The 117,854-nt window shown below is 40.7% G+C and overlaps 2 protein-coding genes, 1 non-coding gene and 1 pseudogene across 13 annotated transcripts; 2 read left to right on the top strand and 2 right to left on the bottom strand.

The window, feature by feature from the left end:
• Nucleotides 1-14,317: 14,317 nt before the first annotated feature.
• Nucleotides 14,318-56,594, top strand: HPS3 (HPS3 biogenesis of lysosomal organelles complex 2 subunit 1). 6 transcript variants are annotated; one of them, XR_014077957.1, is made up of 17 exons: nucleotides 14,318-14,673; nucleotides 24,088-24,579; nucleotides 25,354-25,525; nucleotides 25,627-25,712; nucleotides 29,125-29,317; nucleotides 32,286-32,367; nucleotides 34,735-34,889; nucleotides 36,632-36,740; nucleotides 40,580-40,761; nucleotides 41,819-41,999; nucleotides 43,230-43,463; nucleotides 44,737-44,922; nucleotides 45,261-45,449; nucleotides 46,813-46,920; nucleotides 51,143-51,318; nucleotides 51,940-52,030; nucleotides 55,772-56,594. XR_014077957.1 is itself a non-coding variant. In XM_081573919.1 (17 exons), the coding sequence occupies exons 1-17, from the start codon at nucleotides 14,457-14,459 to the stop codon at nucleotides 55,897-55,899; spliced, it is 3,009 nt and encodes a 1,002-aa protein (XP_081430045.1). In that variant the 5' UTR covers nucleotides 14,318-14,456; the 3' UTR covers nucleotides 55,900-56,594. The 6 variants fall into 6 exon arrangements, 3 of the variants coding, with proteins under 3 accessions (XP_081430045.1, XP_081430044.1, XP_081430046.1); XR_014077958.1 differs by having other exon boundaries at nucleotides 51,936-52,030; XR_014077956.1 differs by having other exon boundaries at nucleotides 51,112-51,318; nucleotides 51,936-52,030.
• LOC145538254 (small ribosomal subunit protein eS6 pseudogene) lies at nucleotides 37,391-38,599 on the bottom strand (annotated as a pseudogene).
• On the bottom strand, nucleotides 50,126-106,178 carry LOC145539788 (ceruloplasmin). Of its 6 annotated transcripts, none has more exons than XR_014077955.1 (19): nucleotides 105,677-106,178; nucleotides 94,856-95,103; nucleotides 92,573-92,785; nucleotides 92,034-92,207; nucleotides 90,237-90,491; nucleotides 88,798-88,969; nucleotides 85,068-85,207; nucleotides 83,354-83,491; nucleotides 80,172-80,386; nucleotides 77,300-77,450; nucleotides 74,518-74,730; nucleotides 73,028-73,235; nucleotides 71,282-71,421; nucleotides 69,970-70,098; nucleotides 66,752-66,858; nucleotides 65,017-65,233; nucleotides 64,233-64,372; nucleotides 63,002-63,159; nucleotides 50,126-50,230 (listed from the first exon to the last, which is right to left on the bottom strand). XR_014077955.1 is itself a non-coding variant. In XM_081573914.1 (19 exons), the coding sequence occupies exons 1-19, from the start codon at nucleotides 105,934-105,936 to the stop codon at nucleotides 58,396-58,398; spliced, it is 3,300 nt and encodes a 1,099-aa protein (XP_081430040.1). In that variant the 5' UTR covers nucleotides 105,937-106,178; the 3' UTR covers nucleotides 58,004-58,395. The 6 variants fall into 6 exon arrangements, 4 of the variants coding, with proteins under 4 accessions (XP_081430040.1, XP_081430041.1, XP_081430039.1 ...); XM_081573914.1 differs by lacking the exon at nucleotides 50,126-50,230 and adding an exon at nucleotides 58,004-58,412 and having other exon boundaries at nucleotides 63,002-63,164; XR_014077954.1 differs by lacking the exon at nucleotides 50,126-50,230 and adding an exon at nucleotides 58,267-60,770.
• On the top strand, nucleotides 79,503-79,625 carry LOC145540050 (small nucleolar RNA SNORA19). The gene has a single exon (XR_014078176.1). It is a non-coding gene; the product is annotated as a small nucleolar RNA SNORA19 (small nucleolar RNA).
• Nucleotides 106,179-117,854: the final 11,676 nt, after the last annotated feature.

The following is a 117,854-nucleotide window of genomic DNA, read 5'->3' as shown; positions in this document are numbered from 1 at the left end:
CATTTCACATGATGTACTCTGCATATAAGTTAAGTAAGCAGGGTGGCAATATACAGCCTTGATTCACTCCTTTACTGATTTAGCACCAGTCTGTTGTTCCACATCCAGTTCTAATTGTTGCTTCTTGACCTGCATACAGATTTCTCAGGAGGCAGGTCAGGTGGTCTGGTATTCCCTTTAAGAACTCTCTTGAAGAATTTTCCACGGCCTGTTGTGATCCACACAGTCAAAGGCTTTGGCGTAGTCAATGAAGCAGAAGTAGATGTTTTTCTGGAACTCTCTTACTTTTTTCTATGATCCAACGGATGTTGGCAATTTGATCTCTGGTTCCTCTGCCTTTTCTAAATCAGGCTTGAACATCTGCAAGTTCATGGTTCACGAACTGTTGAAGCCTGGCTTGGAGAATTCTGAGCATTACTTTACTAGCATGTGAAATGAGTGCAATTGTGTGGTAGTTTGGACATTCTCTGGCATTTCCTTTCTTTGGGATTGGAATGAAAACCGACATTTTCCAGTCCTCTGGCCACTGCTGAGTTTTCCAAATTTGCTGGCATATCGAGTGCAGCACTTTCACAGCATCATCTTTTAGGATTTGAAATAGCTCAACTGGAATTCCATCACCTTCACTAGCTTTGTTCGTAGTGATGCTTCCTCAGGCCCACTTGACTTCACATTCTAGGATATCTGGCTCTAGGTGAGTGATCACACCATCGTGGTTATCCGGGTCATGAAGGTCTTTTTTGTATAGGTCTTCTGTGTATTCTTGCCACCTCTTTTTAATATCCTCTGCTTCTCTTAGGTCCATCCCATCTGTCCTTTATTGTGCTCGTCTTTGCATGAAATGTCCCCTCGGTGTCTCTAGTTTTCTTGAAATTTTCATTTCCCCCCTCAGGCCTCTATTTTATTGCATGAGCTAAGATAGCAATGAATAATGTTTGTATTCAATTATTCATTCAGTTATTTGAAAAACAGTTACTGGTCACCTCCTGTGTGACAGAGTCTTCTACTAGATATAAGGTGTCAAGTAGCTGGCAACCTAGTTTATGTGTGGAGGCCACAGTGCTGTCAGACTGAATCAATTCTCATTTGTTTGTCAGAGGAAAACAGATTGGGCTGCCCTATTGATCCGTCACTGGGAAGAAGGACACTTTAGAAAAATAAATGTTTTAGGGGCTATAAGGGCCTCTCAAGCCTTAGCTAAATGGCACCCTCCACCCTCCACTGCGCACTGCAGCCTCAACGCATCCTTTCTCTAACACACCCGATACAACCTGAACCCCTGGATAGGTCTGAGACACTAGCCGTAAGGAAGGTCTTTTCTATTGGGGAAGATTCCTCTACGAGAGGAAATCCCTCAGGAACTTAAAAACCTCATACAGTTCCCAGAGAAAAACTATCCTTCTACCACCCTCTCCTCCAAGCCAAGATTTACCATGTTATAGGCTCCTTTTAGTTACCTCACATCTGGGAGCCAGCCCAGAGAGAGCTGGAGATGTAGGGCCTCTAAAATGGAAGCTCCCTCCTCTCTGTTCAACCTGAGGTCTCCTCTGTACTCTTCTCTATTTTTGATTGGAATAAAATCATTAGCCTAGTTTCACTTCTCTGTCCCCAAGGGTAAACTAGGTCTCTTCTATTTTCCTCCTGCCAAGGACGTGTGCTACTGGCCCTGTGGAGCCCTTCCTCAGCCTGGCCAACAAGAATCTGCCTGACTGGGTTCTTACTTCCACTGGCTCAGCCTAGCGTTGGCTGTGGCCCCATCCTGCCTCTGGGAGAGCCTGAGACGAGAAGAAAACTTTTTGGTTTCCCTGTCATTTCCAAGTTTGTCCCTCCACATCTACATCAGTTCTGTCCTTAGATGAAAACTGGGTTTGTTAATTTCATCACCACATTCTCCATCTGGTTAAATCACCGCAAGTGAATCCTGACCTCCCGACCTCACCCCCTCAAAAGTTGAAAGATGTGTTATCTCGACCCTTCTATCTGCTGCTGCTACTAAGTCGCTTCAGTCGTGTCCGACTCTGTGCGACCCCATAGACGGCAGCCACCAGGCTCCGCCATCCCTGGGATTCTCCAGGCAAAAATACTGGAGTGGGGTGCCATTGCCTTCTCCGACCCTTCTATCTACTTCTCCTTAAACTGACATGCTGAGTTCCTCTAACTAGCATCTCTGAGCTCCAGGTGCCATCAACCGTGAACAAACACGTTAGTGACTTTAGTATTTACAAGTCATGCTTAAAGTGTCACATCCTCATTACAAAGTCACTCTTTAAGCTATTGCCTTTTGGTAGCTAAACCAAGAGAGGTTTAAAACTAAACTCAAGAACACACAGAGAAAAGGAACAGACCCTGCTAAGTATAAGGGGAAGGGTGACGAGCTTAAATCCTAAAGCAAGGAACTGCTGCTGCTGCTGTTAAGTTGCTTCAGTCGTGTCCAACTCTGTGTGACCCCATAGACGGCAGCCCACCGGGCTCCCCCGTCCCTGGGATTCTCCAGGCAAGAATCCTGGAGTGGGTTGCCATTTCCTTCACCAGTGCACGGAAGGGAAAAGTGGAAGTGAAGTCACTCAGTAGTGTCCGACTCTTGGCGACACCATGGACTGTAGCCTACCAGGCTCCTCTGTCCATGGGATTCTCCAGGCAAGAGTACTGGAGTGGGGTGCCATTGCCTTCTCCGAGAGCAGGGAACTAGGTTTGATTCTTTGTGCCCTTCCTAGTCTAACACAACATGTGCATCTGTGTGAATGTTTGTTTGTTTATCAGGACATTGCAAATTATGAGTCCACATGCACATGTTCTATAAATGGCTAGGAACAGGTGGCTCGGTGATAAAGAATTCGCCTGCCTATGCCGGAGATCTGGGTTTGATCCTTGGGCTGGCAGGATCCCCCAGCGAAGGAAATGGCAACCCACTCCAGTATTCTTCCTGGGAAATCCCATGAACAGAGGAGCCTGGCAGGCTATACTCCATGCAGTTGCAAAAGAGTAGCACACGATTTAGCAACTAAACAACAACATTCTTCAGTATATTTTTACAATGAGATAATTTATAAATAAGGACATCATTGTATAAAAATGTTCAGGTATATGAAATGTTCAGGTATACGTGTGTGAATTTCCCTATCGTGAAATGGGCAGCTTCAGACCTTTGGAGGCACAAAGTAATTGATCATCCTTCACACATTAATACCCATTCTTTTTCTAGCCCATCTCCTATACATATCTTATTGCCATAATTTCATCTTCTATCTATTTCCATTGCTCCTACTCTAGCCCAGATCACTATCATTTCTTCCTACGAATCCCTCACTCCCAATTTCACCCCTCCAATCTGCTTCACGGTGGTGCCCAATTTTTCTAATATTTAATTCCGAACAGGTAAGGCCTCTGCCTCCATGCCGCGCTGCAGACAATGTTCAAGCTGCTCAATGCCACTTTACTCAGTCCTTCTCCCCTATGCCTCTCCCCTTAATTTCATCTCTCTCCCTACAAGACGGTGAAACTCTGTTGACTACCTTCGCTCTGGTCTCTGGACCTGTGGGTGATTCCTCCACCATGGACCCTGGCCCAGGCCATACGCTTTGCCAGCTTTTTGCCTACAGTTACTTCAGGTTTCCGCAAGAACCTCAACTGCTTCAGGAAACCTTCCCAACTCGTGCACTACCATCCAAAGCAGCAATTAAAACACGTGCCCTTACTTTCACTGTTTTGCCAGTTTGCTTGTTAGCTCTTTCCAAATTTTGAGCTTTGGGGGAAATAAGCTTATACTGTAGGAAGGGCAGATAAGGCCTCCATTAAGAGACAGAGAAAGGAGTAAGAACGCCACGTGCCTGCCATCCTTGGGCTGCACACATCCAAGTCTCAGGGAGCGACCTCACGTGCCTGCCTCTTGCGAGATCAAGCACCAGGCTTCAAAGCGCAGTGCGCACGCACCGAGTTGGATCTCTCTCTAGAGCTAAAAAACTACTATAGCCAGATGATTTTGCGAATGTATCTTCCTCATCCAGGACTATATTTCACAGAAGGCTCTGGCTTCACTCAGAGTTTGAAAGTTTTTCACGGCGGATGAAAATGGTAGGATCAACACGCATCTTTCCCTCTACCTTGGAAACCGAGGCAGTCCCCACCTTCTTGGGATGACGTTTATGAAGCCTCCTTTAGCCTTGTTACAGTTTGTTAGATCATGCTGGCATCATTAGAAGTTCCGAGAAATGGAAATTGGAGAGGGAGTAGAAGAGGGGAGGTTTGCCACAGCAGCTCCTGAAACTGCTTACGACCTAGTAGAGGCAGGTGCTACAAGAGTAGGGGGTCCTTCTCCAACTCACGCTGGCCTGAAAGGTCTCTTGGTTCCCAAGGGTCCTAGTTCCCTAGGCATTACACGTTGGTGGCCACTGGGCATCCGTTGCGGAAGGAGAGGTCAGGGTAGTGGCACCATCACTGGCTGTTCTCAGTCTCCAAAGAAACTACCTGAATGGAACTCCAGACTCTCATTCTCCCTTGCTCTTGATCTTCAGTCACAAATTCCATCCTATTTTGTTTTTAATTAAGAATTTATTTCTTTTTGGCTGTGTTGGTTCTTTGTTGCAAAAGCAGCCTTCTTAGTCGTGGCATGCTGGGTTAGTTGCCCTGGCATGTGGGATCTTAGTTCCCTGATCAGGGATGGAACCCACATCTGCTGGATTGGAAGACAGAGTCTTAACCACTGGACCAACAGGGAAGTCTGTCCACCGTATTTTTGCTTCAGGGATTCAACTCCACCAGTCTGGGTGTAAGGATCCACCCTACCCCCACCCTCCAGTCCCTAAATCTTCAGCCTCTACTGATATCCTAGCTTCTCTTTCAGACAGTTCGACTTCATACTTTGCCCTTGTACTCCAGCACCACTCCTCATTACTTTATATTGAGAATGCCACATCTCTCATGTCCCATTGGTGTTGGGGCTACAGATTTGCCAAGGGCTTTCAGAAGCCTGCCTGAAGAGGACAGTTCATGGGCCTAAATTTCCCCACTTGATATGAAGCGTACTGGAATCAAGACAGAGAGAAAGGGGTATGTTGAGATGGATGGTCTAGGTAATATTTCTCATTGAGCCTTATTCTCTTTATTTGCAAAATGGTTATCCTTAACCAGAAGGCCCAGTCCATCAGACTTCCCTTACCAGCCCTGCATCCTTTGCCTCCTACTCCACAGGAGAAATCAAAACCGTAGGGCGTAGAAGAGAGAGCGCGTCACTCCAGGCACTTCTGGCTCATATCAGTTATGTGACTGTGCTTGGCATTTGCAAGAATCAAGGTCATGCTTACAGGCTAGAAATAGGATTTGGAAGCTACTGATGCACTCTGGTGGTGCTCATACTGGGAAGTCGTAAAGATGAGATCATTCTGAGGGAGAATGCCCTTGAGAGGATGGGGAAGTTGAAGGACCAGTCAAGTTTCAGTTCCACAGCTATCAATGATTCTTGTGTGCTCTTGGGTCAACATACTCTCTAGGCCTCGATTTTCCTTTCTAGATAATATGTGTATGTCATAGAGGGGCATGGAGTAGTGGAGAGTGGTCACTGACACCTTTTCTCTGTGTTAAGAGTATTCCTACTTTGTCCTTTGCCTACAAAGGTCTGTATAGTCAAAGCTATGGTTTTTCCAGTGGTCATGTAGGGATGTGATAGCTGGACAATAAAAAAGGCTGAGTGCCAAAGAACTGATGCCTTAGAACTGTAGTGCTGGAGAAAACTCTGGAGAGTCCCTTGGACAGCACAGCTATCAAACCAGTCAATCCTAAAGGAAATCAACCCTGAATATTCATTGGAAGGACTGGTACTGAAGTTGAGGCTCCAATATTTTGGCCACCTGATGTGAAGAGCTGACTCGCTAGAAAAGACCCTGATACTGGGAAAGATTGAAGGCAGGAGGAGAAGGGGATAACAGAGAATGAGGTGGGTGGATGGCATCACTGGCTCAATGGAAATGAATTTGAGTGGACTCCGGGAGATGGTGAGGGACAGGGTGGCCTGGCATGCTGCAGTCCGTGGGGTTGCAAAGAGTCAGAGAGGACTGAGTGACTGAACAAAGAACAAAAAAGTATTCCGGTAGGAACAAAATTAGATTGTTATTTTAGGTTCTCATCACACCACCAGAGGTCACTATTGACTATTTGTCTGAAGAGCAGTTAGTCACAATTTGAAAACAGCCCTGTTACTTTCAGTAGTTTACTACATATCACTTAGAAAAATCAAACAATGCCTTAGGTAAAGGTTTCGATTTATACAGTACCCTTAATCACAAAAGACAAAGAAGTCTGTTAAGATAGTGGTTCCCAAACGTTGTTGCACATTGGAATCTTTAAAAATACTGAGGCATGTGAAAAGATGCTCAACGTCACTAATTCAAGAAATTCAAATCAAAATTACAATGAGGTGCCACCTAATACAGGTCAGAATGGCCATCATCAAAAAGTCTACAAATCATAGATGCCAGAGAGGGTGTGGAGGAAAGAAAACCCTCCTATACTGTTGGTGAGAATTTAAACCTAGTGCAGCTGCTATGAAATATGGAAGTTCCTTAAAAGCCTAAAAATAGATCCACCATATGATCCAGCAATACCACTCCTGGGCATATATCCAGAAAATATGAAAACTGTAATTCCAAAGATACATGCATCCCAATGTTCGCAGCAGCACTATTTATAAAAGTCAGGACATGGAAGCAAGCTAAATGTCCATCAACAGATGGATGAATAAAGAAGATGCAATATGTGTGTGTGTGTTGCGTGGGTGTGTGTGTAGTGAAATATTACTCAGCCATAAAAAGGAACGAAACAATGCCATTTGCAGAAATGTGGATTGACCTGGAGATTATCATACTAAATAAATCAGACAGAGAAAGACAAATATCTTATGAGATCACTTATATGTGGAATCTAAAATATGATACAAATGAATTTACTTATAAAACAGAAATAGACATACTGACATAGAAAACAAACTTATGGTTACCAAAGGAGAAAAGGGAGAGGGACAAGTTTGGAATTGGGGATTAATAGATTTGTTGTTGTTGTGAAAGTTGCTCAGTCATGTCTGACTCTTTGTGACCCCACGGACTATAGCCTGCCAGGCTCCTGTGTCCATGGAATTCTCCAGGCAAGAATACTAGAGTGGGTTGCCATTCCTTTTTCCAGGGGATCTTCCCGACCCTGGAATCAAACACGGGTCTCCTGCATTGCAGGCTGATTCTTTACCATCTGAGCCACCAGGAAGTCCATTAACAGATACACATTGTTATATATAAAACAGTGAATTGGGCATGGTGTGATTTTGAGAGCAACTCTCCATTTCTGTAGAAGCCATCAAGCTGATCTAAACACTAAGAGTAGTAAGACTTACTTGAGTAACAGATTAATATCTTATGTAACCTTATTGTCCAGGTGCCAACCTCTGAATGCCCTAGCTTTGCCCATTCCGGTGTCTAAGTGCCATATCATCAGTGGAGGTAAAGAATGCCCAGTGAGTCCCTAGCAATCTTCCAAGATCTCTACAGCTGAAACTCACTCCTGCTTAAGGCTTCTAAAATTCCTAACAATAGCAAAGGTTCTATTAAGATAATACGTGTCCTAAGGTTTCAGCTGAGATTACTGCTCTTGCGTTCAGCAAACCCATAGAGAAGAAAAGTTAGACTATATGGTCTTCAGGCTTCCATCCACTGAGATGTTTGTTTTCCCCATTGATTTTCCACAGTCAGTCCTCTCCCTGTGGGTGCGAGGTTTTTCTGATGCTGTCTCCATCCTTATTTCCTTTCCCTCTAGTCCAGGACTGTGGGAAACCAGAGGGGCTGAGTATGGCCTCCATTACCTCCCCACTATCCTTGGTGGCCTGGAGTACACAGAGAGGCACGAGGCTGCTCAGACCCCATTGTCTGTCTATGCACCTCAGTACCACTTCTGCAGGGCCTTAGGCATCTCTGCCTGCCACTTCTTTATTTTGTTGTTGTTTTCTAGTCCTTAGCTCTTAGATTCTTTAAGTCTCAGATTTTTGTCATTTCATCCTCTCCTGGGCCCCTCTTGTGTGATGGTGCAGAACGTGGGTTTGGGTAGAGCCAATATCCCTTCAAAGGGAGACATACCTGCTTTTAACTCCTTTTTCCCTTCAAACCCTCTCTTTCACCTCAGTTTAGCACACTTTGAACAGTCAGAGTGGTTTGAGAGGCAACTGGTCCCACCTGATGGCATAATTTCGCAAATCCTTTTGTACTATAAATCCATCTAAAATTTTAAAACTTAAAAGATATGAATTAGATTCTCTGGTTCTTCTTTCATTCTTTCCCTGAGCACAGTGAGTATATAATTCCCTCGTTTCTGCTGCCTAAATTGGGGGAAAGAGTCTTGGTCACAGAATAATATCAGAAATAACAGTTAAGACACCAACATGCAACACGCAAAAGTAACGTGTGAGACATCTACCACATGCCGAGCACAGAACCAAATATCCACTGAATGCAGACCTCCAAATAGCAAGGAGAGATCAGAAAGCCTTCCTAAGTGATCAATGCAAAGAAATAGAGGAAAACAATAGAATGGGAAAGACTAGAGATTTCTTCAAGAAAATTAGAGATACCAAGAGAACATTTCATGCAAAGATGAGCACAATAAAGGACAGAAACAATATAGATCTAACAGAAGCAGAAGATATTAAGAAGAGGTGGCAAGAATACACAGAAGAACTATACAAAAAAGATCTTCATGACTCAGATAACCACAATGGTGTGATCACTCACCTAGAGCCAGACATTCTGGAGTGTGAAGTCAAGTGGGTCTTAGGAAGCATCACTGTGAACAAAGCTAGAGGAGGTGATGGAATTCCAGGTGAGCTATTTCAAATCCTAAAAGACGATGCTGTGAAAGAGCTGCACTCAATATGCCAGCAAATTTGGAAAACCCAGCAGTGGTCACAGGCCTGGAAAAGGTCAGTTTTCATTCCAATCCCAAAGAAAGGCAATGCCAAAGAATGTTCAAACTACCCCACAATTGCACTCATTTCACATGCTAGCAAAGTAATGCTCAAAATTCTCCAAGCTAGGCTGTAACAGTATATGAACCGAGAACTTCCAGTTGTTTAAGCTGGACTTAGAAAAGACAGAGGAACCAGAGATCAAATTGCCAACATCCGTTGGATCATAGAAAAAAGCAAGAGAATTCCAGAAAACATCTACTTCTGCTTCATTGACTATGCTAAAGCCTTTGTGTGGATCACAACAAACTGGAAAATTCTTCAAGAGATGGGAATACCAGACCACCTTACCTACCTCCTGAGAAATATGTATGCAGGTCAAGAAGCAACACTTAGAACGACATGGACAATGGGCTAGCTCCAAGTTGGGAAAGGAGTACGTCAAGACTATATATTGTTACCCTGCTTATTTAACTTATACGCAGGGTACATCATGCAAAATGCTGAGCTGGATGAAGCACAAGCTGGAATCAAGATTACCAGGAGAAATATCAATAATCTCAGATATGCAGATGACACCATCCTTATGGCAGAAAGCGAAGAGGAACTGAAGAGCCTCTTGATGAAAGTAAAAGAGGAGAGTGAAGAAGCTGGCTTAAAACTCAACATTCATCATGGCATCCGGTTCCATCACTTCATGGCAAATAGAGAGGGAGACAATGGAAACAGTGACAGACTTTATTTTCTTGGGCTCCAAAATCACTGCAGATGGTGACTGCAGCCATGAAATTAAAAGATGCTTTTGCTCCTCAAAAGAAAAGCTATGACCAACCTAGACAGCATATTAAAAAGCAGAGACATTACTTTGCTGACAAAGGCCCATCTAGTCAAAGTTATGGTTTTTCCAGTAGTCTTGTATGGATGTGAGAGTTGGACTATAATGAAAGCTGAGCACCAAAGAATTGATGCTTTCGAACTGTGGTGTTGCAGAATACTCTTGAGAGTCCCTTGGACAGCAAGGAGATCAAACCAGTCAATCCTAAGGGAAATCAACCCTGAATATTCATTAGAAGGATTGATGCTGACACTTAACTAAGGCCACCTGATCCAATGAAGTAACTCATTGGAAATGCCCCTGATGCTGGGAAAGACTGAAGGCAGGAGGAGAAGGGGATGACAGAGGATGAGATGGTTGGATGGCATCACTGACTCAATGGACATGAGTTTGAGCAAGCTTTGGGAGTTGGTGATGGACAGTGAAGCCTGGAGCGTTGCAGTCCATGGGGTCACAAAAAGTCAGACACAACTGAGCGACTGAAATGAACTGATTTATCTGATGATGGATAATTGTTTTTTTTTCATGTTTGACTATTGCATATAATGTTAATATGTGTATGAAAATGTGAGTACAAGTGATTTTAAGGATATATGCCTTCAGTTCTTTTGGGTAAACACCTAGGAGTAAAATGGTTGGATCATATGGTAGGTACATGTCTAGCTTTCTAAGAGACTGTCAAACTGTTTCAAAAGCTATTGTACCATTTGACACCCACACCAATTTCTCTATATCCTCATCAATGCTTATTATGATGGATCTTTTTAATTTTAGTCTATAATAAATGTATCATGGTCTCTGATGGTGTTTTTTTGGTGTATTTCTCTAAAGACTAATGATGCTGAGCAACATACAGAAATCCTATAAGCTGTTAGTTGCTCAGTCCTGTCTGACTCTTTACAACCCCATGGACTATAGCCTGCCAGGCTCCTCTATTCATGGAATTCTCCAGACAAGGTTTCTGGAGAGTGGGTCGCAGATTCTGATTAGTGCTCTTATAAAAGAGATCCTACAGCACTCCCTAGCCCTTTCCAGCTAGAGAGTACAGGGCAAGGAGTCAGCAGTCTGTAAACCGAAGAGGACTCTCACCCATTTATGCTGGTACCTTGATCTTGGACTTCCCCAGCCTCCAGAACTGTGAGAAATTTCTGTTGTTATAAGCTGCCCAATCTGTGGTATTTTGTTATCACAGCCCGATGGATTAAGACAGTGGCCATCTGTACGTTGAGAGAGACCTTCAGAAAAACCAGTACTGCGGAAACCTTGATCTTGGACTTCAGGCCTCCAGAATTGTGAAAAAAAATTTTTTGTTGTTGTTTAAGCCATTCATTCTGTGGTTATTCTGTTATGACTGCCCTAGCAGACTAACCTAGCCTCGAACGAGGACATGATGGCATGCCCACTGTTGTCTCTGCATTTGTTACAAGAGGTCAAATAGGCAGCTCTTGTTTAGAGCTATGGACAAATGTGGAAACCAGGCACACTGCCACCTTCCCTTTGTTAGCATGTCTGATCTCTAAGAATCTTAGATGAGCCAGACACAGGTGTAAGGGAGAAGTGGCTGTCTCTGGAAGGGACTGGAGTTCCAGGCTTTGTGCAAATTTCACTTCTTTACCCAAAATAAACATTTTTTAAATATTTATTTTTAACTGAAGGATAATTGCTTTACAATATCGTATTGGTTTCTATCATACATCAGCATGAATCAACCATAAGTATACGTATGTCCCCTCCCCTAAGTAAACATTTTAATGTAGGTGAAATTACAACAAAATTGTAATTTTAGTCTCAAAATTTTAATTTAGCACTAAAATTGTCATTTTCAGCCTTACAGGAGAAAGTCAAAAAAGGATCATAAGACAAATATTTGTGAAGGAGTATGCATGAGTGTTGTATCTAAAAGAATGAGTTGTGGGCTGTGTTAAGCTGATTATTTTCTATGAGAGCCTTTCATGAGTTTTCAGCCCTAGCTGGCTGACCAGAGCAAACCTCTCTGTTCACTTCCTGGTCTCACTGAGTTTGGTGAACTGTTATCTCACCGAGTCCCTAGTGGTTGGGTGAAGCAGAGTTTATTACTGAGGACAACTTTATTCATCAACAGGGTTTAGGAAATGGAGGTATAATTTAATTCATTTTAGTCCAATTGCACCTAATTTGTAAATTCTTAGAAGAAAAAAGGTCATGAGGGTGACAAAAGGAAATTTTGCTTTTTCTTTTCAGTCCTGTCCCTGTGTGCCAAAAGTAAGACAGCATCCCTCAATCCATACTTAGATTTTTTTTTTTCCTGGATGAATTGGAAAGAGTAGCTCCAATACCTGCTTCATCTAAATCGCGTTGTTGTTTTCTTAATGAGAATTTGCAACCATGAGCTCCACACTGAGATGTCAGGAATAGATACAGAATACAGATTAGATAGAATCCACAGAAGAACTATACAAAAAAGATCTTCACAACCCAGATAATTACGATGGTATCATCACTCACCTAGAGCCAGACATCTTGGAGTGCAAAGTCGAGTGGGCCTTAGGAAGCATCACCACAAACAAAGCTAGTGGAGGTGATGGAATTCCAGTTGAGCTATTTCAAATCCTAAAAGATGATGCTGTGAAAGTGCTGCACTCAATATGCCAACAAATTTGGAAAACTCAGCAGTGGCTACAGGCCTGGAAAAGGTCAGTTTTCATTCCAATCCCAAAGAAAGGCAATGCCAAAGAATGTTCAAACTACCACACAATTCCACTCATCTCACATGCTAGTAAAGTAATGCTCAAAATTCTCCAAGCCAGGTTTCAACAGTTCGTGAACCATGAACTTGCAGATGTTCAAGCCTGTTTTAGAAAAGGCAGAGGAACCAGAGATCAAATTGTCAACATCTGTTGGATCATCGAAAAAGCAAGAGTTCCACAAAAACATCTACTTCTGCTTTATTGACTATACCAAAGCCTTTGATTGCGTGGATCACAACAAACTGTGGAAAATTCTTTAAGAGATGGGAATACTAGACCATCAGACCTGTCTCTTGAGAAATCTGTATGCAGGTCAGGAAGCAACAGTTAGAACTGGACATGGAACAACAGACTGGTTCCAAATAGGGAAAGGAGTACATCAAGGCTGCATATTGTTACCCTGCTTATTTAACTTCTATGCAGAGTACATCATGAGAAATGCTGGGCTGGATGAGCACAAGCTGGAATCAAGATTGCCGGGATAAATATCAATAACCTCAGATATGCAGATGACACCACCCTTCTGGCAGAAAACAAAGAACTAAAGAACCTCTTGATGAAAGTGAAAGAGGAGAGTGAAAAAGCTGGCTTAAAACTCAACATCTAGAAAACTAAGATTTGGCATCTGGTCCCATCACTTCATGGCAAATAGATGGGGAAGCAATGGAAACAGTGACAGACTTTATTTTTGGGGGCTCCAAAATTATTGCAGATGGTGACTGCAGCCATGAAATCAAAAGACACTTGCTCCTTGGAAGAAAAATTATGACCAATCTAGATAGCATATTAAAAAGCAGAGACATTACTTTGCTGACAAAGGTTCATCTAGTCAAAGCTATGGTTTTTCCAGTAGCCATGTTTGGATAAGAGAGTTGGGCTATAAAGAAAGCTGAGCACCGAAGAATTGATGCTTTTGAACTGTGGTGTTAGAGAAGACTCCTTGGACTGCAAAGAGATCCAACCAGTCCATCCTAAAGGAAATCAGTCTTGAATATTCATAGGAAGGACTGATGCTGAAGCTGAAGCTCCAATACTTTGGCCACCTGATGCGAAGAACTGACTCATTGGAAAACACCCTGATACTGGGAAAGATTGGAGGCGGGAGGAGAAGGGGACGACAGAGGATGAGATGGTCGTATGGCATCACCAACTCAATGGACATGAGTCTGAGTCAACTCCGGGAGTTGGAGATGGACAGGGAGGCCTGGCGTCGTGCAGTCCGTGGGGTCGCAAAGAGTCAGACACGACTGAGCGACTGAACCGAACTGAACTGAGTCTTGGGCGCACTGGAGTGAGAACCAGTGGGTTCCATCCTTAGTCCTTCTATCCTTTGGGCTCAAACTAATCTTTTTCAAATATTTGGAGTTCATTAGATGATATCCACGCTTCTTCAGCAAATATTTTTTTATTTTGCCAAGCACGTTCTAGGAGCTCCTCTTTCCAACTAAAACATTCTGAAACGTCCAGTGCTTCTGAGCAACTCTTCCCTTTAGCCCGAAGTTGAGCTGTGAGCACTCCACTCCAGTTTTTGCAGTCTTGTTCTCCAGAAGCTCAGAGGCTGCAGAAAGTAGCAAAGGGTACAACAGATGATCAAGTATTTAAACGGCCTCAAGGGCCTAAACATCTCGCCTGGCCCAAAGCCGTATCATGAAAACATGAAGGGAAAAACATACTGGTTCCAGTGCCCGCTAACTCTTGGGCGCGGAGGCGCGGCCCGAGGTCCAGCGAGGCGCGGCCGCTGGCGGGCGCGTCCTCACCTCCGGCTCCACCCTCACGGTGTAGCTGCCTCTTTAAGAATCGGCGCCGCAGGCTGGTCCGCCTGGTGCTCACATGACTCGGCTCCGTGCAATCGCTCGCGGAAGTGGTCCAGCCTCCGCGGCCCTCGCGGGGTCTCCCGGTGCCCAGAGGGGCTGGCAGGCCGGAGCGGGCACCGCCGGGCGGCCCGCAGCCGGTCGCCAGGATGGTGCAGTTATATAACCTGCACCCGTTTGGCTCGCAGCAGGTGGTGCCCTGCAAGCTGGAGCCCGAGCGCTTCTGCGGCGGGGGACGCGATACCCTATTCGTGGCGGCTGGCTGCAAGGTGGAGGCGTTCACCGTGGTCGGCCAGGAGCTGTGCCAGCCGAGGTGCGTCTTCTCCACGCTGGGCAGGGTGCTGCGCCTGGCCTACAGCGAGGCCGGTAAGTAGTGGCGGGGGAAGGGGCGCCTCGGCTCCGCGTTGGGGCCTCCTTAGAGGACCGAGTGACGCCAGCAGCTCTGGGGAGGGAAGGACTTCCTGCTTGTAGGATGGTCTCGCCCGGTCCGGCGGCTAAAGGAAGATGAGAGCTGTGCAGTTGTCCTGGCAACCACAGGTGAGAGCAGGCCTCTGGTGGGCTCTGGGAATGCTGGTTGTTTTTGCTCTTCTGGAGTCCTCGCTGGAAACGCCCTTGGTTGGGTGACTGGATTCCCCTCAACTCAGACACTTGAAACCAAAACAAACCAAGTAAGACTCTTTTATTATAGAAAACAAGTACATACAAAAGTAGGGAGAATGATATCCTGAACCCCCGGTTAATCCCATCTTCAACAATTATGCCAACTCATGGCCAGTGCTTTATCTATTTCCTGTCGATTTTTGAAAGCTCACATGACCTGCTAATTTTTAAATCTGTGTAAGTAGAACTCGGGTCTTAGGCCCCTTTCCCCCCAGAAAAGTAGCATCCACTACTCCTTTTCCACTAAAAATGTGAAGCGGTACCAAGGGGATACTGAGTGGGCATATCCCTGTTTAGAAGTATCCAATATTAAAAATAGGTACTTTGGGACTTTCCTGGTGGTCCAGTGGTTAAGACTCTTCACTTCCACTGCAGGGGGCATGGATTGATCCCTGGTGGGGAACTAAGATCCTGCATGCCAAGTGCAAGCCCGCCTCCCCCACCCCCGGCAAAAGATGCAAATAGGCAGAAATAGGTACTTAAGTTTACAGGAGAATTCACCGTAGGATTCTTAACTGTCTAATAATACACTTAAAATTTGAATTCTGCTTTTCAGTAGGGGTGTAAATTGCAGTATTTAAGATGGAAAAGCCTGTGACTGAGGTATTTACTAATAAAGTGAAAAGCATGAACCTGGAGGATTGTAGAGCTCTGTATAAACTTTACTCTGTTCACAACTGACTATGTGTGAGTTTATAGAAACTTTTGGGTCTCCATTTGTGTTAAAAAAAAGAAAGCGAAAAACCAGATCAGTGATTTCCAGACCTTGGAATTTTGTGGATCAGCAAAAAAACTGCGGGGCTACCATACACAGTATCTGACTGTTCGTTTTATCGAGTAAAGATACATGTTAAAAAAAATGAAAAGCCCTATTATTTACTGTCATTATTTATATAAAAACACCTAGCTCCAAATGTTGGATGCCTTTGCTTTATGAGCAACTTCTTATATTGTTACTACTTTTTCTTTTTGAATAGTTTAGACATCAATAGGGGCCTTCAGGTCTACAGACCAGTTTGAAAAACACTTACTAGATCTGTAAATTCTCTGTCAGCAGAAGGCTCTGATTTTGGTATTTTTAATGGTGTTGCTCTCCTAATCATTTCACAATATTAGTAGTTTTCCCCACCTCCTTTTTAGACCTATGAATTCTTACCTTCAAGAGCTCTGTTAAGTGGCAGGCTCACCAGTTTCAACATGAGTATGTGTGTGTGTGCTGGTGGGGGGCAGATAACCACTATTTACATGATTGGCCCCATTCTTCCAAATGGACATTTAGTGTAGAATTGTAAGTGACCGGCACTGTGTGAACCTCTAGCTTTCTTGCCTGTCACTAGTGGTGATTCTGGGGAATCCTTTGATGCCTTTACTGGTGTTTAAGAATCACCTAGGGTAGCTTAAAAAGATTCCTGGACCTCAGAGAAACGGTACCAGTTTCCTGGGGTGTGGCCCAGCATTGGGTGAGTCTCCTGTGTAGTCAGGATTGAGAATCACTGACCTAGAGCCATATTGACTCCTGTAGGCAGTGAGTAGCATGGTGGTACTGATGCCTTGAAGTTAACAAAGATGTTTTTGTAAGTCCATTGACTGTCTTAAAAAAAGTTCACGAGTCATGTGGTATGGTGTTAGCATAAGTCAGATAGCTCAAGGGTAACTTTCAGCTTGAACTTAATGCTTGGGTGCAGCTTCTGCCAAAACGTAGGTAGAGGACTGCTAGATATGCTGATATCCAGATAACTCCTCTTACGCATCTCAGCTTTTTCCTTTTGGCCTCTTTCCTCTCACTAACACTGGCTTGGACTTGGGGATTCCTGCTCTAAGCCCAGTGTCTCTCCTAGTCTCACCCCATCAAAAACAAAGTGAATCTTAGATCAGCAATTTCTATTCACTATATATGCTTTGCAGATTCTTACACAAGAAGAAGACATTTTCAATTTCTTTTTGTCTCTAATTAGCAAGATGCTAGGCTCCTTTCATAAAGATTGGAGGTGGTAGAATGTAGGTTGAAATTTTGAAGTATGGGCCCCTAATATCATCATCAGTAATTCAAATTATTTTAAGTTTTGTGTGTGAAGGGAGAAAGAAGAGATTTGGGACCTCACTGCTCTCAAAGGAGAAAGATTTCTGTGGCCAGAGTTGAGTGCTGTGTAGGGACTTCTGGTGCTGGACACTTGTTTATGGGATGTCTGGAGGTGTGGGGCAGAGAGGACAAGACCACATAGCACAAGTGCATGAAAGAGCCCTAGAATGTCTATTATCTCCCCCTACTGTGGATGGAGATGGTTAGATAGCATCACTGATTCCATGAATGTGAGTTTGAGCCAACTCCGGAAGATAGTGAAGGACAGGGAAGCTTGGCATGCTACAGTCCATGGGATCACAAAGGGTTGGACCAGATAGGACTTAGCGACTGAACAACAAAGACCTACCCTCCCTCAACTTTTTAAGTCGTAAAACATATTTTGATTCATCGTATATTATTACTGCCTTCTGATAATTGTGTTGTCATAGGAGCGCAGCCTTTTAATTTAGGGATTAGTGTTAACCAGGCTTATGATCTTGCCGCATAAAAGGAAAAGTTTACTTATTATTTTTTTAAATCAGTGACTCTCAGCTTGAGAATAAATAGAAAAATGATTTTTAAATTTGCTTAATAAAGACAAAAGCTGTCATAAAATAAGTAAAATAAAACCCTGAGCACACAATGCTTTGAAAAGTTTAATTCCTTTCTCTTATGAAGGGCTAGAATCCTCTAGACTTATATCTCCTTTCTAACATTTTGAGAGATGCATGGAATGACCATTGACCTTGGAGCTAACCAGAACCAGATTTAAGCCCAAGTGCCATCATTTGTTGGCTGTGTTGCCTAAGCAAGATACTTAGCTTATTTGAAGGCTTCCCCTGTGGCTCAGCTGGTAAATAATCTGCCTGCAATGTGGGAGACCTGGGTTTGATCCCTGGGTTGGGAAGATCTCCTGGAGAAAGGGAAGGCTACCGACTCCAGTATTCTGGCCTGGAGAATTCCATGGACTATATAGTCCATGGGATTGCAAAGAGTCAGACATGACTGAGTGACTTGACTTCACTTAGCATATTTGAGTCTCAGATTCCTAATCTATAAAATGGAGAAGGGGATCTTGCCTTGAAGGATTGTGAGGATTAACTGAGAGAACTCTAAAGGTCTGTTTATAAGGCTTATCAGGAAGACACACTTAGCAAGTTCTAGTTCATTGTTTATAAAACAAGTTATTAACTTGAAAACATAAGACAGCATAGGTTCTATCTGTAGTTTGCAAATTACATATAAACAGTTGAGATATAGACTTTACCAATAATAAGCATATATTTGTAGATGTATGAAAAAAAGCTTATATTTTTCTAAGATAAAATGTATAAAACCTTTTATTATAACTAAACAAATATTCTTAGTTTTAAAGTTCATTAAGTAACTAGTAACTTGAATATGACACCAAAGCACTGACAACAAAGAAAAAATGGAAAAGTTGGCTGTCATCAAAATTAAAAAATTTTGTGTATCAAAGGACACTATCAACTGATTTGAAAAAGTAGTCTACAGAAAAGGGAGAAAATATTTGCAAAGCATATACCCAATAAGGAATTAGTATTCAGAAGAACTCTTATAACTCAGCAAACAACAAAACAACCCAATTTGAAAATTGGCAGAGTTTGAATAGATACTTATCTAAGTTGCCGACAAGCACAGGACAAGATGCTCAACATCACTAATCATAATGGAAACGCAAATCAAAACCACAAAGAGGTACTATTTCATACTCATTAGGATGGTCGTTATCAAAACAAATAGAAATAATAAGTATTGATGAGGATGTGGAGAAATTGTAACCTTTGTACATTGCTGGTGGGAGAGTAAAATGATAGAGCTGCTGTAGAAAACAGTATGATGGTTCCTGAAAAAATTCATAGAATTTCCACATGTGAAAGTTGCTCAGTTGTGTCTGACTTTTGGCAACTCCATGGACTGTAGCCTGGCAGGCTCCTCGGTCCATGGAATTCTCCAGGCCAGGATACTGGAGTGGGTAGCCATTCCCTTCTCCAGGAGTTTCACTTCTGGAGAAAGTGAAAGATTAACTGAAAACAGGGGCTTGTGCACACATTTGTACACCAGTATACACAGGAATTTTCACTAGAGCCAAGAGTTGGAAGCAGCCCAAGTATTCATCGACAGATAAGCAAAATGCAGTGTATCCATACAGCCTTAAAAAGGGATGAAATTCTAATATGTGTACAACACAAATGAACCTTGAAGACATTACACTAAGTGAAATAAACCTGACACAAAAGGACAAATATTGTATGATTCCACTTATGAGGTACCTTAGAATAGTCAGATTCATAGAGACAGAAGTGGAATGGTGGTTGCTAGAGTCTGTGTTCACGAGGCACGACTTCTGATGTACCACAGTGTTCAGTCCTGGTTTTCAGTTTTACTCTACACACATTTAGTTTTGCTTTCAATTTTATGTACCTCAGTTTTGAGTTAGATCTGAAGATGTGTACAAATAGTTGATATTTATGTATTTGCACATAATCCATGCTCTTCAGCATTGATGCTTTATTGTATTATGTAAATAGTAAAAGACATATATGTACAGAGGGTGGGAATGGGGAGTTATTGTTAGTGGATTCAGAGTTTGGGGGAAGATGAAAAAGTTTTCAAGATGGTGGTAATGGCTGCATAACAATGTGAATGTATCTGATGCCATGGATTGTACACTGAAAAATAGTGAAAGTGGTAAATTTTATGTTATGTGTATTTTACCACAATAAAAAATTTTTTCTTTAATGTATTTACTGAGAGAGTTTAAGGAAGATGGAGGCCACATGGTATCTTCTGCTCTCAACTCCATCAGACCTTCTCTGGAACAGAGTGAGCCAATGTATGGAACCCACAGGGTATAGTTAGGTATTCCACCTAGATTTCTTGAAGAAGAAAATAGCAACCCACTCCAGTATTCTTGGCTGGGGAAATCCCATGGACAGAGGAGCACACCGTCCATGGGATCTCAAAAGGGTCGGACACAACTTAGTGACTAAACAACAACCAAGATCTCTGGGGAGAAAACAGATGCAGGATGTCTGTGGCATCAAAGGAACCAGCACGGGAGAAGGTTTGCCTGTCTTGAAGCCTGGCTCAGTCCAGAGGAGAGGGGGCCTGGCCAGCCCACTGAGTGTCTTCAGAAAAGGGCTGCCCCGGCTTGCTTGCTGCACCTGTATGTGGGAAGAAGTTGTGCTGACCACAGCATTTCAATGTCAATTCATTGGAGACTGGCTTGTTTACCTAATAATGTCTAACATTTAGTGAATTCTCTATTTGAAAGAACCCTGACTTCTCCCCTCCAACCCAGAAAGTTCTAAAGATTAAAATTTTAATTTACCACCCCTCCCCAAAATAGAATATATAAGAGTGTGTTTGTGTAATTTGACAGATGCAAGAGATTGGTTAAACAAGTCAGGAAACACAGAAGCCACGGAAAAGATACATATCTGGTTCTATATGGTAAAAGATGTCATACAAAGTCAAACCATAGCAAAGTCAAAAATCAAACTACCGACTACCAAAAGTGATTTGCTTTTCATGGCTGGCAAAGGATTAATATGTCTTTTACCCACAGAGCTGCTATTCCTTGATAAGAAAAACAAACCAATATAATAATAAAAAAAAAAAGTGGCTAACTTGTAGAAGAGAAACTGCACATGGCTGCATAAACATATAACAGCTTTATAAGTGGTCTGGAAAATATAAATGATATTTATGTCCATGACAGTCCCTGTTTCCTCCATCATATTGAGTCAGTGCTGGTGAGGATGTGGGGGAACAGGCCTGTTTAAACAGTGCTTGTGGCAATTTGAATCTGTAATATGTAATTGTGATTGTAATCTGGCAATATCTATTAAATTTAAAAATGTACTGGCCCTTTGACTGATAGTCTTACTGTTGAAAATCTACACCATTGAAATGAACACCCCAGTATTCTTCGGTTTCACTTGTAGCTCAGCTGGTAAAAAATCCACCTGCAATGCAGGAGACCCGGGTTCTATCCCTGGGTTGGGAAGATCCCCTGGAGAAGGGAAAGGCTACCTACTCCAGTATTCTGGCCTAGAGAATTCCATGGACTTTATACTATAGTCCATGAGGTTGCAAAGAGTCGAACATGACTGAGTGACTTTCACTTTCAAGTAAATATGTAGGTATAGGCCTATTTATTACAGCATAAACTATAACTTCCAGATGTTCAAGCTGGTTTTAGAAAAGGCAGAGGAACCAGAGATCAAATTGCCAACATCCGCTGGATCATCGAAAAAGCAAAAGAGTTCCAGAAAAATATCTATTTCTGCTTTATTGACCATGCCAAAGCCTTTGATTGTGTGGATGACAATAAACTGTGGAAAATTCTGAAAGAGATGGGAATACCAGACCATCTGACTTGTCTCTTGAGAAACCTGTATGCAGGTCAGGAAGCAACAGTTAGAACTGGACATGGAACAACAGACTGGTTCCAAATAGGAAAAGGAGTATGTCAAGGCTGTATATTGTCACCCTGCTTATTTAACTTCTATGCAGAGTACATCATGAGAAACGCTGGGCTGGAAGAAGCACAAGCTGGAATCAAGATTGCCGGGAGAAATATCAATAACCTCAGATATGCAGATGACACCACCCTTATGGCAGAAAGTGAAGAAGAACTAAAAAGCCTCTTGATGAAAGTGAGGAGAGTGAAAAAGTTGGCTTAAAGCTCAACATTCAGAAAACTAAGATCATGGCATCTGGTCCCATCACTTCATGGGAAATAGATGGGGAAACAGTGGAAACAGTGTCAGACTTTATTTTTTGAGGCTCCAAAATCACTGCAGATGGTGATTGCAGCCATGAAATTAAAAGATGCGTACTCCTTGGAAGGAAAATTATGGCCAACCTAGATAGCATATTAAAAAGCAGAGACATTACTTTGCCAACAAAGGTCCATCTAGTCAAGGCTATGGTTTTTCCAATAGTCATGCATGGATGTGAGAGTTGGACGGTGAAGCAAGCTGATCGCCGGAGAATTGATGTTTTTGAACTGTGGTGTTGGAGAAGGCTCTTGAGAGTCCTGTGGACTGCAAGGAGATCCAACCAGTCCATCCGAAAGGAGATCAGTCCTGGGTGTTCATTGGAAGGACTGATGTTGAAGCTGAAACTCCAATACTTTGGCCACCTCATGCGAAGAGTTGGCTCATTGGAGAAGACTCTGATGCTGGGAAGGATTGGGGGCAGGAGGAGAAGGGGACGACAGAGGATGAGATGGCTGGATGGCATCACCGACTTGATGGACATGAGTTTGGGTAAACTCCGGGATTTGGTGATGGATAGGGAGGCCTGGCGTGCTGCGATTCATGGGGTCGCAGAGAGTCGGACACGACTGAGCAACTGAACTGAACTGAACTGAAACTATAGTGGCAAAAACAAAAAAGCTGGAAATTTGGGGTTGGCCAAAAACGTCATTCGGGTTTTTCTCTAAGACAGTACAGAAAAACCCGAACAAAGTTTTTGGTCAACCCAGTACTTAAATGTAGTATATCAGTAGGGGGACTGCTGAATAAATTATGACACAGGTATATACAAGATATTTTGCAGATATTGAAAAGGACTTTAGATATCCATGTATCTACCCTGGAGGGAAAAATATAGTGGAAATCTTGGTAATAAATTGGTAATTTTTAAAAATTGTTTTACTATTTTTTATTCTTATTTTTTTAATCTTTACAATGTCGTATTGCTTTCTGCTGTGTAACAATGCAAATCAGCTATAATTATACATATATCTCCTCCCTCTTGTGGTAATTTTTTTAAATTGCAAATTGTTAAGTATATTTAATGTGATTCCATTTTGTTAAAAGCAAGAATGACAAACTACCACTCTGTGATCTATGTTTCTATGAAAGAAAGGTTTAGAAGGACACATAGCAAGCTGTGTGTATTAACACTGGCTCCTCATGGATTGGACTGCAGGGGAGAGATCATTCTGCTTTTCATTTTGTATCTCTTCATCACTTTGACTTCTCACAACAAACAACAATTCCAAAATTACTTTGGAATTTAGAAAATCCAAGAAAATCAACAATTAAGGGAAAACTGACTTGAATTGAAATTTTGCTTGGTATGTGTGGCTTTATGCTATTTCTCAGAGATGACATGAAAATATGACTTGGGGGGAGTGGAGAGGTAGCAGTATATATTCCACTGATCTCTTCAGAGTTCCTTCTACCTAATTTTAGCATCACTCTTAATATCAAACACTTTATGTCAGGAGAACTTTGTTAGAGTTGTAGATTCAGAGCTACAATAACATGTAGAGCTATCATAGAAATAAATCATAGAATTTCTCTGTAAGCTACATGAATATTTAATAGGTCGTCTTAAGATATTAACTGCTTCACAGGTGGCTCAGTGGTAAAGAATCCCCCTGCAATGCAGGAGACATAGGTTTGATAGCTGGGTGGGGAAGGTCCCCTGGAGAAGAAAATGGCAACCCACTCTAGTATTCTTGTCTGGGAAATCCCATGGACAGAGGAGCCTAGTGGGGTACAGTCTGTGGGGTCGCAAAGGAGTTGGGCATGACTTAGCAAGTAAATAAGAAGACGTTAAAATGGGGTAAGATTGTGTTTCAGGACCTAAATGCCTATTGTCCGTTAAAAATACACCTAAGATCCTGTTACTTAAGAGTTCGGTTCTGTTGTTGTTCAGTCAGCACGTTGTGTCTGACTCGGCAACTCCATGGACCGCAGCACGCCAGGCTTCCCTGTCCTTCACCATCTCCCAGAGTTTGCTTAAACTCCTGTCCATTGAATCGATGATGCCATCCAACCATCTCATCCTGAGTCGCCCCCTTCTCCTCCTACCCTCAGTCTTTCCCAGCATCAGGGACTTTTCCAGTAGGTCAGCTTTACGCATCAAGTGGCCAAAGTGTTGGAGCTTTTAGTTCTAGTCAGTCTTTAATTCAACCATTCACATTAGGATTCTGTTTTAGTTCCTTTTCATGATGCAAGGTAAGTTGTGGTTTCTAATTAGAAATTCTAAGTGTAATCTTATTTCCTTCTCAGGAGATTATTTGGTAGCAATTGAAGAGAAAAACAAAGCTACGTTCCTGCGTGCTTATGTGAACTGGAGAAGTAAAAGGACTGAAAACTCCCGAGTGTGTATCCGGATGGTTGGACATGACGTGGAGGCACCCTTCAACGAAACCTTCAGAGACCAGATGTCTATTGTGGAAATGCCACTTTCTGAGGCCCCCCTGTGCATTTCCTGCTGCCCTGTGAAAGGAGACCTTCTTGTTGGCTGCACCAGTAATTTAGTCTTATTTAGTTTGAAGTATCAGATCATTAATGAAGAATTCTCAATTTTGGACTTTGAACGTTCTTTAGTTATCCACATAGATAACATCACCCCTACTGAAATTTCTTTTTGTGTTGGATATGTTGCCGTCATGTCAGAGTTAGAAGTCTTGATCTTAAAACTGGAGTCAGACCCCAAAAACAGAGAGAGTGTTAACCACCATCCACATAAGACCACCAATCCCATGAAACAGACAGAAGGTAAATAATGAATTTAGCTTACTTTCTTGTTGGGGGTATAGAGAAAAACTCTTATTTCTAGCAATCTCTGAAAGGCTCTAGTATGTGTATTGCCAAGCCACATTATTTATGATGTGGTTGCTTCCCTGATGGCTCAGACGGTAAAGAATCCACCTGCAATGCGGGTGACCTGGGTTCGATCCCTGGGTTGGGAAGATCCCTGGAGAAGGAAATGGCAACCCAATCCAGGATTTTGGCCTGGAGAATTCCATGGACAGAGGAGCGTGGCAGCTACAGTCCATGGGGTCGCAAAGAGTTGGACACGACTGAGCGACTTTCACACACATAGATGTTCCTAATACTTGGGACTTGGGTTTATGATCTGGCTGTCCATATCTTATCGTGTAGCATGTGATGTATTCTGTAGCATATAAATGTATTTCAACATATATTTGTCATTAAAAATAATGAAACATCTACTACTAGAGGAGCAGTTTCTAGTTCCAGTCCTCATACTTACTAGTCGAATGACCTTGGGTTAGGAATACCATCTCTGAGTTTTTGTTTCCTTATGTATAAAGTGGAGATGATGGTCATGTCCTGTTTCACTCTGTCAGTTGTGAGGAAGGAATGAGCAAGTGCTAAGACATTTCAAAACCATAGCGCCTTATAAATACATGGGATGTGTCTGTACAAATACTATATTTAATTGGTGGGGGGATGTGGTGAAATCTAATTGGCATTTGAAAATTACTTGGAGTTACTACATAATTTTCTTCAATTTTATTTTTTAAGGCATAAGTAATGAAACTTCACAGCTTGAGTCAGATGATTTTGTTATCTGCCAAAAGCCCATGGAACTTCTTGGTGAAAAAAGCAAACAGTCGGGAGTATCTGTTACATTGGAGTCAACGGGATTAGCTGATGAAAAAATAAAATATTTCCATGTTCGGCACCTGCTCTATAGGTACTAGATAGCTTTTTATTCACCAGCAGTTAATACATATTTACCTGCTTAATGCAATGGAAATTAGATCTCCTCTCCTTTCTCTCTCTTTAAATTTACAGACGTTTCACTCCTGATATTTCTTCCTGTCTCTTGTCTGATGACATCAGGTTGCATTCACTTCAGCTTCTACCCATTTACCAAACAGGTAAGTATGAGAGTGCTACAGTACAGTGAGCTGGAAAGGCACTGGGTGGAGTGGGGAGTCCGATGTGAGTAATAGGTTAGGTTTTCTGAGTTTCCCTGTGGCCTTAGACAGATTCCTTAGCAAATAACAGTGAGCCCACAAAACAGAAATCATGTCTGCTAGGAGAAGCCATAGAGAGGAAATGACTGACAAAACCCATTTCTCTTTTTGACATGGTCAGTAGGCCCCCAAAAGAAAATCAGGGCCCTGTTATAGCTGAGGTTCATCTGGGTTCCAGCTGGGTCATTTGGCAGAGCTGCTAATGATGGCCTTGTGAGCCAGATGGGAAAATGTGGGCTGGATGGAAATTCACTTAAGAGCAGTGGTTTTCAGCCTTGCTGCACATTGGCCTTACTTGGATGCTTTTTAAAATACTCATGCCCAGTCTCAACATACTGGAGAGTCTTTTTTTTTTTAGACCATGCTGTACAGCATATGGGAATCTTAGTTCCCCAATCAGGGATCAAACCCATGCCTCCTTCCTTGGGAGCGTAGAGTCTTAACCACTGGATGGCCAGGGAACTCCCCATGCTGGAGATTCTGACTTAATTGGTCAACTGATGCCTGAGCATAAGTATGTATATTTTTTTAACTTTTAAAAAGATAGTTTAATTTAAAATTAAATTTTAAATCCCACTGCATGGCATGTGGGATCTTAGTTCCCTGACTATGGATTGAACCTTTGCCCCCTGCAGTGGAAGCACAGAGTCTTAACCATTGGACCACCAGGAAAGTCCCAGGGCATCACTATTTTTTAAAACCTCCCCAGAAATATAATGGGCAACCCAGACTAAGAATCATTATTGAATTCTGTACTTAGTGCTGGCCTGCTTCACATCTTTAGGTGTTGGCTAGGGAAAGGTATAAATATTACTCTTATTTAACTTATTCATTTATTTTTTTTCTTTCTTGTAGTGAACATACATTGAGTACCTACTATGCTGGGTCTTGTGCTGAATACTAGGGCTCCTGTAATGAGCAAAAGTAGGCAAAGTGCTTGACCTCATGCAGCTTATTGTCTTGTGGGTGGAAGCAGGCATGAATGGAATGAGTATTAGAAGGAGTATACAATTACACACTGATGGGAGTGCTCTGTGAGAGAAGAATCCTGCCTTGAGCATGTATAACAAAGGATCCTGACCTCACTGGGGGTTGGGGAAGGCTTCCTGAGAAAGAGGATCTGTAGAATGAAGGGGGCTGATTGGTCGACAGGTTTGGTTCTGGCCAATGGAGAGTGTTTGCTTGAGGAGCTGAAAGAAGCCAGGGAGAGGGAGGTGTAACACAAGGCAGAAGACCAGAGGGCCCACAGCCACCTTAGAGGGTTAGCTCTTATCCAGGGGCTTCCTGCAGCACCTGGAACAAAAACCCGAATCCTTTCCATGGCCTGCGTTACCCTGACCCTGAGCTCTTTTTGTCCCACTCACCCTCTTACATTTCTCCATCCATGTGGCTTTTCTCTGCTGCTAGGTCACACCAAGCTCACTCTTGTCTAAGATCTATTGGTTATTCTCCAGTGCTCAGAACATACTGCTTCCCTCAGAGCTGGTGAGACCAGTGTCTTCAGCTCACAGCTCAAGGATAACCTCTCTGCAGAGGACTTTCCAGACTTCTCAGTTTAAACTGCTCCCTCCCTGCACGCTGCAGAGTTGATTCTCCACCCCAGTCCCCCTCACTAGAATGAATGCAGTTACTCTGTCTTGTGCACTGTGGTATCCCTGTACCCAGAACAGTGGCATGTTGTAGGTGCCTGATGGATGTTTACTTAGTGGACAGATGAGGGGTTGGGCAGTGCCCATGTGAGCTGGGCCCTGCTGGATGACTAAATTTTTAGAAGATGAAAAACAAAAATTTTTTTTTAGAAGATGGAGATTCTGGTAAGATACTACCTCAGGGAAACCAACATGTGCAACGTGAAAGATCATCATGCATGTTTGGAGATAGGCTAGCGGCTCTGTATGATTAGAGCACAGATGTGTGTAGGAAAGAAGAGGAAGTAGAAACTGGATCAGTTGTTTTAGGCCAATTGTGGAGAGTGTAGTAATTGAATTTTCTTCTTTTTTTTTTGTAGGTTCTCATTAGTTATCTCTTTGATACATTCTTCTGTTATTAATGTGTCCTTGAAGGGCATCAATCAGAACTATATTTTTTTAAAAAAACTTTGATTGTGAAAAGTTTCAGGCACACAGATATAGAAAAATAGTACAGTGACCCCCGAGGTCCCCATCACACAGCTTCAACAGTGTTGCGTCGTAATCACTCCCTGCCCTGTGCCAGATTGTTTTGATGCAAATCCCAGAGTTTATACCTTTTCATTTATAAATATTTCAGCATATGTTTCTAAAGGAAAGGGATTCTTTTATTTAAACAAAAACCCCAAATGTCATTTCACATTTTTAAGAAATGACTTGATATCATCCAATACCCATCAGTTACTCAAAGTTCCCTGATTGTCTAAATATTTTTTTCTGCAATTTATCAGGTTCCAAGTAAGGTTCTATACCTGCAATTGGCTCCTATGCCTTTTATGTCTCTCTGCTATATAGGTTCTGCCTTCCTGTCTCTTTTCTCTTTGCGGTTTAGTTAGCAGGAAACTGGACTAAGCTGGACTATTTAGTTAGCAGGAAACTGGACAGAATTTCCGACAATCTGAATTTTGCTGATTGACTCTCCACAGTGTCATTTAACATGTTCCTGTATCCCCTATATTTCCCTGTGATCTAAAGCTGTACTGTTCAGTGTGGTATCCATTTGTTAATGTTGCTATTGAGCACCTTGAAGTGTGACTAGTCTAAATTAAGATATGCTTTAAGTGTAAAATTCACACTAGGTCTTAAAGACTTAGTACAACAAAAAAGAATATAAACTGTCTCATTAATTTTTAATTGATTGTGTGTCAAAATGTTAATATTTTGGATATGTTGGGTTAATATATTTTAAAAATCTTGCCTGTTTTTATTTTTTAAAGAGCAATTACTAAAAAACTTTGCACCACATATATGGCTCACATTTTATTTCTATTGACAGTGCTGATCTAAGGCTTGATCAGATGATGGTGATGATCTTTTTTTTTTGGAAATGCAAATAGTTTTGAGTTCTCTTGGAAGTACGTTGTATCAAGTTGGTTCTTTTTTGTGATGTTAACAACTATTGATGATGATTACCTAGATCTGTTAATTTATTAGGGGTTTCAAAATGGTGATATTCTAATTATATCACTCTTTTTTCATTTTTTTACTGGCATTCTTATCTAGGCACCTAAGCAACTCTTTGGTTATCTGTTTATAGATGTTTTTGCATAAAAAAGTCAAAATATTGGTTCCTTTTTTTTTTACTGGTTTCATGGTTTGTTTGTTGTTTTTTTTTTTGCATGCAGGGTCTCTTACTTCTGATAGAAAAAATTCATCTCAGGAAAAAGTGTTGCTGAGTCTCTTTTGTTTTTTCTCATTACCTCATGTGGGCTACCTGTACATGATTGTCAAATCTGTTGAATTAATGTCGGTCTACCAGTATCCCGAGAAATCTCAGCAGGCGGTGCTTACCCCACAGTTTCTGCATGTCATCACAAGGTATGTTCCAGTCCCTTGCTGGCTTTTGAGTCACTTATTTCTCTGTAAATTCCTGAGGTGCTTCCTAAATCTTTAAATGAAAATTATATGAACCAGTGGATAGCACTATAAATTAATGATATACACCTGGGGTTTATTGTGTTTGTTTTTTTTTTAAATAATGGCTCATAACTACCTTTTGAACATCAGAGATTTAAATTCTGGTTTTGCTTTTGTTTTGTTTTCTTAAACTGGATGGGGATCTTTCTAAGAACGGGTAAGGTTCTCCATGAGGGAAGATGTTCATAGGGAATTCTAATGAAAAGTCTGAGGGCTCTTGACAACAGTCAGTTGTCTGTCATCTCTTCAGTTTTAGATTTCCTAAATTTTTTTTTTTCACTGCTGTCATATCTTTTCTTTGTGAGTTGAGTTCATTGATATGGTTTAGGACTGTAAAGGGTCCAGAAAGCCTGCCTGATTCTACCCTCTGAGTAGTGTAGATGGGGAGAGAGTCCAGAGGTTGGGGTTGGTCAGGGTCACGTGGCTGATCGGTGGTGGATGTCTTCTGAGTTGCCTTACCCTCCTAGTAAGCTGGCATGTAAACTGGGTTCCTGAATTTAATCTCATTTCCTTTTATCTCAGCAGCAAGTAATACTTGTGGTTTTATTTCCTGTTTTTTTGAGTTTAGGTTCTAGGCAAGGGACTGCATTGAGCCCTCTGGCCAACCAACCATGAATAAGGCCCAGCCTCTGCTTTATGCAAACAGCAACGTAAGAGAGGATGAGAGACACGTACAAGGGACACAAACACTAGGAGATTTGTGACAAATGTCTTAAGACTACATGAAAGTGTCGTAGGCTGTGGGAAGAGGGAAATTATTTCCAGCCAAGTCACATGGGCAAGGTTTCTGTGTTGAAAATGAGGCCCGAAAGCTAGTTAGATTTGACAGATAGAGACTGAAAGTGAAGGGCCTTCCAGATAGAGGGGAAGCTACAAGCAAAGCTATGTCCAGGTTTGTTGGAGTTTCTGATAAATAATTGCATAGGACAGTGGTTTTTTTTTTTGTTTTTCCCAGTTGAGTGGTAATATCAGAATCTCCAGCAGGTGCTGGGGTGTATTTCACACAGCACAGGACCCACCTGAAGATTCTGACACCCACTCTCAGTGGGGGTGCTCCCCTCTCTTCCTACTCTCTGGCATGGGGAACAGTGTAGAGGTCTCTGGTCTCTTCAGTTTCCAAAGGGTTGTGTAGTAATGTCCTTTAAATGTAAAGTTGCTGAAACAGAGAAAAGTGGGGAAAATAGTGCCTGAGAGGGAACTTGGGGCTTTGGAAAGTAAGGAATTTTTTTAGATTTTGATCAAAGAAAAGGATGTGAATAGAGCCTTACTTTGGGAACATGGATGGTGGCCACAGTGGAGGATGACTTGAACATAGCTAATGAGCTATTGGGATAGTTCAATGAGGATGGTGAGGGGTTGTATTTGGGCAGAGCAGTAGCAGTGAAAAGAGAAGGAAGCACGGAGAGGAGAGAATTACAGGACTTGATGTCTGGTGGAATACTGAGGAAGGAGGAGACATGAGAAAACTCATCAGTTTTGAGCCTGCTCTTTTTTTTTTTAGACTTTTTTGGGGGGGGCAGGGGGGATGTGTATCATTTTTAAAGTCTTTATTGAATTTGTTACAGTATTGCTTCTGTTTATGTTTTGGTTTTTTTGGCTACAAGGCTTGTGAGATCTTAGCTCCCTGACCAGGGATTGAACCTGCAACCCCTGCATTGAAAGGTGCCAGTCTTAATCACTGGCTGCCCAGGGACGTCCCGAGCCTGCTTTTCTGAAAGAATGGAGGCTGGTGTGGTGTGGGACAAAAGAAAAGTTTGGTTTAGATATTGGAGTTTGAGGTGCTTAGGGAATATCAGGAGGAAACCTATCAAGTTTTTTGGACACAGGCACTTACTGTGAAGTCTCCAGGTTGCTTTGCTGTGCAGAATGTAGCCTGGAGTTGTGAAAAGAGGTGTGTGAAGAATGAGGAGACCTGGGTCTGATTTGACTCCTTTCTACAAAGGGGACTTGGACCAACCGTGTACTTTGCAGGCTCTAGTCTTTAAAAACAAGCTGCTGGACTATATGATTATGAAGGTTCCTTCAGAGGGTTTGCCTAATCTAAGTGTGTTGCCCAGCACAACCCAGGCTCCATTTCATCCTGAGATAATAATAATCGGGAAACTTGGTTTCTAACCTTGGCTTTGATAGTCACCTGTCTGAACTTTGGGCAGGTCCCCGAACCATCATTTTGTAAATAAAATAAAGGTGTTGACCCAGATCCATGGTTCTTCTCCCTGGGAAAGGAAATGGCAACCCACTTCAGTACTTCTGCCTGGGAAATCCCGTGGACAGAGGAGCCTGGTGGGCTATAGTTCAGGGGGTCACAAAGAGTCGGACACGACTGAGTGACTGTGCACTGTGCACATGGTTTTTAACTAGGAGTGTGTGTCACACCAGGAGCTTTGTAGAAATATACATGTCTAGATTCAGCCCCCGTGGACTTCCTTGGTGGCTCAGATGGAAAGGAATCCACTTACAGAGCAGGAGACCTGGGTTGGGAAGATCCCCTGGAGGAGGGCATGGCAACCCACTCCAGTTTTCTTGCCTGGAGAATTCCATGGACAGAGGAGCCTGGTGGGCTACTGTCCGTGGGGTTGCAAAGAGTCTGTGCAACTGAGAGACTAAGTACGACACAGATTCAGCCCCCAGAGATTGTGATTCGGTAGGGGTGCAGTGGGGACCGGTTATGTGTTTAAAAAAAAGTATGCCATAGGATTTCTGAGGTCATCTCCTTGTTCAGAAGCAGCCTAACTTGTCAGCGTTTGATGAGTACTGGGGTGTTCCCCCATCCCCCTCATTGCTCTGTGCTCCTGTGACATCCTCCCAGCAGTGGGCATGTTGTTTCCTGGCCTCCGCTTTGCTCAGTGGCCTTTCTCCTCTTCCTCAGTAACAACCTGCAGTGTTATACCGTGCGGTGCAGTGCAGCGGCTGCGAGGGAGGAGGACCCATATGTGGACACCACCCTGAAGGTCAGAGCTGGCTAATGACAGTGCAACCTAAACATCAAACATGAGTGCTTGCAAATTGACGCTCTTTGCGTCTAAGCTGGGCGGATATTAAAGTCTTGTTTGTTCATTTAGAGCTTTGGGATGTAAAATGGTAAGCATTTTGCAATTTGTGGTTTAGATGGTAATTTTTAAGATTACTTTGAACATGTCATTCAGAATTTAGATATAATGCATGTTTTTAAAATTTGGTAAAGAATATGTATAGTGTAACTTCAGAGAGGGCACATCACAACTGTAGTATACTACAGATTTATTCATTTTGATCAGAAGTATTGGTGGCAGGTGTATAGAGCTATTAAAACAGTTCAGAAATCTGTATATCTAAGAGCACAGAAGTGAGTGAAGTGCATTCAGATGATTTATTTATACCATTATCGGATATACTGATAATTCTTTTGTCATTTTACAAAGCCTTCAACAAGTGTTCTGTATTTCCATAGTTTTGATCTAGTGTTAATTGATATTCTAGATCAGTATTTAGAAGTAATCTGCTTAGTCTCTGAAAAGCTTTTGACCACCAAATAAACAGACAATTTTATGATGAAATTCTCTATTTTATGACCTTGAATTTCTGTTCTTAGAAATACACGGATGATTTGCATCATGTTCATCATGTGCAATTTCACCTCGAAATGGGTATGTGTTATGCATATCCATGCTTCAGGGAACCCCTAAATCATGATGGCCTCTGTTAACACATTATTGTCCATCTGGCACCCGGAACACCTTTTTCTGGAAAAATGAGTGTCCAGTGATGATGGTGTATAGTGCTTAATGTGTCTGAGACACTTTTCCACTATCACTGTCACCCAGATTGTGGGTGACAAAGATTTTCTTTTTCTGGAAATCACATCCAAGTTCTCTTTTCTTCTGAGGGCTGCCTGTCACTTTCTGCTGCTGACAGGTTTACTGCCTACCTTTAGCCTCTTGGGAAACCAGAATCACAGCTTTCCCATGACCTTCTGTCTGTGTTTTAAGATACACGCATAGCCTTTTCAAGAGATTATTTTAAAAATAATGGTCATGTCCCTAGTACCCATGGCAAGGTAACAGACTCTTTGTCTCTTGCTTCCTCTCTCTCCACCCCATCTTGCCTTGTGTTTTGTTTTAAACCTCGGGAAGACTGAGGCTTGTGTAGGCAGTGATGGTGGAGTAAGCGGTACATAACAGACTGAGGCAGCATCAATCTGCATTTGAAAATAAATCTCAATTCCAGGCCTTCTCACAGTCTCATAAAACCAGTGGGAAGAAACACAGAAGAGAGAAAGGGAGAAAAGAAGGGAGATGGGCAGCTAGTAGAGGACGCTGTCCCTGAGGCGAGTCCTTGAAGGTGGCAGAGGGAAGGACAGTGATGGTCACACCTCCTGGCTCCCCCTTCCCTGCATTCCACCACCCTGAAATCCTAGATGCCCCTGAACGAGCACACCGTCATTTTGCTCCCTTGCTGACTCAGGCTTTGGAAGCTGTGGTGTCTGAGAAAGGTTTCACAACCTCAGAGAGAGGGCCATAATGCACGCTATCTTTAAATAAAGATACCTTTCCTCTGAGACTCTGGCTCAGCATCACCCAGGCCACCTTAACTATTCATAGGAGTGACAAAAATAGATGGAGGATTATCCCCATACACTTTGTACAAAAGGGACAAGGAAGATGACTTCGGAATCGAAACACCATTAGTGGAGGAGACAGGGAGACCTGGCAGCCTCATTTTGTGAGTCCCAGAAGGAGCTCCTTAGTTGCTTTCTTATCCATTCTACTTGGGTGAATGTTTCCTTACAAGGACAGGAGCCCGTCTGCTGGTCCAGGGTTTCCTCCAGTTTGCCTGGCAAACTCCAGCCTGTTAGCCATTCCAGGCAGTGTTCCTACCTACAGAGCTAACAGGAGCCATCTGAATGTGCCCGCATTTCTACACACTCATCCACTAAGAAACCTTTTTATATATTTTAAGAGCAGCAGAATGCCCTTTTATAGTGTCTGATTTTTGACTAAAAGCCCATTTGAAGGTACCACCTGAGCCAGCCCACTGTTAGCGGGGAATTTCCTGGGTGGCAGTAATCAGCTCGGGGCAGGGCTCCTGGAGGCTCTCTGCTTTCATCAAGTCAATGTCAACACATACTAAGGAGCTCTTTGGCGGACACATGAATGAGATATTCGGTTATATAGTTTAGATAAGATAACCTCTTGCTCTGATAGGAATAGGAATTTGGATTATTTGAGTAGCGGGGAGAGACGGGAAAGGAGAGATTGTATCCAATAGATTGATTTTTGAAGTTTTTGAAGTTCATGTACTTCATTCCTTGGCTAAATTTGTGAATTTTTCCTTATTAGGCTTGCCCACCTATCAGTTTGGATGTCTGTGCTTTAAGAATACAGCTTTTCATAGGCTTGAAAGCCATCTGTCACTTTAAAAACCACGTTGTACTTCTGACCAAGGCAGACCCTGAAACCGTTCCAGAAAGAAGAGAGTCACCCAAGAGGTTTCTGTAAGCATGCCCATCACCCCCAGACATCCTTGCCAAAGTTTCTGGAATGAATTGTGTTACTGGTATATTTTGTGTACATGTTCACTAATCTTTTTTTAAATCAAAACTTTGAGTAATCAGATGGGTTTTCTAGGTGTTCCATTTCCAGAGTAAGAAAGGAAAGTTTTAATATTCTCTATAATATGCTTTGTAATAGACTGTGAGCTTTTAGAAGAAAATAAATTATAAAACTGTTTCAGTAAAAATCTGCTGTATTGTATAATAAGAATTTAAAGGACATGTTTTTCTGTGTAATTAATGAGGGAGATCGAGCCTCTTAGGCTAATCCAAACTACAAGGCTCTTTATTATTTTTCTTCCTTGACCTTTCAGTGGCTATATTTTTATCCAAAGTTTTTTTTTCTGGTATTTCAACTTGAAAAGAAATTAACTAATGCATTTCTTACCTGAAAGAACATTCGTGATGTATAAATTATATGTTAATCTACCTTAAAATAAAAGTGCATTCTTCTGATCTCAGGTTAATTCTAACTTCAGTTTTCTGCTTTCACATTGTTTGGGATAAAATGGTTAATTCCAAAGTGGTTATGCTTCTAGTCGATGTTTCCTATACTGTGAACTTAGTGGTAGGGAATGCAATCTAATTTGAACATTCCTCTATGGAAAATTTAAATAGGAGAGAAATCTGTTGGGGGCAGGGGGCGAGGAACATAGAGTGTATTTCAAGTCAAACACTGTAGTTTTTGCATTTTTGAATTATTTGTGTCTGTGCTTTGTTCCACCAGCAGGAATAACCAGGTTGCCATGGGTAGCTGGTCACTTAAAGTGTGCACAAAGTGGTCTAAAATGGACTGATCCTAAAAGCTTTCTGGCAAGAAGAAAAATAACTTGTGATCTTATACATTTGATGTCTTAAAAGTATTATATTTTTTTAAATGGTTTAAAAATTTTATTTGAAAATTCATTTGGCCAAAACTCTTCTTTTTAAAAAATCCTGCATACTACAGAAAATGCTTCATATAGTGAAAACAGGAAATAAGATAGTGCTTTAAGTTGACTTACAGTTCTGTGTTTTACATTTTCCCAGCAGCCCTGGCCTCATGAAGGCCACATGCTGGAGAGAGCCAGGTCGCAGGGATTTTCACAGCCAAGTCTCTGTTCTTTTTGAGAGGTTTTGCCTGTTCTTTGAGCTTATTGCCCATTTAAGAATACTTGTGGAATGAATTGAAAGTGAGTGGTTGACCAGTCTACGAAAGTGTAGTATATTAACTGCTGTTAGGCCTACATAGTGTTGTACACTGCTGCTGCTGCTGCTACTAAGTCGCTTCAGTCGTGTCTGACTCTGTGCGACCCAATAGACGGCGGCCCAGCAGGCTCCCCCGTCCCTGGGATTCTCCAGGCAAGAACACTGGAGTGGGTTGCCATTTCCTTCTCCAGTGCATGAAAGGGAAAAGTGAAAGTGAAGTCGCTCAGTCGTGTCCGACTGTTAGCGACCCCATGGACTGCAGCCTACCAGGCTCCTCCATCCATGGGATTCTCCAGGCAAGAGTACCGGAGTGGGGTGCCATTGCCCTCTCCGATGTTTTACACTAATGTTCTCTAAAAATCTACTGTGTAGTTAAATCACCAAAGAAAATACTAAATGAAAATGGTATCATAGTTACAATATTTTAGGTATCTGGCATTTACCATTTAAAATTGCCGTTTATTAATAATATGTCTTGTCTTTTGTTTTGCTTTTAGTTCTAGAAAAGGTACCAGTGTTAATCCCAAAACACCTCCTGTAGCTGAAGCTGGGTGGAATTTGTATATTGTGAATACGATCTCACCAGTGCAACTGTACAAAGAAATGGTACTCCTTTCAGACTTCTTATTTGTAGAAATTTAGAATCTAATTGATTGCTAGAAATTGATTCTAAGTATCGTACATTCAGAATGCCACAACCAGCCAGCTTCAAGGCTCTTACAGAGGACTATATATCTTCACCTTCTTGTTTTCACAGCTCGTGACATTTGAGGATCCAAGAGAAATTCCCATCACTAAAATAAGACTCCCTTATTCATACCCACTCTCCTATGGCAATTGATTAGCCAGTCTAAACATAAATGGCCTTCGACCTTTACTTTGAACCCTGGCAAGAGAATCATGAAATGGAGCGGAAAGAAATCTCAGATCATATGTCTGTGTCTCACACTTCTTTGAAATATTAACAAATGGTCCTAGCGCACCACAGCACTTGTAGTATTGTCCCTTGGGTATCCTTATTCCTTTTTTAAGAGTGACAGCTGTCTACTTATCCCCGATGATTTTTATAAACTATTTTGAAATAATTTCAAACTACAGAAAAGTTGTAAGAATAAGAATAGTACAAATAAAATCAGTATATTCCCCACCTAGATTTACCCATAGTCAACATTATACCCCTTACGCTTCTGTCTCTCTCTCTTTTTTTGTTTTGTTTTTGATGTCTGATCTTATTTATTTGTGACTCTTAGAACATCTCATTTTTGACTGGATTCAGACTCAGAAGTAAAAGTTCCCAGAGAGGACAGCCTCCATCTCTTTCTCTCTCTCTTGTCAAATATTTTTATTTATTTATTTTTATTTTTGGGTGTGCTGGGTCTTCGATGCTGCACGGGCTTTTCTCTGGTTGCGGCGAGCAGGGGCGGCTCTCTAGTTGGGGTGCGAGGGCTTCTCATTGCGGTGGCCTCTCTTGTTGTGGGGCACGGGCTCTCGGGCGTGCGGGCCTCAGTACTTGTGGTATGTGGGCTCAGTAGTTAGCGGCATGTGAGCTCAGTGGTTGCGGAACATGGGCTCAAGAGCACAGGCTCAGAAGTTCTTGTGCACAGGCTTAGTTGTCCCACAGCATGTGGGATCTTCCCGGATCAGGAATCAAACCCATATCTCCCGTGTTGGCAACTGGATTCTTTTCCACTGAGCCACCTGGGAAGCCCAGCCTCTGTCTCTTGACAGTCTGTTGCTGGTGTTTTTCTTTGGCCTCCTTCACTCTCTTGGCCAAAAGCTTAGGATATTCTGCAGCTTCTTCCTTATATTTCTTAGTACACTGTTTCTCTAGAGCAGCACATGCACGTTTGTGCTGCAGAACACATGCAGTAACAGGATAATGAATCTTGAGTACTCTGGTCCTAGGTTCCTTACCTTCTTTGTGTAGGGGCTTTCTTACAACATACTGGTGGACTTCATTTTCTTAGGAAAGATTGAAAAGTTTTAGAGCTCTTCTGGCTCTTTTGGTCCCCAGGCGATGAGGCACAATAGTATCAGGGAGTCCAAGAATATCCTTTCCCCCTTTTTTTCCACAATGACCTAATTGAGAACACTCAGGTTCGTGTCTACCATGCAACCCCATCAGATTTGCGCTTTCTTTCTCCAGTCCTCCTTGGTCTGTAACAGAAATGCCCCTTACTCAGTAGCAGGCAGACTTGGCCATGGGTCAAGACACCTTGCTTCATGGAGAAACCCTGTTTATCGTTCCCAGCACTGACTGGGACCCCATAGCCCTTCCATTCTTCACCCAGGGCCTCATCAGCAACTTCTGTGGCCATAAGCTTCTCATAGAAGGTACAAAGCTTTTGTTTATCATCCACTTCAATGAGCTTCTGGAAACCAGTGACCGGAAAGAGATGTTCAACTTCGTTTTGAAGCCTCTCTCTCTGTTTTTGCACTCTTGTACTTTCTAAGTGCACAAACATGCCTGCATATGTTCTTCTGATCCATTGGAACGTATATTGCATACATCCTAGCCCAATGCCCCTAAATATTTCAATGCATGCTTCCTAAGAATTTATATACTTGTTTATACAATTACGGCACACTCATGTGTTTCAGTAAATTTAACAATGACACAATACTTTATCTAGTCTATGGTTCATATTCCATTTTTGTCAACTGATTCAGTAATGGCCTAGTAGCATTTCCCCATCCTCTGGCCCAGGATCCAGTTAGGAATCAAGTAATGTATTTAACTGTCATGTCTCTTTGCTGCTGCTGCTGCTAAGTCGCTTCAGTCGTGTCCGACTCTGTGCGACCCCATAAACGGCAGCCCACCAGGCTCCGCCGTCCCTGGGATTCTCCAGGCAAGAACACTGGAGTGGGTTGCCATTTCCTTCTCCAACGCATGAAAGGGAAAAGTGAACGTGAAGTCGCTCAGTCGTGTCCAACTCTTAGCGACCCCATGGACTGCAGCCCACCAGGCTCCTCCGTCCATGGAATTTTCCAGGCAAGAGCACTGGAGTGGGGTGCCATTGCCTTCTCTTTAGCCTCCTTTAAGTAAAAATATGTTCATAGCCTTTGTTTTATTAAAAAAAACTTTTCTTGTTTTCTTTTTGTTGTTGAAGTATAGTTAATGTCCAATATTATAAGTTACAGGTATAAACATAATGATTCACAATTTTAAAGGTTATAGCCTATTTATAATTATTATAAAATATTGGCCCTATTCCCTGTGTAGTCCAGTATATTCTTGTAGCTTATTTATTTTATATGTAGTAGTTTGTACCTCTTATTCTTACACCTTTATCTTTTCCTTCCCCCACTGGTAAACACCAGTTTGTTCTCTGTATCTATAAGACTGTTTCTTTTTTTTTTTTTTCACTATCTTGTTGCATTTTTAGATTTCACTCTTTGTTTTATAACAGATAGTTTTGAAAAATATTTCTCCTCCTCCACCTTTTAAACATTTATTTTTTCATTTCATTTCATTTTGTTTTGTTTCTTTTCTCATGATTAGATTGAGGTTATGTGTTCTTGGCTGGGTTCCCTCGTGACTCGGACAGTAAAGAATCTGCCTGCCATGCAGGAGACCCAGGTTTGATTCTTAGGTCAGAGGTGTCCCCTGGAGAAGGGAATGGTTACCTCCTCCAATATTCTTGCCTGGAGAATTCCATGGGTAGAGGAGCCGGGCGGGCTGCAGTCCATGGGTCACAAAGAGTCAGGCCAGAACTCTATGTAGATGACATTGTATCTTTCTCAGAGTTTCACATGGGGAGGTGCAGAATATGCATTTGTCCTTCACTGGTAATATTCATTTTGGTCATCAGGTGAAGGTTTTGCCTGATTTGTCCCTGGCATTTTAATGCTGATAATTTTATCAGCTTTGTCCTGTGTTTTCACTCTTGTTTAATTGAAAGTCTTAGACATCATCCAGATGATTTGCCTATTGTAGTCTAAAAATACTGATTGACTCAGATTAGCTAGTGAAAATTTTTATAAGCTCACTGTGAGTTATAGAAATTGATGTATAAGAACCTAAATTCACCAGTTGAAACTAAGATAAAGGAAGGATGCTCAATCTGAATTTGAGAAATATTTAAATCATAGAACTTTAAAAATAATTGTTTTTCAGATATGTTCATTAGCTGTATCGAGTTGTGATCAAATTATTGCTGAGTTAACAGTATCATTAGTATTATAGTACTAATTGTGCTTTCTCTGATGATTAGCATTGTTTAACAGGAGAGTATTTACAATCATGTATGTGATAAAATGGCTCATAGATTGCGGGGGGAAAGAAAGCCACTTTAGCTAAGCCTTATCAGAATGATAAATAACCACTTTTTATTTCTTAGGATTTAATGTGTTCAGATAGTAACTTTATAAACAACTTCTAGACCTGGGAAACTTGGGGGTGATGTTTTCAGCATCATGAACTGTTTGCCTTCTTTGTGTGTTAGGTAGACTACAGTAACACCTACAAGACTACAAAAACCCAGAGCTGCATCCACCTTCTCAGCGAGGCTCACCTGTTAGTGAGAGCGGCCCTGATGGATGCCAGCCAGCTGGAACCGGGAGAAAAGGCAGAGCTTTTAGAAGCATTTAAAGAAAGCTGTGGGCACCTTGGCGACTGCTATAGCAGGTTGGTGATGCTGCTTCGAAGCTCCTTAAAGGAGCCACCTGAGCTTCAGGTGTAGCTTACCAACTTTTCCACCTCCGGCAGTTACCTGACGGATGGGAGGACACCTGAGGGGCTGTGACTTATTTATTCATTTATTCCACAGCACTTGTTGAGCACATCCTGTGTGCCAGGTACTGTGCTAAGCTTAGAGGGATGAACATGACCTGTTCCTACTCAAGGACTTACAGTTTATTAGATGAACAGTGTTTGTGTCTTCCATCAGTTAATTTAGAAATTTGAAGTTTCTTTTCAAGCCTTTGGGTGGTGGTGGGGCATGACCATTGAAAATACCTGAGATAACCGTATTACTCATCTATTGCCTATTAGCTTTAAGGGAGAGATCCTAGTTGAACAGTCTGTGATTTTAATCTTAGTAATCAATGGTTTTATAATGTCAGAAAAGGACACTAGGAAGAATAATGATTCCTATGTTTGAGAATGATCTTTACAATTTTTTTTTAAATATAATTGTTTTAAAGGCTTACTTGACCCACGGGAGTCATTATAAATTAATGAAAGACTCTTCCTACTTATGGTCTTCCCCTGGTGGCTCAGATGGTAAGGAATCTGCCTGCAGTGTAGGAGACCCAGGTTCAATCCCTGGGTCAGGAAGATGCCCTGGAGAAGGGAATGGCTACCCGCTCCAGTATTCTTGCCTGGAGAATCCCATGGACAGAGGAGCCTGGCGGGCTACAGTCCATGAGGTTGCGCAGAGTCGGACATGACTGAGCAACTAACACCTTCCTGCTTATAAACACCATTATTGTAGAGCAGCATTATGAATATTAAAATTCACTTGTTTCTCTGATTTTATTATGAGCAAGCAAAAAGAAGCTACACTAATTAGAATGATTTTGCAGAACAAATCTTAGGAATTTGTTCCAGCTCCTACTGGCCACAGAAAAGTATTTGTGTCTTCTGGAAAGCATGATCTGGTTTATTATCAAATGTGTTAGACATCCAAACTTAAAATTGACAAATCTGAGGGGTTTTTTTTTTCCCACTTTCTTCCCTTTAGGCTTGAAACCCAGCATTCCCACCTCGCCTTGCCATACTATAAGATGTCTGGTTTGTCTATGGCTGAAGTTTTGGCCCGAGTGGACTGGGCAGTAGAGGATGGATCACAGAAATATGAGCGGGGATTAATCTTCTACCTTAATCATTCACTTTGTGAAAACCTGGATGAAGAATTAAGTGAAGTGAATATAGCTTCCTGCTTAGTTAGATCTAATATTTTTAACTTTTCACTTTAGCTGTTTATGCAATTCTGTTTAAAAAATTAACTATTTTCATTAGTAGTATAGTCTTTTTTTCTAAAAAAAGGTAACTAGGGTGCACTTTTCTTCATTAATAATACTCATCGAGTTACAGCTTGAAAAAGAACTTAGAATCCTCTTCTCATAAGTATGAGACGTTACACAGACGGGGAGATGTGTTCTGCTGTGGCTGAGTGAGCTGTCCAGTGCGACAGTGGCTTGTCTTTCTAGAATGGCAGAGAACCCGGGCCTTGCCTGCCTTCTTCTCATCCGCAGCCCTTTTCAAAACCGTAGTTGCCCCACTCTCCCCCAAGTGTCTAAAACTTTCTTATAAAATCCTGGCCCAGCGACCTTCAGACATTTTTAAGGATTGTTTTTAGCCCCTCGTGTATTTTTTTAGTTTTCGATTGTTCTGGGTCTTCGTTCCTGTTCAGGCTTTCTCTCATTACCTTGTGCATGGGCTACCCTTTGTTGTGGTACATGGCCTTCTCACTGTGGCCTTTCTCTTGCGGAGCATACGCTCTTGGGTGGCTGGGCTTCAGTAGTTGTGGTTTGAGGGCTCAGTAGTTGCAGCTCTTGGGCTCCAGAGCATGGGCTCTAGTAGTTGTGGTGCATGGGCTTTTAGTTGCTCCACAGCATGTAGTATCTTCCCAGACCAGGGGTTGAACCTGTGTCCCCTGAGTTGGCAGGTGGATTCTTATCTGCTGTACCACCAGGGAAGTCCTCCCCTTCGTGTATTTTTAAATAGTTGAATGCAAATATGCAGAGTTGGGTATTGTGATTCCAAGTATTTTAAGGTTTTAAGAGAAATGAAATTTTCTTCTATAAATATTAAGTATATTTTGTATGTTAAATGTAAGTATATTTTGTACTAAGTAGTAATATTTTATAATGGACTTTTGAGTGGAATTTAATCCAGTATTTGTTTTCTTCTTCTGAACACCTGTTAGTATTAGAAATACTGGCCACAACTTGGTACAAAGAGATCACTTAAAGTGATCACCTCAGATCTCCCATGCTATCATCATCAACTCTCTTTTTAAATCAAAACATAGTACAAAATTTTATATTGATTGGAATGTTGTATCTTGCTTTTTTATCCTTGTTTTTGTGCTGATTTTGTTGCTTTCTATTGGCTGACTGACCTTTTATTTCTCGTTTTGATCACCAAAGGAATTGTCAGCAAAAGTAGTTCAGATGTTTTATGTGGCTGAGCCGAAGCAACTGCCACATATTCTCTGTAGTCCTTCTATGAAGAATATTGATCCTTTAACTGCCATAAGATATTTAAGGAAGCTGGATACTTCTGGATTTTCATCAGTTTTAGTGACATTGGCCAAGGCAGCAATGGCTTTGAAAATGGGAGATCTTGACATGCACAGGAATGAAATGGAAAGCCGTTCAGAGGTATGGTGCCGTACGTAGTATTAATAGCCAGCTAACGTAGGACCCGGTGGTCCTGAGGTGTTGAGCTTTTTTCTGGCTTCTGTGTAGCTCATTTTTCCTTAGTGGTAAAGGAAAATAGACTTAATATTATATTAAAAGGAAGTGACTCAAAGTAGGAGTGCTTGGGCTTTGGATTTGGAAATGAAAAGGAATAATAAATGATAAATGGTAGCTAGGGGTATCCAAAGACTTTTAAACTTAGTGTCAGATATATTCAGAGCACAGTGCTTGGTACTGAGGAGCATATAGGCTCTGCCCTAAGCTGACAGTGTAACCTGGCTTGAGGAGGTGTGGGATGTGTCCCTAAAAACAGAACAGTGATGTATATTCAAGTACAGCAAGTGGGATGTTAACCTTGAGCCTTAGGCGTTTGGCAGTTGCAAAAATATCCTGCCCTTGGGAAGATCATAAATGACTGTGAAAGATTGGGCATTTGAATGATGTATCAAAGAGAAGGTGGCTTCCCCCTGGAAGAGTGGCCATGTAGGGACCTGAGCCAAAGAAGTTAATCAGTCGAGGAAGAAATGAAGAAGTGACATTAGTTGAGTACTTATCTTTCAGGTGTAACCAAGAAGAGCAGGAGTTCTTTATTGCTGTACAAATGGCACATTTGTTATGATGAGGAGAGCAAGTCAACACTGAGATGTCCTCTACTTTAAAGAGTAGAATTCTAGGAAGATGAATTTTCATAATTTTGAAGAATCCTAGATAGACCTAAAGGAGAAGGCAGTGGCACCCCACTCTGGTACTCTTGCCTGGAGAATCCCATGGACGGAGGAGCCTGGTAGGCTGCAGCCCATGGGGTCGCTAGGAGTCTGACACAACTGAGTGACTGCACTTTCACTTTTCACTTTCATGCATTGGAGAAGGAAATGGTAACCCACTCCAGTGTTCTTGCCTGGAGAATCCCAGGGACAGTGGAGCCTGGTGGGCTGCCGTCTACGGAGTCGCACAGAGTCGGACACGACTGAAGTGACTTAGCAGCAGCAGCAGATAGACCTAAATTTAAAGCTGTCTATAATGTATGACACTTTGATGCTTAACTATGTAATAATAACTTTTAGGAAGACAGTTATTAATGATGTCCTTATTATTGTCTTTGTAATTAAATTAAAAATTGAGATTACAATAAATTGTTAATGGCTTATCAGTGATTCTTGAATGCAGTAGCATGTATTTCCAAGATGAACGCAATGTATATTCTGTTTCTAAATTTTGTTTTTTTAATCTGAAGATGAAGTTGGTATGTGGCTTCATTCTGGAACCTCGGTTATTGATTCAGCAGAGGAAAGGGCAGATTGTTCCAACTGAGTTTGCAGTTCACTTGAAGGAGACTCAGCCTGGATTGCTTGTGGCTTCAGTCCTGGCCTTACAGAAGAACAACAAAATTGCAATTGAAGAAGCAGATTCCTTTTTTAAGGTTTGTCACTTTGAACATGTTATTTTGGATTGCCTGATGAAGTTGGTGGGAGTGAGGAGTAGAATAAGAGAAGCAAGTTTTCATTTGTTTATTGAAATATCAGACTTACACATAACCACTTAAAAAAGTACAGGTTAAAAAAATGTTTCTTGAAAAATTCTGTTCATGCAACCTGGAGTATGTTGAAATGTTTCAATTAGCTTTTTCCATGGCACTAATGCTAGTGGGATAAACCGTTGAATACATGGCCCACATGATGGAGTGCTTTTCAGACCAGCTGTAGCTTGATCAGTACTATATTTATCTGAGCCATAGGGGCTTGTTTCACTGTTCTCAAGGTGCTTTGTGGTAAAGATGGAGACACGATCCCTCAGCTCTTAGTGGACTTTTGGGAAGCTCAGCTGGTAGCCTGTCTCCCAGATGTGGTGCTTCAGGAACTGTTTTTCAAGCTCACATCACAGTACATCTGGAGATTATCGAAGAGGCAGCCTCCTGACACCACACCATTGAGAACATCAGAGGACCTGGTAAGATAATGAAATAGTACAGTGAACCAAACCTTATGTACTTTATACATTATGATAATGACACTTATTTTTAACAGTATAACATCAAGCGTTATATTACCAGATTTTTAAATTTAATTATTTAATTTTATTTTTGGTTACACTGGATCTTCATTGCTGTGTGCATACTTGCTCTAACTGCAGAAAGCAGGGACTACTTTCTCATTGCAGTATGGGGGATTCTCACTGCAGTGGCATCTCTTGTTGTGGAGCACATGCTCTAGAGCACAGGCTCAGCAGTTGTGGTTCATGGACTTAGTCGCTCCATGACATGTGGAATCCTCCTGGACCAGGGATCGAACCCATGTCTGCCGCATTGGCAGGCTGATCCTTATCCACTATACAACCAGGGAAGTCCTACCAGATTCTTTCTTTAAGCAGGAGTTAAAAACACACCTATAACTTGCCTGTGAGTGACATCCACATTTGAAATTTTATATTCTAAAGAGCACCTCCTACCACTCCTTTATTACTTCCTTGTAGTGGTACCTCAGTAGCCAAAGTGTGGGGAATAGGGCTTTCCCCCAAACTCATCTGCGCTCCCTTAGGTGATGGTCATGAAGAAGAACATGAGAGGAGAGACACCTGCAGACCTCCCTGCTGGGAGAGGACCTGCAGAAAGCCTGTGGGAGAGACACTTCCTCCCTAGACTTCCACTTCCTGTTGGCTGCACAGTCTAGAGCTCTCTTGCAGTCTGAGCTGCTCTGACACTCTGCTCTTGCACTTCCTGTTCTCCTCACCCCAGACAGCCCCTTTACCCCTTACAGATGCAAGGCTAACGTGGATTTTCTTGAATAAGGGAGTCTTCATGGGAATTCTCTTCAGAACTTATGGAAGAGGTTTTGCCTCCCAAGGAAAGTAGAAATAAAAATTATTTTCAATGTTACTGTTAACTTTTTCTCTTTTTTTGGCCACACTGCATGGCATGCAGAACTTGCCTGATCACGGATTGAACCCGTGCCCCCTGCAGTGGCAGCATGGAGTCTTAACCACTGGACCACCACGGCAGTCCCTTATTAACTTTTTTTTAATGTAATTAGCTTAAAAGAAGTATTACCCTTTTTGTTAGGAACTGCCTCTTTGCACCCTTTTGAAAGTTAAAATATTAGGAAATATTTAGTAAAGATTTGTTCAGTGAGAAGCAGCAAGGCTGAAACATTTTCCAGGGGAATACATTCTAAGACTTTCTTCCCATTCCCAAGAAAATGTGCAACTAATTTTGGGACAGAGCAGAAAGTTGGAGACTACTTGCTTTTTGTGGGATGGATGAAGAAAACCTTGTTTTATTGTACTTTGTTTACAATAAATTTCTTTTACATTTTAGATAAACACCTGTAGTCATTATGGCTTAATCAATCCCTGGGTTAATGTCTTAATCTCATCCGAATCCTTAGTCGACAAAAATTATATGGAAGACCTTTCAAAATTACAGGTAAATAAAGATGCCTCTTTTCTTATGAATTTGTATATTATAATATAGCATAGGACTTAAATTCGGTAAGCTCCCGGTTGTCCTGTTAACTGAGAGTGTATAATTTGGGCGACAGAATCTATAGTGAGGCATCCTCAGCAGCTCTGCAGGGAATTCCTGCTGCTTCTGCCTGAAACTGCTGACGGGAAGGCTGGTTTTGTTGCTGGTGGGTCGGTGAGTGAGCGTCACTGAGTCCTGTGACAGTCTTGCCTCATTTTCAGGACATGCTTGAAAATGCTTTGTGAAATGAAAGTACAGCAAATGCTTCATGATGTTTTCATTGTGATCAACTTTTTTTTTTTTAATTTAATTAATTATTTTTTTAAATTTTAGCATTCACTCATATGGTTTAGGCCTCTAGCCCAAGCCAAGCGCTCCTATCTGTCTTATAGGAAATAGGTTAAAGTGGCCAGCTTATCTGGTTCCTTAAAGGATTTTTTTTCCCCAAATATTTATTAATTTATATATTGGGCTACATGGGTCTTAGTTGCAGCACGTGGTATCTTCAGTCTTTCTTGTGGCATGTGGGATCTAGTTCCCTAACCAGGGGTTGAACTCGGGCCCCTGCACTGGGAGCTTGGAGCTTAGCCACTGGACCACCAGGGAAGTCCCAGATTTTTTTTTTTCAATTTATTTATTTATTTATTTTATTTTATTGTCACCTTGCTTATTTTTTTTTAATTAGTTTATTTTCTATTTTTTAACTTTACAATATTGTATTTGTTTTGCCATACATTGACATGAATCCACCATGGTTGTACATGTTTTCCCCTTCCAGACCCCCCCTTCCACCTCCCTCCCCATGCCATCCCTCTGGGTCACCCCGGTGCACCAGCCCCGAGCACCCTGTATCATGCATTGAACCTGGACTGGCGACTTGTTTCGCATATGATAATTTACATGCTTCAGTGCCATTCTCCCATATCATCCTGCCCTTGCCCTCTCCCATAGAGTCCAAAATACTGTTCTATACATCTGTGTCTCTTCTGATGTCTCGCATACAGGGTTATCTTTACCGATTGACTAAATACCATATATATGTGTTAGTATACTATATCGGTGTTTTTCTTTCTGGCTTACTTCACTCTGTATAACAGGCTCCAGTTTCATCCATCTCATCAGGACAGTCACTTCACAACCCTGTGGTGGCCCCTGCCACACATCAACACAGATCAGCCACGTGTGCTGATAGAAAATATGTGCCCCATATTTTTTTTTTAAAGTTAGATATATGATCAAGAGAAGGTAGCCCATCCTGCAAGAATTCTGACCTCAACAGTGTTTTGACTGAAAGTGAGAAATGACGTCCACATTTGACTTGGTGGATGGGGCTGGGCTGCATGTGAATGTGATCTTATTTGATGGAGTCAGTGGCCTGAGGACTGAATATATGCTCACATCTGTTGTGTGTGGTCTACCCAGTGTAACTGCTAACATGTGAAAGTTGAGATTTCAAATGAAGAAGTTTTGAGTTTCAAGTTTCTCTTTGAAAAACTCAGCAGAACTTGCATCCAGCTGTATTCCTGGGCCCTCACTGCCTGAGACTGTGGGTTGGAGCCCCCTCGTGGTTTCCCTCCGTATGCAGGGCTCATGCAGTCCTGTCGGCCAGGCTCATCTCCAGTCTCCCTGGTCCAGAGGCAGAGTGTCTGAGGTCCATTTTCCTTATACCCAGCTGCCTCTTAACATTTTTGTCATCTGGTTTGGCCTCGTTAGGCTTTTTGCAACCCCTGATTTATGCTGGGAACTTGGTGTAAATGTAGTTACTGCTTTTTAGAAACCAAAATGTAAAATTGGGAGTGGAGGTCAGGAAGGGAAACTCAAGAGACCATATTGCTTAGTCTTAGCCTCTAGACAGCCTATATGTCTCCAGATAGACAGTTACTTACATTTTTTAAAAAATTGCCAAAGAAGATTCTTGCAGGTTCTTATCTCTAGTACCCTTATGATACAGAGGCTGCTGAGGGCTAAATCTCAGATGTGTTCATTCCACAAATATTGCTCGATCATAAACTATAGACGTGATTGATGTACAGCATTGAATGAGTCAGGAAAGACCTTGCCCTCCTAGAATATATGTGTTAATTATATATTTAAAGTCATAATATGTGCTATTAAGTATCCCCTGTAAAGCTTCAAAGCATACTTAAAATCTCTGCTTGAAAAAGTATAATTCATTGACCTTTAGAATCCATTTTAAAGTATTTAAAAGGGAGTCTTTACTGATACAGGATAGAAGGTTCAGTTAGCCTAAATTTTTCTAAATCCTTTCCCTAACTCTAACTCTTTTCTAAATTATCTGGGGTCAATCAGTCAGTCTTGTCATTTAGAAAAAAAGAACTATCAAGAAACAAAAAGATCTCATCTCTTCTTACCTCGGAATGAGGAGGTTCAGAATCACCTGGAGAGAGTTTTCAAAATTGTATGACTTCCCTCTACCCACCAGCTCACCACCACCACACAGATTTAATATGTCTCTGTCTCTTGTCCTCAAAAAACATTGTAATAGTATATTTGTACAAAAATTAGTATAAAAACAATCTATAAATCATCTATGTGTCAGAAAAAAAAAAGCACTACTGTGTTTAGAACACAGTAGCTAGTAAATGCCTGCCTTTTACCAAAATTGTCCTGGTCTCCTCCCCCTACCTTTTTGCCATTCCCCCTGCTTAGAGCCACAGGTGTGATTGTGTAGAGAATTCTGTGAATTCCAGTCCCGAGGAGATCAGAAAAGGGAATAAACAGTGCCTGTGTTGAGAGTGGAGAATCCATTTCCAATATTGAGGGGGGGGGGAAGGAACACACTGGTGAGAAGCAGACAACATTGAGTATTTTAAAGAGGAGTAGTAATGCATGTCTGGTTGTCTGGTGGTTTTTTGTTTTTTGGCCACATCTTTCAGTTGCAGAATCTTAATTCCCCAAGCAGGAATCAAACCTGTGCCCCCTGCAGTCAACACACCTCTAGACCTCCAGGGAATTCCGTGTCTGGTGTTTCTTATTTTTAAACTTCTTGATGATATGGATTCAACTGTCTAAAAGTTCCTCGGTAACCCATTTTGTACCAAGCTTTGACTCATTTCACTTTAATCATCTTATTTCATATTTGCTACGTTATGGTCAGAAAATTATTCAGATGAAAGTGAATATTGCAGGAAAGAAACAGACCAACCTTATTCTCCTAGCCATTCTTCAGTAGATATTTGGAGTAAAATCATAATGCTGACTGTAAATGGATAGTTCATGTTCCACATTCTCCTGTGAGTCTGAGAAGATGCTGTAGTAAAAAGGATAAAAGAAGAAGAAAATCAGGATATGACCATTTCATTTTTATCCAGAATAAAGGGGAAGCAGATATTATTTTGGTGGTATAATCAAAAGTAGTATTAATATTAGTAGTTTAAATGCCTAAAAGTAAAATGTTGGTCACATTTTGAATACTGAAATAACAGCTGCTCTAAGTCATTTAGCTTGCAGCAAATGGTATTGATACAAATTATTAGTTCTTAGTTTGCTTAGTTTTCTTAAATGTTAAATTTTATTTTTGGTTTATATATAGTACATTCATATTATAGAAACCTTGGAAAGTGTGAAAAAGAAAGCAAAAGTGGACTTTGTCCTTCTATGCAGTGAACTGATTTCTATTTCAAATTTCAATGCTCTTCCAAAGGCCTGTACCTATGTAGATTTTACAAAATTGATCATGCTTTGAATATAATTTTGTATTGAGTTATTTTTTTTTTTTACTGATTTGATTATGAGCAGCATTTTGTCCTTAACTGACTTTGAAAACAATTTTGCTAGCTACAAAATTTTCCATCATTTGAATGTACCATAATTTATTTACTCATCACTTCTTGATGAATGTTTAGATTTCTTCTAGTTTTTCAATATCATGAATATTCTTGAGTTGAACATCATTGGACATAAATCTTGACCACCATGTAGATTATGTCCTTGGGATAAAGTTTTAAAGCTTTCCCATTCATTTAAGTACACAGTCCACTCAAAGCAAGGAAGCATGTGCTCTAAAATTGCATTTTTTTTTTCTTTTTTTGACAAGTGAGATTGAGTCTTTTTAAAAAATTGTGTTCTGGTATGTTGTGCTTTAGTTTTTTGGGTGCCTCATTCCATAACATTTCGCTTTTCTGTTCATAGTCTCTTATATGTGGTCCTTCATTTGACATAGCTTCCATCATTCCATTCTTGGAGCCACTCTCAGAAGATACTGTTGCTGGCCTCAGTGTCCATGTTCTGTGTCATACGCGTTTGAAAGAGTATGAACAGTGCATAGACAGGCTGTTAGAGAGATGCCCGGAGGCAGTCATCCCATATGCTAATCACGAACTGAAAGAAGAGAATCGGGTATGCTTTTCAGATTATGTTTTTTAGTCTTTATCTGTGATAATCAAATAATAATTTTGTTGCCTTATCTGCAAAATGGGGACAGATTATGCCAGTCCAAACTCACAGGACTATGTGGGTCAAAAGAGCATGTATGTTTAACGTGTTATATGTTTTGAGTACCATTAGGGGCTGTTAACATGTATTGTGCTGGTATGTTATCTTCACTAAAAATCTGTTTGGAGATGAAGTCCGCTATTATCTGAAGATTTTGAAAACATAATGAATGATGAGAAAATCCTTTGTGGGTTATCTGGTCTTTAGAAATTGGAAGAGTTTTTGGTTTTAGAACTTTTTCTTTTGTTCCTTCTTTCTTGCCACCTAGGAGATGAAAACAAGACATGTCTATGTTTCTTCTTGAAAATAGTGGTGTACATATATATGTACAGTGTACATATTGTTAAGATTTTCAAGGTTAAAATCTGACATAGTTTAAGCAGAAGACTATTCGAACAAAATCTTTGCCTTAACCAAGTTGATGTATTTTTGCCCTGTGCTTCTTCCACAATCTTTTTCTTCTTATTGGAAATCTGAGTGTAAAATGCATCAAACTTAAGAAGTACTTATTTTTTCCCAAGATAGACTTTGTGGTGGAAAAAACTGCTGCCTGAACTTTGTCAGAGAATAAAATGTGGTGGAGAGAAATATCAACTTTACTTATCATCACTAAAAGGTAAAATAATGTTTTTTTCTTGATTATAAATTTTAGAGTCTTCATTTCCATAATTTGCTGAAACCTTGCTTTCTCATGTAATTCATGTGATTCTCAAGTATGGTGAAGAGGATCTGAGCTTGAAGGTCTGAGAATCACCTGGAGAGCTTACCTTTAACATTCATACGCTCCCTCTCACCACATTTGATACTCATTTATCTCTTTTAGCTCTAGAGCTGATTCCTCTAAGTTAATTTTTTCAAACACTTAACAAATTATCATAGAGAAACTTACAGCCTCAATATTTTAAAAAATTGGAGTAGCCATTAAGACAAGTCCATTTTGTATTAATGATCTGGATGCTTAATTTACTTCATGTAGGAAATTAATTATTTATTATTGTTAGTCATAATTATAAGCAAGTACTGAGGAATGACAAGTTTCTCAAAGATTTAGAAGCTTAGTATCTCTAAATTACACAGTATTTTATAGCAAAGGTAGTTACTGTTTGAATTTTTATAATTTATAGTCATTTATAAATATTGATAGCTATCTTTTTTTTTTCTCTTCTCGTGTGTTAATATCACTTGTTAATGGTTGGTTTGATGACAAAGGTATGGTTCTATTGATACCAATGTGCCTAAAATATTAGAAGTTGACAGTGTGGAAACTGTGTTTTTCCAGCTGAGGTCACTGACTTTTAAAAGGGTTAGGCAAAGCTAGTGGCCATTGGATGGTGTTTTTCTGGAGTTCCTCCTTTAAGTAAAGACGTATGTTTGTGATTGGGAAGACAAGGAGGAACATTCATACTACTTGTCCTGCCTGTCTCTCTGTGTGATATTTTCATGTTTAGAAGGTAGCAGTGTCAGGTGTTTGACTGCCCAGTCCCATCTGCATCAAATTTATCACATAATTTTGAGCTGATTATTCTTGTTGATGGATCTCTTTCTGGGACAGATACCTCACATCTTCACACCCCAGTAGTGTCATTATCTTAGGCAAGACTCTTCCTTCTTCCTTTTCTGATCGACATTCACAAACTCTCTACCCGTAACTTACCCATTATCATTCCTCCACATGTTCATTTTTCTGTATCTTTAATATGTGTGTTCACACACATGTGCATGTAGTGTGTGTGTGGCTCACAGAACTAAGTGCTGTGTGTGATTTACCTTTATCAGATTGTAATACCTTCAGAGCTAGAATCGTGTTTTAACATTTTTCATGTTACACTTTCCTTGCCAGCAATGTGCTTCTCCATAGGAAGAGTCTATAACTAGTTACTGATTTGAAGGGAAGATCCTTAAATAACCTCAAGTCCATTTTTATGGGTGGGGGGGAGTTGTCTTTATGTTGGCACCTGTGGTATATCCAGAAGAGACCAGGATTGGAGTTAGAATTGGAGGTGAATTCCAAGCCTTCTACTTACTGAGTAAACCTGAAGCAAGCCAGTTTTTTAATCTGGGGCTAATGAGAAGTTCAGGACTGACTATGGAGTAAAATGCTAGGCAAAAATTGCAAGATGGTAAGGTTGAGATGGAGATCAGGAATTTATATATTAATAATATACCATTATTAATATAAATATTTAATATGAATATAATAATATAGATATATAAAGTTAATATAATAAACCACCACCAATATACTAAGGAGCTTGGGTTTCTCACTTTCTAATGCAGCATTTCTCAGCCTTGTCAGTACTGACATCTTGGACCAGATAATTTGTGTGTAGGTGTCTCCTGTGCATTTTAGGATGTTACCAGCATCCCTGGCCTCTACCCACTAAATACCAGTAACACTTGCCCAGGTAAAATAGAAATGTCTCCAGCCATTACCTGATGTCCCAGGGGGTGGGGGTAGTTGTTGAGAACCATTGCACTAAAACAGAGGCACTAAAACAGAGCCACTAAAACTGGGGTTAGTGGTTGGCTTAGTTTATTTCAAGGAAATACTTATTACTATTTTTGAGTCAGTGAACTGTGCTTCTTAGTAAAAGTTCTAGCACTGTAGTAAACTATGAAGTTAAAAAAGTCATTTTAAATTCTACTAGCCAGAGATAACCATTTTCAACATTCAGCACATATCTTCTAGACACACTGGAGGATTTAAAGCACTCTGGATTTATGATGTTCACCTTGTTCTTGTAAACTGTATAAGCCCCTCACTAATTGGCAGAAGAGAAGAATAGGGCAGGGGAAGGACTTTTGTTGGCTCTATAATTACAGTGGTCCCCAAATCAGTTTTTTTGTATCTAGTTTATTCTTACAGGTTCCACATTTAGACCAAAAAAACTAGTTTAATAGGAAAGTGTTGATAATTCATGAGTTTTGCAAGTTAGTAGTTATTGTTTATTAAGATTCTGTTTTATGTCAGTATGTCAGATTGCATCATTGTCTTTTAAATAATTCTCCAAGGACTCTGGAAGCTAGTAGGTGGTACCACTACATGATAGATGAGGAAGCTGAGACTCAGGAGGTTAACTTTCTCAAAGTCGCCCAGAGCGTAAGTCGAAGAGTGATCCCTGCCCAAGTCTGTCTTGATTCCAGAGCCAGGGATCTTTTTCATATGTTCCTGTCATACCATTCACTAACTTCTTAGCAACAAAAGCATATCATTCCTTTGTGTAAGAGGTGATTTAGATTGTGTATATTGGACAGCTGGCTTTGGATGGATGCACACATACCTGAGCAGGAATTTTTATATTTCAGTTACTCTGCAAATAGGATAAGTGGTAGGCATGTAAAAATCAAATAGGGAATGGCACTGCAGAAGGTTTAGCAACACTGTTCTTAAATGTCATTCCCTTTTCTTCCAGCAGAGGGCTGTGTGTATCAAGAAGCAATAGAGTCATAAAATTAGTTACCTTTATAAAAATGTGTATTAATTTCCTTAATATTTAATATTCGTTAGAACACATTTTGCAGTTTGAGAAAAAAAGTAAATGGTCTTGAAAACAGATTTATGCTTATTAGCATGAAAATCACAATAGAGAGGAACGGATTTAGGAAAATGTCATCTAACAGTTAGGGCTTCCCACGTGGCTCAGATGGTAAAGCGCCTGCCCGCAATGCGGCAGAACTGGGTTCGATCCCTGGGTGAGGACAATCCCCTGGAGAAGGAAATGGCAACCCACTCCAGTACTCTTGCCTGGAAAATTCCATGGACGGAGGAACCTGGTAGGCTACAGTCCATGGGGTCACAAAGAGTCGGACACAGCTGAGCGTCTTGACTTTCACTTTCACTTTTATCTAACAGTTAATGCCGTGTGTGTGTGCGCACGCGTGTGTGCAGGCATGCATACTCAGTCGTGTCTCTTTGCGATCCCATGGTAGCCCTCCAGGCTCCTCTGCCCATGGAATTTCCCGGGTAAGAATACTGTGGTGGGTTGCCATGTCCTACTCCAGTGGATCTTCCCAACCCAGGGATTGAACCCATGTCTCTTGCGTCTCCTGCACTGGCAGAGAAGTTCTTTACCACTAGCGCCATGCAGACAGTCTATAAAGGAGCTGCAATATAGTCTTAACATTACAAACAGTGTTCAGTTGATTGTGTTTTCCTACAAATGATTCTAGAGAGAATAAATAAGAAATTGTTAGAACTGTAAAGCATTTTTAGATTTAAGAGACTTTTTTTTCCCTCTCTCTTACCATAGTTACAACATTTTGTCACCTGAATTAGCTTCTCATTGGTTGAGTGATAAGAGAACTGGGTGAAAGGCAGAATCTCAGTTCTAACTCAGATATTCTTTCTTACAAACAGAAACACTGTCAGTTGTTGCTGTGGAACTAGAACTAAGGGATTTCTTAAACATCCTCCCAGAAGATGGCACTGCAGCGTTTTTCTTGCCGTATCTTCTTTACTGCAGTCGAAAGAAATCATTGACTTGAAAGTATCATTTGAAATGTACCACAATGGCACATGAGACTGAATCTTGAAAAGCTGAATGCCAGATAAAATATATATATATAAAGGATTTTTATACTGAATATGTACATATACTGCAAATGCTTTCAGGCGACTTACCTCAGTGATATTACTAATTTCATAATTTATGACCTGAGTCCATTTAATTGTCCAGAATGTGAAAAAGCTACACGACATTGGAATTCCCTCAAAGCAGGCATGTATTTTTAAAGGTAGAGGCTGACTTTTATACCAAGAAACATCAGTTTGCTGTTGTTGGAGCCATGACAGTCTTTTTCATCCCAGGAACACAAAACAGTTTGTAAGTGTATTCAAAAGAATATCATTCTAAGTAGTCCAGAATTTAACCTTCTTGATTTTTTCCAGATTTTTCTACTGTGTCACTTTTAAAAACAATAATTTTCCTTGAGAAAGATTTTAATGCTTTCCTACAGTAAAAGATATCAAACTTTATTTTCTTGTTACTTTCAAAGCTCATGCGGAGTTTCTCTGAATCAAATGAAATAAAAGTTTACAAAGCTGACTTTCTTCTTGTCTGGCTACTTACATGATTTGTTGAATGCGTGTCTTTCAGCCAAAGTTTTGTTTCCATTTTTTTGTTGATGTGTACTCTTGCTCTTTTAGCTAGAGTGTATGTGAAAAAATAAAGAAATATAAAGACCTGTGTCTTCTTTTTTTAGCCTCTTATTAAACAATTTTGAGTCCAGGTTCAGCTCACTGATTGTGTGCTTGACTTTAGTTAAAACTGGGCAAAAATGCTACTCACTTGGTGTTTCCACAACCATATTATAAAACCTTTCTCATGATGGCAGTGTTTGTTTTTACCAGAATTTAATTTGTAGATTTTTTCTCAACTCTGTCTTTTTCCAGTTCTAGATTAACATCCTTTTGACTTCAAGGGTTCACAAAACTCAGATAGGGAACATTTTATTTTTAAATGTTTTAAGTAAATATTTTATTTTTAAGACATTTTAAATCTTGTTTTATTTAAAACATTTTTTAACTAAAAAAAAATAAAAATTTTTAACAGCTTTTAAAGTGTTAGTTGTTCATTTGTGTCCAACTCTTTTGCGACTCCATGGACTATAACCTGCCAGGTTCCTCTGTCCATGGAATTCTCCAGTCAAGAATACTGGAGTGGGTAGCCATTCCCTTCTCCAGGGGATCTTCCTGACCCAGGGATTGAACCCAACTCTTCAACATTTCAAGCATATTCTTTAACTTCTGAGCCACCAAGGAAACTCCTTTAACAGATTTATTTGGGTATAATTAATATATAATAGCTTCCCAGATGGCATTAGTGGTAAAGAACCCACTTGCCAATGCAAGAGATGTAAGAGACGCTGGTTCGATCCCTGGGTCGGGAAGATCCTCTGGAGAAGGAAATGGCAACCCGCTCCAGTACTCTTGCCTGGGAAAACCCTTGTACAGAGCAGCCTGATGGGCTACGGTCCACAGGGTCACAAAGAATTGGACACAACTAAAGCAACTTACGGAGAAGGCAATGGCACCCCACTCCAGTACTCTTGCCTGGGAAACCCCATGGATGGAGGAGCCTGGTAGGCTGCAGTCCATGGGGTCGCGAAGAGTCGGACACGACTGAACGACTTCACTTTCACGCGTTGGAGAAGGACATGGCAACCCACTCCAGTGTTCTTGCCTGGAGAATCCCAGGGACAGAGGAGCCTGGTGGGCTGCCATCTATGGGGTCGCACTGAGTTGGACACGACTGACGCGACTTAGCAGCAGCAGCAGTAGCAGCAAAGCAACTTAGCATGCACGACATAAAATGGCACATCTTAGAGTATCCTATTGATTTTTTATGGCTGCTGTAACAAATCATCACAAGCTTAGTGGCTTAAAACAACACAAAATTATCTTGTAGTTTTGTAGATTAGAAGTTCAATGTTGGTCTCACTGTTTTGAAATTTTATTATTATTTTATTTTATCTTGTTTGATTTTTTATTTTACTTCCTCTACATCTGTGCCCCTCCGTCCACTGGTCCATTAGGAATGAAGTCAACAGTACATTAGAAGGATTGATGAGAAGCCAAATTTTGGAAACATTTGATTGAGCTTATTTATTTTTATTGAAATCATTGAATCTTTAATAGTGATCCTTTAAGGACTGTCCAGGACAACATCTAGTCATAGATTGTTTTTGTAATACAGTTTTGTAAAGCCCTACCTAATGGTGGTGATATGAATCACCTATAATAACCTGTTACATTACCAGATGTATTCGAGTCAGTCGTGTCAAAAAAAAGTCTGTTGATCTTTACATATGAAACAGGGTGACAGTTTTCTGCACAAATGTACAAAATGTGTATTTTCAGTCTTTTTTTTTTTTAATGCTTATAGCCATTCCAAAGTAAGCCTTCTATTCAACACTTTCACATACATTGTTACAAATCATTGTTTTTTCTTTTTTTTTCCACTTATCACAAATTTATTTCTTTCATCCAGACTTGATCTCTATAGAAAAAGAAATTTTAAGACCATTATTAAAAATAGTGTATATCATGCAGTTAAAAAGGTTAGCACATGGTGCTTTAAATGTATTCTAATTTTTAAACGTCATGTTTAATTATTCTTGATTCATTTATATTTTTCTGCTATTTATATGTTTAAAACACACCTCTCATTCTAGTACTGCTTTATTTAAAGAAAAATTAACTTTCCTTCCCATAAGAACCTTATTAATTATAAAGCGAAAAATAGTCACTTTATAGTAGAAAAACCTGGCAGACATGTCCTTAATCAAATGCTCAAAATGACCACAACCAGTAAGTGAGCAAATCAGCGTCTTGTATCTCTTTACGTGTGTGCTGAGAAAAACACAATAAATAACCTGAATCTGATCATGAGGAAACCTTGTTGTTTAGTCGCCGAGTCTTGCCTGACCCTTTGCAACCCTCCAACCTCCTGTGTCCATGGGATTCTCCAGGCAGGAATACTGGAGTGGTTGCCATTTACTTCTCTAGCGGATCTTCCCAACCCAGGGATTGAACCTGCATCTCCTGCATTGCGGGTGTATTCTTTACCACCGAGCCACGTGGGAAGTCCGAGAAAACCTTAGACAAACCAAAACTGAAGGACATTCTACAAAGTGACTGCCCTGTATTCTTTAAAAATGTCAAAGTGGTAAAAGACAAAGACCAAGGAATTGCTCTAGACCAAGGAGACAAGAAGACATGTCAGCCAAACATAGCTCATGAGTTGGAGTTTCTTTTTCTATGAGGAACATGAGTAGAATAATTGATGAAATGCAAAAAGGGTCCTGATTTTAGTAGGTATACTGTGTTTATAAGAACAGTCTTGTTTTCAGGAAATAGGAGTATATGTATTTATAGTACCTGTAGTCTGTGTGGTTAGACAGGGAGATAGGAGAAAGGATGAGAAAATAGATGATGCTGGGCAAACTGTTAATATTTGAGGAATCTGGGTTAAAAATATACAGGGATTTTTTTGTACTGCTCTTGCAACTTTTCTCTAAGTTGGATATGGTGTCCAAAAAAGTTTTAAAAATTCCTTTTTATTGAGTTAGTATGTGGTTAGGTATTTGCCAAGCAGAGCACTGAACTGGATTTGGGCATCTACTAGAAGTGGAGAATATACACTCCTTGTATCAGGAACTTCAGGCTAAACAAGCTTTTCCCCTCAGACAGCTTCAAGAGGTTATCTGACTGTTGTGGCAGTGTCAGTTTAAACAAAGTACTGTTTGTATTTATTAGAGGAGGTCTTTATTATGTTTCCTCGGGTAGAGGAAATGAGGCATTACATTAAGCATGACAGGATATCCACAGTTCTTTTCCAGTGATATTTTTTCTTTATGGAGGAAATGGTCTGTCTCCCTGTGTATATTATTGAAAAATTTCACTATAACTTGATTTTCTCCCTTGTCTGTGTCATGGTAGGCTGAAATTCTCCTAAGATTTAGAATCAAGGTAGACTTGGCCAAAGCTATCAGACTTTCATTTAAAAATAATTCAGATTGATAAACGTGGCTCCCCATTTTTCTGTGAGTAATTCAAACTATCTTTTTTGTTCGTAACTGCTTCTTTCAGTCTTTGAAAAGCCAAATTTCCCTCTCATCTTTTTTTCCAACCTGTGTTTTGCCTTCACATTTGCTGTTTGTTCCACAGTTTTTAGCAGGACTTTTAAAACAGTTTCCCCTTTCTTAACCAAGCAAACAGTCACCTCCCTGTCTCCTCCTGGGCTTATCCTATAAGAATCATCTTTTTGTTGTCTCTGTTGTGTAGACTTTGCCTGTAGCAGCTTTCTCTGCATACCAGGCATTTGCATACTTGAATTTCCAGAATGCCTGCCTCAGTACTCCTTCACTCTGGATTATATCCCTGAGCTGGGCCATCCTTTCATGTGGTTTCCATGTGTGCTAGTTTTCTTTAAACTCTGCTAATTTTCTTCAAACCTTCTAAAGAAAGGTTTTCTTTCTCATCTCTGACTCTGCCCTGTTCAGCAGTTACTGGCATTACATCCAATGGCTGACTGTCTGCGAGTTTGGTGTTCTGATGCTCTCAGTACCACACTTTGTAATAAAGGGTTTTAATGGAAATAGTTTTTCATGTTACGAAGTCTTTGTGTAGGAACAGGAACAGAAACCTTCATTTGTACCAGTGAGTAATCTTTCAGTGCTTCTTAGTATTCAAAATATATTTACTTCTATATTTTCTTTCATTTATGTGTTCCCTTTTATGCCAGTTTGAGGGGGAAGTGCAAGGAGTTGTTTTCTCTACATCAGTTCCCCTCAGTGGATTTGCCATTGCCAATTCCAACAGTTCTGAACTCGGAAGACTCAGGAAACACCAAAGCCTGCAACCATAAAGCAGGAATTTTCCTTTTTTCTAACCTCAACTTTTAAAATTGAAATATATTAATTTACAATGTTGTGTTAATTTTAGGTGAACAGCAAAATGATTTGGATATATATACTTTTTTTTTTTCAGATTCTTTTCCATTATAGGTTTTTATATTAAGTACAGTATAGGACCTCTGCTATATAATAGGTCCTTGTTTACATATTTTGTATATAGTGTTGTGTATATGTTAATCCCAAACTCCTAGTTTATCTCCTGCCCCCTCACTTCCCCTTTGGTATCCATAAATTTGTTTTCTATGTCTGTGGGTCTGTTTCTGTTTTTTAAGTTCATTTGTATCATTTTTTTATATTCCACACATAAGTGATATCATGATATTTGTCTTTCTCTGACTTAATATGATTATCTCTAGGTACATCCATGTTGCTTTAAATGAGATTATTTCTTTTTTATGGCTGAGTAATATTCCTGTGTGAGTGTGTGTGTGTGTGTGTGTATTTACCACATCTTCTTTATCCATTCCTCTGTCAATGGACATTTAGGTTGCTTCCATGTCTTGGCTATTGTAAACAGTGCTACAGTGAACGCTGGAGTGCATGTGACTTTCTGGATCATGGTTTTCTATGGATATATGCCCAGGAGTGGAATTACAGGGTCATATGGTAGCTCTATTTTTAGTTTTTCAAGGAACCTCCATACTGTTCTCCATAGCACCTGCACCAATTTACATTCCCATAAAAAATGTAGGATAGTTCCTTTTTATCCACACCATCTCCAGCATTTATTATTTGTGGATTTGTTGATGATGGCCATTCTGACTGGTATGAGGTGATGTCTCATAGTTTTGTTTTGCATTTCTCTAATAATTAGTGATATCGAGCATCTTTTCATGTTCCTGTTGGCTGTCTGTATATCTTCTTTGGAGAAATGTCTATTTAGGTTTCTGCCCATTTTTTGGATTGGGTTGTTTGGTTTTTTGATGTTATGCTGTATGAACTGTTTGTATATTTTGGACATTAATCCCTTGTTGGTAGCAGGAATTTATTCTTTATGTAACACGTTTCTTTGGTATTTAGTGTTTATCCGTAAAAGGACTGTTTGTTTTTCTGTGATTTTATTGTGTGCATGTGCTTACATAGGAGGGAATGTTCTTGCTGGGATGGGCAGAGCAGGGAATTTAGATTTTATTTTTTTTCCTGGATCATTGCTATGGTATAATAAATATTTGTGTATCTTCCCCCCACCCATTCATATGTTGAAAGCCTAATGCCCAAGGTGATAGTATTAGGTTAAGTCTTTGGGAAGTGATTAAGTCATGAGGCTGGAGCCCTGGTGAGTGGGATTAGTGCCCTTATAAAAGATGCCCTTAGAGAGCTAGCTTGTCCTTTCTGCCATTTGAAGATATAGTGAATTTTTAACCCAGAAAAGGACCCTCACACAACTGTGTTGACACCCTGATCTCAGGTTAACAGACTCCAGAACAGTGAAAATAAATTTTTGTAACATGAACTTGGGCAAACTTGGGCAAACTCTGGGAGATGCTGAGGGACAGGGAGGTTTGGCGTGCTGCAGTCTATGGGATTGCTGAGTGGTACACAACTGGGCGACTGAACAACAATGTATAAGCTACCCAGTCTGATATTTTGTTACAACAAAATGGACTGAGTTTTGTTAAATGGTTTTTGTTACAACAAAACTTAGGCTGAATGGACTAAGACAGTCATTGTCAAACAATAGTCAGTAATGCCTCCCCTCCCCACAGAAGCATAGTCAATTCTGCCTGATTGACTATTTGAAATTATATTTGTTATTGGGGGATGTTGGGGGGCTTTTTCCTGTAACAGGTACTACTTAGAAAAAAAGTGAGCGTTTTCTATTTAAAAAGACATTAAATTTTAAATGTGCCTTTTGTTAAATCACAACTACTCTCTTACACATGTCAGTTTTAGGACTATGGATTACACTGCATCAAATTGGTGTCAATTTGTATTTGTCAAGGAACTGTTGGTGCTATATCAGTACCAGCTATCAGAAGATAAGCAGTGTCCCACACCATTTAACAGTAAAAAAAAAAAAAAAAAAAAATCCTGCTTGGAGGTAGAGAAAGAAGAAATCAGGGTAGCAAATTCACAAATGCTTCATTTGGGAGCAAGTATATAGACAAAATGGTGCATCTTAATTATACTCATGAGATATGCCTTCTAGAATCACAAAGTGAATATTCACCTTCATTTGGTAGAACGGTGTAAGTAGTTTCCATTCCGGCATGAATGTGGTCAGTCACATGGCAATGGAGTAACCAGATTCCAGGTGTTTTTGGAGTCATTTCTAAGGTTTGGTATGTCCCAGGGAAGAGGTCAAATACATCAGAAGTATAAATGCCCCTGTGCTTAATTAGAGAAATGACCGATATTGTATATAATGTTTATTATTTGAGAAAGTTCATTCAAATAATCTTTCATTGGCCATCTCAGGGATATCAGAAAAATAGCTAAATCCATTAAAAAAAGAAAGAGATCCTGCGTATTTCTGTGTCTAATACAAAGATATGTGATCTTTGCTAAACCCTTGGCACTATGGACCAATAAATGGATGTGAAGGAAAGATGTGATAAAAGTGAATTCAGCAGTCAGTAACACCTGACTGTTCTGTCTTTTTATCAGAGCACTGGAGTTACACAAGGGAATTTAGCCATGACCTCATTTCAGTTTTAATGTCACTCTTGCTAAACCTATCCTGGATGAGCTGACGGTCTGTGAAACTTTAAGACTGGTGGGTAGTGAGGGGACTAGGAAAGGAGGCCAGTGGAGAAGCCAAGACTGGGGGCAGTTCAGGTAGAGTCTTGACAGAGTACTTGGGATTTCTACAGGGATGGAATTGAAAGTCTGCTAAGAAATAAAACAAAAAGCGGTAATAAAATGGTTCTGTAATGTGCTTTGTGGTAGCTTCTGAATTTTCTACATTAACTCAAAGGTAAGACTAAAGCATTTCCAAAAGGATTGTATATTCCTGCTGAAACCAGCGCTGGGTAAGAAGTCAAAGTAGGATTGAGACCTGGGAACCAATCAATTGACACCAAACTGCTGATCTTGTTCATTTCAGGCTATTTACAACCCAGAACTTAGAACAGGGCAAAGATTATAATAAAGTCTTGTTGTTTCTGCTCTCTAATCCGTTGTTACGTGAACATTCCTACCCGCTCTGCTAATGATTCTATTCAAATACCTTGCCCATAAATATGTGAGCAGAAAAGCCAGTAAAAAAACTAGATCCAAGGGAAAGCCCAAGGTATAACAAAGGTTGGGAATGCCAACTGAAATAGCTGTGTGCCACACTCTTTGAAAATAATTTGTCTCTTGAAACCTTAAACTTTTCTTAAGTCTGAGGAAATATTTCCTTCATTTGCATTAAAGCATTTTCAAATAGAGCAGGAATAACGACTGTGGTTGGCCCTTACCTGGTATTGGAAGCTGTGGCCATGGAAATGGACTGAGTGCAAGTCTACTTCATTGCCCATTCCCATCAGATACCAGTTGACTTCATCTCCCACATGCATCGTGAGGCCTTGCAGGTTCCCAAACATTCTTCCATTAATAGCTGGGGAAAACATACACATTTTTATTGCCTTCCAGGATATTTTAAACCAACAGCTATTTCACAGAAAAGAGGTTTTTAGGGTTAATGTGCTGTGCTGTGCGAAGTTGCTTCAGTCGTGTCTGACTCTTTGCAACCCTATGGACCATAGCCTGCCAGGCTCCTCTGTCCATGGGATTCTCCAGGCAGGAATACTGGAGTGGGTTGCCATGCCCTCCTCCAGGGGATCTTCATGACCCAGGGATCAAACTTCTACATTGGCAGGCGGATTCTTTACCACTAGTGCCACTTGGGAAGCCCTATTAGGTTAATATATGGGATCTTTTTGAGGTAATAGAACTTATTTCACTGCAGATAAGGGAAATGGGTACTTTAAGATCAATAACACCACACTGCTTTTCTAGTCACTTAGCACCAAAAGTCTTCTTAATTTTGAGTTTAAGAATGAATAAGACTTTGGAATTGGGAGAGAAGTTGATCGATGATTTTGAATATAGTCCCCTTTTTGCTTTGAATAGAATTCTACCTGACATGCAAAGTGTGGCAGAAGTGGTTTATTATAAAATAAAACAAATGAATAGTTTCCCAAGTAATTTTATTTGGAAGAAGAAAAGCGAAAAAGTAGGTTTTAGAATAATGTACCTTACCATGCATTTTATTGCTTTCTATGAATTCATCATTGGCTTTGTCTACTTTCTCAGGGTGATCAGAGTATGTTTTGATGTTGTCATCTAAGTACCAAGATTCATTCTCATCAAAAACAAGAAACAGAAGGGAAAATTCCAGTTTCTTAATGGGATTGGATACTTTCAAGTAGTGCTTCCGACAAACAATCAGTGGGCCAATTAATCCACTAAACAGATCCTGAAACCAAGCAAAAACTTAGTCATCTTTGAGATACAGGTTGGGGTTTCAGAGAACTGGGACCTTATCCCCCATGACCTCAGGATTTTAAGTAGCACTTAAAGTAAGTACTACTTAAAGTAGTAAGTCTACTACTTAAGTCGGAGACTGATTAACTGGCCGACTTTGCCCAATATGGTTCAGTCAAGTCAGTAACTTTCCACTTGGAGTAAATTGGAACAAGGGTGAGTCATAGGTAGGTTGTGTGGGTGATGACGCAAGTAACAGAAATGTGTTGCAAAGGCCAAATATTGGCTCAAGTAATGAGCAGCAGTTGAACACAACCCCAAATGAACAGTGCTGGTTTGCCTATTCCATAACCTAGGCACTATGCCAGTCATTAAAAACCAGACAGGAAACAAACCCCCTGCCTTCAGGAACTGAATCTAGTAGGGAAAATATGAATAGAAGAAATGACTCACTTTTTGCAATGGAGGTACATAAAATGATAATGAACATGGGGAAGATTGTAATGGACTTAAATCTACAAGAAGTTTAGTTTGACCGGGCTTCAGTAATGGCAGATTTGATCTTAAATAGCCTTTGAGCTGTACTATGTTTGGCATTTTAGATTTTGTCTTGTGGGTCATAAGTAGCCATTGAAAAATTGAACATGGAGTGGCAGCATATTTACATTTTAAACCGGTGATCCTAGTGGTAGAGTGAAGGAAGGCTTGGATGGGGAAAAGACTGGAGACCAGGAGGCCACTGCAGTAGTTGAGGAAACTTAATAGCACCTGATCTGTGCAGATAAAAAGGAATGGACAGAGCTCTGTGTTGGTGAGCAAATTGCTCAGGTGAGCCAAGGGTAAGAATTAGATATTCTATATCCAGGGTTCTAGCTTGAACAAATGACTAGGTTTGTTTCTTGTGCTATTTATCACAACTGGGAATACAGGAAGAAAGAGCTGGAGGAAGACCTCAAGTTCTGTTGTAGAGTTGCCGAGTTTCTGTGCCTGTGGACCATGCCGGTAGAGATGTTCAATAGTCAGGTATATAGACAGGTCTGGAACTCAGAGATTTGGACTAGAGACTTAATTCGGCAAGAGAGTCTTGGTACATGTTCTGATTTTTAGTTGTTGAGGGCTTTTTGGCTTTGAAATATTTACTCAAACAGCAGCTTTAGCTGTGCTGTGATTGACTGTTGACCTCAGCACTTTTATTACCATGTAATAATAGAACTCTGAAATCATATACCTCAGTTCTTTGAGTTTAATGTATTTTCATATCAAAAGGAAAATAAGATACTGTATTAATATTTAATTCTGTGGTACCCTTAATCAGCAGTTATAAGGTTGATACATTTATAACCGTAACCTTAAACCATGAAAAAGAAAAGCCAAAATGAATTGCAGAGCTGCTTACTTTCCTGTGATTTTTAGCACAGAATTGGACCACAGGAAAACCCTAACCTCATCTTCCTTCAATTGTGTGTCTATTTTGGGAGTCTGCACAAAACACAAATGATTTAAAGTTTACCTTAACCCGATCCACAGTTGAATAGTAAACCCATGGAATACAAGGAGAATCATCCATTCCAGCTCCAGATCTTTCTGGGATTTTCCATATGTAAGTGCGAGTTTCACCTAAATTAATCAAGTGTTAATGTATCTGATTACATTTGATATGGGCTTGATATATGTATTTCAAATTGTTATCAAAGCCTTGAAAACCAGTGACCCAGAAACTGGAAATGTCACAAAGTAATTCATTTTTAAAAAGTAGCAGTATTCAAAGTTGTTTACAAGAATTTAGTTTTACTAGAAGGAAACAATAACCTTCATTATTTCAAAGATGATGAAAGTCAGGAGCACACAAGATATTTGCTCTAAGATATAAAGCTAATAAATAGCAAAAGGTACAACTTAGATCGCAGGCATCCCAGTGCCAAGACCTGTGACTCACTGTTACTATTTGTGGCTTCTCAGAAAATAGGCAGAAGTTTCAATGTCTCCAGTGATGAGAAGAATATTGAAAAGGAAATTGTTACACCTCTGACCTAAAGGATAATGAAACTAGCAATTAAAAAATAATTTTCTCTAAATAAATTCTGTCTGAATTTGAAAAATAAAGAATTTAGTTTTAAAACCACCTGTAAGACACACTTTAATATCTTCTATGTCAGTTGTGAATTAACTAGCCATGACACAGAAGCCACATCACAAAGCTAGGAGATGAGAATTTCAATATCAATATTTGCAAAAACTTGGCAAGAGAACTTTCCTTCATTTGGAGTCTGTTTTTTAAATTTATTTATTTTCTTATTGAAGGATAATTGGCTTTACAGAATTTTGCTGCTTTCTATCAAACCTCAACATGAATCAACAATAGGTATACATATATCCCCTCCCTTTTGAAACTCCCTCCCATCTCCTTCCCCATCCCACCCCTCTAGGTTGATACAGAGCCCCTGTTTGAGTTTCCTGAGCCATACAGCAAATTCCCGTTGGCTATCTATTTTACATATGGTAATGTAAGTTTCCACATTACTCTGTTTTTCTAACACACTTTTTTCTTTTCAGCTCTCAAATAAGAGTGCTAACCTCCTCCCCACCATCTTCTCTGTGTCTGTGTTTCTGGACTGCCCTGTGTAATTCCTACAGCCTTACCACCACCTGCCTTTTCTCTTTGATCACCATTATCCTCAATGATTTCACAGTTTCTGGCAAGGAGTCCTCAGACCTCTTGATCTCATGGGTCACTGACCTGTCAGTGACCTCTCTTGTCTGCCCCCTTCTGTCATACCATGCACTGTTCTGTTCCAACTGTGTCACACACAGGACATGGCCACACCCTGGACCTTCATGCTTTGAAGACAGCCAGTTGCTCCACCCTCCTATCTTACCAACATCTTTACCTTCTTCCATTTGCTCTGGGCTCCTCTCCAGCCTGATCTTTGCTGCCAGTCACCGCAGGGCTTCCTGCACAACTGCTCACAAGACCCTGACTTGCAGCCATGGCCACTTACTGTCCACTCTATTTATGCAGATCTCACCATTATATATTCCTGCTGTCAGAGTTTAATTAACTGGAATCTGACAAACCTTCACTAGGGAATCAAGCAGGACATGAGGGATAATGTCAGAGGATATGGCAGACTTTTTTTCCTTTTTACTCAAGTCCTCCATTTTACCTGCTCCTGTGTCCTCACCCTTTTGTAAGCAGAACATTTCACTGTGAATATAAAGCATAGATTCATCACCTGAACATATTGTCTTTTCATTGAACTCCTATTCTCATAAGCCAAAAAATATCATTTTCTTCTCTTCTTCCTTCCCTGCCCCAACCTGCTCTGCCATAAATGGTCAATGCTCAAAGCTTGGGCTTTCCTGGACTCTACCTTTCCTAACATTCCCTAATGACCACTCTTTCAGCAGGTCCTTTTAGCACCACCTTTAAAATATTGGGTTGGCCAGGCATTCTGTAAGATATTACCAAAAAACCTGAATGAATTTTTTGGCCAACCCGATAGACCCAGAATACAACTAACCACTTCAACTGCTTCTACCTGGGTCCAAATCTTACTAATTTTTTACCCCAATTATTGGGATGGTCCCCTAACCAACCTTTGATTTCTACCTTGTCCCTTACAGTCACTTATTCACATACCAGCCAGGCCCGTCCTTTAAAAACTATTCATCAGATCATCACTCTTCAACCCAAACCCTTACATGAGATTTCAGAATGAACTACAACGTCATAACCGCGGCCTCTGAGGCCCCGCTTCCTCCTCCTGCACCTGGCTCCCTGTCCTGCCTGGATCCCATCCCCTCACATTCTGCCCCTGTTTTCTCTGCCCTGGCCTCCGGCCTCCATGCTGTTCCTCAGACACCCCAAGTCTACTTCCATCTCAGGACCTAGAAGGCTCTCCGTCTCCAACTGCCTGTGACTCATTCCTTCTTATCGTTTATGCGTCTTCACCAGTGGCACCTCCTCAGAGAAGACCTCCTGACCAACCCCCATGCCTCCCACATAAAATAGCACCCCTGTTATTTACTGTCTCTCATCCATCTTAATCTTTTTCATAGCACCTTCTACGACTTGATATTACATCTATATTTATTTGCTGTTTATCTTGGAAGAATATGAGGATCATGTGGGCAGAGCTTTTTATTTCTATTTCCCTGTATTGACAAGACCAACTCTATAGAGTACTTTTTCTAGCTTGATAAATTTGAGAACTGCTAAGTTACTGAGAAATGGTCCTTTCCTTGAAGCCAACTTTCCAATGAATAGAAGAAAGTTATAGTTCTTATTAAAGAAAATGCATATTTATGTATTTAATCGATTGCAGTTTTTAACTCTGAATTAAAGAGACATTTAGTAAGCCAGATATTGGACTAGGATTTAAAGTTCCAAATGGCAGCCTCTGCCCTTAGGACCCTGTCTTTGGATAGAGGCATGGAAACAGTCAGCCACGTGGTGGGTGCTGTACAGGATGTATTCTAGCTGAGCCTGCGGAGATCATCTCTGCTGATGCAACCTTGAGTATGTGTTCAGTATCATCAGATTCTCTTCCTTACAGTTCTGTGGATTTTTAAGCTTTTGGTATGTGCATACATTCACACAGATACAACTGCCTTCGTGCCCTCTTAGCCACCTCCTTCACTCCCTCAAGACGCACTCATGTGGATAGCAGTTGTTTGTGGAAAGCTGTAAAGTCTACTAAAACATATCCCTCCCCCTACCATGAATACCTGGTGCAGTGGGAGTCACCGTAGAACTCTCTGTTTTCACCCCATGGGCATGTATTGAATAGGACCTTGTGGCCATGTTTTTAAAGATAATATTAACTTTGTCTCCAACATCCGCATGAAGTTGTGGACCTGGGAAAAGTGAAAGGGAAGACTGGCTTATATACCCATCAGATTGGAAGCTCTAACTCAGGTGACTTTTTTTAAGTCATTAAGGATGTTGTTTCTGCTTCTCCCCTCTGGCTTCATGCAGTAGTACTCTTGGACTGATACCTGGTCCCCAACAATTCAGGATAAAAACACTAGTTATGGCTGTCTCTAAAGATGGAGACTATGGGTGTATCTCTAATCAAGAGTCCTAGGGGAGGATTTAGCCTGAAATTTCCTGCAGGATAGTGGCCTAATCATAGCTATCAGCTATGACCCTACCCTGGCCAGAAGTCATTTCTCATCATCAGAACTTCTAGACCTTCCTGTGAATTAAGGACAGTACTGCATTTGAAAGGATGGGTGGGGTACCCATCCCATTCTTGCCTTCTAGCCAATTTTAGCTTCTCTCCTGACAAAAAATTTCTGTGACCCAACAACACTGCCACTCTTCCTTGGGTGTCTTACTCCCGGGACTGAGGATAAGAAAGCCCAGGGAATTCTGTTAGTGTAAAAACACAGTGGGCTTGGGAGTAGCTTCCCCTGCACTTGACAGTTTCAAGAACATTCCCAAGACGAGTGTTGGAGGAGTTCTTAGACATTCGGTCTTAAAGTGATTCCTGAAAAATTGAAGGCAACTTTCCCCTGGCTGTGTGCACCATAACACTTTTTTCCTTTTCCTTATTTCCTTGTTTATATGTATATTTCTTCTTGAGGTTAATCATTTACTTCTTAATTTTAAAAGTAAACAGCTGTGATTTTTTTTTTTTTTGGTGGACCAGAAAAATGGAGAATTTGGTTAAGAATCTCGGTAGAAAGTGATCTCTAGCAATTTCATCAAAACTACAGGCATCAATTTGATAAACACCAAATATATATAATTTTATTAGTAAATGGGGTATAATACCATTGTTTCTGACACAAATAAGTAATACTTTCTTATGCCATATTTTTAGTAAATATAGGCTTCTCATTGTATTAAGTAGCTTCTGTTTTTTATTTTTATAAATGAATGAATAAAAAATTCATTCATATTCATAAAAAATTCATTTTATGAATAACATTAATATATGAACTAAGAACATTAAGCCCATAGACATGGACTGACTCACCACATAGAGCACCATATCACCAAGCCACACCTGATAAATTGGAGCTGAGACAGTACCTAGGATTCCCAGGTGTTCTTCTTCACCTTTTCTCTCCACAGGAACTCGAAATGTGCTGTCAGTGAATTGCCGATACACAACTTTCTTGTACTTGGAGCCTATGTAAAATTCTTCCTTATCTAAAAATGCATTTGAAAGACTAAACACACACACACACAATTGAGGTTAGTATTTGTCTTAAGAAAAGTGAAAGTTGAGTTTTAAATTTTGAATAAAAATAGTTTTCATTATGCTAGTTTTTAATATCACTGTTCCATTTGAACAAGAAAGTATAAAACTAACAATAAACAAGTGCCTCCAATAAAAAACAATAGTAAAATTAAAAACAAAAAAGCCCCACAATAAACAGGTGTGGTAGAAAGTCTAGCTAGTCTTTACACCTAACTAGGAGTGGAGCCCTAGGAGTCCTGTCCCTGACTGTCTCCAGCTAAAATGACCTCCAGCTACTCATTGCCTGTTGGACCCTCCATTTCTTCACCCCTAAAATGAGGTATGCAGTGAGATTGTCTCTAGGGTTTCTTTATGACTCTGAAATGTTATGAGTCCAGATTTCATCAGTGAAGTGTTCTCTTGTTACTGCAGTATTTTTAGACTATAGGGACTGAGTGGCCCTTTTATCCAGCCATTCCCTTTATCTGAAGCTTTCACTGACTCCTAACAACTCTGTATATTTTGACAGTTACACCTTAATCACTGAAATAACTATCTACTCCCTTACATCACAAATCATTACTCCTTTACATCACAAATCATACTCATGGGACTTCCCTGGTGGTCCAGTGGCTAAGACTCCATGCTTCCAATGTAGGGAGCCCAGGTTCAATCCCTATCCAGGGAACTAGATTCCATATGCCACAACTGAAAGATCCTGCATGCTGCAACTAAGACCCAGTACAGCCAAATAAAAACAGACAACAAAAATCCCCCAAGAAATCATATTTCTCATGGCAGTCAAACTAACCAGCTAGCCATCACTTAGCTACAAGTTACCGGTCATGTTGTACACCTCAGCTCTGAACACATTCCACCCCAGTCTCTCAAATCGTATCCCCCAAGGGTTAGTGCCTGATGAGAGATGGTAAAGGGGAGAGTGCTTGGCAAAGTATAGAAGAGCTACACGTAGAAGTGTCAGGTGGTGTGGCTCTAAATGTATTGTTTCTGAAGCTCCAATAACCACCCTTTATTTACACTTATTCACTGAACTCACTTTTACATTTCCATAGTGTACATGTTATTGGTAATTTTGAACCATATTTTCCTGTAAGTTCTTGTAGGGCAGAAACCACATCTGCTCTAGTGCCCTCAAGAATTTAAAATATGCCTCCATACATAATAGTTTTAAAAATGTGAAGTAAATGATTACTAGACTCATAATGAAATCTTTGGAAGAAACATAAGATAAGCAACAAATGGTTAGTAAAGAAAATTATTTTAGCTCTGAATGTAGGCATTAATTTTGGTTTAAGTTTGAAAACAATGACATGAGTATGCAAGTATGAGAAGACAGTCTAACAGAAAAGTAAGATGAGTGACTACAAAGAATCAAAGGAGATCAATGAAAATTTTTCTGAGAGATAGTTGAGAGAAGCAGAAATGAATGAGGAAGGGTCCCTAGAAAGCGTTTTGTTGTTGTTATGTTGTTATTGTTTAATGCAATTGTTCATTGCTTCTTAATTTAGCATAATTCTTACTTCTCTGAAAGAAAAAGCTAAAAAATAATTGGGAGTCAGAGTCTAGAGAATTACTTTTGTTCCTGTAAATGATGCAGCTCCTTTTCCCATTTCCTACTTGGGGAATAATCCCATTCCACCTCCACCGCTGCGATGTAGTAGGTCCTTTCTCCCAGGTAGAGGTATGAATCTTTAGACCTCTGCCTGCACTGGCTCACAGTGTATTTTTGTTTCATGCCACCTGTGTAGTGATCAGTTGTGAGGCATTCCACATCAAAAGTCCCTGGAATGGTAAATAAAAAGGCAGGTCACCTCCTGTGAGTATTTTTGACCACTTTCCCCCATCGTCATCAGCTCCTTCCCCTGACCTATTTTTCTTCATAGTACTTATAACCACTTGATATATATATGTGTGTGTGTGTGTGCATGTGTGTGTGTGTGTGTTAATATACTTGCTTATTGTCTGTCTCCCTGCATTAGAATTTCAGCTGCATGAAAGCAGACACCTTTATCTCTTTCGTTAAATGTTGTATTTACATTAGTCTAATAAAGGCAAAGGTGACATTGGACCTGTCTTGCATTTTAGTGGTGTTTGATGAACCAAATAAAGCCTGAGGCAAGTTAGCATATTTTCATGTTTGGGTAAAATTCTCTTTTGTTTTAGTTTTTTGTATTATTCATTCAGAGCCACTTCTGTCCGTATCTCTGAATTTGCATGTCTATAGTTCTAGTATAGGATATTCAATTGTAGATGACTAATAAGCCAACACTACATCTAGGATGGCTTCCCAGGTGGTGCAGTGGTGGCTTCTCCTCTCCAATGCAGAAGAGGCAGGTGTGATCCCTGGACTGCGAAGATTCCCTGAAGAAGGATATGGGAACCCACTGCAATATTCTTGCCTGGGGAATCCCATGGACAGAGGAGCCTTACAGGCTACAGTCCATGGGGTTGCAAAGAGTTGGACACGACTGAGCGCGCACACACATGTAGGATGCAGAGACATGACACAAAGTTTAGGTGCAGAGCCAGCCTTTATGGGAGACATTTCTTTTCTAGTCTGATTTGCCAGCTATCTTTAAAGGGACATAATTGAAAAGGAGACCATCTTGAGGGTTTGACTAGGTGGAAATGGGCTTTCCAGGTGTTGCTAGTGGTAAAGAACCCGCCTGCCAATGCAGGTTAGACATAAGATACACCGGTTTGACCCCTGGGTGGGGAAGATGCCCTGGATAAGGGAATGTCTATCCACTCCAGCATTCTTGGCTGGAGAATCCCATGGACAGAAAAGCCTGATGGGCTCCAGCCCATGGGGTTGCAGAGTCGGATACAACTGAGTGACTTAGCACCAATGGGAGAAACCTTAGTCCACTTTTGTCACTCCCTTCTCTCCCCACCACAAAAACAGAAAATTGACCTACCTGGCAAATATTTAGTTGACAGTAACCAAGGATAGAAAGGGTAGTTAGGAGGCTTGGGGAAGGGATGAACATCCAACACAGCATTTTGAGCCAAAACCACACAAGTAGACCGAACAGAAATTTGCCTTGACATTAAAGGAATTCACCTTCAGTATCCGGCTGCATGAAGAGACTCAAACTTGTTTGAGGGAAGAGGTTTGCTGTGTCTCTCCTTTCTCCTCTTGACAGGTAAGTGTTTCCTGAGAAGTATATCCCGTGTATATCAACCTCATTTCCAGCACTGAATAAGTACCACATGACTGAATCTCCTTGGCACATACTGAGACCAGGCTGATTCCCATACATGAATCCATTCATGGCTATAAAAGTTGGAGAATGATATTTTGAAACTGGTTTAATTGTATATCCTACTTCATGACAACCTCTCAGACTTTCCAGAGCTGACTGGGTTTATTTAATTTTTAAAAGACTCATTTGGGCCTGCCCACCCCTTTACATGTCAACAATGTCTCTAGAACTCCTTGCTGAACTCAACACTTCCAGGCAAGCCCTGGGTGGAGGACATAGAGCTGAATGCATGGTTCTTCTTCTTTTTTTTTAATATTTATTTGGCTGTGTCAGGTCTTAGTTGCAGACTGTTCATTGTGTCACACAGGATCTTTTGCTGCAGCACACAGACTCTCTAGTTGTGGCTCATGGGCTGTCTAATTGAGGTGCATGGGCTAAGCAGTTGTAGTGCGAGGGTTTAGTTGCTCTGCAGCGTGTGGGATCTTAGTTTTGCAATCAGGCATAGAACCCATGTCCTCTGCATGGCAAGGAGGATTCTTAACTACTGGATTACCAGGGGAGTCTCATGAATGCCGGGTTCTTAAAGTTCTGGGCCCTGGGAATCTCACTATTCTTCTCAGTGAGTTATTTCTCAGTTCTCCAAGGGCTATATTTGTGAGCACCCAAATGGATGAATAATAACAGTTCTTCCTAGGTGCTGTAGACTGCGAATGTGTTTGTTGCCCTAGATGGAAAATTCTCTGATTCATCTTAAATAACAGGGAAGAGTATGTGCAGGAAGTTTCCTCTCATTGCTGTTTTTAATAGATAATATTCTTGACTCCTCCAAAATGCAAAATAAAGATTGTTATGGGTAGTGTGACTATTATCAATCCAATTTGGAAAACAACGTCAGTTTGTATTGGGCTTCCCAGGTGGCACAGTGGTAAAGAATCCACCTACCAGTGCAGATGTAGGAGACACAGATTCAATCCCTGGATTGGGAAGATCCCCTGGAGGAGGAAATGGCAACCCATGCCAGTATTCTTGCCTGGGAAATCCCATGGATAGAGGAGCCTGGCTGGCTACAGTCCATGGGGTCGCAAAGAGTCAGACATGACTTACCATAAAAAGGAGTTCAAAGAGGAGGAGTTCAGTTTGTAATACAACTTTACTTTTTTTTCTTCTAGTTACAATTTTCACATGTTGTGCATTAGTGGTGTGGACATTTTGAACAATTAGCTCACTATCTCTAAACTCTAACTGCATTTTAGAATTAAACTAGGAGCTTCACTGGTGGTTCAGAGGGTAAAGTATCTGCCTGCAATGTGGGAGACCTGGGTTCGATCCCTGGGTCTGGAAGATCCCCTGGAGAAGGAAATGGCAACCCACTCCAGTACTCTTGCCTGGAAAATCCCATGGACGGAGGAGCCTGGTAGGATACTGTCCATGGGGTTGCAAAGAGTTGGACACGACTGAGTGACTTCACTTTCACTTTCAGAGGAGCTAAAAAGTAAATCTGGTGCTGTTTCAATGAAATAAAAATCTCTGTAGATTGTGATGAGCATTTAAAAAACAGTTTTAATAGTCTTTGTGTTTTTTTAAACTCTCAGGGGATTTTATGGGTAGTCAAAGATGAGAATCATTGAAGTTTATTCAGAGTAGAAACCATAAAGGAAGCCTGTCTTTATTAAGCCACAGTTAAGAAAAGTATCTAATCCAGTAACTCTCAAATTTAAGCATACATCAGAATAACACAGAGGATTTGTTAAACACAAATTTCAAGCCCCACACCTAAAGTTTCTGATTCAGTAGGTTGGGATTGGAGTCCAAGAATCTGCATTTCTGGCAAGTCCTGGGTGATGCTGAAGCAGCTGACCTAGGGACTACATTTTAAGGACTATGCATCTAACTGGAAGAAAAGTTATGACCAACCTAGACAGCATATTAAAAAGCAGAGACATTACTTTGCCAACAAAGGTCCATCTAGTCAAAGCTGTGGTTTTTCCAGTAGTCATGTATGGGTGTGAGAGTTGGACTATAAAGAAAGCTAAGCACCAAAGAATTGATGCTTTTGAACTGTGGTGTTGGAGAAGACTCTTGAGAGTCCTGTGGACTGCAAGGAGATCCAACCAGCCCATCCTAAAGGAAATCTGTCCTGAATATTCTTTGGGAGGACTGATGCTGAAGCTGAAACTGTAATACTTTGGCCACCTGATGCTAAGAACTGACTCATTGGGAAAGACCCTGATGCTGGGAAAGATTGAGGGCAGGAGGAGAAGGGGATGACAAAGGATGAGATGGTTGGATGGCATCACCGACTCAATGGACATGAGTTTGAGCAAGCTCCAGGAGTTGGTGATGGACAGGGAGGCCTGACATGCTGCAGTCCATGGGGTCGCAAAGAGTCAGACATGACTGACTGAACTGAACTGATCTAATTGGCATATGTTATATGTTCTATTTTTCTGAATTAAGTGAAACTAAGATTCAGTTGACTGATATGTCAAATAATTAACAATATTACCCTTAGAGCACTATGGTATTTAATTATTTATTAAAACAATCAGTGGGCAAAGCTATTAGTATTTTAGCTTAATTAAAAGCATTACATGTGCAGTGCTGAAATAGCTTGATATTGGTGGATGATGCAGTACTTACAGTGCATCTTATTAGATTCCTGAAAGTCTTCATTTTCCTTATCCACCTGATCAGGTGCTGTTGTAAACATTTTAATATTATCATCTAGGAGTAAACTCTCATTCTCATCAAACACTGTAGGAAACAAATAGAACTCCTTGTCTACATTTTTCTGAAAATCAAAATAAGAACAATGAGGTTAAGGCAGAATGAGTAAACCAGAAACACTTCTATATGCACAATACTATTTATGCATACACCTGCTAAAAGAAGGACAAGAACTGAAGTTTCCATTCCACTTTGTAAATGGAACTCACAAAATACTCCTATTGACCACCAGAGGTTTTTTATGTGTATTGGAGTATAGTTGCTTTACAAGGTTGTGTTAGTTTCTGCTGAACAGCCAAGTAAATAAGCAATACATATACATATATCACCCCCCTTTTTGTGAATTCCTTCCCATTTAAGTCACCACAGAGCATTGAATAGAGTTCCCTGTGCTATATAGTAAGTTCTCATTGGTTATCTATTTTATACATAGTAATGTATATATGTCAATTCCAGTCTCCCAGTTCATCCCACCTCCCTTCCCCTCTTTGATGTCCGTACACCTGTGTCTTTATTTCTCCTTTTCAAATAGGTTCATCTGTACCGTTTTTCTAGATTCCACATATATGCTTAATATATGATATTTGTTTTTCTCTTTCTGACTTGCATCACTCTGTATGACAGCCTCTATCTAGGTCCATCTACATTTCTGACTGATACCTGTGTAGTGGATTTTTAGTTCAACACAATAATCTAAGCCTCTTTCTGCACCTAAAAGTTCTGACACTCCTCATTCCACTTGAACTCACCTCTCAAAATTGTTAAGTGGGGAGGGGGTGATAGGTACTTGTGCTATAAATTAGGGAAGGTGTTATCCATAGTTATGAAAGCTTGAAGAATTCCTATAAGACAGAGCAGGTGGAAGCAGATACATCTTAAGAGAAGAAATAGCCTGCAAGTGATTTGGAGCAAGAATTCACACATTCTAGACATTCTCACCTCCCCTCCCTGTCCCTGGTGAAAAATAAGGAAGCAGAAATGCTATCTGTAATAATTCAGTATTGACAAGAAGGCAATTGGACTAGGGAATCAAAGCATGAATCCCTGAGAACAAGTACTCCCTTCAAGAAAAGAAAACTTGAGGGATTATGGCATATCTTTTCCCTGAGATCATTTTTGCAGATGAAAAACATGATTATCAAACTTTAAAAATCTAAGAAGGTTAGACCCTGTAAACAACTGAATTATTAATAGTGATGCAGATGGTCTTAAGAAAGCTCCCATAAGTCAGAAGAAAAGATTTAAAGATGAAAAATATGCACATAGTAATTATTTGAGAGAAGTTACTACCTAATAGTAATAAATAATAGTGGAAATGTTCACCACTATAAAAGGGAAAGACTACTCAGATTCAAAAACTTCACTGAAAGCAAGACAAAATTAGTAATATAGTCCTATACCTAAAAATATCCTGCTAAAATTTTTTGATTTCAGAGATAGAAAAATTTCTAGAATAATCCATTTTAAAAGTTATGAACATCGAACTTCTCTAGAACAATAAATGTCAGAGTAAGATGGAGTAGCAAGTACTGTTTTGAGGGGAAAAGATTATGATAGACAAACTCTACACCAAGCAAAGCACAACAAAGTGACATTTTCAGATGTGTCAGGATTCCAGATGGGAGCTGCTATCACCTCTTGCATGCTGACCTACAGAGAAAACTTCTCTTTAGTTTCTTCAGTGAAGAAAACTTCTCTGAAAACAGAGAAAAGTTTACAAGTCATATTTCCTAATTATAATGCAATAAAACTGAAAATTACTCATAAAAGGACAAAAAGTAAAAAAATGAAAAGACCATATTTGGTTCAAGTAATTCTTAGATCAAAGAAGAAACAAAAATGAATTTCTAAGGATTTAATAAGTAATGTCTAGGAGAATACTATAAGTCATAATGTATGGAATATAATTAAACATAAACTGAGAGGCTGAAATGTTTTATTTTAAGCAAAACCAAATAAAAATGTATGGTTTTTGATGCTTTAAGGTGTGGTAATTGTATTGAATGCATTTTCAAAGGAATCTTTCTCTTTTAAAGATTTATATTGCAATATTTATTTTAGAGATAAAAACAATGGTTAGAATAAGTATTTCTGTTTCTAGATCAGAGGGTCATTTTCCCATTTCTAAAAATTATTTACGGATGTGTGAGCAGTGTTATTTCTTACATGTTATACAAATAATTGAAGGTTAATTAGCAGTATAACTAAATAGTAATATGCCAGTCTCCTTCAGACAAATATAAAAAATATTTAAAGCAATATTTTCCTCAGTGAATGTTAACTGACTTATTATCATTAATAGGTGATTTTTTGAAATGTGTGTGTTGAATTGTATCATAAAAGACTTTGGATTCCAAGGAAAATCTTGTTTCCAACTCATTTTGAAGCAATCCTATTAGTCAGAGAGTCTCCACACAATACAGATATAAGCCTAAACAAAAAATTGTAACAAGTATTATGTGTGGAACACTTGGGCTTTCCTGGAGGCTCAGTGGTAAAGAATCTGCTGCCAATGCAAGAGACATGGGTTTGATTCCTGGTTAGGGAAGAACCCCTGGAGAGTATGGCAACCCACTCCAGTATTCTTGCCTGGAGAATCCCATGGACAGAGGAGCCTGGTGAGCTACAGTCCATGGGGTCGCAAAGAGCCAGACACTACTAAAGCTACTAAGCATGCATGCACGCACATGGAACCCTCACAGCCTCAAACCGCAGAATTTTCCTTATAATAATGATAATTCAAAGGGATTTGAAAATCATTTTCATTTTCCCTCATTGGACTTACCAGTCTCCCATTTGCAAGTAAACTTCCATTCCGGCATATTTTCATTGGCCCGATAAGCCCAGTAAATATATCTTTGGTGGGATCCACTGCAGAATAATACATCTTAGCTAGACAGACAGGATCTTTGTAAGTGGGTCCCACTTCATTGGGGACAGTCCACTCATAGGTGAACGTTCCTTTGGGTGCCACATGGGAGCCTGAAGGAGGAGGCTCACCTGTAAGAAAGGTCACATGGGGCAGGTTAATTTTGCTTTCTAATGTGGTCATTTGAGCCATGGAGTAGACTAGGTTTAGTCTACTCTACTTTTGTGCTCCTTATCCTACTTGTTCACTGGTGTCAGGTCACAAATAGGGATGATTTCCCCTAGGAAGTCTCTACACCTCTGTCTGAGATTGGTGCCTGCTATGCTCTGAATGTTTATGTTTCTCCAAAATTCATATATTAGAATCCTAATGCCCAATATGATAGTATTTGAGGTGAGAGGTGACAAGGTTATGAGAGTGGAGCCTTTCTGAATGGGGTTATTGCCCTTACAAGAGAGATCCCACAAAACTCCCTAGCCCCGTCCTACATGTGAGGATAAAAGAAATCTAAGACCCAGAATAGGGTCTTCATTGGCTAGCCTTGACCTACAAAAATACCTAAATACTTTCATATAGTGGAACATTTTGAATCATTAAAATTATGCTTATAAAATATTTATAATGCTAAGAAACCAAACTCTGGTACAAAATTATAGTGATAAGTATATTTATATACTAGGGCTTCCCTGCTGGCTCAGACTATAGACAGTCCACTTGCAATGCAGGAGACATGGGTTTAATACCTGGGTTGGGAAGACCCCCTGGAGAAAGGAATGGCTTCCCACGCCATTATTCTTGCCTTGAAAACTCCATGGACAGAGGAGCTTGGGGCAGTGGAGTGGAGGGCTACAGTCCATGGGGTCACAAAGAGTCAGACATGACTGAGTGCCTAACACTTTCACTTTTTCATATTTAAATACTATGATATCAAAATATGTGCACAGAGGGAAGAGTGAAGGACTTATGCAGAAATATAATAGTGGTTGGCTATAGAACTATGGGTATTATTTTTGGCTACAACTTTTTATATTTTTAAAACATCCTAAAATGTACATCAAGAAAATTAGAGATACCAAAGGAACATTTCATGCAAAGATAGGCTCGATAAAGGACAGAAATGGTATGGACCTAACAGAAGCAGAAGATATTAAGAAGAGGTGGCAAGAATACACAGAAGAACTGTACAAAACAGATCTTCACGACCCAGATAATCACGATGGTGTGATCACTCACCTAGAGCCAGACATCCTGGAATGTGAAGTCAAGTGGGCCTTAGAAAGCATCACTATGAACAAAGCTAGTGGAGGGGATGGAATTCCAGTTGAGCTATTTCAAATTCTGAAAGCTGATGCTGTGAAAGTGCTGCACTCGATATGCCAGCAAATTTGGAAAACTCAGCAGTGGCCACAGGACTGGAAAAGGTCAGTTTTCGTTCCAATCCCAAAGAAAGGCAATGCCAAAGAATAGTCAAACTACCGCACAATTGCACTCATCTCACATGCTAGTAAAGTAATGCTCAAAATTCTCCAAGCCAGGCTTCAGCAATACATGAACCGTGAACTTCCAGATGTTCAAGCTGGTTTTAGAAAGGGCGGAGGAACCAGAGATCAAATTGCCAATATCCACTGGATCATCGAAAAAGCAAGAGAGTTCCAGAAAAACATCTGTTTCTGCTCTATTGACTATGCCAAAGCCTTTGACTGTGTGGATCACAATAAACTGTGGAAAATTCTGAAAGAGATGGGAATACCAGACCATCTGACCTGTCTCTTGAGAAACCTGTATGCAGGTCAGGAAGCAACAGTTAGAACTGGACATGGAACAACAGACTGGTTCCAAATAGGAAAAGGAGTACATCAAGGCTGTATATTGTCACCCTGCTTATTTAACTTATATGCAGAGTACATCTTGAGAAACACTGGGCTGGAAGAAACACAAGCTGGAATCAAGATTGCCGGGAGAAATATCAATAACCTCAGATATGTGGATGACACCACCCTTATGGCAGAGAGTGAAGAAGAACTAAAGAGCCTCTTGATGAAGGTGAAGGAGGAGAGTGAAAAAGTTGGCTTAAAGCTCAACGTTCAGAAAACTAAGATCATGGCATCTGGTCCCATCACTCCATGGGAAATAGATGGGGAAACAGTGGAAACAGTGTCAGACTTTCCTTTTTTGGGCTCCAGAATCACTGCTGATGGTGACTGCAGCCATGAAATTAAAAGATGCTTACTCCTTGGAAGGAAGGTTATGGCCAACCTAAATAGCATATTTAAAAGCAGAGACATTACTTTGCCAACAAAAGTCCATCTAGTCAAGGCTATGGTTTTTCCAGTGGTCATGTGTGGATGTGAGAGTTGGACGGTGAAGAAAGCTGAGCGCCGCAGAATTGATGCTTTTGAAGTGTGGTGTTGGAGAAGACTCTTGAGAGTCCCTTGGACTGCAAGGAGATCCAATCAATCCATCCTAAAAGAGATCAATCCTGGGTGTTCATTGGAAGATCTGATGTTGAAGCTGAAACTCCAATACTTTGGCCACCTCATGCTAAGGGTTGACTCATTGGAAAAGACCCTAATGCTGAGTAGGATTGGGGGCGGGAGGAGAAGGGGAAGACAGAGGATGAGATGGTCGAATGGCATCACCAACTCAATGGACATGGGTTTGGGTAGACTCCGGGAGTTGGTGATGGACAGAGAGGCCTGGCGTGCTGCAATTCATGGGGTCGCAAAGAGTCGGACACGACTGAGCTACTTAACTGAACTGAACTGAAAATGTACATCTGATCTTATAACTGCAAGAATATTTTTTCAAATTTAGCAGTCACCCAAAGGGAACTCTGGAAATGTGTAATTGATACAATCCAAGTAAGTTACTTTCAGTTTTATCATTAATCACCCACTTAAGATAGGACGGAATTTCACAAACCAACCGCAAATGGTAGCAGAAGAGATTGACTTGCTTCCTGGCATGATGCCTGAGGATGGTATATGAGAAGATTCCTCAGAAGTTACGGCCTTTGGTTTTTTCAGGGCTGTTTTCCTGGGGTGACCAGCACAGTGGGTTATAAACATTATTGCTTGATTACCAAATGTTATACTCACTTCCACTTGGTGAATAGTATGTGCCCTCATTGCTCTTATCAACTCTCACTCCAATGGGCTCAATACTGAGGGGATGTGCTGCTTTGTTATGGAAGGTGACTCGGATGGTGTCTCCCACCTCTGCAGAAATGACGGGACCTAGGCATAAAGAGAGAATTATTATCCTCCCTGATATCTAACCTACAGAATACATAAGACAGTTGATTTCTCTGTCTTGTCCTCTAAAAAGAACCTCTGGAAGCAACATGCTTATTGTGGCAAATGGAAAGCTTGGTTTTTTCAAAGTCCATTCTCAATTTGACATGGGGAGTCTGGAAAGAGATGAGAAGGGTTTTTTGAGTTAACTTCAAGTAATGAAATTTGTTACCATGTTTAACCAAGTCGGTTCGCAAGCTTTACACAGCTATAAAACTACTCAGTACCTGCACTCTCCTCATCCTAGTTTACTGTGGACCAGACGTGTGCTATTTGATCCCAAGAGCCAGGAGAATGCCATAAACATTGACCACCCAAAGGGGGTAAGTTAAATTTGTCTTGGATGTGAAAAGCAACACTGTTGTGTATTTCCATCACCAAAGTTAATATTATTACTAAATAAAGAATAAAAACATATATAGTACACAAGTATTTTATGTAATAAATAAAATGATATTTATTGAGAGCTTCCTATGTGTTCTGAGTATTTATGTGAATTAACTCATTTAATCCTTATGACTGCTTTATGAGGTAGGGACTATTGTTGTTGCTGTCATTCTCGTTTTATAGAAAGGAAACGTGCACAGAGAGTTGAGTATTTCAAAGGTCACACAGCTAATAGGTGAACAGTGAGGACAATCTGAATCCCTGTGCTTTCTATTCTGCCATGTGCCTTTGCAAGAAGAGATCTCTGGGTTCGGCCCGGGGTGAAGGAGGCTCTAAAACAAACCCACTGTCTCATTAGTAGCTGGATTTTATTTCTAAGGGAATGTACCTTTAACTAAAAGCAGAAGCTAATAGTTTCATTGTCTATTAAAACAAAGTCACCCCTTAACTCTTTGGAGAAAGAAAAAAGACATTCAATTGGAGTCAGCTTGGCTTTTCATGTTGTGATTTACTATGGGTAAATTTACATTTGGGCAAATGATTGGCTACTGCATTTTATTGATGTCTGCTCCTCCATGAATAGTTTGTATGTAGAAATCATGCTGCAGATTCTGAAGCTTCTGTTCTTTTTTTTTTTCTTTTTTAAAATTTTTATTTTAATTGGAGGCTAATAACTTTACATTATTGTGGTGGTTTTCCCATACATTCACATGAATCAGCCATGAGTGTACATGTGTCCCCCATCCTGAACCCCCCTCCCACCTCCCTACCCATCCCATCTCTCAGGGTCATCCCAGTGCAGCAACCCTGAGCACCCTGCCTCATGCATCGAACATTTCTTATGTTGGTTGTAGTTCAAAGGAAGAGTACATTGGTGCTGTCATTTAGTTGCCAAGTTGTGTCTGACTCTTTTGTGGCCCCATGGACTGTAGCCCCCCAGGCTCCTCTGTCCACGGGATTCCCCAAGCAAGAATACTGGAGTGGGTTGCCATTTCCTTCACCAGAGGGTCTTCCCAACCCAGAGATAGAACCTCCATCTCCTGCATCTGCATTGACAGGCAGATTCTTTACTGCTGAGCCACCGGGGAAGCCCAAGAGTACGTTAGTACATACGTATTCTGTGCAGACTTACCCAGGATGCCAAGATGTTCCTCTTCAGGGCCTCTCTCTTTTTGATTAGAGAAGGAGGCATCTGTGTACTCACGATAAACCAGCTTTTTATACGAGCCTCCAATTCTTGTAGGACCCTGTTCAAAAAATGCCTCTGAAGCACTGCCAAAAGAGAAAGAGTTTAGTTCTGGAGCTGAGAGCAGAACAGAGCCCAGTAGACACACAAGATACTAATTGAAAAGTTCTGACAGAGGCTTAGAATTATTACCCATGATTTTCCAAATACTCAAACAAGCAGATAGTACTAGGCATTCTGTAGAAAGAAGTTAAGATTGGGGGTGGAGATTCATGGCACAGAGATTTAATTTTTTTTTTTAAGTGAAGTGAAAAAAAATTTCAAGAGGACCCATGTCGACCCCTGACAGTTAATAACTTGTCCTACAATAGAATCTTTTAAATAAATTATGAAATATCTAAAAATAGAGTAACTACTGTTTATTGCATTTTAGCACTCAGAAACGTTCATTTATTGTCTGAAACTCACATGACGATGCAACAAAATTGGTATTATTCTCCCCATTTTACAGTACTCTGCATTTCTGTTGATAGTCTTTCGTAATTTCTTTTTCATGATATCTTTTCTTTTTTAAAAAAATTTGTCTATTTTTCATTAGAGGATAATTGCTTTACAATGTGATGTTTGTTTCTGCCATACATCAGCATGGATCAGCCTTAAGTACACATATGTTCCCTCCCTCGTGAATCTCCCTCCCACTTCCCACCCCATCCCACCCTTCTAGGTTGTCGCAGACCACCAGGTTGAGCTCCTTATGTCATACAGCAACCCATTAGCTATTTATTTTACATATGGCAATGTACATATTTCGATGCTACTCTCTCAATTCATCCCACCCTATCCTTCCCCTGCTGTGTCCAGAAGTCTGTTCTCTACATCTGAGTCTCTATTCCTGCCCTGCAAATAGGTTCATCTGAGTCTCTATTCCTGCCCTGCAAATAGGTTCATCAGTACCATTTTTTCTAGATTCCATAAGTATGTGTTAATATACGATATTTGTCTGACTGACTTCACTCTGTATAACAGGCTGTATGTTCATCCTCACTAGAACTGACTCAAATTTGTTCATTTTCATGGCTGCATGACCACGTGTTTGAACCTGGTGTCTGTTACACTGAAGTGGTCTGTTTTGTTTGTTCCTTCAGGTGATTTCTCTTGGTCTTTTAACTGGAAGTGGTTTGTCTACTTCTTCATTGTACTTACATTTCTCTCACTCTGAGTTTAGGAGAAACAGTTATCTACCATAGTCATGGAAGGCTGTACACATGCGGAAGCGCTCCTGTGTAGCTTGTGTGGGTTTAATAGTTTTTGGCCCAAGGGCTGCTTTGAGTTTGGATGCCTTCCACCCTTTCCTCAGGGTGTGCCTCCATTATCCCCTTGAGGAGGGTGTGCAGATGCGGTGGCCTGCCAGCACTCCTGGGATCCTGTGATGTGGCCCATTGCCTGATGGCACACAGGGAAAGATGCTCCTCTGGGGATCCCACCCCTCCCCTCTCACAGCCCCCAACAATGGCGCTCTACACTCTCAGTCACTCACACTCCAGCCCCTTCAGGCTGTCTCTGGCGCAGCCCACCCCAGTTCTCTCCCTGGGTCTGACCTCCAAAGCCTGAGCTTCAGCATCCAGCCCCCATCTGCATCGGGCATCTCAGGCTGGGGAGCTCAGGGCCTTGGTATTGACTGTCTGTGCAGGCCCCTCTCCATTTTTCCTTCTGCAAACTGGTTGTTGTGCTCTCCTCTGAGGCGAAGCTCCCCCTCTGTCCCGCCAGTGAGGGGACTTCCAGGGTGCAGGAACCTTTCTTCTCTCACAGCTCCCTCCCAGGGGCACAGATCCTGTCCCAGTTCCTTTCTCTCTCTCTCTCTCTTTTTTCTTCATTTGTCCTACCCAGTTATGTGGAGATTTTCTTGCCATTTCAGAAGTCTGAGGTCCTCTGCCAACATTCGGTAGATGTTCTGTGAGAATCGTTCCACATCTTGACATATTTCTGATGTATTTGTGGGAGGAGGTGAGCTCCAGGTCCTACTCTTCTGCCATCTTAATCACTCCCATCACTCCCTCCCTAGTCTCTTCATTTTACAGATGAAGAAATTAAATCTCAGAAAAGCATTTGACCTGACAAAGCTGCCTCATTCATCTCTTCTCCCATACAGACAAATGTACTGAACACCTGCTCTTTGCCAGGAACCCTGTCATATGATGATGACATACCTATAGGCAAAGGGACCCATCGTTGTCCACATGGACTTTGCATCTGTCCCAGAAGACAGACTACAGACTGTTCGATATAACAACACGTAACAAGCACAGGGTGTTATGAAACATTTCTCCTGGAGTTACGGAGAGTGGGGAGAGGCCTCAAAGGCTTTCTAAAGAAGAGATTTTAAGAACTAGCTAGAGGAGAAGTGGCATAAAAAAGATGGAATATGTGTGGTGGGGAGAATGGGGCAGGTGTTTACAAAGAGGGAATGGCCTGTGGGAAGGCTCAGAGAAGAGAGTGAGCATAGCATGTCTTATAAAATAGGGCAGGACCATAGCACGCAGGGTAAGACAGAGGGGTGGAGAATGAGGCTTAGAGAGATGGGGGATGGGTGGGAGGAACTAGTTAAAGTTTCAGTACATCTCAGGGAAGCATTAAGGATTACTGTTTTACGGGATGTCCCTGGTGGTCCAGTGCTTATGACTCTGCTTCCAATGCGGGTGTGTGGGTTTGATCCCTGGTAAGGAAAGTATAAGATCCCATGTGCCACGCTGCATGGCTAAAATATATATATATATATAAAATATATATGTAATTTTTTTAAAAGGGTTAGTGTTTTAGGAGGATTCCTTAAGTGGTTGGAAGACAGTGGTAGGGAGCCAAGTCAGTAGGCTTCTTTTAAAATCTCGATGAGGGTAGTGATGACTTCAGAGGTACTAGCAAAGAGGTTGGAGAGAAGCAAAGCAAACAAACTTCCAGAGATATTTAGGATATAATGAGGCAGCATTTGATGAGAGAAGGAGGGATTGGTGAAGGAGGGAAGGAGTCAAGGGTAATGCTCAGGCGTTGGGATTTGTGTAGAGGAGAAAGCTCAGAATTGTGGGGAAGACAGAGGGTTCAGGCTTGGACATACTGATTTGGAGAGGGCCTCATCCAACTGGGGTGTCCACTAAGCAGTTCAGAATGCAAATCTGCCATGTATAAGAGCCTTCTGGGCTGTAGATACCGTTTAGGGAGTCATTATATCTGGCTGTCAGTGTAGCAGGGACTTAAATCTCTGCTTCAGAAGTCACAAGCTTGGGGAGAGCTCAGCAATTGACCTGTTGAACAGAATTTCTACTTGAAATGATGAAAAAGTTCTGGGAGTCACAGTGCTGATGCTTATACAACCTTGTGAATACACCTAATGCTGCTAGATTATACAAGGCTGGTTTCAGGAATGGAAAGCTAACGAATCGATCTTGTTTTCAGCATTTTCTGAGGATTTTCTTGAGCATCTGACAACTTTTCTATTCTTTTTCATGGACTCAGAAGTACTATTTCTCCAACTTGAACTCACTACCAAACACCTCAATAATTATTTAGAAGTCTAGTTACTCAATTTCAAGTATCAGTTAAAATTTTAATGGCTGAATAGCCTTTTATGATTTTTTGAGGAGGAGGCATATTTTGAAATAGTATCATTTTTTTTCTGAATTACCTTCCCGGTGCTCTTAAATTTTCTTTGGTGAAGGCGTCTATACCGGAGGGTGCATAGTTCCAGATGACTTCTTCAGCAGCAATGTAGTAGTGTCTAACATTTTTGCCATGGATATTGTCCTCAGATGAAGACTTCTTACAGTCTTGTACCCAGAAAAAGGCCTGCAAACCAGCTGAAAACCACAGAGAGGAGCCACAGTTTAATGAAGCCATTGTTATCTCTCCTATGCCTTATCAATGCTGCCGGTGAAATGACAGAGAGAAACTGAGGAAATGAACAGCTAGAAACAGTACTATGAATGAGTAAACAGCTGTAAATGAATCATTCATGGAAAATTCAAGCAGTGAAAAAAAGCCTATATGGCATAGAGAAGTGGTATTACTTGTGTTTTCAAAAATGTGGACGAACTTTAGTGGGATTTCACTATGACGATCTTTTGATGATAAGAAAATAGGACACATTAATAGATAAGTGGTGTGGGGAGAAACGCACTTTCACTGTTTTATTTCACTGTTGTTTTTTTTTTTGGCTATGTCACGTGGCTTGTGGGATCTCAATCCCTGGCCAGGGATTGAACCCTTGCCCTCTGCTGTGAAACAGCAGAGTCCTAATCACTGGCCTGCCAGGAATCCCTCACTCTTTTATGTAATCAGTGAGTCAGCATTGAAATAGATAATGCTTTAATGAGAAAAAATAAATGATGAAGAGAAGCTTTGCCATATTTTAAGGGATATGATGGGATAGAGGAGGAGGGATAGAGTGATTATGTATTTTTATCACTCCCTTAGATAAAATGGTTATGCACCTGCTGTGCTGGGCCTGCTGCAGCCAAGGTCACCTTTGATGAATGAGATTATATTTGAAGTTCAAAGTAACCTACTCAAAGATCCACATTAGACCTAATTTCTTCAGGAAACCAATATTACAAACTAATATTTTTCAAGAACTGGTGATATTTCTTTTCCTTATATTATAGAGATGGAAGAGAGATTTAGCGTGCAAAACCAAGGATTAGCTGGACTCATAAAGAACAAAGTTGGTTGTATTTAACAGAATCAAGTCAAAACACAAGTTACTTTTCAGCACCAATATACACATCTTCTGGTGTTTAAAATATTGTATATTTTACAAATCTGAGTAGCTATAAGCAGTATTATACTTTTATGGTAGGACTATACATCAGGACCAATTTTTCTTTTCCAAAAATTAACGTATTTTCAGTTTTAATTACTTTATAATTGCTCCAGTCTTTGTCTTTTTTAAAAAATTACATTATGATCCATACTGTCAGAGGAATAAAATTAACAATTCAAAGCTCAGATCATTCCAAAGATACTTAGCTTTTAGATTCTAATTTCCAATAGTCACCCCATTAATATTGTAACAGAGACACGTCTCTTTTCTCAACTGACAATTAATTTCAGGTAAAGATGCCTTACCTTTCAGATGGTTTAGATTCTGACAGCTAAGCATCCATTGTCCAGGGTTCTGAGCCACCATAAGAGCATCAAAGAGGGTAGCAGGAAAGAGATTGATTGTATCAACACGGTAGTTCCTGCTAGTTAACACTTGCCCATGGAAGAAAGCTGCGTGCACATCAATTTCATTACCCATACCAAAAAGATACCATTTTACTCTGTCCTCAGCACACATGGAGAGTCCTGGGAGACTTCCAAAAGCATATCCATTCACAGCTGTAAGTCAAGAGCAGAGACTGTGACTAACATATATTGCTGCCTGGAATATTGATAGTTACTGCTACAAAAATAAAATCAGTTTGAGATGGAAAATACCTGGCACACATGTCACTATTCTTCCCTTCTGTACCCACATCAGACATTATTAATCAATCACAGCACTCTTCATTTTGGACCTGAATTCAGCCTCAGGTTTTTTGTCAACACAGTATTAGCATATGAACACAACACTGAAATGAAACCTATTTGCTCTGCTTGTTATAAACTATACACCTTGGTATGTTCATGTGTGTATTTGCAAATACAAATGTGTGCATACATACATACATATAAATTCACACACATATATAGTAAATAGAAAAAAGACATGCTTATTAATGAATCAACCATGCATCATGTTGGTAGTGGCAGTATGGATGATGTCACAGTTTTCTTGCTTGTTTATCAGAACTTTTCCAATTTTCTACAGTGATGTGAATTGCTTTTTCAATAAGAACACAAAGGAAGCTTTTTTTTTTAACTTGAAAGACAAAATTGGAAGAAATGTGAAGGAGGAAAAGATCTAAAAGGTCAAAAGCAGGATGGCCCGAGATTCTTCTAAAACACTGAGAGCCACTGTTCAAACTGGGAGGTCCTAGAGTTAAAGCAGAAATCAGTTCTGGGGAGTACTGTGAGTGAACTAAATGCAATAGGGATACCAAACCAGGCTTAGCAAGACTGGAAGTTTGAGTCTCTAACATCTATTTTGCTTAGCACAGAACAGAGGCTGGATTAAAGTATGGAAAGAGGATCTTCCAGCCAGAAATAAGCAGAAGTTGGAAACAAAAATCTGTCCTGTGTTTAATTTGTTTATTTTTATGTTTTGATTTTATTATTATTGCATTCTCAGTTTCTGCATAAGAGCTATTTTTAAGAAGCTAAACACAAACAAAAATCTACACTTATTGGTCTAGTTGGTATTAAGGGATTTGAAATTTTATGCAAATTCTAAGTGATTGACTATCTTACTAAACCCATTATTTTGTTTCTGAGAATTAAGGAGAAGCCTAGGCAGTAAAGAAAGCATTTTTAGAAGAAGTAAAGTGAGCTAAAATGTAGGGAAAAATGATGCAAAGTTGGGGGTAGTAGTGAAGGATAATATGTGTGTAAAAGAAATACCTTTTAGAATTAGTGGTTTGAACTATTTTGTTAACTATAGTGCAATGCTTTACAATATAATTTAATAATTTTTGCCTGCTTTAATTTTTAGAAGGAGTTGGGAGAATTAAAAATATGTAGATATAACACACATATATATTTAAACATAATTGATAATGATTTATCCTTATTAGTTTTGAAATGGTTTGATGTATCTGGCTTTACCTGGCTTAGAGTTTTGATTGGACCTGTTTAGCTGAATATCAATTTGCATATCCAATACGCTTTGTTACCAAGGGCATAGATTAGAATACACTACTTATTCATGTAAGGGAATAAACTTAGCATAATTCATGGACTGAGAAAAATAAGATAAAGTTAACAGATCCTGTGTAATCTTACAATACATTCTGTTACTCTCCTGGAAGTCTTCATTATCTTTTTCAACCTTCTCTGGTTCAGAGCAGTAGGTTTTAATGTTTTCTTCTAGGTACCAGCTGAGATTTTCATCCACCACAGAAAACATTACCACAAATTCTTTGTCAATATTTTTTTCTTTTTCTTCATCCAGAGAATCTGAAGTGAAAATTACTATTTCAGTAGAACTTAATTTTTAGCATGAATTTTAGCATGTGATTCATATAGTTTTAAACAATTTTAGTATTTATTTTCCTAACAGACCAGAAATCTGGACCAGTCATTCTTGTTTCATAGACTTGGAAATATTTAGGGAATTTATGTTCGGTAACCTAAATATTGCTCCATGCACCCCTTTTTCTCCTTACCCTTGCCTGCCTTTCCCTTCTGTTTTTACTAGACTCACCACCCCTCTACCTTCCCTACTCAGTCATAACACAGAAGACTTAATGTATATTTAAAGAATGAACCTCCCTGTCTACTGTCTTTGGTAATTTATTGTGACTAATAATGAGAAAATGTACCTTTTTTGCAGTGTATTAAAGGCCCGATGAGTCCTGAGGCAATGTCTTTTGGAGCATCAATGTGGGAATGGTAAATCCGGGTCACACAGTTGCTGTCTTCCTTACCAGGACCTTGTTCTGGGATGGCATGCAGTATGTACATACACTGTTCACCTGGCTGAACTTTGTCATCTGCTTTTTGCAAACCTGTGGTGTTATCAGGATAAATGGCCCCTAGGAAACGACATGCAATGAAATGACAGGTTGAATTTGAATGTGTTTGAACTTAAAAGAAAAAAACAGATGGTCTGTTAATTCATTCAGCAAACATTTATTCAATATCTAGTATGTATCCCCTTGGGAATGCAGTGATGTTCTACTTGAGCACAGAAGAATAAGAGGCTAATGGCAACAAGGTTTGGAAGTTTCACAGAAAATGTCATTTTTGATACTTGACTGAGTCTTCAAGAAGCAGTAATAGATGAGTCAGGAGCATAGTGACTTCTGGGTGCTCAGTCATGTCTGACTCTTTGAGACCCCATGGACTGTAGCCTGCCTGCCAGGCTCCTCTGTCCATGGAATTCTCCAGGCAAGAATATTGGAATGGGTCGCCATTACCTTCTCCAGAGGATCTTCCCATGTCCATCATTGGCAAGTAGCTTCTTAGCTTCTTTACCATTGCGCCCCTTGGGAAGCCCCATAGTGACTTTGGGTTTGCAATTAAAAAAAAACAAAACGCTTGTTCTGAGAGTTCAGAATTAGGGTCACGTTAAAATGCAATGTAATTGTATTTAAAAAACAAAAGCAAAAAAATGTGTTTGCCCTGGGGTTATGGTATGGAAGTAAGAGCAAAATGGCTACCCTCTCTTATAATTTGAAGCTTTCTTGCCTGTGAAATAACCATGGAATTGTTTTAATTTTTACTTTAATTTTGTATTTTTCCAAACATATGCAAAAATTAAGAGAATAATATGAAGAACTTACATGTGCCCAAAATCTCAGCTTTACCAGTGATCAACTCAAGGCCAATCTTGTTTCATCTATACTCTTACCCACTCTAATCCCCATCATCAGTGAGCCTCCTGACTCATGTCATTTCATTTATAAATAACTGAGTATGTGTCTCTGAAAGATAAGTACTCTTTTTTCTTCTAACACAGCCACAATACAATGATCATCGGTAAAAATTATTTATATCCTAATATAACATGAAATTGTAAAAAATAAGATGGCAGTAAACTTTTATGCTATGAATATAATTATTTTGTTTAGAAAAACACATAAATATATAAAAGATCAAAACATTCACCTTATAAAGCAATCCCGCTTTTAAATGCAAAGCCAATAATTAGTTAAAATGAATTGTATCCTAATTTCCAAGCTTGAGCCTTATAAGTCCCATGAACTGTAGCGTGGCCTCAGCATTTTTTTTTATAATAACTGACATTTATAGAGTTCTTATTATATACTCTCACTGTTCCTATTTTATAGATGATAAAACTGAAGCATAGAGAATTTAAGTAACTAGTCCAAGGTCATTCAGCCAAGTAAAAGCCAATGCTGCACTCAAACACGGACCCATTAATTTTGAAGTCCTTGCTTTTAAAAACAATAAAACATCATCTCCTGTCATCATCTTCATCACCATCATCATCATCACCATTATCACCATCATCATCTACTAAGAATGAGATCATAAGCACCAAATCTAATCTTTGTTCTTCCTGTACCATCTTTAAGGATTCCAAGTCCTATAGTTAAGTGACCTTTTGGTTAATTGTGTCTCAAGTATGACTCCAGGATCATCCAGCCATGTGCACTATTTGGTTACCATGTGAGACAACTATGCTGCCTTAGCTGGAACAAAGTTAGGATGGAAGGTGACAATTGTTACAGTAAGTTCACCTGTAGGAACTTAGAGATAAGACAATCCCCATCTTGAGTCCTGTTTCTTCCTTCAGGATTTTTGTCTTTTCCAGGCTTTAATGCACGTTGTCTAATTCTCTTAGTTTGACTATTTATCTGGAAAAGTGTAGGGCAATGGGAAGGAAGTCCAGCTCTCTGTGACTCTCACTATGTGAGTTCACCCAGAAATCCTATCACATTCGCACTCCACACAGGCAAGCACAACCAAGAAAGCGCAGCATTATTAGGATGAACCAAAACACTTGTTCATAAAATAGTGCAGAGCTAAAGAACATTGTTACAGGTCTTATCCAGGAGGAAAGTCCTTAATCTTGGAAGTTAAAAAATGCCCCTACTGAAAAGGAAGAGAATTCCAGCAAAATTTTGAGTTGAACTTACCTTCATGCTCCTTATAGTAAGTCATTCCATGTGCATGAAATGTATAAGGCCTAGAGGCAAAGTTTTTCAGATGTACATAAACTTTATCTCCAGTTTCAGCTTTGATAATAGGGCCTAAAAACCCTAACCAGACAGGTTTTTCTATAACAGTCCTGAAGTTTTCATCTGTGTACTGAAGATACACAGCCTTCTTGTAAACGCTTCCAATTCTATTGGGGCCATTTTGAAGATAGATATTGGAATGTTCCCTGCAAAGGAAAAGAAGACAACCTCATTAGAAGCCATCATTTCCAGGGATAACATTATAATGAAAGAGAAATGAATGACCATATCATATTAAATGCTTGCTGTTGTTGTAAGGATGCCTCCAAAACATTAAGAGGAGAGCTGGCATTTAGCCACGTTATTTTAATAATGCAAGGTGTCCTGCATTAGCTATATGGCAGACAACCATGTGTGAATACTCCACAAAAATATACATCTTACCAGAGTACTTCGTACAAGATTTTAATGTTAAAGCACAGAGACCTTATGGCATAGAATATAAAATTTAAGTGAAATGTAAAATAAAGCTAAGACATTTCTCACTTCTTGTGTACCTCTTTCAGTCATGAAGAAAACTTGAGTTTACAAGCGATCAATCTGGATGTGTGAGATGTCAAATTGTGTGTATGTATTTTTTTTTCCTAAGGCAAAACTAATAATGCTAAGGTAATGCTATTGTTTTAATTTCTTTTAGCAAAACTAAATCAAAGCTGGAATTGATGCATGTAATGTATATGGGTTTTTTAATTACTTTTGATTTCAAATTACCCCTGTGGTTTTTTTAATCCCTTGCTAGCACAAGTACTTGAACATTGAAAGTTTATATTCTGGTTAGTGGCTGGTTAATAGTTGCTTAAAACTTTCCTGAAAATATTAGCAAAGTGAATAGTAGCCAGGAAAAAAAAAAAAAAAAGAGAAGAAAAGAAAGGAAAAGAAAGAAATTGAGCTTGATATTCAAACTTTTGAACTAATTCTTAAGTTATTGTCTTTAACGGAAGCCGGGATAGGTCAGTGAGATCTATCTGTGGGCAATGGCTTCTAGCCGTTCAGGAGAATCCACTTAAAACCTGGACTTTGGCAGCCCCTCCACACTTGAGGTCTCCTCCACCAGAATAAAAATTGCTAACGTTATGGCTGATGATCTAGGGTTTATGTTTGTGTGTGTGTGTGTGTGTGTGTTGCCTGCTTTGATCTCAGTGACTTTTGGTGCCTTGCTATTTTCCACTCAACCCTTGTGAGGCTGTATAACCTGACTAAGGAACAAATTTAGGCTTGTTTTCTCAGTGGTAAGCTCATCGGAAAGAGTGAGGGATATTTTTCCTTTTTATTTTTTTTTTAAGATGAGAGCAGAGCTTGTGTGGGAGCTCTGATCTTTGTCTGTTGCAGAGTTTAAAGGCCTGTTTTTATTTTTTAAATCTAAGGCTCTGGCCTAATGTTTCTTAAATTTTCACATGCGTAGGCATCTACTGAGGACCTTGATAAATGCAAGTTCCTAGGCTCCAGCCCCATTGATTCTGCTTCTATGCTGCTGGGGTGGAGTTCAGGCATCTGCATTTACTAACAAATAACCCCTCTGTGTTCTGATCCTTCTCTGTGCTCATGGGCAACCTGAGAAGAGGAGGCTCCAGGTGCAGGGGGAGAAAGCTGCCCAATCCCAGAGGCAGTGGGATTCCTGGATGCCCTGAGACACAAAGGTATCAGGTTCTGGTCATGGCCAAATCTCTCCTGGCATGGTGGCATGGAGGTACCAGATTGAGCTTGAGTGAGGGGACCAGTGAGAAGGGTCTCTGGGCTGCATTTGGGCAGCAGGAACAGATATTGAAAATAGCAGAGCCCCGTGCTCTGGATTGACCAGAGAGCTTCTACAATGAGCACCTTATAGTTGTCATCCTGGATTGTTTAAGCCCTGGGATTCTGAACTTGTTCACTGAAAAATGAGTGAGATGGGAGTCCCTTTCCCCTATCGTGGTGGGAGAAGGGCAAACTGGAAGTTAGAAAAATAAAGTGGCATCTTTTATAACCAATACGGCAAATCCATGCTTAAGCCGTTATTCGTCATATTTGTTTTCATTTTCTAATTGTTGCAATTTCCATTTTGTTAAAACAAACCAAAAAAAAAAAAAAAATCAAGCAAAACTCTGAGAGACTTTGAGCACATTAAAATACATGAAAAAACAATGAGAAGGGATGTGACTTCTTTCCCCTAAATTGCCACATTAGTGCAGACAGGAGTAATCTTAATGAATAGGTGTTGTAACAACAGCAAAATTCCAAAGCACTGAAGGCCACTGAGATTAAAGATAGATTCATCCAGTCCACTTTGCTGAGAGGAGGTCAGGAAGAGGGCAGTTCAGTCAGACACACAATGGCAGCTGGAAAGCTTATAGCTCAAAGATGGAATTCCTCTTGGGTCACATCAGAACCTGGGCCACTTAGTCTCACACAGACCTGCCTAAGCCTAGGGGAAAATTTTCACCAGTGTCTATGAATCTAAGAGATTTCACCTTCAATGATATTTAAATAGAGATTCTAATCTGTGTTCCACCATGCCCTGTTGATCCACATCTTGCTGTTTTATTTACTAAGTCATGTCCAACTCTTTTGCGATCCCACAGACTGTAGCCTGCCAAGCTTCTCTGTCTGTGGGATTCTCCAGGCAAGAATACTGGAGTGGGTTGCCGTTTCCTTCTTCAGGGGTTCTTCCTGACCCAGGGATAGAACCTGCATCTCCAGCATTGGCAGGTGGATTCTTTACCACTGAGCCACCAGGGAAGCCCAATCCACATTTTAAATAAAGCCAAAGTTTAAAAATAGCCTTCAAATTCTTGAGGCTTCCTTTAGATACAATGTGTATTTATATTTCCTGAATGTGCCTCTAAAGCATTAAAGAATATGTCACATTTCATCTCAATAAACTGCAGCAGACTTTGTCAAAATGCTTTCATTGCACTGAAATTCTCCTGTATTCATTGTTTCCTAAAATAGGAGGAGTATTGTCTAAGCTTTGGGATTCGTTTTGTGTATACAAAGATTTTTTTGGAGGTGGGGGTGGTGGTGGTGAAAAATACTTTAAAAATAACTGATCTGAACTTATAATCAATTCAGGAATTTTAACTTTTGGAATTTCTTGTATGCACATAGCTATGTGCAAAATATGTTTGCCATCATGTCTTTTTTTCTGAAACAAAATTAAGTCTTAAGCAAATTGGTAAATATTTCACATAATGCGATACCTCGGGGGAGGTCTATTTGTTTATGATCTGTCTCCAAAGACACATCAAAGGGTCATTAGGAAATGTCTATTTAACATCAAGAGCACAACTTTGGGGACAAAGGGTCAGTTACGGGAAGCTTGCAGGAAGTTTGCCAGTCAGATAGCCAGTCAAAGGGATCTATTATGGTTGTTCTTTGACCCGAACAAATGATTCACATTAATTGTTCTTTCTGTTGGCAATTGTGATATGGTGTCTTACTTCATTTCAATAGATATGTCCCCCTCTCAGTAATCACATCCTTCTTTTTTAGCTTCCCCAGTTCTTATAATTCTATAGTGAAAGTGAAAGTGTTAGTCGCTCATTCATGTCTGACTCTTTGTGACCCCATGGACTATAGCCCTCCAGGATCCTCTGACCATGGGATTTCCCAGGAAAAGAATACTGGCATGGATAGCCATTTCCTTCTCCAGGGGACTGAACTTGGGTCTCCTATATTGCAGGCAAATTCTTTACCATCTGAGCCACCAGGGAAGCACTATAATCCTATAGCAATTCCCCTGATTTCTGGTAGGTTCAGACCCAGAAGTGAGTTTTTAATGGTAGGGTACACAAGCTGGAATCAAGATTACCGGGAGAAATATCAATAACCTCAGATATGCAGATGACACCACCCTTATGGCAGAAAGTGAAGAAGAACTAAAGAGCCTCTTGACGAAAGTGAAAGAGGAGAGTGAAAAAGTTGGCTTAAAGCTCAACGTTCAGAAAACTAAGATCATGGCATCTGGTCCCATCACTTCATGGCAGAAAGATGGGGAAACAGTGTCAGACTTTATTTTTTTGGGCTCCAAAATCACTGCTGATGGTGATCGCAGCCATGAAATTAAAAGGTGCTTACTCCTTAGAAGGAAGGTTATGGCCAACCTAGATAGAATATTTAAAAGCAGAGACATTACTTTGCCAACAAAGGTCCGTCTAGTCAAGGCTATGGTTTTTCCAGTGATCATGTATGGATGTGAGAGTTGGACGGTGAAGAAAGCTGAGCGCCACAGAATTGATGCTTTTGAACTGTGGTGTTGGAGAGGACTCTTGAGAGTCCCTTGGACTGCAAGATGATCCAACCAGTCCATCCTAAAGGAGATCAGTCCTGGGTGTTCATTGGAAGGAATGATGTTGAAGCTGAAACTCCAATACTTTGGCCACCTCATGCGAAGAGTTGACTCATTGGAAAAGACCCTAATGCTGGGAAGGATTGGGTACAGGAGGAGAAGGGGACGATAGAGGATGAGATGGTTGGATGGCATCACCGACTTGATGGACGTGGGTTTGGGTAAACTCTGGGAGTTGGTGATGGACAGAGAGGACTGGCGTGCTGCGATTCATGGGGTTGCAGAGTCGGACACGACTGAGCGACTGAACTGAACTGAGTAAAACAATAATAATGCTGCTCCCTCCCATAAATTCAGAATGCACTCAAGGAAGTCTTGGTTTATGTTTAGACATGGTTACTAAAGTGTGGGTAATATATGTGAAAAGTCTCTGGATTCTTGGCTTCATTAATTGAGACATAGTATATTAGTTTTCTATTGCTGCATAACAAATGATCACAAAGCAGCTTAAAACAGCACCTATTTATTAATTTCACGGTTCCATGGATCAGCAATCTGGCACGGCATGACTGGATTCTCTGCTCAGGTTATCACAGCTGACATCAAGGTGTTGGCTTGGCCGAGTACTTGTCTGGAGGCTCTGTGGATAAGTCCACTGCCAAGCTCACTCAGGTTATTGGCAGAATTCAGTTCATTGTAGTTATAGGACTGAAATTCCTGCTTCTTTGCTAGCTCACAGCTGAAGACTTCTCCCAGTTCTTTAACGCCACTTGTGTTCCTTCCAAAGTGACTTCTTCCATCTCCAAGTCAGCAACAGTTTGTTGAATCCCCCTCAAACCTCTTTGAATCTCTCTGACTTCCTCCTCTTCCACTAGAGAATTCTCTGCTTTAGACCAGGCCCACCCAGGTCATGTCTCTAGTTTAAAGTCAACTGTGTCATTGAATATAACATAAATCTTGGGAGTGATATATCATCATATTCACTGGTTCTGGAATTTTAGGTTAGGATATCTTTGGAAGCAATGAAAAAAACTCTGCCTACTACACACAGGAATCACAAAGAAAAGTCAAAAAGTAACTGGTAGGCAAAGACTCGGAGAAGGCAATGGCACCCCACTCCAGTACTCTTGCCTGGAAAATCCCATGGATGGAGGAGCCTGGTGGGCTGCAGTCCATGGGGTCGCTAAGAGTCGGACACGACTGAGCGACTTCACTTTCACTTTTCACTTTCATGCATTGGAGAAGGAAATGGCAACCCACTCCAGTGTTCTTGCCTGGAGAATCCTAGGGACTGCGGAGCCTGGGGAGCTGCCGTCTATGGGGTCGCACAGAGTCGGACACGACTGAGGCAACTTAGCAGTAGCAGGCAAAGACTCAACCTGGGTTTATATAGCACACACTTGAGTGAGCTATAGGTTCTAATAGCCTGGCCTCACTAGCACAGCATGAAAATTCTATCTAGGTGTTAGCCCTCTTTTGGATATGTTCTTGGGGAAAAATAGCCACTGTGATAATAAATTGTAGCTTGAAAAGTGTGAAATGGTGTAGTTACTTCATTAGCTTCTGCACATGGACTGTCTTATGTGAAATGTTTATACCACGCCAGATTTTGCTTACTACTTTTTATTTGGCAGCCTCAGAGTATAAGTCATTATAAGTGACTTCCAGATAACTTCAGCTCATAATTTTACCTCTTTAAGAATCATTTAAAAATTTAAGACCATTTTGGAAGGGGTAAAATGAATGCCTTTGTGTAAGTTTTTTTCTTTAAAAATGTTTTGTTTGCTTCCTTATTTTTTTAAACAGCACGTACTGGGAAAAATTCAACTTCTGTTATGATAATAATAGTAAATATAAACATTTACTGAATGGTTATGGTACCCTGATCACCCAATATTGTAATACTTATGATTATATCATAGAGTGCAATGTTGTTAGTTTGTTCTCTATTTGGTCAAAATTTGGGCTTTCATTTTTTTCTTGGTCATTGAGTCTGCTTATGATGACATCTTCACTATAGTATTTCTGATTTATTTCTCAAACCTACAATGGGCTGGAAAGCTAGGTTTAACAATGTTTGTAAGAACAGTATTAAAAATCACCAAGCCTGAGTAAGAGCCTATGAAGTTAGTGTAAAAGAGTTTTGTGATAATTCTTCTGTTTAAGAAATTTTTCACTTACTTCTAGCTTCCTATAGGTCACCAGGAGAAAGAAGTAACCTAAAGAAAACTGAACTATTGTTACTTATTGCCATTATGTAGCCAACAAAATCAATACACGTTTAATTAATGTCTACCATGGGCCCAGATCACAGTATTGCATTTGCTAATTGTTTTTATATGTATGTCTTTTATTCTTGGTGGTGGTGGTAGTTTAGTCGCTGAGCTGTGCGTCATCTTGCGACCCCATGGATCGTAGCCCACCAGGCTCCTGTGACCATGAGATTTCCCAGGCAAGAATACTGGAGTGGGTTGCCATTTCCTTCTTCAGGGGATCTTTCTGACCCAGAAATCGAACCTGGGTATCCTGCACTGCAGACAGTCTCCTGAATTGTAAGCAGATTCTTTACCAATTGAGCCAGCAGGGAAGCCCTTTTTATTCTTGTGCTTAGTTGCTCAGTCATGTCTGGCTCTTTGTGACCCCATGGACCGTAGCCTGCTAGGCTCCTCTGTCCATGGGAATTCTGCAGGCAAGAATATTGGAGTGGGTTGCCATGCCCTCTTCCAGGGAATCTCCCCAACCCAGAAATTGAACCCAGGTCTCCCTCATTGCAGGTGGATTCTTTACTGTCTTAGCCACAAGGGAAGCCCTTAAATACAAATAACTTATCCCATGGACAGAGGAGGCTGGTGGGCTATAATAGTCCATGGGGTCACGAAGAGTCGGGCACTACTAAAGCAATTAACACTTTAACTTTCACTTCAACTTAGGAGCAGAAAATATATTTCACAGATCTTTAACAGTTTATTAGTGTGTCAAAGTGACAGATAAGGCACTGATAAACATAAGGAAATTACTTTCTACCTTATCCCATAGAAAAGCTATGAACAACCTAGACAGCATATTAAAAAGCAGAGACATTACTTTGCCAACAAAGGTCCATCTAGTCAAAGCTATGGTTTTTCCAGTAGTTATGTATGGATGTGAGAGTTGGACTGTAAAGAAAGCTGAGTGCCAAAGAATTGATGCTTTTGAACTGTGGTGATGGAGAAGACTCTTGAGAGTCCCTTGGACTGCAAGGAGATCCAACCAGTCCATCCTAAAGGAAATCAGTCCTGAATATGCTTGGAAGGACTGCTGCTGAAGCTGAAACTCCAATACTTTGGCCACCTGATGCAAAGAGCTGACTCATTTGAAAAGACCCTGATGCTCGGAAAGATTGAAGGCAGGAGGAGAAGGGGACGACAGAGGATGAGATGGTTGTATGGCATCACGGACTTGATGGATATGAGTTTGAGTAAACTCCGGGAGTTGGTGATGGATAGGGAAGCCTAGCATGTTGCAGTCCATGGGGTTGCAAAGAGTCAGACATGACTGAGCAACTGAACTGAATTTGCCCCACTAGAAATAAGTACTTCTGATAGAATAAAAAGAAGTGAACTCTTATTTTCCTAGTTAAAAGAATCCACACATTTTCTCCTTTCTATCTTTCAAAGTTTCCTGTTCCACTAACTGATGCATAGCTCCATAAACTGACTTTTCTTATTTCATTCTATCTTCTGATTTATTCTACAGTGTAAATCTCTCCACACTAGAAGCAAGGGGAAACTTTGACAACACAGCCTATAATTTTGTTTAGATTCCTACATACCTTTTATTCATTCATTTTCATTTATTCAAAAATATCTTAGTGTTTCCAAATTATAGGTACTAGTGATCACCAGTGAATTTAGCAGATGGAGTTTCTGCCATCTCCATACATACTTTCCTCTTCCTTGTTCCAGATCTTCAAGGTCAACAGCAGCTTAAACCTAATTCTCTGCCAAACAACCATCTTGACCTCTTTCAACCTGTTTCTCAGCCTATTTATCTGCACTCCTTTTTAGCCTTCACACGATGAGTGTCAATAATCATATCTGGTTATATCACATCATCCTTTGGCATAGTTATGTCTTACCCCCCACTATATGTTGAAATCCTAATCCCTAATGTGGGTATTAGGAGATGAGGCCTTTGGGAGGTGCTTAGGTCACGAGGGTGGGGCTCTCATGAATGAAGTAAGTACCTTCTTATAAGGCACTTCTGTAGAAGAGGCTCTGAGGACACTCTTAGTCCCTTCCACCAAGTGAAAAGGCTATGAACCCGAAAGAGAGATCTTACTAGAACATGACCATGTTGGCACCTTGAACTTCCCAGCCTCTTGAGCTGTGAGAAAGGGATTTCTGTTATTGCTAAGCTATCTTGTCTGGTGTATTTTGTTATAGAAGGCTGAATGTATTAGCAGCTGGACATTCTGCAAATCTGATGCAAAGAAGCAGCAGAAAGTTGCCACCTAAACTTATGTATACGAAAACGTTGGCATAGTATTGGCAAAATTGCTGAAGGTCTAGTCAATATTTGCTGTTCAGATATATTAAAAGATGTCACAAAGAGAGTGAGCAATGCCATCTAGAGTTTGCACAACTGTAGGCTGTTGTTGAAGCAAAAGGAGATGATGGAGCCAATGTTGTATAACCTCCCCAGCACACACAGGATACTAGGCTATTTAAAACTAAAAAAGTTCTCTTCCCTCCCTGCAAAAAAATTTTTACCAAAGCCCTTTTCTCTTCTAAATGTCTAGAATTAGAGACTTTGTTAAGGTATGGTCAGGGCAATGTGTAGCACTTGGTTGATGCGCAATAAAACTGATTGGACTTTTGACCATGAATAATGGCAGCAGGATGGGTGAGGGCATGGAGTAGGACAGTATGACAGTATTTTTTTTCCTAATGTGTTTGACCTTCTCAAAATATGTATCTAGTTTTCCTATAAAAAACGTGTATAATTTCTATTATGTTTAGTTAGGGAAAATGCTGAAGTCATACAAAATAATGGTTCTTGTGAAGCCTAAGAATATGCCATCTTCAAAAGAAGAGAACACTAGCTCAAAACTAAGCTTAAAAAAATAATTGCAGGGACCTTCCTGATGGGCCAGTGGTTAAGACTCTGTGCTCCCAATGCAGGGGGCCCAGGTTCAATCCCTGGTTAGGGAACTAGATCCCACATGCTGCAACTAAGACCTAGGAAAGTCAAATAAATGAATATTTTAAAAATATAATTGCAAAATATACTAGTTTTATTTACAAACAGTTCTTTTTAGGTCAGAAACTTTCCTCACTGATTATTACTAAATTAATAACTTAACAATTAGGTATTATCATCTATGCATTTATTTATTTTTTTTACTTTGAGAAACTTTAAACATACATAAAATTAATGAGAATAATGTATACCCATCAACAGAGTCAACATTATGAAATTTGGCATACTTTTTAAGCTATTTTTTAAAGATACAATGTCAGCAGCAAATGGTCATTGGGCTCATTTGTCACCATTAACATGCATTTTTAAGTATCAGTATTAATACATTTATCACCATTAAAATACACTTTCACCATTAAAATACATCTTTAAATGTAATGAATATGGGTTTGAGTAACAAATTTTAATTTGGTGTTAAATGTTTAATTGACATTATTAAAAGCGATGACCTTCATATAGATAATCTTCCGTTACAAAAATCTTCAAGGAGAACTTGCTTTTTTGCATGATGAACATTGCTTAAAATAAGGGACTTTTCAACTGAAACAAAGAAAACCTTAAACAAAGAAAACCTTTAAGAAAGAAAACCTTAAAGAAAACCTTTAAGTTACATAGAGTTTTTTTGCACATGAATGATGTGCCGAGCACTGTAAGAAGAGCTTTCCATGTACCCACTCTTTAAACAGCCCTATGAAGTATTCTTATTGTCTTCAACAGATTAGGATGCTGAGTCTGAGAAAGATGAATGTAATTATCTGTCTAGAGTCATCCAACAGGTATTAGGCGGAGCCATATTAAGATTGTATTTGATATATAAAATAAATGGTTTTTGGAGGATTAAAAAAGCCTTTAATTTTTACCACTAGTAATCAGAAATGGCATAGTAAACAGAAAATTTTATGCAGTCATTCTTTGGATGAAAGAATTTCTGCATAAACAGACAAAGAGACTGAACCCTGATGGGAGATGTAACAACCAGAAGGGGTAAAAAGAAACCCACCCAGTTCCTCAGGACCAAGTGGGAAGGAGTAAGGCAGCATCCCCCAAAACAAACAAAATCCCAGGAATTAGAGGTTTATTAGTGTCCAGAGTTTCAAGTCCATATTTTTCAGTTTTTGTGTATAACAAATTAAAGGAATATTTCATCTTACTGGCTTTATTTTTTAATTGATAATTTCAGTTTGGTCTGCAAAAAAGAAAAAACAATTACTTACGTGTCAACCGAAACAAGTTTCTTTTCCTCATGGTCAGAGGCATAGTTCCAAGCTGTTTCAATAATTCCAATGTAATAATGCTTATCTTTCGCCCAGGCTGAGGTACCACATAAAATTAGAAAAATACTGAGCAAGAAAATCTTCATTTTTTTTTTTTTTCCCTCTTGGAGCCCGAGAAGCAATGGAATGAGATCAGAAGCAGGCAACTTTATAAACAAGGCTTTCTTTATTTGCTTGATTGACAGAATGTTAAGTTGCATAAGACGAAATTATTTCGTTAAAGCAAATAACATTTTCCACTTTGGTTCAGTTCTCGTAAACCCAGGAAAAACCTAGTTTTCCACTGCCTGGATTCTCTGATTACAAATAAAAAGTCAACAGTTATTGTTGGAGGCACTGGAGTGTGCATAAGTCTGCGCTTCTACCATTCATTGTGTAAATTCCAGGAAGGCAGAGATCATGTCTAAATGTTCCCTTTGTTCTTCCAACAATATGCTGCAGTACAATGCCCTGCACACAGTGAACTTTTTATAAATCGGGATGAAAATTATGCAAAATGAATCAAAATAAGTGGCTCTTTACTTTGGAAAAGTGTAACGATAACCTGGTTACCTATTCAAGATACAAAACATGATATTTAACGTGCCAAATTTAAGTACCCCCAAATAAGAATTTATTTTGAAAGTTTTATTTTGTAAGCTCCAAACGTATCTGCATAGTTAATCAGATTATTGTGTATCACTATATAAAAATAACTAGCAGAGGATAATGGGAGTTGAAGACACTGTTTTAGTTACTGAAGAAATCAGAAACAAATAAACCTGTCTTGAAAGGCAAAAGTTGGCCTTAGTAAATGGACAGAGCCCTAGTTTATTTTGTTTATACATTTTTGGCTGTGCTGGTCTTCGTTGCTGCATGGGCTTTTCTCTAGTTGCAGTGAGCAGGGGCTACTCTAGTTGTGGTGCGTGGGCCTCTCACTGCAGTGGCTTTTCTCCTTGAGGAGCATAGGCTCTAGGGAGGGTGGGCTTCAGTAGTTGCGGCTCCCAGGCTCTAGAACTTAAGTTCAGTAGTTATGGCACATGGACTTAGTTGCTCCACAGTATGTGGGATCTTCCCAGACCAGAGATGGAGCCCATGCCTCCTGCATTGGCAGGTGGATTCTTTACCACTGAGCCAGCAGGGAAGCCCGAGACCTAGTTTATTAACCTGGAATTTCTCTCTTTGATGTGGACATGAATTTTGGCATAAAAGACTTTTTATTTTTTAGGTGAAGAAAATCCTGATGACAGTGCACATTTTTTGTTGATGTGAGCTTTTTCTCTAGACTACTTCAATACATTACATAAGTATTTACTGAATGGGGTTTATAGAAATAGTTGGTACAGGAGAAAGCACCCCAATGTTTGAACAATTCCCTCATTTAATAAGTATTACTGAATGAACCCCCTGTGTGCCATACACTGTTCTAAGCACTGTGGGGATACAGCAGGGAATAAAACAGACACGAATCCCTATCCTTGTCAACTTACATTCTACTGGGGAGAGACCAACAATATACAAATGAAGGGTGAAATATCTAGTACATATGAGCAGCAATGAATGAAGCTAATAAATGCCGAGGAAAATAGTAGTATGAAGATAAATGTCTGATGATACCATGTGATCCCAGGCAAGATACATACTTGACCCCAGCCTCAGTTTCCTCATCTTTAAATCAGTCTCAGAGGGCTGTTGTTCATATTACTTGAAATGATCCATGTTAGGTCACGGAGTGTAGATGTTCCTTTCACCTAGCAATAATGTTCCTAGCAATAATCTTACCTAATTATCCTGATACAGAAAATTGAGTCACCATGCCCAGAATGTCCCAAGACCTCCTTCTAGAGCCACCTTAAACGATTGCGCCCTCATGCCCACTGAGGGGACCTGAATGGTGCTAACATCTTGCCCAGACTCCACTGGCCAAACCCTGTGTCTTACAAGATGCTGTTCTTTCTAAAACTTGGTGCCCAGAAATGCTCCTTTTTTCCAAATGGTCCACACAGAGGGAACTTCTTTTAGCAGTTCATTCTCCTAGAGAGGGTGCTTTTTAATTGGCATGAAGCCCCTGTGTGAGTCAGTGTATGGCTGATGGTGTAAATGATGCCCTTTGGGAACTGTACCATTCCTGTTATCCTTCCACTGACCCTATTCAGGACTGTACCATGTGGGAAATCACTTATCTGTCATCACAGGCTTTGTGGTTAATAGGTGTTGTTTAATGATTATTAGGTCCAGGTGGCATCTATGCTCTGTTAGCTTCCAAACAGTGATGAAGACCTTCATGATGTATTCCCAGTATCCATGAGACTAGTTACACTTTCATAAATCTTGACTTAGGACTGTGCCTTCTGTCTCCAAGCACCTACCCAGATGCCCTAGGTTAATTGTAAAATTGTCCCAATAGTCCCTGGATGGTGCAGAAAGCAGCTGTGAATTCTTCTGGATCTCTCTATCTTTGTCCTCCATCCTACCCTCTGAGTAAGTTACCTTATAATAAACGAATCCACTGATTATGTGGAGCTGCCTGCCTCATTTTCTTCCTCAGATACCTTCTCAGTTCTTGGGCACTTTTTGTCCCCTCCATGCCCCAACAATTGGTGAGCCAGCCAGGAGACTGAAAATGAGACAGGAATGGGCCATGCTAGGGGAAAGCCAGGTGTGGTGGGGTAAACCTAGGCTGGCCATCTCTTCTGTGTGGGGTGACCTAGCTATGTTTATGGGACCCTTTGGGTTACTGTGTGAGTTCAGGACACCTGGAAAATGTCAAAGGGCTTCCTAGATATATTAACTGAAGTGGTGGAAAAGGGAAAGTGGATAAAAAAGAAAGTGAGCAAACTATTTTAGCTATTGCATGGCATTTGTTATATCCTAGAAGGATTAGCACAGAAAAGGAATTACAGTTCAGCAGGAAACTAGACAAGACTAAATGAGATTTTGGTGTTAGAGGGGGATGACTAGAGGGCATGTTCTGCCACTACTTTTTAAAAAATAATTTTATTGATTTATGTATTTTTGACTGTGCTGAGTCTCTGTTGCTACATGTGGACTTTCTCTAGTTGTGGCAAGAAGGGGCTACTCTCTAGTTGTGGAGTGCAGGCTCTAGGGCATGTGGGCTTTACTGGTTGCAGTGCATGGGCTCAGTAGTTGCAGCTCCTGGGCTCTAGAGCACAGGCTCAGTAATTGTGGCACCCGGCTTAGCTGCTCCATGGCAGACGGGATCTTCCTGGACCAGGGATCAAATCCATGCCTCCGGCATTGGCAGGCAGATTCTTTCCCAAAGAGCCACCAGGGAAACCCACGTTCTGCTGCTTCTGACTTCATATCAAAGAAAATAGAACAGGGAGATCATACTGAAGTTGATGGCAGGTAAGATAGCTAAAATGCAGGGCAGTAGGCTCAAAGGTGAGGTCTGTTATTTCACAGCAGAACTGGGACCTAGAGGCGTGGTCTTTGGGATAAAGACTTGTCAGAAGATGAGGACATAACTATAGAGGAGGAAAAAGAAGCACGGCGTCTGATGCAAGCTGAAACACAGGCTGCTAGGGAACCAGGAGATAATTGAGAGGAGACCCTCACAAACTCCAAAACAACAGTGCCGGAATATTCGTCTCCTGAGTTAATAGAATTAACTGTCAGGTTTAACCAAAATAGTAGAGAAGGAGTGGCAGCCTGGGGGCTCCATTCATGGGATACTTGGGGGAGATGGCATCATGTTAAATGGGCCAGAAATGTCTAAGATGTCTAAAATGACCACAGTTATAGAGCAGCCTGGCCTCTGGCAATGTTTGCTTGTGGCCAAGGTGGCCTAGCTAACTTGATTGAATTGGTACATGCAAGTATTTGTCTGGCTTAGCCAAATGAGTGAGGCATGCTGTCCCCACCCTTAGGATGGCATCTTTGCAAGATTTACAAGAAACAGTGAGGGCATCAGGAATGAAGCATGCTCTCTATGCTCCTAATTTCCAAGACCTGTTGAGGAGTTATTTGTAGCAGGTATCAAGGATAGTATCCTGCAGTCCACTCCGGGAGCTTGGTTGCTGACCTGAGATAGGGACCTTAGTTTCAGTTTTGACTGGGATGGTTAATCAACCCATTCAGACTATGGTAGCTATGACAACTGAATTAAGTGAGACTGAAAAGATCTGGCACAAGGGAAATTAACAGGTGCTGTGCTTAGTCGCTTCAGTCATGTACAACTCTTTGTGACGCCATGGACCTCAGCCCACCAGGCTCCTCTGTCCATGGGATTCTCCAGACAAGAATACTGGAGTGGGTTGCATGCCCTCCTCCAGGGGATCTTCTTAACCCAGGGATTCCATCCCCATCTCCTGCACTGCAGGTGGATTCTTTACTGTTGAGCCACCAGGGAAGCCCAAATAAACATGTAGATAAAGCCAAAGAGAAAAAAAAAAAGTGAGGAAATCAAAGGAGGCTCAACTAGAATTGCAATGGCACCCCACTCCAGTACTCTTGCCTGGAAAATCTCATGGATGGAGGAGCCTGGTAGGTTACAGTCCATGGGGTCGCTAAGAGTTGGACACGACTGAGCGACTTCACTTTCACTTTTCACTATCATGCGCTGGAGAAGGAAATGGCAACCCACTCCTGTATTGTTGCCTGGATAATCCCAGGGACAGCGGAGCCTGGTGCGCTGCCGTCCATGGGGTCGCACAGAGTCGGACACGACTGAAGCGACTTAACAGCAGCAGCAGCAGCAGCAACTAGAATTTCCCACGAACAGTTATGGCAAGACCTTGTATTAATCAGGACCCCTGAAGAGAATATAAACAACCTAATTGGGTCCTTTTAACCTTGTGGAAAGTATTATCCAAAGAAAAACAGTTTATTCTGCTGACAGCAGGAGGAAGAGGCACAAGCCTACACTCTGTCACTTTGAGAAGATGAAGAATAGGGGTTGATACTCCCGATTCTGAGGATCAGGGCTGGGGTAAAGGCTGCTCCTTGGTGTGGGCCAAAGGGCCACAGATACATTAACTGTGGAGGCCCCATGTTGAACTATTTATCAGTCTCGCACCAATAGAAAGACCACTCTGGGTTTAGAGATATCTGTGCCCAGTGCAACCAAATTTATGGGAACCCATCCAAGTTCCAAGGGGCAATATGACCCATTGATTGATATGGAGGCCGAACGGTATGGATGAAACATATGAGCTTGTATTTACAAATTGGAAGATTGCCTCCCTATCCCTTTCTGGTTTATATTTCACTTATCAGTTCAGTTCAGTTCAGTTCAGTTGCTCAGTCGTGTTCAACTCTTTTCGACCCCATGGACTGCAGCACGCCAGGCTTCCCTGTCCATCACCAACTCTTGGAGCTTGCTCAAACTCATGTCCATTGAGTCGGTGATACCATCTAACCATCTCATCCTCTGTCGTCCCCTTCTCCTCCTGCCCTCAATCTTTCCCAGCATCAGGGTCTTTTCAAATGAGTCAGCTCTTTGCATCAGGTGGCCAAAGTACTGGAGCTTCAGCTTCAGCATCAGTCCTTCCAATGAATATTCAGGGCTGATTTCCTTTAGGATTGGCTGGTTTGATGTCCTTGCAGTCCAAGGTACTCTCAAGACTCCTCTCCAACACCACAGTCCAAAAGCATCAATTCTTTGGCGCTCAGCTTTCTTTATGGTCCAACTCTCACATCCATAATACCCATACCTGGATATATTTTTAGGTGTGGACGTCCTACAAGACCTGGACCTCACAGTCAGCACCAGCAAGTTCTGCTTATGAATCCATACTATCAAGTGTGTAGTGGTGGATAACACTAAATGGGACTCTGTAGAGCTGTCCACCCCTAGGAGAGTGGTGACAATAAAACAGTATCACCTACCAGGGGGACAGGACGGAATATGGGCTACCATCTTAGTATTAGAGAAGGTAAGGGTTATAAGACTGCACAAAGCCTATGTTGCCAGTGGAAAAAAACAAATGGCACCTGGCTCATGACAGTAGACTGTAGAGCATTAAACACAATAACACCCCATATCTATGCAGCAGTTCCAAATACAGCTGAACTCTTGGACACAAATCTCCTTTTCTCTCAAGACAAATCACTGAATCTACAATTGTGTGTGTGTTAGTTGCTTAGTTGTGTCCAACTCCTTGCAACCCCATGGACTGTAGCACGCCAGGCTCCTCTGTCCATGGGATTCTCCAAGAATACTGGAGTGGATTGTCATATCATTCTCCAGAGGATCTTCCCAACCCAGGGATCAAGCCCTGGTCTCCTGCATTGCAGGCAGATTCTTTACCATTTGAGCTACAAGGAAGTCCCGTAGTCTAATGCCTTTTTCAGTATTCTCTTAGATAAGGGGTATCAGGACCAGTTAGCCTTCATGTGGGAAGGGAGGTAATGCACTTCTACTGTCTTAGCCCAAGGTTATCTGCACAGCCCTACTATATGTCCTGGGATGTTGGCTTGGGACTTGGAGAACTGGGCTCTCCCTCCCTCTTTCTCTCTCTGTCATTACACTGATGACATCATGTTAACCCATGAAGACTTGCTGTCTCTTCTCAAGGTGCTCCATCACCTCAGGGATATTTAAAAGCAAGGGGATGGGAGGTAAATGCTGACAAAGTGCAAGGACCAGGGCAGTCACTAAAGTTCTTGGGAATGATGTATTCTGGTAAGACTAAAGTGATGTCTGAGGTTGTTTTTGATAAAATACAGTAAGTCTCCTACATATGAACCTTCAAGTTGCAAACTTTCAAAGATGCAAACATGCATCTGGTTCCAGCAAGGAACCGAAACATGTGCCATAAGTCAGTTCCCTTTGCTGATGCTTTTATTGCTGGCTTACTTCTCTCTAGGTAGATGGGGAAGCATAGTTCTTAGTATTCTTTTATCATTAGTAGGAATTCTTTGTTCTTGCTGCTGCTCATATTGTTACTGTGGGTTTGGAGCACAAGCCACCTCTGCTATCTGGCCCTAGGGTCTCTCAAGAAGAATAATGATAAGATTGTTGAGCCATCAAGATATTGAGGGTGGAGTGTATGGCTGCTGACATAACTGATGCCATCTTGGTCTTATACGGTTCCTCTGGTCCTTCCACTGGAAATCACTTCTCTATCATCAAGGTCTTTGTAGTTAACATGTATTGTTTAATGACTGTTAGGTCCAGGTGGCCTCTGTACTCTGTTAGCCTCCAATGATGAAGACCTTTTCTGACATATTCCTGGTGAACCATGAGACCAGTTGCATGCATGCGTGCATGCTTAGCCACTCAGTCATGTCTGACTCTTTGCGGCCCCATGGACTGTAGCCCACCAGGCTCTTCTGTCCGTGGATTTCCCAGGCAAGAATACTGGAGAGGTAACAATTCCCTTCTCCAAAGGATCTTCCCAACCCAGGGATTGAACCTGGGTCTCCTGCATTGTAGGCAGATTCTCTACCGTGTGAGCCACCAGGGAAGCCCTTCCATATTCTAGGTTAACTATAAAATTGCCTCAATGGCCCCTCAGTGGTGTGGAGGGCAGCTATAAATGCTTCTGGGTCATTGTCCACCTAATCTTACTCAGTGAGTAAATTATCCTGTAGCAGATGGATTCACTGATTATTTGGAGCTGCCTGCCTCAATTTTTAGTTTCAAGATACCTTCCAATTTAGGTGAGCCCTTTTCATTCCCTTCACACAGACCACAGCCTTGTCTATCTCAATGAAACTAAGCCATGCCGTGTGGGGCCACCCAAGACGGATGGGTCATGGTGGAGAGGTCTGACAGATTGTGGTCCACTGGAGAAGGGCATGGCAAACCACTTCAGTATTCTTGCCTTGAGAACCCCATGAACAGTATGAAAAGGCAAAAGGATAGGACACTGAAAGATGAACTCCCCAGGTCAGTAGGTGCCCAATATGCTAATGGAGATCAGTGGAGAAATAACTCCAGAAAGAATGATGGGATGGAGCCAAAGCAAAAACGATACCCAACTGTGGGTGTGACTGGTGATAGACGCAAAGTCCGATGCTGTAAAGAGCAATATTGCATAGGAACCTGGAATGTTAGGTCCATGAATCAAGGCAAACTGGAAGTGGTCAAACAGGAGATGGCAAGAGTGAACGTTGACATTCTAGGAATCAACGAACTAAGATGGACTGGAATGGGTGAATTTAACTCAGATGACCATTATATCTACTACTGTGGGCAAGAATCCCTTAGAAGAAATGGAGTAGCCATCATGGTCAACAAAAGAGTCCGAAATGCAGTACTTGGATGCAATCTCAAAAACGACAGAATGATCTCTGTTCGTTTCCAAGGCAAACCATTCAATATCACGGTAATCCAAGTCTATGCCCCAACCAGTAACGCCAAAGAAGCTGAAGTTGAACGATTCTATGAAGACCTACAAGACCTTCTAGAACTAACACCCAAAAAAGATGTCCTTTTCATTATAGGGGAATGGAATGCAAAAGTAGGAAGTCAAGAAACACCTGGCGTAACAGGCAGGTTTGGCCTTGGAGTACAGAATGAAGCAGGGCAAAGGCTAATAGAGTTTTGCCACGAGAACGCACTGGTAATAGCAAACACCCTATTCCAACAACACAAGAGAAGACTCTACATGTGGACATCACAAGGTGGTCAACACCGAAATCAGATTGATTATATTCTTTGCAGCCAAAGATGGAGAAGCTCTATACAGTCAGCAAAAACAAGACCAGGAGCAGACTGTGGCTCAGATCATGAACAGCTTATGGCCAAATTCAGACTTAAATTGAAGAAAGTAGGGAAAACCACTAGACCATTCAGGTATGACCTAGATCAAATCCCTTATGAGTATACAGTGGAAGTGACAAATAGATTTAAGGGACTAGACCTGATAGACAGAATGCCTGATGAACTATGGACAGAGGTTCGTGACATTGTACAGGAGACAGGGATCAAGAAAATCCCCATGGAAAAGAAATGCAAAAAAGCAAAATGGCTGTCTGAGGAGGCCTTACAGATAGCTGGGAAGAGAAGAGAAGCGAAAAGCAAAGGAGAAAAGGAAAGATATTCTCATCTGAATGCAGAGTTCCAAAGAATAGCAAGGAGAGATAAGAAAGCCTTCCTCAGCGATCAGTGCAAACAAATAGAGGAAAACAACAGATTGGGAAAGACTAGAGACCTCTTCAAGAAAATTAGAGATACCAAAGGAACATTTCATGCAAAGATAGGCTCGATAAAGGACAGAAATGGTATGGACCTAACAGAAGCAGAAGATATTAAGAAGAGGTGGCAAGAATACACAGAAGAACTGTACAGAAAAGATCTTCACGACCCAGATAATCACGATGGTGTGATCACTCACCTAGAGCCAGACATCCTGGAATGTGAAGTCAAGTGGGCCTTAGAAAGCATCACTATGAACAAAGCTAGTGGAGGTGATGGAATTCCAGTTGAGCTATTTCAAATCCTCAAAGGTGATGCTGTGAAAGTGCTGCACTCGATATGCCAGCAAATTTGGAAAACTCAGCAGTGGCCACAGGACTGGAAGAGGTCAGTCTTCGTTCCAATCCCAAAGAAAGGCAATGCCAAAGAATGCTCCAACTACCACACGATTGCACTCATCTCACATGCTAGTAAAGTAATGCTCAAAATTCTCCAAGCCAGGCTTCAGCAATACATGAACCGTGAACTTCCAGATGTTCAAGCTGGTTTTAGAAAAGGCAGAGGAACCAGAGATCAAATTGCCAATATCCACCGGATCATCGAAAAAGCAAGAGAGTTCCAGAAAAACATCTATTTCTGCTCTATTGACTATGCCAAAGCCTTTGACTGTGTGGATCACAATAAACTGTGGAAAATTCTGAAAGAGATGGGAATACCAGACCATCTGACCTGTCTCTTGAGAAACCTGTATGCAGGTCAGGAAGCAACAGTTATAACTGGACATGAAACAACAGACTGGTTCCAAATAGGAAAAGGAGTACGTCAAGGCTGTATATTGTCACCCTGCTTATTTAACTTATATGCAGAGTACATCATGAGAAACGCTGGGCTGGAAGAAACACAAGCTGTAATCAAGATTGCCGGGAGAAATATCAATAACCTCAGATATGCGGATGACACCACCCTTATGGCAGAGAGTGAAGAAGAACTAAAGAGCCTCTTGATGAAGGTGAAGGAGGAGAGTGAAAAAGTTGGCTTAAAGCTCAACGTTCAGAAAACTAAGATCATGGCATCTGGTCCCATCACTCCATGGGAAATAGATGGGGAAACAGTGGAAACAGTGTCAGACTTTACTTTTTTGGGCTCCAGAATCACTGCTGATGGTGACTGCAGCCATGAAATTAAAAGACGCTTACTACTTGGAAGGAAGGTTATAGCCAACCTAGATAGCATATTTAAAAGCAGAGACATTACTTTGCCAACAAAAGTCCGTCTAGTCAAGACTATCGTTTTTCCAGTGGTCATGTATGGATGTGAGAGTTGGACGGTGAAGAAAGCTGAGCACCGCAGAATTGATGCTTTTGAACTGTGGTGTTGGAGAAGACTCTTGAGAGTTTCTTGGACTGCAAGGAGATCCAATCAATCCATCCTAAAAGAGATCAATCCTGGGTGTTCATTGGAAGGTCTGATGTTGAAGCTGAAGCTCCAATACTTTGGCCACCTCATGCGAAGGGTTGACTCATTGGAAAAGACCCTAATGCTGGGTAGGATTTGGGGCGGGAGGAGAAGGGGACGACAGAGGATGAGATGGTTGGATGGCATCACCGACTCAATGGACATGGGTTTGGGTAGACTCTGGGAGTTGGTGATGGACAGAGAGGCCTGGCGTGCTGCCATTCATGGGGTTGCAGAGAGTCGGAGACGACTGAGCGACTGAACTGAACTTTCATTCCCTGTCATCTGAGTTTCCAGACATTTTCTTCTTACTCATTTTCTACTCTATGTTCAAACTCAGCCTTGTAAGATGGAAGGATGGTGCTCAGAGCACCACAACAATTCCCAAAGTCACTTCTTCCAGAAACTTCTACCCTCCCCCTCCACTCATGCTCAGATGGTTACTGAGCTGAAGGCACCAGAATATATCCTGATAGCCCTCATGAAGTGTTAGTCGCTCAGTCGTGTCTGACTCTGTGAACCCGTGGATTATAACCCGACAGGCTCCTCTGTCCAAGGGATTCTCCAGGCAAGAATACTGGAGTAGGTAGCCATTCTCTTCTCCAGGGGATCTTCCCAACCCAGGGATCAAACCCAGGTCTCCTCCATGGCAGGCAGATTCTTTACCATCTGAGCCACCAGGGAAGCCCATAGCACTCATATCTGTGGTGAAATGAAATGGTTAAACAGTAACACCCCTGACCAGTGCAAGTAAACATTTTATGGTGTAATACAGGAAGGGTCATGAAGTCTTATTTCTGTCCTGTTTCGAGACAGTTGACCTTCCAGTTAAAATGCAAGTAGCTGCTGTGTGGCAAGAAATGGGAAGATGGCTGTGAAGCTCAGGGCTCTCTCAGTAAGAGGCGAAGTCACTGGGCCCTAATAAGTAGCCAGTTGTGGACAATTAACCTTGCAAACCTCCTTACAGTGATTCCAGAGTTGGTACTCAAAAGTGAACTTTGAATAATGTTGCAATTGAGAATTTCTGCACTCAGCATAGGCTAGGATGATGCAAGAAGGCAGAGGAGGCAACAGGAGAGGCTCAGCTGACCTAGGGCACTTTTGAAAAAGAGAAGAGAGAAATCTAGACTGGATCAAACACCCATTCTCTTAGCTGTGTATGTCAGAAGGTTTTTTTTAGATTTTTTTTTTTGATGTCTTGATTGAATTTGTTACAATATTGTTTCTGTTTTATATTTTCCCACAACCCCTGTATTGAAAGGCCAAGTCTTAACCACTGGACTGCCAGGGAGGTCCCTGTCAGATTTTTACCTCAGAACCCCAGGGTATAACTTTGTACCTTGTTATAATTAATTACTGTATTCCCGAGCTAACTGTTTAGTAACCCAAGTAAAATTATATAAAATTTGGGGGTTTTTTTTTGAGTGGGGGCGGGGGGAGCGAAGGGCTCAGCTTATGGGATCTTAGTTCCCCAAACAGGGATTGAATCCAGGCCTTCAGCTGTGAAAGTCCAGAGTCCTAACCCCTTGACCACCAGGGAATTTCCACATATCACAAGTTTTCATTATTTTCCACAAT

The sequence above is a fragment of the Giraffa tippelskirchi genome, chromosome 2 (genome assembly GCF_054371585.1).
Source record: "Giraffa tippelskirchi isolate mGirTip1 chromosome 2, T2T-mGirTip1v1.2.pri, whole genome shotgun sequence".
NCBI classification, from domain to species: Eukaryota; Metazoa; Chordata; class Mammalia; order Artiodactyla; family Giraffidae; genus Giraffa; species Giraffa tippelskirchi.
The sequence above is the reverse complement of the archived record's forward strand: the minus strand, read 5'-3'. Positions and strand labels throughout refer to the sequence as shown.

What these genes read in the sequence shown, in the direction of transcription:
- HPS3 (XM_081573918.1), top strand. Translation starts at nt 14,457, where the DNA reads ATGGTGCAGTTATATAACCTGCACCCGTTTGGCTCGCAGCAGGTGGTG. An exon ending in TCTACCCATTTACCAAACAG is followed by an intron (nt 25,713 to 29,124) that starts GTAAGTATGAGA and finishes TTTTGCATGCAG; the next exon opens with GGTCTCTTACTTCTGATAGA. An exon ending in TGCAACTGTACAAAGAAATG is followed by an intron (nt 36,741 to 40,579) that starts GTACTCCTTTCA and finishes TTTGTGTGTTAG; the next exon opens with GTAGACTACAGTAACACCTA.
- LOC145539788 (XM_081573913.1), bottom strand. Translation starts at nt 105,936, where the DNA reads ATGCAACTTAACATTCTGTCAATCAAGCAAATAAAGAAAGCCTTGTTT. An exon ending in TTACTATAAGGAGCATGAAG is followed by an intron (nt 92,786 to 94,855) that starts GTAAGTTCAACT and finishes GTCGTTTCCTAG; the next exon opens with GGGCCATTTATCCTGATAAC. An exon ending in GGTGACTCCCACTGCACCAG is followed by an intron (nt 66,859 to 69,969) that starts GTATTCATGGTA and finishes TGATTAATTTAG; the next exon opens with GTGAAACTCGCACTTACATA.